The 144,179-nt window shown below is 36.7% G+C and overlaps 1 protein-coding gene across 3 annotated transcripts; it reads right to left on the bottom strand.

The window, feature by feature from the left end:
* Positions 1-75,083: 75,083 nt before the first annotated feature.
* LOC108709162 (steryl-sulfatase) lies at positions 75,084-141,913 on the bottom strand. Of its 3 annotated transcripts, none has more exons than XM_018248769.2 (10): positions 141,683-141,912; positions 134,270-134,422; positions 133,476-133,597; positions 129,998-130,120; positions 125,575-125,998; positions 120,980-121,116; positions 114,710-114,847; positions 113,718-113,877; positions 108,217-108,338; positions 75,084-76,117 (listed from the first exon to the last, which is right to left on the bottom strand). In XM_018248769.2, exons 2-10 carry the CDS (start codon positions 134,416-134,418, stop codon positions 75,750-75,752), a joined length of 1,743 nt encoding a protein of 580 aa, XP_018104258.1. In that variant the 5' UTR covers positions 134,419-134,422; positions 141,683-141,912; the 3' UTR covers positions 75,084-75,749. The 3 variants fall into 3 exon arrangements, with proteins under 3 accessions (XP_018104258.1, XP_018104259.1, XP_018104260.1); XM_018248771.2 differs by lacking the exon at positions 75,084-76,117 and adding an exon at positions 92,742-93,074 and having other exon boundaries at positions 141,683-141,913; XM_018248770.2 differs by lacking the exon at positions 129,998-130,120 and having other exon boundaries at positions 141,683-141,913.
* Positions 141,914-144,179: the final 2,266 nt, after the last annotated feature.

Genomic DNA, 144,179 nt, shown 5'->3' with positions numbered 1-144,179 from the left:
TTTGTGTGTGAGTGTATAATCAGACCATACTGAATGAGCCTGTGAATAGAGTTGTATTACAGCTTTAATGGAATGATATAATGGTTTTCACTGCATAGTTCATAGAAAGAGAACTATGAATACATTGTAATTATGCAAGCATCTTTTAGTATCACAAACCTATGAAAAAATTCTGTCACAACATGCACATTAAATCTAAATTATTTCATGAATCATATCTGAAAATGGAGGTAGAAATAATATTATTTAAACAAGGGTGTTAAAGTAATTAAACAAATCTCAATTAACTTGATTTATGAGTTGTTTTTGCCCAGCAGCTAATTTGGTATTGAGCCAGTAGTTTCCATAGTTTCTATCACAAAAAGAAGAGCCTTTGCAGAGGAAAATTCAGAAAAAAATGGTGTATAAGATATGTAAGCATTAAAAAATTGTCAGTTTTATATGCAGTTCAGTCATATATGTTATGTCAAGCTTGGTTTAAATGTAACAAAATAAGGAGACAAGTTTGATAATAATAGACAGCCTTTAGACATGGTGATACAGAGACTTTAAAGGCCCTACTCATCAGAACATACACTTGTAGGATGCAGCAGAGATACAAAAAAGTATAAAAATATCAAAACCAGTCATTCAGGTTATTCTTAGGGAGTGATTTATCAATGTTCAAATTTACATTTTTGCTACAATTCAAATTTCTTTGCAAATTTATAAAATTAGTTTGGTTGGTATTTGTTAAGCACAAAAAACCTGGAAAAACCTGACAAACTCAAATGTAACACTTTTTTATTAAAAAAACAAATGTTTTTTTTTAAATTGTGAGTTTACTTGAAGTAGAAAATACTCTAACACTTCGCAAATTGGATTTTTGATAAAAAAGCCAATTTGTGAAGAGTTGTTTATTGTTCTGTTAATGCGCTGGCTTGTATTATACTAATAATGCATTTTCTGAAGATTATTTTTAACAATATCATTGTAAAGAAAAAAATTCTCGGTAAAGCTATGATTTTCTTGTTATTGCTACTTTTAATTACTCATCTTTCTAGTCAGACCCTCTCCTATTCATAGTCCAGTCACTTGTTCAAATCAATGCATGGTTGCTAGGGTGATTTGGACCAGATTACGAAAATTTCAAACCGGAGAGATGTTGCATTAAAAGCTATATAGCTTAAACCCAATATAATAATAATAATAATAATAATAATAATAATAATAATAATAATAATAATCATAATCATAATAATAATATAAAAAGCACAAATAATAAAAATGAAATATTTTATTGCATTAAAAGCTAAATAGCTTAAACCCAAAATAATAATAATAATAATAACAATAATAATAATAATAATATAAAAAGCACAAATAATAAAAATGAAATATTTTCTCAACATATCACTCTCTGCATCATACTTAGGGGCCGATTCACTAACTTCGAGTGAAGGATTCGAAGTTAAAAAACGTTGAATTTCGAAGATTTTTTTGGGCTTCTTCGACCATCGAATGGGCTACTTCGACCTTCGACTACGACTACGACTTCGAATCGAAGGATTCAAAGTAAAAATCATACGACTATTTGACCATTCGATAGTCGAAGTACTGTCTCTTTAAAAAAACTTCGACCCCCTAGTTCGCCATCTAAAAGCTACCGAAGTCAATGTTAGCCTATGGGGAAGCCCCCATAGGCTTGGCTAACTTTTTTTGATCGAAGGATATTCCTTCGATCGTTGGATTTAAATCGTTCGATTCGAAGGATTTAATCGTTCGATCGAAGGAATTATCCTTCGATCGAACTATCTGCGCTAAATCCTTCGACTTCGATATTCAAAGTCGAAGGATTTTAATTCCTAGTCGAATATCGAGGGTTAATTAACCCTCGATATTCGACCCTTAGTGAATCGGCCCCTTAAAGTTAAATGAAAGGTGAACAATTCCTTTAACTTCTTTCTCTGGGGGGAAAAAGTTCCTTAGAAGTACTTCTATTGGTAGTCATCTAGCAGAAGTGTCTGCAAGAAACCACTCATGATTGTTGATGACTTCAGAGTTTTAGATATTTTATCTCTGTACAACTTGAACAAGCAAATACATTTTATCAAGAGTTATTATAACTACAAAAAAAGTAAAGCAAGGAGGTAAGAATTGATTCCCTGTGAAATGGTCTAGTGGAAGATTACCAAAAATACTGGAAATCAATAACATTAGGAGCAACTGAAAGACTCAGGGGCAAATTCATCAAGGGTCGAATTTCGAGGGGTTAAATCCCTTGAAATTCGACTGGGGAATAGAATCGAATAGAATCGAATAGGCAATTCGGGCGAATTTACGCGCTGGCGAATAGTCGATTTGGCGACTATTCGCCAGGCCAATAGGCGCTCGATCGAATATTGGCTCGAAGGATTTTCATTAGATCGAATGCCTTTTTATTCGATCAAAAACTTGGAAAACAAGCCTGTGGGACTTTCCCATAGGCTTTTAAAGCAATTCGGTAGGTTTTAGGTGGCGAAGTATTTTTAAAAGAGACAGAACTTCGACTATCGAATGGGCGAATAGTCGCATAGTTTTTGCGCTCAATCTATTCGAATCATTCTACTCATTCGATAGTCGAGGAGCACAAAAATTCTAAGTTTTTTTACTTCGAATCCTTCACTCGAAGTTAGTGAATCGGCCCCTCAATGTCACATGGATAAATAGTTTGGCAGTTTGTTGATAATCAGAATTCTGGTAAAGAAGTTTTTAACAAGCCAACAGTGTCCAGTTAAAATACATTCTTTGCTCTGTCCAGAAAGAATATAAAATGGTGGAAATATTAGGGAAAGGGCTGTGGTTAATAGCCCTTTTTGTGGTTGTAAGGCAACACTTCATAATTTCTTTTGTAATTTTAACAAATTTGTCCCAAGGAGGGAAACAAATTAATTTCCATAAAATATAGAATTCCCTACTTTTTCAGTTGTGTGTAATTAAACTATGGGTTATTCATAAATATTTTCTTTATTACCATGCAACCTCAATTATGATGGCAATTTTAAATGACAATGATTTCCATATAACCTTGGAGTAAATAATGAATGAAATAATGTAAATACATGTATATCCCGTTCTTGCATCGTAACCAAGGGACATGTTAAGAATAAATCAGGTTGCCCTTGTTTGATGTATGACATTCGTTTAATGCAACCTGCAACGCAAAATCCTCTTGAGTCTCAACTATTTCATGGAAGTGCATGTTGTTTATATGTAAGGTCAAACACATTTTACTGTGACTGAAAACCCAAAGGAAATGCAAAAACGTTTTAAAGAAATAGTTTATTCTGTTATTGTAGCTAAAATCGTTTTTTAAATACACATTATATTATGCTGATTTACTGATTTACAAATGTTCATTAAAAAGATGGCTATGCACCAATAAGATACTGAATGTTTCATATTTAGTCATTTCTTTTTTTCTCTATTTGTTCCATTGAATTTTAAAGATGTGTTAGAGTTTGTATCTCTCAGCTCTAATACCTATTTAACTCAATCATGTTTGACTGCTCTATACAGTCCAGCACATTCTGAAAAATGTATATATTTATCAGCTTTGAATAATATGGTTTGAAAATAATCATTACTTTAGTGACTAATAAAATTTTGATGACAGTTGAGAAAGTGTTTCATATCTCCCAACTGTCTTGTTTTCTGCAGGGCAGTCCTAGTTTTGACAACTCAGCTCAGGATTTTTATTAAAAAGTCCTAAGTTTCTCTTTGATCTTCTGCTGACAATGTTCCTGAAGCTTAATGAAATAAGATGCTTTTTAGCAGGGAGCTCAGAATACCCAGCACTGGCACTTAGATACAATTGTAACTATTTAAGATAAGCACGTCTCCTGGGGAAACTGAGACTAGTGGCTTAAATGGCAATTTCACCTTCATTAGCAAAACTGTTATAACACATTAAACATGGCCCTAAAACTCCCAGAAATGTGTTAAACTTTCATAAACTGCCAAATTTTAAAAATATGCACATGGTAATTAGGGAGTGTGGTCATAAAATGGGCGTATCCCATATCCCAAGAATGAGGCAGATCTTTTTGTCCCTCTTTAGTGATGGGCGAATTAGCGCTGTTTCGCTTTGCTGAAAAACGGCGTCCAAAAACAGCCACGGGCGTCCATTTTCTCAAATTTATGAGCCGGCGGCGAATCGCTCAAATTCGCCACAAAGTTCGCAAAACAATGAAAAATTTGCAAGAAAATTGTGAAAATCAAAATTGAAGCCAATTTTGGACGCACGTAAAAAAAGTAGCGTGCGTCAATTTTGATGCTGGCATTAAAGTCAATGGGCATCCGAATAGTGTTGGTGCGTGGCGATTTTGACTTTTCCAAATTTTATAAATAAATACTAAATATATTTGTATATTTGAAAACTTCAGTTTTCTGGTTTTCCATGACCTTACCAGCTAATCTGCTAAATGATTTTATAATGGGTTTTTAGGTGATTATTAGTCTACACTTAGTACACTTAATGGCACCCTAGTAGCTACAATAAAAGTCAGTTTAAAGCTGATACTGATCAAAGCTCTGAAGGTACTGTGGGTTTCCTTCCATTGATAAGAGACATGAATTGCTGGGAGTCTGCAATACCAGTTTCACAGCTTTTTAGATAACAATCACATGTTCGAAGCTACTAACATGGTGTCCCATTAATCTGTTTGAAATGATCCTCTGATGTTTATAGCAGGAAACATGTTTCCCCATATGACTATATAGTCATTTTTCTCAAAAGAAAAACACTATGAATCGTCAGTGCTACAGAAAATGATCAGTAAATAGTTGCCGCTCAAACGTTTCTACTAGAGCCAACTGTCATTACAACTCATTAAAAAAGAATGTTGCTTCGTAAATCTGCCCATGGCACAATCAAGAAAAATATGTTCAAAATATACAACAAAAAATGTAATGTGTCAAATAGAAAGATACAATAAGGGGCCCATTTACATTTCAAGAATAACAAAAAATGTGTGGTTTTCCTATTTTTTAAAAAAAAGCTCTAAATATTTCTGACATATTGAGCTCTTATTTTTTTAATTTTTTTATTGAGTGAATAATCCAGAAAAATATTTAATGCCAATCTTTGCCATGAAAACGTTTTTGAGGTGCTGTAGAAATCAATGGGAGGAGCGCTGATCCTATTGATCCATTTTAAACCAATCAGAATGTCAGAATGTCAGAATGAGGTTCAGATTTATTTTTACTATGAATACTATTTGTGGTATTTGGATTTTTTTTCTCGATCGTTTAGAGCTTTTTTCGCTTGTACTTTTTATATTCGTAACTTTCAATACATTTAATAACAATCGTGGTTTTAGAGTTTGTGAGTTTAGTCATGGTTTCAAAAACCTCTAAAGCCACTAAAATCCAACCTTTAATGAATAATGACTTGCAGGTTTATTTATTAATCATCCTAATAAATTATTTCACAAAAAAAACATGAAAAAAATAATATTTGAAGAATTCACTTGTGCAATTTGCCTAAATATTGCTTTAAATCTCAGTACACTCTCATATAACATTAAAACAATCAATTTGATATGCGCTTCCGTTTAGAAATAAATACACCAACTTTTAGTGTCCCCCAAATGTCCCAAAGATTCCCTGTATTCCTCGGGGTCCGGAGCCGGAGGAAATATCCCAAATATCGCTTCCACAGCTGGCGATCGCTCCTGAGCTTTAAAACAGAGAAAAGACAAAGACCGCACCAATGTGAAATATTCTCAAAGCCGGTATCAGGGCCCTGCTTGGTTACTACTTACAGGATTTCCCGGACACGGCTCACACACAGGAACAGGTCTGCAGAGGTGCAAGCCACCACACCAGGCTGTATCACAGGTAACTAAGAAAAGACAGCGAGCGCAGCATATCGTGGAATTGTGAAAACATTAGCGACATCGCTTAGGAAGACAAGCTGAGCCTTACCGCACTGCAGACCTGTTCCTGTGTGTAAGCCGTGTCCGGGAAATCCTGTAAGGTGGAATCCCTTTGTATTTTGCGTATCCGGAGTTTACTGTATTTTTGCGCAAGATTTATACCTTTGTCTATTTCATATAACATTAGCCTATTCTACAAGGTAACATCTTCATGTGCTGAATAATCCAGCCCTTTGTCTGTAACAGTTTTAATAGTGTCAATATAGGGGGTCAAGCCTTATGTGTACCCCAGTCAACATAATTTTCACCTTACATGGTTCTAATTTTATTATGTATAAATTGTGTACAAATTACACATTGTAATAATTTGCCATGTGCACATTGTATCAACATAACTTGCATTTTATGCGATTTCTTTCTCTTACTTGAATTTAAATTTTAGAGGAAAAAGGTGCCCAAATCCTATTCAGTTGTGAAATCAGGAATTTAACAGAGCAATTAACAGAGAAGCACCCTAGTTTTCTTGTATTATTCACAGTCTTTTTATTCAGTATCTGAAATTGTCCTGTTTATCTTTCTGATTCTAAATTCCCAAAGAGTATGCTATTTTTTTCTTCCTGACATGATTGCCTTTGTTATAATGTACATTACAATATCTTCCAGAGCTTGTGTAAGTGAAAGCAGTAGCTTATTTTTTCCATGGGGGAGTTAAAAGTAATAATAATAATACATGAATTCATTGACAATTCCCATATGAAAATGTTCAGTACTTCTGCGCTGTATTAAAGAACTTGGAGTGTTACAAAATACAAAATGTAAATGTAAACTCAGCATCTGTTTCAGTGTCGTGGAGTCTGAGGATAAAAAAAATATGTCATTACAAGAACATCAGAGCAAAGTAAACAGCTCACGGGCTGTAATAAAATTCAAATGTTTGTACCTGATGTCTTTTTTAAGTACAGTAACTTACACATTTGTTATCCGATTGTTGATGCTATTCTCTTTGTGCTGAATTCCTTGATTATTTTATGTAGCGTCCCACATTACTATGTTGTAACTTTAAAAAATTAAATCAAAAGAACAGACTGTAATTATCAGAATGGTGTTGTGATTAATTAAGCTGGCAATCAGCCAAGCCAGTTATAAATAAGACACAAGTTTTGTCAAGTGGTCACAAGATAATTTTACCTTTACTCTTAGATGCTCCAATGGGTGGAAAGCATTGAGTGGAGAGTCCTGTACTTAATGTCTGGGCAGGCAGTATGTATAAGTCTCCATTGCTCTTTGAGCATGTTGGAGCTCCATAACATACACGTCAAGCTTATATCATTGGTCATGGGAATAAATAAAATACCAGTAGGCATTGTTTAAAGGAATACGGTGATCTCTTCTGACATAATCACAATTGTAGTTCTAAGGAGACATTGGTGCCCTCAAAAGGCACATCCTAACCTTTTGGTCTACAAAAAGAATACAACCTACAGTACATGAGCTATATAAACATGGTCAATAATGGATGGATAATATGGTCAATAATGTTGGAACGCAGGGTATCCCAAACCCAGAGCAAACCCCAAGGTTCTGGTCTAGGCCCACTTTTTCGGCTTTAGCAGCCACCTTTGGCTTTGAGTGAAGCCCTCTGCTACTCAGATGCCACCAGGTTTTATAGAAGGAGAACCAAGAGTTCTGAGCAAGCAAGGGAACCAAGCGTAGTATTGTAGAATGGGAAACAATGAACAAAGTCAAAAGCCAGGCCAGTTCGATAACAAATAGTCAGTGCGGTACAGATGCAGGAAACACAGGAATGGTCGTGGTCACAGGCCAGATCAAACACACCAGAATCGCAGTACCAAATCAGAATCCAGAAGAGTAGTTAAAAAGGGTAATAAGCAGGACAGGCAGCAGACAGGATGAGAACCAGGGACAGGCAGGGTCAGAAACAGCAAGAATACATAGAAGAACTTTAGGAAAATACCTTTACGTTGGGCAATGATTTCCCCATTGAAAGTCCTTTAAATATTGGAATTGTGCGCCGGCTGGTTACGTCACAATTGGAACTTTCCGGATATAGCCGAAACTTGTGAAACCCGGAATTCACCGCATTCAGTGCATTGACCGGCGTGGCACTGAAGAGGAAGGACATGGCGGGCATCCCCACTGAACCCCCACTAGACCACCAGGCAAATTCCTCACAAATGTACAGTGGGAGACACAGATCAAGATTGTAATTTTAAACAGAATAGTATAGCTTGCTTCACTAGTCTTCACTGCAAGAGTAATGGGGTCTCAACAGAAGTAATTGTTTTTACCTAAGCAGCATATCCTGAGCATTTATATTTAAACCCACCTGTTGCTGCAAAAACTAAAACTAATTGAATTTTGATCTACTCTTAAACCTGTTCTATGGCTTTACACTCTGTCTATACTTTACTAATAAACTACATTAAAGGAACAGTAGAAAAAATGTAATTGTTTTAAAAGAATGACAATACAATGTAGTGTTGCCTGGAATATCTATTAAAGTATTTTGGCTACAGTTTTATGTATGACTTTAACCAGATATAATGACTTCAGTATATTTATATATAGATGTTTCTATGTCATTAAAACATTAAGACTGGTTGGATATTATTAATATTAAGATAAATCAAAAGCTATTTGCTATGAATGTCTTTTTACTGCATTTAGACATACAAACTGCACACTTAACATATGAGCTACTAATATCTCATATGTTCCAACTTATGTTATAGCTCTCTATGAAAAAAAGTTTTTACTGGGGTTCATTTATTAACACTGGGCAAATTTGCACCTGGGCATTAACACATGGCAATCAATCAGATCTCTGCTTTCATTATTCTAGTCACAGCTGACTGAAAAAAGCTAATAACAATTTGGTTGCCATGGGTTACTGCCCAGATGTAAACTTGCCCAGTGTTAATAAATGAGCCCCATTGCATTAAAATTAGATTACAATGTTTCTGAATACTGATTAGTCTATTTTTCCATGTGGATTCACGTGTTACATTGGTTAACATAACTGCCTTGAAGCACTGGGGTTCTATGTTTGAGTGATAGGATTTGTTCCTGGTGCTTAGTTTTTGCTTTTCTGATTCTGAAACCTGTTATTGACTACCTGTTGTGACCCCTGCCTGTTCTTGATGATTCTACTTTCTGTATCCTGACCTCTTGCCTGATATCCGACGCCCATTCTGACTTATCCCTCTGATTGACTTCCTGTTTTCACCCTTGCCTGCCTGACTACGTTTGTTCTCTGCCTGCCCCGACCCAGCCTCATCTGATTACGATTTTGTCTCACGCCTTGTACTGTGACCTTCAGCCCAAAGACTCTTGCCTTACAGTTGTGCCCCTCTGCTTGTTTAGAACCCCTCGCCTTGCACCTCTCGTTTTAAGACCTAGCTGAGAGCTCCTCCCAAGGCCAAAGGCGGCTGCTACAGGCGGAAGCATGAGCCGAGACCAGGGTGATTGGCATTGGTTCTAGATTTAGGGTGCCAACCGTTACACCGCGCTAGCAACGCAGTCCCCCTATACCTGATCTGGAGCTCGAAATGGTATGTGCAGGGGGCGGCGGCATCAGAAAGGCTGCCTCGGGGTGGCAAGGACCACTAAAACACCCCTGAATATAAATAGTTGGCATCTAAAAGCTCAAAAGTTCATGTGGGAGCTAATGGCAACTCAAGATATTTTTTATTCAGGTTTTCAAGATAAATTTGAAAATTCACCGACATTAAAAATGATGGGTAGAATGTCATTCCACTGCTTTTAAGTTATTTTTTTCACGTTTATACATTACTGAGTTTTTAAATTTTGATTTTGCAATATATAAGCACACAGAGATTTTTGAGTTTTTTGGAAAAATACATGAAAAGAGGATTTTTGATAAATCAGCCTAAAAAAATAGATTAGTGAAAATACAATGGGGCCCATTCACTAAGTTCGAGTGAAGGAATAGAGGGAAAAATACTAGAATTTCAAGTCGTTTTTTGTGCTCCTCGACTATCGAATTGGTGAAAATTCGCCTGAGTAGAATGATTCAAATAGATCGAGCGCAAAAACCCATTCGATAGTCGAAGTACTGTCTCTTTTAAAAATACTTTGACTGCCTACTTCGCCACCTAAAACCTACCGAATTGCTTTAAAAGCCTATGGGAAAGTCCCATAGGCTTGTTTTCTAAGTTTTTGATCGAATAAAAAGACATTCGATCGAATGAAAATCCTTCGAACGAATATTCGATCGTGCAACTATTCGCCCATTCGACTATTTGCCTGCGTGTAAATTCGCCCCGAATTGCCTATTCGATTCTATGCCCCATTTGAATTTCGAGGGATTTAACCCCTCGAAATTCGACCCTTGATTCATCTGCCCCAATGTGTTTACTTAAAAAGATAGTTCTGATGAATTTCAAAAACAAAAAAGGCAACAACAATCATTGTAAATTAATTCAAAAGTAAGTAAACTTTTGTTCCTGACAGATTTCATCTTCTGTGCAGCTGAATGAAAGAGTGCGATGGAATTAAATACATTAGAAGAGTACAAGTTGTATTTACTTTGAGTCATTTGAAATGACAGATTTTGACCTACATTTGATTGTAGATTTAATCAACTAATGAAGTTCTTTGTTATAATCATAAGTATTGTACTATGAGTAGTGAGGTAATGATGTGTTAGTTACATTATGTGGACCAATGTGTACTTACAAATATTAAATTATTTAATCATTGATTTAATGGAGATATTAGGTTTAGTGACAAATGGTTGACTTTATTATAATTCCAATTTAATGATCAAAACTGTCAGCCCTGTGCAAATAATGATGCTGATAGATACGTTATCACCATAAAAAATTATTCACAGTATTTATTTATTTTGCTACAGTGAAATAAAATAGCACATATAAAAAGTAAAATGTTTTCAAATAATATGATGGATGATCTGTGACTAAAAATCAACAGAGGGAAAGAGCTGTTCCATATTTTGAGAAAATTGAGAAGGATACCTTTTGACCGTGATGAATGGAAGAAAATAATGGAAACTGTAGTGCTATCATTAAAGGAACTTATGTGGTTTTATTATGATATAACATTCTGCTGCACTCTAAATTAGAATTGATAGAAGATAGATTGAGCAAAAATGAGGTAGGAGCTTTTTAACTTCTTGTTGAATGTTGTGAAGGGAAATGAGAAAATGCATCAGGTTTTGGAAAACACTCCCTGAATATACATAGCAAAGATACACTGCATAAATGAAGGTTTTACGTATTAGCTGGTCAATCAGATTTTATGCAGTATGAATGGTAAATTGGCAATAATAATTGTTGAAATGGCACATGGATAGGCAAAATATCAAGCATGTGTGCACAGGAACTTAGTTTTATCATGAAACGATTTTCATATGAACAGAAATGTAGTTGTTAATACACTTGACACTGATACTGCTCACAGTACTGACAAAAGCATCTAGAAACTTAAATATACTCAACATCAATGAATTCCAAGGTTACTTGCTATATATTTTTTTAGAAAGTTTCAATAAGTTCGAAAAAGAAAACCTGTTTTTTTAGTTAATTGGATTTATAAAAAAAACAACTTTTGAGAAAGTTCAACCTCTAAGCCATTCAGCATAGGTGGTTTGAACTGCTGATTCTACTGCTGACTCAAGAGGAGGAAAGTGGATATGCACATTGGCTTCTGTTGCCCTAGTTCTTTTTTATTCACATCTGAGAACCTTTCTGCCTTGCCCTTTGGTCATGATAAGTGTGTCTCTTGTCCAGTTTATCCTCACACTGCTCATGGCCTTCGCACTGCTCTGAGCTGCACTTTACACAGATGGTGGCCTTCAAGTTCCAATACCATATAGTTTTTCTTCCAGACCCTAGGATTGCCTGGAGAGCAGTCTGTCAATGGAAGATCTTCAGGGATCTGTGTTTGGTCCAGTCTGGTACTGTATGTGTCCAGCCTTACTTCTACCGTCAGGAATCTAGGTTGGCCTGGTTTGCCCCAGATGTTTTTGTAGCCATTCCTTTCTATCTAAATTAGCTCATGCAGGATCAATTCATTAGACTACTTAATCATTCTTATATACAGTAAATAAATATGCATCTGCTGCCTGACTGCACTTAAGGGAAATGAGAGTGCATTAAATGCAGAAAAATATCAGGCACTCCATACTCGGTTTTATCAGAAAGGTTTAAAGATGGATGTAGACAGCAAGTATAATATATTGTGACTGGGTGCCCAGTACCAGTGCCTGAGGAAAACCAGCACAGGCAAAATAAGAAGACCAGCTAGCTAAACAGAATTTTGGCCATTAAGTGCCTGATCTGTGGTTTGATCACAGAACATAACCAGTCCCAGATAACGAACACAACACAATTATGTAGAATATGGTTAGAATGATACTGTAGCTACTGCCAGAATAGCATATAACTTACCCAGCAGCCATGAAAACCCTGTGCTAAAGAGTTGTGCAAGATCAAACATCTAACAACTGAGCTCATCAAAAAACTAATATAAGGTAACACAAAGCTCTCTGCTTATTGCCTGTGAATTGTAAATAGATACTACTACTATAGTAGATCCATTATCCGGAAAAATTTACTAAAGGGCAAAGTGACGCTAGCGAAGGAGTTTATCAGCCCTTTGCTCCCTAACGCCTGGCGAATGGACGTAACTACGCAAATTCACTAAGATGCAGATTTTACTGACTGTTACCTCTTGCTCCAGACTTGCTACTTCCTTCACCACCTCAGACCAGGCGAAGTGCAATAGAGTAGATAGGAGTTCCTCAAAAAATAGTTGAACATTTTTCTAAGTCCCAAAAACGCTAGCGTCTTTTCCTTTTTCAGGGTGATAGGCTGAAAAATAGCATAATTCTTTTTTGGGGAAACCGGCTTCCCCCCTACATTTCCTAACATATGGTACATAAACTATACAGTGGGCTCATGTGTAGGGCAATATAACAACTTTTTTTATTTTATCAAGGTTTTCCCGGCCTTGTGTAGTGTGATGTATTTGCTGCAACATATACGTCCATTCAACTTCCAGTTATATGCAAATAAGCCAACGCTAGTGCAACTTTGCTTCACTTGGTGCAGTTACATTAGCGCAACTTCGCCAGCTTCTGGCTCCCTGGACGTAAGATTGGATTTTAGTGAATAAGCGTTGTCCTGGCGAATCAACGCCTGGCAAAGTGTTGAGCTGTGAGCGAAGCCGTCACTGGTAAATTTTTGAAGGTTAGTGAATTTGCCCCCTAGACTCAATTATAATCAAATAATCCAATTTTTTTGAAAATAATTTCCTTTTTCTGTGTAATAATAAAACAGTAGTAGCAGTGTTAACCACTTCACCACCGTGCTGTCCTGCTTCAGTTATATGTACCACGGGTAAAGAAAACAATTAATATTTTGTGGATATTATTTTTCATGTGTATAATTGTCCAGTCTGTGGTGCGAACAAATTTAAAAGAAATGCTAATGCCCTGGGGGATACCAATATATTAGGCACCTCCCAGTGAGGAGCGACATTTTTTCCTGGAATGTTGACCTTTTTCTTGGAAAAAAAATTCACCTATACAGGAAACTTTCTATCTTAGTGTAATGTCGCCATCTTACCTTGCTGTACTGTAGGTTGTAGGGAAGAACAATATATGAATTATCTATTATAAAGCAAATAAGAAACACACCACACTTATGTTGTTATGCAATGAATAACACACTTCTATGTTCAACAAATACATTTTCATTTTGTTCTCACCGTTGTGATATTAAGGTTCTTAAAGTACTGACTTTCAGGTAGATAAGGTAAGAAAAAGATCATTCACACTTTTAGGCTTGAATTGGTAGTATTATTCCACATGTAAGGGGGGTGATCATCATGCAATAGGGGGAAATCTTTGTTTCATTAGTGCACCCATGCTAATTACTAAGCTAAAAACATTTTTTTACAGTATATGTAAAAAAAAAATGAATGGTCATGAATACACAATATACACTGTATGAATATTATGCAGATAACAAAGTCAAATACAATGTTTTATACAATGAAACAACCCTCCCTCCCCCAGAAAAGTTGATTGAAAAGAAAATTCCATTTGCTATTCATAAAGTCGGTAAGATTTCAATTTCCATTATCCTAGAACGCTAAAACATTAACTATGCTTCCAATAATCAATTTTCGCACTAAAGATAGTTTATCATATTACTTTTTAATCTGTGATCTTTAACAAAATGTGAATCATTGAATTATATTTAACAGTTCTAAATCGCAATTAAATGAAAACCTTCCAATATCCTACAGGGTTTAAAGTCTTTGTGAAATAAAATCAATTTAATTCCCTTATGGACAATTATAATTGTTTTCTCTAATTTCCATGCTGTTCATTTGCATAGAGGAGACACTGCAGTCAAACATGTAATAACGGAAATGTAAAATCATTTTAGATTCTAGTTAGAAGTATCTATAGATCTTAACCCAATCAAATTGTGAATCATTTGAAAATACACAAATATATTCAATGTGACATATGCTTCTGTGTGTAATGTATCCACAACAAGGGGACTTCTCAATCAACCCTTCAGTTGCAGCAATCCAACTGAACCCCATTGTTACATACTGTAACTTAATGAAACACCAGGAGCCAGAAATGAGGTAAAATGGCCACAGCATTTATTCACATTTTATCAAAAAAATAGGACCTTGCCCAGACTCAGCCCAAGACCATATTCTAAGGTCCGAATTCCATAAGACATTGCTACTATGCTCTACCATTCTTCAGTGAAGACTTGAGATCAACACTAAGTCATTATATCCACCACTGAGTATTAGGCTGCCTCTACCTACTGAGAGGATGGCCCCCAAATCTGCTACCAGCAGAAGTTGCATCTCCCACCATGAGAGAAGATCAGCAGCCTGGCTGGTGGACCTGAATCTGCAGTGTCTCGATGATAGGAAATCCAAGTAGGCTGTCACCTAGCACAAGCAGTAGGAGCATCTGCATTAATAGATAATATAAGACCATAAAGAAAAATTTTACAAAATATGCAAAAAGGGAGGAAGGATGGGATGTTTCTACCTGCTCAGACGTTAAGGAAGTGAACAGCTTCTTCCCCTGACATCACATCCCTCTCTTTCTCCGCCACCAACCCAGCTTTACCCTGCCTTAGCTCATTCCTTCTCACTTCACCAATTACAGCAACATCTGATTCTGCCACACTTTAAACATAAACCAGTATAATCTGGCTGATGGTAATTCAGATCCCCTGGCATGCAGCCCCTGTGTTTATAGCTCCAGGGCTTTCCTGAAGGCCCATATGCTTTGCATGCATATATACCCTGAAAGGAGGAATTTGTGAAATCATTTTGGTAATGCTAGATAAGATAATAATATACTGACCACTTCATTGAAAGTCAACATTTAGGTCGAGGTGAATTTTTGGATGAAAAAAAATTGAATTTCGAGTTATTTTTTGTATACTTTGACTAGGGAATAGTCCAAATTCAATTAGAAAAAAAAAAATCGGAATTTCAAATATTGAAATTTATCATGTAGTGTCTCTTCGACTTCACCATCTAAAACCTGCCGAATTGCTGTTTTAGCCTATCGGGGACCTCCTAGAACCTATTTGGCGTTAATTGGTGGACTTTGTAAAATCGAAGGTTTTTTTTGGGGATACACTTTGAATCGAATTTGATTGAATGCACTATTCCTTTGATTTCGAAAGCGGACCTATTCGACCAAAAAAAAAAACCCCTTTGATTAATTTCGGTTGGTCTTTCGGTTGAATTTTTCCATTGGCGAAGCAATGTTAAGCAGTCCTATTGGCATTTTCAGTTCATGGCTAATAATCGGCATCATTGTCATTGTACATGTAAAGGAGTTCTTAATGATTAGGAGAAAGCAATTAATACACAAAATGAAATATAGAGAAATGACATGGATCTTTCCACAGTTTAATCTTTTCTATTTGGAAGTGTAGTGAGATGCAGTTCTGTCCTGCTTCTTTAAAATTGTTTAAGTGCAGTTTTTCTTCTCTCTGCTTTACTTAGCATATTGTTTAATAATATCAAAGTGTTCCTAATAAGAGTTGGAACTAATAACTAATTTTTTGATCAGGATAATCACCACGGTTTGATGTAGCTAATTGCACTGTTCCATTTGTTCTAGGGGGATACACTTTATCTTTATATTTTTGTAATGCATATAATTTGAGCAGATGCAAAGTGTAACTCCCACGGCTCTTGCTTTATTAGATTAAGGAACATTTTAGTCTTTTAGAAAAAGAAGCTGAAATCCTGACAAATGCTTTATTTGCTAAATGTTACTTATCTTCTTACATACGCCCAAGAGCAAATATAGTATGTTTGATGGATAGGGAAAATGTAGGGAATGCAGAAACAAAACTTTGGGGCAGATTTATAAAGGGTCAAAGTGAATTCGAGGGAATTTTCGAAATAAAAAAATTCGAAATTCAAAGTAATTTTTTGGATACTTCGACCATTAAATAGGATACAACGACTCTGAATTTACTTCTACTTTGATTCAAAGTAAAAATCGTTCGACTATTCGACCATTCGATAATCAAAGTACTGTCTCTTTAAAAAAACTTAGACTTCAATACTTCGCCAACTACTTTGCTGAAGTGCTATGTTAGCTTATGGGGACCTGGCAGAGCATATTTTTAAGTTTTTTTGGATTTGAAGGAAAATCGTACGATCTTACTACGAGCGGAATACGATCGCACGATGAATAAAATCCTCTGGCTTCGATTTCGAATGTCGGAGGATTCTATTTGATGGTCAAATTTTGAAGTATTTTCCACTTCAAAATTCGACCTTTGATAAATCTGCCCCTGTACAGTACCTTTGGATGAATGGGTCTGTATCATGAATGGAATATACAGTATCTAATAATTATGTATAACGTCTAGGGGTAAAGTCGGTAAAACCCGACAGAGCATTTTTTCCATAGTTTGAGCAAAAATGTGGTTGAAACTAGTCTTGCATCATTTTTTTTTACTGTAAATATTGTTCATGATACCTCCTTAATTTATATAACTTGAAACTGTTCAAATATTGGCCATTTCAAGAAAGAGGTTATGATAGGCATACAGCCTTACAGTCTTACTTTGTGGATGATATCTTGGTAATTTGGAAGGAGGATGTCAAACGTCTCCATGAGATGTGAAGGAAAACAGATTTACACCACAGAAACATCAGAAAAATGTTGATCACTACCATTATTTTTCTATAAAAGAGGTCATACTCTGAAAGATTTCTTGTGCATGGCGGAACCAAAAACAAAAAAACTAGACAACTTAGCTTGTTCCAGCACCACTAAAACAGGAACATTCCCTTGCTTGGGTTGTGTCTAAAGCTCTTCTGTACTAAAAGACAATTTTGTCAGCCACCCAACAAAAGGGAATAAAGTTCCTGTTAAATGTTATGTTACACAAAGCCACATGGAGCACAAATGGAGCACAAATCAGACACCAGCAATTTAAAAAAAATCCTCTACTGATATTTCGGTATCAAGTCTTTTCTGGCTCAGTAAACCGCAACTTAAATAGCTAGAATTATTTGTATTACGTAAACCCTAAAGAAGGGATGTCAGAAAAAACTTCTCCAAAGAGAAGCAATGTAAATAAAAAGGCTTAATAGCCTTATCCTGATAGAACTGAATAAATACTGGAGCTTTGCACCATCTCTGTAAAAGTTCATATATTGTATTTTCTTTTCTCTAAAAAGAAAGAAATTTGTTGCTCTCAACCATAATGTTACGGGTTAATGCTAAAATGTGGGTGGTTATTCTTGCTGTATGTTTCTTGCTACTGTATGTCTGTCTTTCTAAAGGAATTGTGAAGTGCAGCACAATCAATTTTGAAGCATTAACCCTTTGGTAGGCCTCTATGGTAGTGTCCAGAATATGTGTACTGTGGACTCTAAGGGGCCTAAATATTAAAACTCAGATTTTTCTGGTTGAGTTTTTTTATGCTCTAAAAATTTGAAAATATGACGGCTAAAACCTGTTGAACGCAAATAAGTCAATGCAGATGGCCCTTTTAAAAATAGGAAAATGTTCTTTACATTCAGGGTTCTCGATAGTTTTGGGCTGTTTGCACTAATTTTCATTCAATAATCTGATGATCGAGTTGTCACAATGACAATTTGAATTTTTTTTCGAGAATAATATTGGTAAATTAAGGGGAATTGGGTTTGGGAGTCTGGTCAAATATTTTACAACACACTAAGAAAAACTGCCCCCAAATATGGACTGGGTGTACTATGGACTTTTGTAATTATGATGTAATGGGCTAGCTTATTCCTTACCAATCATTGAATGTGGTGCCTTACATTTAAATATGTTACAGTGGTGCCTTGTGGTTAAAGGAACAGTTCAGTATAAAAATAAAAACTAAGTAAATAGATAGGATGTGCAAAATAAAAATGTTTTCAATATAGTTAGTTAGCCAAAAATGTAATTTATAAAGGCTGGAGTGACTGGATGTGTGACATAATAGCCAGAACACTCCTTCCTGCTTTGCAGATCTCTTGCTTTCCACTGATTGGTTACCAGGCAGTAACCAATCAGAGCCTTGAGGGGGGCCACATGGGTCATAACTGTTGCTTTTGAGTCTGAGCGGAATGCTGAGGATCAATTACAAACTCACTAAACAGTTATGTCCCATGTGGCTCCCCTTATAGTCACTGACTAACTCAGAGTTAGAGAGCTGAAAAGCTGGAAGTAGTGTTCTGGCTATTATGTTACACATCCACTCACTCCAGTCTTTATACATTACTTATCAGAAACATATTTTATTTTGCACAGTCTATCCATTTACCCAGTTTTTATTTTAACACTGAATTTTTCCTATAAGTGCTGATAAATTCATATATACTTCACCTTCAAAAGATGCAGGAGGGACAGCAGCTTAGTGCAATACACAACCACACATTTTCCATTTTATTTTAGACTTTTAAAAAATGGGATTTCTTTAGTAACTGAACAGAAAGAGACTTAGCTTTTGTGTTCTTCAACACAGTATTCAAAATTGGATGTGAAAAAGAAAACAAGCCAAGTCTGCTTGTCAAAGATGCAGTCTTTGACAGATTAAAGAGCATGTAAAACGGACATTTTCCTACTTTATATTGTATATAAGTTGGGTACATCTCCCCCACACAGCCACATCGTGTGTACTGCATATATCCCATCTGTCCATTAGTGCCATCACATTTTCCTAAAACAAATTGTAGCTTTAACCTAGCAGCCATTTTACCTCTGAAACATTACCAGTGAAATTTACAACAGCAAACAGCACATGTGCATTGTAAACGTCTACAGAAACCAGCACTGCAATTAAGTGGTCTTAAGGGGGTATTTAGTAATCTGAATTGAGAAGAGTTGAGCATGTGCAATAGCCAACAGCCAAAGTAAATTCATGAGGAAGGGGGTTAGAAGCGGAGAAGGATTTCTGAGTGATTAAGGGGATGCTGCAGCCTTACTATTAACCTTGGAATCAGAACAACTACCTAGCTTGTTTTGTGATTCAATCTGCAATATTAAAGCATGCCTTGATTTACAGATTAGTTTGTAAAGTAGCTTCATGACATGGAATTATGTATTGTCAGAAATAACTGTGAATTCACATTTGATAGTTGCTTAATTTTAAATTGAAATTAATTACTTATTGTAATAATGTGCTCCCTGTATTCTGTAGTTGAAATGGTGAAAATGTTGGTGTGCTTTGTAGCCGTGGATCAGTAAAATTATACATATATTTCATATCTAATAAGCACAAAGATCAGATTTAATATGTCATGTATTTTAAAAATCCTGGCTTTATTTCATCTTTACGTTGATGTGTAAACAGCCTTACTTTGAAATGCCTGTAATTTAGATGCAAGTATTTATTTAAATTATTTATTGTGGCCCATTGTTGTTAAGGATTTCGACATACAGTATAATTGGTAAATTAGCATTTAAGCTGGTAGTGAATTAAATTTAAAAAAAAAACTTTGAGTGCAAAAGTTTTAAAAGAAATGTTAAAAGAGGATATGTTGAAAGAAAGTGATGTGTATCCTTAGTTTCCTTCAAGGAGATTTTTTTTAAAAAAAAGCAGAAACTGTGTGGTTTTGAAATACATTTCTCAAAGCATTTCCGATTTAATTATATAGATTATAAACACATTGGTTACTTAAACTGAATTCTGAGTCTAAATTAAATGTAGCAAAGAGTTAGATTTGCTGGAAAAGATCATCATTGCCTGAAGCATAGCTCTTTGGTAAAAAAAAACAGGTTCAAACAAAGAAACAGGTATGTGTAGTTAATTAGCAGGCAGTAATACTTATTTTACTAGTCTATTGAATTAAAGGCATTAAGCATTATTTGGTTTAAGTTTAATGAACATTACTTTTAGAAGCCTATTTACTAAAACTTAAGTTGTTCTCACTTTATTAAAAAAAATTAGACCAAACTCCCAAAGCCAAATTCCCTTAATTTACCATTAAAAATCGGTGTGAGAAAAACCAAACGTCAATTCGAATTGTACGACTTTTTCAATTTGATGCTTGAATCATACAACTTTTTCAAGTTGTCGCCTTAAAAACTAAAATTTATTGGATTATTGAACAAAAACCAGCACAAACAGCCTGAAACTATCGAGAATCCTAAAGGTAAAAAAACATGTTGCAATTGTTAAAGAACCCTCTGCCATTGACTTCTACACGATTTCAATAGGTTAAAGGTGGAGTATTTTTTCAGATTCAAATTTTTAGCTGCTTCAGAGCTTTTTCTCTAAAAGTTCACTAAAAGTTTTAGTTCTATAAAAAGATTTTTCTCTAAAAGTTTTAGTTTTTCCCCTTTAAAAACTCAACCCGAAAAATTTGAGGTTTAATAGATGGCCCCCTAAGGTATGAAGGTCCAAATTATGGAATAATATTGCTTGTTTAAAGTACCAGTAACATCAACATTTTTTTTTAAAAAAAATGCATTTGCATACATCGAAAAAAAAACCACCAAGACAAATTAAACTTTAAAATCGCAAATCGCAAACCTTTATTGAAGGGGAGCGCAAGCGGAGTTTTGGTAAGTTATTTCTTAATGAAGGCTTTGCGATTTTAAAGTTTAGTTTGTCTTGGTGGTTTTTTTTTCCGATGTATACTAATGAATTTTGAAAAAAAAAGTTTATGTTACTGGTTCTTTAAGTGCAAAGCTTATCATGTTACTGTATATAATAAACCAGCTCCCTTTAGGAGTTGGATATATATATATCCTATATTTAGGGCTGCTGATCTGTTTATCAGGTCCTGAGGATGCACTGTAAGGGGCCGATTCACTAACTTCGAGTGAAGGATTCGAAGTAAAAAAACTTCGAATTTCGAAGTGTTTTTTGGGCTACTTCGACCATCGAATGGGCTACTACGACCTTCGACTACGACTATGACTTTGAATCGAACTATTCTAACTAAAAATCGTACGACCGTTCGACCATTTTATAGTCGAAGTACTGTCTCTTTAAGAAAAAACTTCGACCCCCTAGTTCGCCATCTAAAAGCTACCAAACTCAATGTTAGCCTATGGGGAAGGTCCCCATAGGCTTTCCTAAGTTTTTTTGATCGAAGGATATTCCTTCGATCGTTGGATTAAAATCCTTCGAATCGTTCGATTCGAAGGATTTTATCGTTCGATCGAAGGAATAATCCTTAGATCGTTCGATTGCACTATTTGCGCTAAAATCCTTCGACTTCGATATTCGAAGTCGAAGGATTTTAATTCCCAGTCGAATATCGAGGGTTAATTAACCCTCGATATTCGACCTTTTGTGAATCGGCCCCTAAGTATTTCACACATATCCAAAGTGCATTTTAATATATTTTTAAAATGCACAGGAATTATGTTTCTTTTGATAAACCAATAGTAAATCAATATTTTGTTAGTTGTGTATGGCTTATAGCAGAAAATTTTCTTCCGCTCTGTGATATTGAGAAATACAGCCATGCTTACATTGCATATCCTTTCAGCTTTATACTAATTTTACAGCACACACAACTGGAAAAACAAAATGAATTATTGCTGCATCTGCTTCAGGTTATAGTTTTTTTTTTTTTTTACTTTTTCAAATATGGAGTCATATAATTGACAAACTGCAAAGGTAACATTATTATTCACTCAATTCTATTCTTTATGGCTTTTTAGCGAGTATTCTAGATAGCAGTGCTATAAATCTAAATCATTGTTCTTTTTTTCATATCCATTGCACCAGAAAGTAATAATAGACTTTGGTTGTACAATTACTCATTTATAAAATGCAAAACAGTAGCACTAATATTTAATAAACAAGCAAATATGCTATTTTATTTATCTATGAATAGCAAAAATAACATGCGGAGTATATCTAAAAGCTTTATTGTTGTATTATTTCATTGCGTTTCCTTTTCGTTGATAAATTTTCTTGCCGCTCATTTAAGGGGAAATACATATATAAAAAAAATGGGTTTGTAAAGCTCTAGGAAGGAGATGACTATAATGTTCTGCACCGTGTATGCAACTGGATATATTACTTAACAGTGAACTTTCATGAATGTGTCTGTAGGACACACCACTTAGGTAGCCAATAAATACATGGAAACTGAAGGAAAGAACAGGAATAAAAAAAGAAAGATAAAAGAGGGAGCAGGAACACTCCACTAATTAACAGAATAGTACAGGTATGGGATTGGTAATCTTGAAACCCATTACCCTAAGGCTCCGAATCACAGAAAGGCCAACTCCCATAGACTTCATTTTATCCATATAATTCAATTGATTTCCTTTTTCTCTAATAATAAAACGGTAGCTTGTACTTGATCACAACTAAGATATAATTAATCCTTATTGGAGGCAAAACCAGCCTATTGGCTTTATTTCATGTTTACATGATTTTCTTAATCATGAATCAAAGTGTGGAGATCCAAATTATGGAAAGATCCATTATCCAGAAAACCCCAGGTCCCAAGCATTCTGGATAACAGGTCCCATACCTGTATAATTTTATAGTAATACGGTTTTACCTGTAACTGCAGGATAAGGTAAAAGATCCATACAATTATATCCAAGACATGAAACATCTGTGTGAAAACCCTTAAAGGGGATGTAAAGTCAAAAATAGTGATGGGCGAATTTATTCGCCAGGCGTGAATTTGCGGCGAATTTGTGCAAATTTTTACGCCGGCATCTGTTTTTTTGGACGCGGACACATTTTCGCCAAAAAAACAGACGCCGGTGTAAAATAAAATGGACGCCGGTGTCAAAAATGAGACGCCGGCACAGTTTCGCAAATTGTTCGCAAATTCGCCCATCACTAGTCAAAAATAATACTGCATATACATCTTCCCCACCAAAAAAGAAGCATCTTTGCGAAGCTTTCAAAGGATTTCAGTGTGCAGCTTTGAAAGGTAGAGGATACGAACGCCGGCAGATGAATGTTTATTTTATAAAAATGGCACTGAATTTCTAAATAAAGTATATTGCAAAGATGCTTCTTTTAAAGTGGAGAAGAGGTATTGCAATATTATTTTTTGTCTTTACATCCCCTTTAATAGCCTGAGATGCTTAGGGAAGATCTGAAACCATGTGCTATGAATGTCTTATGTAGAATGGGCCTGCATGACTCCACAGAAATATACCAAATGTAGAGGTCAATCCAGCCAACAATTGTAACAAAGACTGGTGTAGTGTACTTATACAGTGCACATCATATATATGGTTTTGTGCATAACTACAATATACACTCACCTTTATTTACTTTAAAATACAAGGATCCATGTGTAGCCATTTTAAAGTTTGAGCTTTTTCAAAATTTGATTGTGATTTTTTTTTCTTGACTGCTACCACAGTAACATTTATTCGTGGAAGCAATTGCAGCGAAAAATTCCATTCTTGCATTCACTTGACAATTTTAACTGTTAGAAGAAACTAAGTAAAAAAAAATTGCATGTCTCAAATACAACTTGTATTCACTTTTATAGAAGCTTACCATGTTATTTTTCAAATTATATTATTTGAAAATTCAACCTTGGAAACCTAGATTCTCTGGAAAATTTTTTGACGGCAAAAACACAATTTAATGTTTCCCCTTTGGGTATGGCATTTTGACCAAGGCATTGAACTCTAAAAGAAATGCAGCAGCCAAAACACCCATCTTTGTCTTTCACTGTCTATTCAAAAGAATGCAAAATGTTCTGCCCATGGCAGTCAAGTACTACTCATGAACACTTGCATGTGTCCTGTTACTACTTCCATCTTTTAAAACAACTATCCTGGCTTCCATTACCATGGATGAAGTATATTTATTACAAAGCATCAAACATCATGGCAACAGCCTTGTAGCCTTCAGAAGATACACATGGAAGATTTGTTATGAAAGTGCATATCAAATAAAAAAATAAAATATAGGTATGGGACCTGTTATCCAGAATGCTCGGGACCTGAGTTTTTTCCTGAATAACCGATCTTTCCATAATTTTGATCTTCATTCCTTAAGTCTACTAGAAAATCATTTAAACATTAAGGGGCAAATTCATCAAGGGTCGAATATCGAGGGTTAATTAACCCTCGATATTCGACTGGGGAATGAAAATCCTTCGAATATTGAAGTCGAAGGATTTTGCGCAAATACTTCGATCGAATGATCGAAGGAATAATCGTAACGATTAAATCCTTCGAATCGAACGATTCGAAGGATTTTAATCCAACGATCGAAGGATTATCCTTCGACCAAAAAAAGTTAGGCAAGCCTATGAGGACCTTCCAAATAGGCTAACATTGGGTTCGGTAGGTTTTAGGTGGCGAACTAGGGGGTCGAAGTTTTTTCTTAAAGAGACAGTACTTCGACTATCGAATGGTCGAATAGTCAAACGATTTTTAGTTCGAATCCTTCGATTCGAAGTCGAAGTCGTAGTCGAAGGTCGAAGTAGCCCATTCAATGGTCGAAGTAGCCAAAAAAACACTTCGAGATTTGAAGTTTTTTTTTCTTCTATTCCTTCACTCGAAGTTAATGAATTGGCCCCAAAATGAACCCAGTAGGCTGGTTTTACTTCCAATGGGGATGGATTATATCTTAGTTTGGATAAAGTAGAAGGTAGTGTTCTATTATTACAGAGAAAAAGGAAATTATTTTTTTAAAAATGTTGGATAAATTGGAGTCTATGAAATCAATGCACTGATTTCTGCTTGCTACTCATAGGGGTTCTCGTTGGTTTCTCCATGAAAGTATAGAGGAGACAATGATATCAAAAGCATATTGTACACAAGCACAGACCATTTGTAGAACCTTTAAGTTGTTTAACAATAGTAAAATGGTCATACAAGATGAATTTAAAACATTATTGCATGGACTAAATGTAAAATGAAATGGGCTATCATATTATTGTTATATTAACTCGGCTTTGTAGCTATAAACACAACACCGCTTTAACATTAATTGCTTTTTAATGATACCTTATTGTACTGAAGCTACAAACATTTAGGATCTGTAATTAAACACAGTTTTGTCCTAAATGAGGCAAATATTGTTGCTCAGTGAAAGAAAACATCTCATGCGACGCTGATAAATATTTAGTAAGCATACATCATTTTCTCTTAATTGGGCCCTGTAGAATGCACATGAAGAGCCTTACTCTTTGTTCAGGCTCTTCTGTCTTCTCGTTTTTCTGTTTTTATTATTATACAAGACTGATTTGTTTTTGTTTTGTCATTTGAATTCATTGTTTGGATGGTAATGGGTCCATTTCACTTTGTTATGCCAGATGTAGAAATGTGCTGACTTTGAGCGACTTATTTCACAGTCTTAAATGTACAAATGAGCCATTGCTTGAAATTAAAAATAGAATCGTTTCCTGGGTTATTTTTTTTATGTTACGTGATGACAACAAAGGAAAAAAGTCACACGAAAGACAAACCGTTCATTGACTTATTGAAATTCCTTAACATTTAATTATACGGAGGAAAATATATTTTACTGAAATTGACAGATCCACTGCACACTTGCTAAAATGTCTTGGCACTATATCAGGTGAAGAAATATGTTTTTCTTTCATGAAAACAGACTGACATTATGTTCACTCACTGAAGGGAAATGCAATTACACCAACTGGCACCTCTTCACAAACTATTGTAAAGAAGATAGTCTATTGAAGTCATTAGTTATGCTGCTGTGACACCAGTAAATGGTTTGGCAAACCACATGCAAATCAAACAATCCATCTCCCTTCCAATATTAACCACAAAATGATGATTTTAAAATTAACTTTTACCAGTGTTGTTTTTCAGAAATAACCCTGTTGCCACCTCAAATACAAGAAAGTATTACTTTGAAATCTGTTCTTTGTCTCTTTTTTATTTGATTTCTATTTTCAATCTCTGTCAGTCAGAGCAGCGGAGTCTGTGCCAAGACTTCACAGTTCTGCAAAAATATACAGTAAATTGCAGTTTTGTAATTAACTTGATGTTGAACATTCCTCATCTCTGGTGTTGTTGCACTATTAGAATAATAACATCAAGGGGCCGATTCACTAACTTCGAGTGAAGGATTCGAAGGTAAAAAACTTCGAATTTCGAAGTTTTTTTTGGGCTACTTCGACCATCGAATGGGCTGCTTCGACCTTCGTCTATGACTTCGAATCGAAGGATTCGAAGTACAAATCATTCGACTATTCGACCATTCGATAGTCGAAGTACTGTCTCTTTAAAAAATACTTCAACCCCCTAGTTCGCCATCTAAAAGCTACCGAAGTCAATGTTAGCCTATGGGGAAGGTCCCCATAGGCTTGGCTAACTTTTTTTGATCAAAGGATATTCCTTCGATCGTTGGATTAAAATCCTTCGAATCGTTCGATCGAAGGAATAATCCTTCGATCGTTCGATCGAACTATCTGCGCTAAATCCTTCGACTTCGATATTCGAATTCGAAGGATTTCAATTCCTAGTCGAATATCGAGTGTTCAGTAAATTGCTCTTGGAATAATATTCCCTGTGGCATTGACTGATAAGGTTCCGGCAAGTTAAGGGGAAAAGATCACAATAACAATTTTGGATCCCATTGAGCTTAAACACAGGTAAAATGGTGCCAATTTATCACTTTCTAAATCATTCTTTGTTGATGCTTGACTGGAAATGAATTAGCTAAAAATAATGTCTTTTCGTTTCTTAGTAGAATCCTATCAATATATTTACAGTACAGTATATGTGTACATAAATGTTTGCTTGTTATTGAATGTACAGCATTTTGATTGCAGATATGTGCATGGCTACACTTTAAGCCAATAATCGGTCATGTGACATTTCCCACTTATGTAAATGTAAGAGATCTGAAATGGATTGGGGGTATTTTGACCACTACTAGTCGAAGCTATCACAAGGTGCCTATGTCATTGCTCTGATAGTTTTGTGTGCTCCTGTGGTTCCTGTGCTCCTAAGTGATAAAGTCTGATGATTATGCTTCACAGTTGTAAAATAGAAGAGAAATCTAAGACTGTTTTATGAGCCAGTAACAATTGTTACAAAAACAATTTTTCTGATTAAAAAACTAGTTTTATGAATACCAGGATCAAGTCAGATGCCTTTCCCTGGCACCACCAGTCACCATATCTAAATATTCTTAAATCAATATAGGACATTTTGGATTTAACAGTGAATAGTTGCTTGTCACATCCTTCTTCCTCAAAGAACCCTAGACATCATATATATGATTTACCAATATCCTATTACACAAAGTTCAGCATTCCAAGACATATTGAAGTTGAAAATATACTGTAGATTGCTGACAAATCATCCACCTCATTTTGATGTTTGACTGTTGTCCCTAATTGAAGATCTATGTTGAGATACACGGTTTCGAAGGTGGGTCATTGGTCAACACAAAGTTATTAGTAATTGAGGCCATTACTAAACCAATTCATGATGTTGCTCTCTGCAAAAAAGTGCCATATTTTTGAACAAGCATTTGCTGCAGGTAGAAATGTCAGGAGGTGCAGTCAAACTCTCTTCTTACTACCAAATTGGCAGCTTAACAATTCTCAATATTGTCAGCACTGTATTAGTGAGGGAAGCCATATTTGGCTTGGCAAATGAGGATCCTTTTCTGTAAGTTATAAAGTATCCACATTACATTGTTCCTTATCTGCTATGATACTTATGGAGTTTGGCATGGATGTGCTAACGTTGATGCTAAATATACCATACAACTTTGCCCATTTATTTTTGAAACATTAAAGTGATATTTGCTGCACCTGTTGCCTTTTGTTATCCACTCATATCCGTCCCTCGCTTCTGCTCTTTATTGGTTCCACCATTTTATTCTATCCTTAAAAACGATTCCCTCACAATGACCTCATTCCCATCTTTTTCCACAATGATTTATTATACAGGTATAAACACATCTTGATCTGTTGGTAATGGTAAAAATAAGTAGACTATAGTAGAGAAGACCATTGTTTTCCACCCACATCAGTCCCTTCCTTCCACTCATTCTTAGTTTCACCATTTTATTGTATCTTTAAAAACGATTCTGCGCCAGTAACCTCATTCCCTTGTTTTTTTTCCACAGTTTAAAAGTAGTGATGTTGCTGTTATTGTACATCTGTCTAATGTCCAAGTTTCCCTCTTTAAGCTTGAGTTTATTATCTATAGCTTTTCTTTTAACAACCCTTTTGTCTTTGAGGATGCAATGTACAAGAGAAATCATCTAAACCATCTTTAACAGCAATTTACAGAGACAAATGTTGTGAAATGTAGATCTGAGGCATTGTTACTTCTGAGGTGAGTTTATTTTTCACAGATACATTTCCTTATTACATCATTTGGCTGATTTATAGAACTGCTGGCACAGCCATTGGCGCTTGCTATTGTTTCTATTTTGTGAATATCGCTGTGACCTAATGTTTTAAGATTTTAACTTGCAAAAACAATAATAAACAGTTTGGCTTAGAAAAAGTTAAAAATAACTATATAAAGAACTTGCTTTAGAGCATTCCCTATATTACAGGATGATTCAGACTTGTGTTATAATCTAAAATATTAATTGAAATATTTAATTCACACTGTGATGGTAAATTGCAAAAATGTTAGCACCCGTGCCTTGTGGTTTTGTTAGAAGAAAGTGAGTTGTGAGCGTAAATAGAATTACAATAACACTATCACTGAAACAAAAATACCTTCAAATAATAATCTTTGCTCATAAAAATATCACTACACTAAAGGGGTAGATTAACTTTATGTTAACTTGGGAGACAGATGTATGAATTTTGTAATTTTATATAGAAAAAATTTATTCACCATCAGTAGTATATTTATAAAAAAAAAACATTAATCAGTTACATTTCAGAAAGGAGCTCTATTGCTATGAAAATTGCATTATTTCTTTCATTTGATTGGTTGGAAAAACACCTTCAACTTTTATAAGGGCTTGCCAGATTGTAGGCAGTGGATGTTTTCATTTGAATATCTGAGTTTTTTCAATTGATGAATATAGAACATTATAATTAGGAAATCTTGAAAACTTGAGTTTGAGAAAATTCGAGATCTTCTTGAATCACAGAAAAAATGTGATCTTGAATTTGAATCTGTTTGCTTCCTAGGATGTTAGAAAATGTCCTGTTTCCAGCAACTTTCCAGCTGTCTTCATTTTTTTTTAATTATTACCTTTCTCTTCTGCTACTTTGCAGCTTTTAAATGGGGGGTAACTGTTAGGGTTTGAAACATTAATTGCTGATTCCCAGTGGCTGAGCCTATAGTACCAGTACAGAATGTTGGACCCTAGAGGGTGAAGGTGTTTATTAAAACTATATTCCCACAAAAGTGCCAGGGATTATATTAACTAGCCCCAGCTCATTGTTTGCAAGAAGAGATGGATACAGAACTATAACTCACAGCAGGGCCAGGAATTGTATTAATGAGTTTCTTGCTTGCGGATATAGCTAGACACAGGTCAAAATAATCAAAATAAGCTTTCACAACACCCCACTTCATCACACTTGTTTGCACAGACAAAGAGCGAAAAGAAGTAAGGTCTCTAAAAGCCTTCCCAGCAGTTGATGACCCCAGCAGTCAAAAACTTCTTCTCTGTGAGACTACAATGTTATTGTTATTCTCACTTTTATTACTTATGTTTCTATTCAGGCCCTCTACTATTCATCTTCCAGTCTTTCATTCAGCCTGGCTGCCGGGGAAGTTGGAAAGTACCAACCAAATAACTGCTAAAATGTGAAACTGGGGAGCTACAGAACAAAAACATAGATAATTGAAAAATACATTGAAAAATCAAGATAATTTTCAATGTGTTTTACTGTCTCTATCACATTTTAAAGGCATACTGCCCCTTTCAGTTATCACATGAGTTGAGAAATATTTTGTCAACAAATATCATCAGTGCATCTCTAACAGGACACAATTATTCAAGAGCTCATCCAGGACTGGTACTTTATCTACTGTAATACATTTGTGATGAGCTGTATATGTATTTAACAAATACACTTACCATAGCCACAAGACATGTAAAGTTATTATCTCATAGGGGCAGATTTACTAAATCATCGCTAGTGAAAATTTGGCAAATATCCAATCCACAGGGAGATCGACAATTTACTAACAGGCGTAGAGGACAATTCACTAGCGAAAGAGTACATTACTAACAAAGTTTTGAGCCCTTTCGCCATGTCAATTTTTATTTCGGCAAATTTTCCATAACATCACCCGTTTCAGCAAATCAACGGCTGGTGAAGTGTTGCGAAGCCTTCACAGGCTAAAATTTACCCTTTAGTGAATTTGCCCCATAGTGTCAGGTCTTGATGACACTTTAATTAAACTATTCTTCTTTATAAAGTTGTTGTTTATGGCCAACAGTCATTCTTTAAAAATAAAAATTATCCTACAAACAATGGTAGTCATTTGCAATAAGAAATATTAACTAAATGGTTTATTCTATATTCCATATTTCTGTTTCCAGTGTTCAACCACATTGAAGGGTTACGTTTCTTGTTCTATCCTGTGTTATGGTCTGCAACTGTTCTTAGTTTTTGCTGACCCAGACATCTTGTCTTTCTGTTACGCTATATTCTTGCACAACTTGAGTACGTGCAGTACTTAGCAATAGCATAAACATGTTTTTCGCAGCTGCATATCCAAGGTTATATTACTTGTAACACGTCAATATTTTGGAATAATCTTTATCCTTGAGTTTCATATAAGTTGTTGTAATACTAACAATATGAACGGACGCGCCGTGAAGGTGACCCCGGGCGTCAGTAGCCGGCTACCCCAACACACATACTATAAATACAGAAGAGATTATTACATCATGACTATCACTCTCTTTTTTGGACAGCACAAAGGTACTTTTACTCAAACTATGAGCTTTACCCCAATAATTGCTCCAGATGAGGCCTCTTATTCTCAGGGGGCTGTGTGAAGGCAGGGTGTTGTGTAACTATAACTATATTCAGTGCACAATAATTGGGAGTCAGTGGTTCTTGCAACTTAACCATAGAACTTATTTATTGAACAACACAATCAACATAGGAGTTTAATGAGAGTGGATAGGCATATACTCACAGCACCAGTGATAAGGTAAGAGAAAGAGCATCACAGAGCTACACCCAGCTTTCAGCCTTTACCCTAAGTGGAACAAACTCTAACTCTTAGTACCTACGTCTTAATACCGGGATCCTAATTCCACTCAACACTCCTCTGAGGTGGAGCAACACTGAGGTGGAGCCTCAGCTGCTAAGTTAAATAGTCAAACTATCTATCTTTCCTAGAGTGATCTATGAAAGTGAGTAGCCTATAACTTGCTAGACCTGACCTTGTCTAGGTTCTAAGTGCAAACCCTTCCTGCATGCTTAGGTAAGGGGACTGGCTAAATGGACCTGAGCACATGTGTGCTCAGCTTATATATTATAACACAGTGCCATATAGTGGCTACACCTGGGATAATTAGGGGTTATGATTTGCAGGAAATGGAATCTAGGTCCTGTATAACTAAGGGGCCAAACTTTATGGGATTGCACTATAAATGGGGAATACATGTAGCAGCCCCCTACAAAATTAACAATAAACTGCTGTGTATCCTGCAAGCCATACAAAAACGTATGCATTTAAGCAGTGATGAGCAAATTTTTTCGGCGGGTATGGATTCACACTTCACAATTCCGCACTTCTCCATAAGAAAAAGTGCCCATTGACTTTAATGCATTTGGAGTGAGAAAACAAAGTTCAGTGCATTATATAAATTGTCACACGTAAAAAAATCGTCGCCTATTGACTTTAATGCATTTTGAAAATTTTATTAGAAGTTTTTGCGATTTTTGTGGTGAAATGGGGCAACTTCGCCACATCACTATATTTAAGGCTTTACATTAGGTGCATTCAGCAAATGTTGATCTTCCTATCAAATACTCTCAAGTTCAAAAGTCTACTAATGTAGAATTTTTAGATGGCCCCATTTGAAGCTCACATGCTACTTTGTCATACTGTATCTATTAATGAACTGCTCTTCTATTTCATTGTGTACCAGGTCACAAAGAACTAGAACTTCAGCAGAGATAATCTGAGGGGGAGCAGATGGACTTCCTATTTCTAAATTAAGCAAATGGATCCTGTAGACTGAAATTTCAGGTTTTGAAAACAATACATCTACACAATAACACAATTCTCTTTGTCAGAGAGAGGCAGCTGGTGGCACAGAAATTGTTTTTGCTAAATTGCCATGTTTGGAAATAAAGGTTATATTTAGAGTTGTATTAATGATATAGCTGGATACAGAATTGTATCTGCTAACAGTGAGTACATTTTTAGCAAATGTATTGCATTTTTCCCGGAACTCAAGCTTAATGTTGCCCACCACAGATAATGATGAGCAAAAAAATGACAACCATAGACTTCAATGGGTAAAAAAAATTGTTGCGCATCAAAAAAAAATTGGCCACGCTGCATTACGTGCCAAAAACATTTGACCAGCACATGGGGTTGATAAGGACATTGAGGAAGTCAATAGGGTCTCTTGATGCCACAATATCCAGACTGGTGATCATTTCAGGGTTCCCAAGTGCTGGAACAGGTATGGGCATAGCAGCAATGTATGCTCAAATTTGCATTTAGTAATTTGTACTTGTAAATTAGTCTTATAGCATGAGGCCAAAAGATAAACATACACTTAAAAGGCAATTGTGTGGAGGGCTATTTATTAAAGGTTGAATATCTGTTTTTTTACTGGTTTTTGAAACCCCAATTAAACTCTAACTAACATTCAGGAGGTTTGTTATTAAAAAAAAAAATGTTTTTTCATTTTCAAATTGGTATAAACTCGATTTTTTTGTGTTTTTAAAAAACACGATCTCTGGGTTATTTAATATAAGGCATAAAGATTTCAGTGTGTTTATGCGATTTTTTTTTCTTAACTTTTTTTCAGAAAGATTCGATTTCTTCAAGATGAGTTATACAAATAAATTGGTCTTTCCCGAAAAAGCCAGGTTGACTAGCATTTTCCACAAAGAAGTTGAGGATGAGGTGCGGTTTCCATGAAAAGATTTGTCAGTTTTTTGGATTTACTATAGTTACCTGATAAGTATTTCCAAAGTATAGGGTTCTATACTCCAATCATTTGTAGAATGGAGTTCAGCTAAACATTTGTACAAGAATGAATGACAGGAACAGAATAGATTTTATATTGAATGCATTCTTAATATAATGAACAATACATTGGGGGGCTAAGAGGAAGGAGTGGAGGAAGCTTCTTCTCAAACAAGTCCTGGACTTCCCAAGGACTGAACTGAATACATTCATAAGGAACTGAAATGTCCACTTTGCCCAGCATGACCGTGTACTAGAGTTGTATAGCACCGGGGGATTCATTTTGTTTCTACTATGTACTTTATTTACTGTATATGGCTGAAATGACAATAAAATCCACTTGACTTGACTTGAGTAGGGAGAAGCATCTGGGACTACAGCCAAGACAGGTGGAGCATGTGTAGGGCAAGGGCCACTGTGGAATTGGAAGAGGAGGAATTCTCAGTGTCCTTGCAGGAGGTCACCTGGCCAGGCAGTGGGTTCCAGGGCAGGGTCCGGCAGTAGGTAGTTAGGTGGGTGGAATGGACTCCATTAGTTAGGGGAAGGTTGGATGAGACCCCATTAGTTAGGGGGAGGAGACTCAATTGGATGGATCAGGTACATAACTACAGAGGAAGCAGACCTTGCAGCTATAGGGGGGGCAGGAGGAATAGGTGCCCCATTAGGCCCTACATATATATATATTGTATTTATATACAATTCCAATAAATATTGATAAAACAAGTAAACCTGTAGACATTTTGGGGGGACTGAAAAATAATTTGCTGTGGGGACCAGTAATATCTAGTTACACCACTGGGGGTGAATGTAGATTCTAACATAATCTATATCCCACACATACAGTATATACCTTTCTGTTGGACAGTACTACAGAGTATGTTGCCAAGTTAAAATTGCTCATTAATAGTGTAAGGCTATAGTAAATTGATCTGCACCGCTACTCAAACTATGAGACTACATCACCCCTCCGGCTAAAGACCTTTGAGTGCTGCCTGGACACCATCTGTGTAAAGGTCTGTCATGGATTGGAAGCTGAATATCTGGACTTTTAGAATATCTGTGTTTACATTTATTACAACTATCTTTTTAATTTACTACCTATAAATATCTATGCTTGTTTCTTTGGCTGAAGGGACCTGTTTATCTTGCTTGATCCTTTGGGTGCAGCCCTAAAAATATTTATTTGTAAATTTGTATTAAACATTGCACCACAATATAGTTCGTATTACTAGTTCTAAATATTTATAACTTAAATCCAATCGTGGCTGACTTTCATCTTGTGTAAAAATTATTACAGTCTAAAGGTAAATATCATTAGTAGTGTTAAGTAACCATGCAATCAATTTAGCATTTTTTCCAAAGTATTCTTATATCTATGTCCTCAGGTGTATCATTTAATATTATCCTTATGATTTAAGTATAGGTGGTTAGGAAATGAACACTGCTGTAGTCACACACACATCAGTGGCCCCTGTAGAAGAGGAAGGTGTGAAGAAAATATAAGGGCTAATTTCCAATGCAAAATGCAAAGTTTAGAATAAGTAAATAGTGGCCATTTTTATATAATTTGACCACTGTGCTGGACATTGTGCCTATAGGTACAGACCTCTGCTCTCTTCATCCTGAGATAATACAACAAATCAGATTGTGCCTTGAATCAAATGTGTTTGTGTTAACAAGTGCTCCAATCCCTAGAGGTGGAGGGGTGTAGCACATAAGGTCTTATAAACAGGAATGGAGTGATACTCTTTGCACAGAAATGTGCATTTATTTTTGCTGCCAAACAAAAACAAGTTCAGGGGTGAAATTGATTAGTCAAAAAACAATAATGTCTTTGCTCTTGTGCCCCCTGGTGTCATAAATTAAACATTGAAAATGTAGGCTGCTTAGCATTTGGACCACCATTGTCAGTTGTGAGGGCTTCTTCATAGACAGAGATGAGTTGCATTCATGTGCAACTCATCTCTGTCTATGAATTGTCTATGAATCAGTAGAGATTGTGATAGGGTTTGTTATGTATCTGATGAACCCCCAATTGTGTTCATGCTGTTCATGCTTTAGTCTTCTCATGACATAGTAATCCCTGCCTATCACATACCACCGCTCTATCATAAGCCACTTTGACTGTTTTGTGGTTACCCCACTATAACAGGGCGCCCCTTAATGTCCTCCAGGGACTTGTGTACATTCCGTAGGGTATGGAAATTAGGAAAAAACGATTTAACATAATTTAAATAATCATATTCCATCACATTAATTATTCCTAGTGATGGGCGAATTTATTTTCCAGGCGCGAATTTGCGCGATTCGCCGGCATCAAAAAAAATGGATGCCGACGCATTTTTGCCAAAAAACAGACGCCTGCGGACGCCATTTTGCAAATTTCGTTCTAAATTCGTGAATTTTTCGGCGAAGCGAAACAGCGCAAATTCACCCATCACTAATTATTCCATCTTCCAAGCCCCGACAAAGTAAAATACTTTCTGTTGGATGCAGAAATATACACTGTATTAACATGTGACCCCACGGCTTTGTTTCAAGAGCAATTGAGAAATTTACTTTGTGGGGGCTTCCTTGCTTTGTTACAAGGAAACAGGCTAATACTAACGTACAATCTTATTCTCCATTAAGTAATGTAAAGTTCAAAGGGAAAAGTATTAACCTTGCTGATGTTGGCAAATGCACAGAGTTTGTCAGGTAAAAGGGGAGAGCTCTATTTAATTGTAAGCTCTAAAAATTATGATATAATTGGTATCAATTAGAGGACATTATAGACAAATAGCAGGGGACCTTTTTACCCATAAAGAGAATGACGTACCAGAGGCCTCCCCTTCAGACTAGAGGAAAAGAAGTTTCATTTAAAGGAACAGAGTAGGGGGTTCATCACAGTGAGGACAGTGAGGTTGGGGAATTCACTGCCGGGTGATGATTCAGTTAATGACTATAAGAGGGACTTGGATGATTTCTTGGACAGACATAATACAAAGGCTATTGTGATACTAAACTCTATAGTTAGTATAGATATGGGTATATATCATTTATGTGACAGTAGGGAGGGCTGTGTGTATGGGGCTGGGTTTTCATTTGGAGGGGTTGGACTTGATGGACTTTGTCTTTTTTTAACCAGATTTAATTATGTAACTATGTGACTATGTAAGTATATTTATCTATATTTATCTAAGAAACCCCTCTAAAAGACCTAACTGAATAAAAATGCTCCAATAGGATCAGTGCTGCTCCCATTGACTTTCTTGGACCTTGACAGTTTTTACTTGGCTCAGTTCTGTATTAGAGTGTTTCATGGTTTTTACACATTTTAAGCATTTTAAAGACATACAGAAAAACCACACATTTTTAGAGATACCCCTTGGTATAGGGGTTCCTTGGGGGAAATAAAAGTCATCGATATAAAAAAATGCCTAGAATTTACCAGTTCTCATTGTCTTCATTAGACTGTTATTCTATTGTGAATTGTAATTGCGTATGATGTATTTTTAAGACGTTTGATTACATAGAATGTGAACTGGTGCCTCAATCAATTGACACAAGGGCAAGGCACATGGTGTTAACATATAAGCAAATAAATACTCATATATTGTATAGCAGTGTGTGTTGTAGTTTAATTCCCTCACTCATAAGCAGACAGTTAAAAGATATCTTTGTGATTACCTGACCACCAAGCAGAAATCCCCATCCATTCATTGACTCGCCTCATCCTGTGAATATGTGGGCCACTGGCACTAGAAAAACACAGAGAAAAGAGAATTGTTATGAGGTTTTCTAATCCCTGTACTTCTGTAGTATTGAAACGATTATCGGGGGTCTACTTTTTCCTTTAAATTACAACCAACTGCATCCAAGCTATATTTAACAAGGTTACCGGAAAAACAAATTTCTCCCACTGGACAAACTGTACATTCAGTGATCTCAAATGCTCAAAAGAAGTGTAATTGCTACAGACTTGTGGGAAAATGTTGTGTTTTGCAGCTGATGTGCTTGAACGTGTAGTAATAGTCATTCTGTTTAGCTGAGAGGATTGTGCCTTGTTTTATAATTGAAGTAAAACCTTTTCGGAGCAAGAAGCAGTAGATTGCACACGGGGAAAATGAAGAACATCGGTTCAATAAAGGGAAAAAGTGCTGCTGGTATCTAAATTAAGCAGAAACTATTGTGAGTTGAGCAGTCACCACTGGGAATTAGCTGCTACTTTTCAACCAGATCAATACAAGACAGAAAGGTAATTTTGGTGTGAGCTTAGCTGAAGATAACAGATCTTAGAGAAAAAATAATTGGCATGTTTGCAAAATGCATGTTCAAAATAATAATACAACTTCATGAATAAATCCTTCACGTAATAAAGGACAAAAAAATACACTTCTTTATAATATAAAGGCCAAAATCCAGTCAATTACTGTATATTTGGCATGCTCGTGTTCTTACATATATATTATGTATCTAAGGTGTCTATTTCATAATTGGTGTAAATAAATACTGTAAATACTAATTTGAGCCCCATATTATCTCATGAATGTAACGAGACATGTTTCAAATTTGATTGTACAGGTATAGGACCTGTTATCCAGAATGTGCAGGACCTGAGGTTTTCCAGATAACGGATCTTTTTGTAATTTGGATCTTCATCCCTTAAGTCTACTAGAAAATCATAGAAACATTGAATATACCCAATAGGCTGATTTTGCTTTCAACGAGGATTCATTATATCTTCATTTGGATCAAATACAAGGTTCTGTTTTATTATTACAGAGAAAAGGGACATCATTTTTAAAAATTTGGATTATTTGGATAAAATGGAGTCTATGGGAGATGAAACGGTTTCTGGATAACGGGTTTCTAGATAATGGATCCCATACTTGTATATCCTGTATGCAACCCTAAAAGGGTACAGGAAGGGGCAAATGTATTCATTTATTTTTTGTTAATACAGTCTCAAAAAGAGACCACTGTAAAATGCAAATGTGATAATTAATAAGTCAGCCTCATAGGCGTTATATCATTAAAGGGACACTATACCCTTTTTTTTCAAAGTGTGTCCCATGAATAGGACTTGTGCTCAACACAAAATTTGAAAATTAAACTAAAGTCACATTCTACTTCCTGGAAAGTCAAACAAATCAGCAGCCAACTGAGACACCCTCTGAATCAATAGAGAAGGAGCAGATCATTATGCAGAGGAGACTTTGCAGGAAGTAGAATGTGACTTTTGTTTCAAATGTCTTAAAAAAACGTTTAATTAAACCACTCTTGAAAATGGTATACTGCCCCTTAAATTTTGATTAGCTTGCTGATAAATTTGGAGGCAGTTTCACAGTTCATTCTGGTGGTCCTTGGAATATATTGAATATACAATGGAATATACAATGTTTTGTATTATTACGTTGAAGTAATTAAAACCGGAACTGTCAAAATCTTTTTCATTTAAATGTTTTTTCCTTGAGGTGGCAGATTTTAAACATGCGTGTGACATGTATTTTTTCTGCTCATGTTACTTTGCAATAAGTTCAAGGTACTAAAAACCTTTAGGGCAAATATAGCCAATTATGAAGCTGTATTTTCCATAATATGCTAAAAAGTATATGAATCACACTCTGAACTTCCCATGTGTATGTATAACTCTGGGATATTTAATTTCTAATACAACATATACTGTACTATGTATTATTCATTCATTTATTCAGAATCAGAGAATGAAATATTCCATATACAGTAAATCCTATAGCTATATCAATAGAACAAGTAGAAGGTGCATAAGAATAGGGACAATGGAGTCTGTATAGATGGAATATGACTGGCAATGGGGGAATCAAGGGAAGGGTCAAGTGGGAATATGATGTCAGGAAAAGGGGGTGGTTGGAGCAATAAAAGGAAAGAGCAGGAGAAGGGAACTTCTTTTTCCTACCTGGAGCAGGAACACAATACAGAAGCAGGTCCTGCCTCCCTCCTTGTTTCTTAGACCACTGGGGAGTGCAGTGAAAGTTTGGAAATACAGAGGTATCCTAATGGGGAAGCCAGTTGTTGCAGTGTGCAGAGGTGGTCCTGGGAAATCAGTGAGAGAAGGGTGGAACTACGATGGGTTCTGGAGTGATGGATAAACAGTGTATAATGGGCCAACTCGAGCATGGGGTTTCCTAATGGCAGAAAGGTAAATACCATTGAGTTGGTGTACTGCGGCTGATGGGTAATGGGATGGGATACGAGTTGAAGGGTAAGTTAAAGGTTCCCTTTTTCCTCCACTCCTGGCCTTTCACAGTCAAGGGCCATTAGACCCAATTGCTGCTGAAGGAGTTTTCCAGTAAGGGGCCTAATATATGAGAATTTTGTACATATTTTAATGTACCGTATGTGTAAGATACAAAAATAATCTGGGAGAGGTGCCCTTAAATCTTAACTATGGGCCTTAGAAACCTCTAAACTTGAAAAGGCAGGTAGCTGAATCTCTGCAATGTAGCATAAGTACACAGGGAGATTATATAGGGGTCGAAAATAAAGAAAGGAATGCTATGCTAAAAAAACAGTTGGAGCGATGGTGAGGTTAAAGCTAATATATATATATTGCTTTTGTATCAATTGTTATGGCTAAATTATTATTTTAATTCACTTAAATATGATTAAAGAATGTTAAATTAGTTCAACCCTTCCCAAAACATACATCTAGGGGCAGAATTACTAAGGGTCGAATTGAAAATTTGAATTAGAACTTTCAAATTGTTTTATGTTCAAAACTGTCAAATTCGACTAGGGAATTATCCAAACTCGATTTGAGTTTTTAAAAAAAATGTAATGAAATTTTCGAGATTTATCAAAGGCTCTTTAAGAATTCAAATCGACTATGTGCCACCTAAAACTTGCCGAATTCCTGGCCAATTTGAAGATGTTTGCAGCCTTCTTGACATTCAAGTTATTTTTTGGAGAAAAAACTCAAATCGTGTTTGGTCAAATTCGAATCAAATTCGATTTGAGTTTTCGGGTCGGTAAAATTTGTCTGAATTTTCCACATTCGATTTTTTTTTTTTAATACATAATCAAATATTACAATTTTACATTAAATCTAATTCATGTGAGTTAAAAAAAAACTCACATGAATTCGAAATTCAACCCTTGATAAATGTGCCTCCTAATGTTTGTATCTCTCAGATCTTGCACTTTACAGCCACTGGTATTTTTTATTAAATGTGAGCTGATCTGATCTTTGACCACAAATCCAAGGAGGAACAGAAATCCAAATAATGTAGACAGAAATCTTTACAAATCGTTCACATTGCAAGATTGCTAATCAATAAACTGTTTGTAGCAATTACACACAACAAAAATGGCTTGATTTTCTTTTTACAGTTTACTTTAGTAACGCAGTACGTAGAGTCATCATTCCACGGGGCATACAAGAGTCTAACCTTGAATGAAATAAAGGTATTCTATAAATACATCGTTTGATTTTAGCTGTTTGCTCAGGTTTAATCAGTCCTGTTTCAAAAGGGAAAGTTGGACTCACCACTAAACAATTTCAAAGTATTAAAGGGGATGAAATGAGGGAATGACAACAGGATGCTTGTTGTTTTGACAGGAAAAGGTGCCAATTCCCTTACTTATTATATCCTTCAAAAACATCAGTATGGGGATTTACAAGCTGGGAACTCTAGAATCTTTGTAATTTAAGTATTTACTGGTAAGGTATCAGCCATTTATCTCACCCAAAGTAAAACTTGTTCTATCCCTCTTTGAGAAATTGTCCCCAAAAAGGACCAATTGTAATTGACTCCATAAGACACTATTATTAAACATTTATAAAATATTAATATCTGAAACATAAATATATGGTACAGTGGATCCAAGACTTAGATGTGTCCTCTGATCTCGAGGATTTCGAGTCAATATGGCGTAACACCAAAATAATGGTTGCATGTGAAAAACGGAAAGAAAATGTTTACAAGGTTATTATGTTATGGTGCATGACTTCTGCTAGGCTAAATAAAGCATATCTGACCATGTTCAATCTTTGTTGGAGGGGTGCCATAACTTTGGCTCACTTTACCATCTCTTCTGGACATACATTTACATCACAACCTTTTGAATTAAAGTCCAAAGGGTGATCTCAAAGAGCACTTGAAGGGACATACCTAACAAGCCATTATCCTTTGTATTACCAATAGAAGACCTCTCAGGGCCCTCACTAAAGTTGTTCAAGCATAATGACCAGAGCTCTTACAGTACATAAAAATAATACAGTACGGTGACGATTTATCAACATTCTAGTTGGACTTTTTGCTGTGCATTTTTTTTATTTGAAGCGCACAAAAAACCCTGAGATATATTAGCAAAATTTAAGAATGTGACCACTGTTTTTTCCCTTTTTTATGTCAAGCTTTCCAAATTAAAAAAAAAAAACACATTTGAGAAGCTATTTCCGATTAGGAAAAAACTTCTATTTTTGATAATATTATTTTCCTTTTTTGCAGCTTTTGGTATTTGAACCACTTCATCCAAATAATAGATCGCCAGAAGAGGCTTTTGGGATCTGAAGCACTTCATCGAAAGAATAGATCCCTAGAGGGGCTGTTAGTAAAGGAGATGTTTTTACAATTAGGGGCTGATTCACTAAGGGTCGAATATCGAGGGTTAATTAACCCTCGATATTCGACTAGGAACTAGAATCCTTCGACTTCGAATATCGAATATCGAAGGATTTAGTGCAGATAGTACGATTATTCCTTCGATCGAACGATTAAATCCTTCGAATCGAACGATTCGAAGGATTTAAATCCAACGATCGAAGGAATATCCTTCGATCAAAAAAAGTTAGCCAAGCCTATGGGGACCTTCCCCATAGGCTAACATTGACTTCGGTAGCTTTTAGATGGCGAACTAGGGGGTCGAAGTTTTTTTTAAAGAGACAGTACTTCGACTATCGAATGGTCGAATAGTCGAACGATTTTTACTTCGAATCCTTCGATTCAAAGTCGTAGTCGAAGGTCAAAGTAGCCCATTCGATGGTCGAAGTAGCCCAAAAAATACATCGAAATTCGAAGTTTTTTTACTTCGAATCCTACACTCGAAGTTAGTGAATCGGCCCCTAAATATTGAGCAACAAACAATATTCCAAAAGTTTAAACTATATATACTGTCAAAAATAATAGATTTTGTCATTTGCATCATTGCAATGTGTTGATATTGAGAAATACTTCCAATACATTGAGGCCGATTCACTTAGCTCGAGTGAAGGATTCGAATGAAAAATACTTCGAATTTCGAAGTATTTTTTTGGTACTTCGACCATCGAATTGGTTAAATTCGTTCGAATTCGAACGAAATCGAACGAATCGAACTAAAAATCGTTCGACTATTCGACCATTCGATAGTCGAAGTACTTCCCCTTTAAAAAAAACTTCGACCCCCTACTTCGGCAGCTAAAAGCTACCGAAGTCAATGTTAGCCTATGGGGAAGGTCCCCATAGGCTTGCCTGTGATTTTTTGATCGAAGGATTTTCCTTCGATCGTTGGATTAAAATCCTTCGAATCGTTCGATTCGAAGGATTTAATCGTTCGATCGAACGGAAAATCCTTCGATCGATCGATCGCAGGATTAGCGCTAAATCCTTCGACTTCGATATTCGAAGTCGAAGGATTTCAATCCGAGGGTCGAATTTCGAAGTATTTTTAACTTCGAAATTCGACCCTTAGTGAATCGGCCCCTTATTGTAGCATGTTATACTATTACTTTAAAGGGATACTGTCATGGGAAAAAAAAAAAAATTCAAAATGAATCTGTTAATAGTGCTGCTCCAGCAGAATTCTGCACTGAAATACATTTCTCAAAAGAGCAAACAATTTTTTTTTAATATTCAATTTTGAAATATGACATGGGGCTAGACATATTGTTAATTTTCCAGCTGCCCCAAGTCATGTGACTTATGCTCTGTTAAACTTCAATCACTCTTTACTGCTGTACTGCAAGTTGGAGTGATATCACCCCGCTCCCTTTTTCTCCCCAACAGCCTAACAACAGAACAATGGGAAGGTAACCAGATAGCAGCTCCCTAACACAAGATAACAGCTGCCTGGTAGATCTCAGAACAGCACTCAATAGTAAAATCCAGGTCCCACTGAGACACATTCAGTTACATTGAGAAGGAATAACAACAGCTTGCCAGAAAGCATGTCTCTCCTAAAGTGCAGGCACAAGTCACATGACATGGGGCAGCTGGGAAATTGACAATATGTCTAGCCCCATGTCAGGTTTTAAAATTGAATATAAAAAATCTGTTTGCTCTTTTGAGAAATAGATTTCAGTGCAGAATTCTGCTGGAGCAGCACTATTAACTGATTCATTTTGAAAAAAATGTTTTTTCCCATGACAGTATCCCTTTAAAGAGCAGGTTCTCTTTTTCTTTGGAGATGTGGTAACAGCGACTAGAACAAAGCAGCCATGCATACAGCATTTCAATAAATCCTTCCTATTACATTTAAATTAAATGGACACCTTTTTCTGATGGTTCCAGCTCTTTGAAGCTGTAGCAATGATAAACATTCACAATTAACTCTGAAAATGAATGAGCACCATTTCCGTAGAACAGTGCAAGTAGAAATGATTTATTAAAGACAGACACTTTTAATATCTTCTTGATAATTTCTTCGGGATAGCTCCTGGATGTGGTCCCTTGGTAAACAGTGTTTTTTTTTATTCTTAATCCTTGCAACAAATGTTATGCCATTTTGTTACATCATTTACGTAAGCAAACGTTGAGATATTCTTCTTCTTAGTCATTAAATGTTTCCTTTCTCAGCAGCAGACATTGAAAGCTGCATTGTAAGTATAATCGTATTTATAAAGTGCACACTGTGCACAGTTTTTAGCAGAAGATGTTTACGGGAACAAGGCTATATTATTTAGTAAAACAAAGGATGAATTAATTAAAGGGCAAATATACCTTTTGTCTAAAAAACATTGAGGTGCTGATTTATCAAATATAAACTGGGGTATTCCAAACAAGAGCTGTTTCATTGTTTAACTTGTTTCATTATGGGATAACTTAACTTAATTTAAAATACATTTTAAATGAACTGACAAATGTATATAGGCAATAAGCTACCCCCTACTGTTACTCTTAATAAAGAGGTAAAAGGGGCATCTGCCCAGGGTCCATTGATTTGTGGGACCTACTGTGCCACTATGTTTTTTTCATTAAATTGTTTTCCCTCCCCCTCCTCTTTTATCCCTATGCTGCTACTGCCCTTCTCACCCCAAGATGACTATGCTTTTCGCTGTGGAACATATGGCCATTTTGGATTTTTTCAAAGATGTTTAAGCCAGCCAGGGAGGCAAAGTGAGAGAGAGAGAAGTGGCTGATACTAGTGAGAATCCTGCAGGGACTTTGCCAATTTACTAACAGGAGTAGAGGACAATTCTCTAGCGACCGTCGCTAGTGTTCATTCACACCCTATCGTCCTATCGCATTGCGAATCTTAATTGCACATTGCAAACATTTTAAGACAGAAGAAAGATTGAAGGTGGCGAAAACTTTTGAACCTTTTTAATGTAAGAAGTTTTATTACATACACTGCACATAGCAAACTATAAAATTCACAATCGCTATCCTACTGTTGCGTGAGGGGCAAAAGGTTTGCAAAATATTTGCAAAGGCTAAATTGCAAATATTTATCCATGGTCATGGAACTCCTCAGTGACTTCCATTATCCTTATATTTTACATAAAGGGGCACTTTATTCACTATATAAATGTTGCCAAGTGACGTCATGTTCCCTGAGTGTGACGTCTAGTGATGGGCAAATTTATTCGCCAGGCACGAATTCGCGGCGAATATGCGCGATTCGCCGCCAGCAAATAAATTCGCGAAACGCCCGCGAAAATTCGCGGCAAAAATTTGCCGGCGTCCATTTTTTTTCCGAAAAAATGGACGCCGGCGTCAAAAACGGGCGCTGGCGTCAAAAAAACGGGTGCCGGCGTCAAAAACAAGACGCCGGCACCATTTTGCAAATCTTTCGCTGTTTCTCGAATTTTGCGCGAAATTCGATAATTTTTCGGCGAAGCGAAGCGGTGCAAATTCGCCCATCACTAGTGACGTCTTGTTGTGATGCTCTATGGTCTGGTGACTAAGGTGGTACCGGACTTACAGTAAATACATCATTGCCAGGCAGCAAACTTATTCTATAAATGTAGAATTGGAACAAAATAAGAGAGAGAGAAAACTGTCACATTTTACGGGTTTACAGAAGGGGAAAAAAATTAAGGCAGAGGGACTGGAGAAACCCTGAGACAGAAAAGAAAAAGCTCTCTGAATATTTTTTTACACAGTAACAGATATTGTAACCTTGAAAATGAATAAAGATTAGAAGTCAGCTTGGAGTGCCTTTAAAAAAAAAAAAACACTTTTCCTGTGGCCGTACATTTTTATATGATCATGACAATCCTTGGCGACTGCATTTTCTACATTTCAAAAAAGTTACTAACAAATAAAGTTCTGGTTACTTAAATGTTAAATGCTTTCAATCTTTCATTTTGATATTGTTCCAGACGTTCTATTCATTAATCAGTTGTGACATCCAAGATTATGCAAATAACTTTCAAATAAGTTGTTTTACTTTAGAAGATGGATATATTTTCATTATTGACTGGTGACTTGGGGCCCAATATGTTGCTGATTCAGACCCCCCCCCCTTGTGTGCCCCCCCCACATCAAATTCTGCCTGCTGTGTCTGCTTACCATATATTACATTTAAAATGTTCTATGCTCCCTGTGTGTGACATAACCTTTGCCTGTCCTACTCTTCCGTGTGTGCGCCAAACTCTGCCTTCACTATCCTCCCTTTGTGTGCCCTGTTCTGCCTGTGAAATATAAGCCTGCTATTTGTTTTGGGGGTTTGTTAGCATTTGAAAATTATTGTTAGGGGCCCCTAAGGTGTTTAATCATGTGTTGGGGGTGCTGTGTTATCCACAGGGGAGGAAGCATATGGATTTGAGGGTAGGTCTTAAAGGAACAGTTCAGTATAAAAATAAAAAGTGGGTAAATAAATAGGCTATGCAAAATAAAAAATGTATCTAATATAGTTAGTTAGGCAAAAATGTAATGTATAAAGGCTGGAGTGAGTGGATGTGTAACATAATAGCCAGAACACTACTTCCTGCTTTTCAGCTCTCTAACTCTGAGTTAGTCAGTGACTATAAAGGGGGCCACATGGGACATAACTGTTCAGTGAGTTTGAAATTGATCCTCAGCATTCAGCTTAGATTCAAAAGCAACAGTTATGGCCCATGTGCCCCCCTCAAGTCACTGATTGGTTACTGCCTGGTAACCAATCAGTGGAAAGCAAGAGAGCTGAAAAGCAGGAAGTAGTGTTCTGGCTATTATGTTACACAACCAGTACAGCATCTATATTAGACACATTTTTTTTATTTTGTACAGCCTATTTACCCAGTTTTTATTTTTTACACTGAACAATTCCTTTAATTTGACTTAAACTTTTTTCACATATGAGTGAGAAATGATATCCCTGCAGTGAGCACCAATCATTTGGTCTTTTGGTGTGCACATGGTCTTGTGGCAACATGGGTGTGGTTTAAAGTGGGTGTGGTTTAAAAACAGGGAGTGGTCATCACTGGCTTCCATTATCGGCCCTCCACCATATAGGCCAGAAAAATTCCGGCCCTTGGTACCATAGAAGTGGAACAGCACTGAGCTAGGCAATCATACAGGAAGACTTGCATGTTTTGCATTTTTTCTTATTTAATATTCTCAATCAATTCTCATTATTTATAATTATTAAAAATTAAGATACACTGGCCAAAAATACTGACCGAGGGGCAACTTTAAGGGGGTTATTTATCACAATCTGAAAAGTTCTCACTATTTTCTGAAAATTACTCTGACCGAATCTGCACAAACATTTTCCCCTATTTATCAATACATTTTTCTGAAAATTTCTTGTTCGAGGAAAAAAGCGATAAAATTGAGAAAAAATCATAAAACCTGCAACTTTTTTGGATTTGAACCCCAAAAACTACAAAATCTTCAGATTACTGAACAAAACCCATCACAGATCAGGAAATAAATGGGACTTCTGCCATTAACTGCTACACGAACTTGACAGGTATAAATTGGATTACTTTTTTATTCATTCTTTTAATAACATCAGGGTTTAATAATGTGTAAAAATTCATGTTTTTTTTTTCTTACTGTGTGGTTGATACACTGATTGGTTAGAGTTAATGGGATCTTTTTAAACCCAAATACACTTTGTAATATTCATCATAACATTGAGGGGGTTATGTATAGTGATGGGTGAATTTGCGCCGTTTTGCTTTGGCTAAAAACTTGCGAAACGGCGCCGGCGTCATGTTTTTGACGCCGGGCGAATTTCCGCGGTGTTTCGCGAATTTATTCGCTGGCGGCGAATCGCGCAAATTCGCGCCTGGCGAATAAATTCGCCCATCACTAACTATGTATCAAAATCCAAAAATGTTCTCACTATTTTCAGAAAACCACTCCGACCTAATCCGCACAGCCTCCCCTCCCTATTTATCAGTAAATGTTCATGAAAATTTCTTATGCGGGAAAAGATTTGATAAAATTGTTGAAAAAATCGAAATTGTACGATTTTTTCGGATTTGACGCCTGAAATCTGCAATTTTTTCGGATTTGTCTCCTGAAACCACCTTACTTTGTATTTGATTATTAAGTAATTAGTAAAAGTCCATGTTGATTCCTATTAATTTTACTTTAAGATTCAAATGCTGTAAAGTAAGGTGCTGTGCTCTGCATTACAGAATGACCATTTATCCATTAAAAAAACAATGGCTTACATTTTCCAGATAATAGGTCTCATATCTATCAGTGTTATTAACAATATTATAAAGCTGCCCTAATTCAGCATTGATCATGCAGCATTTGCAGGTGCAGAAAATTCTAAATGTCACCTGCAGCAGCAACACAAAATATTACTGAAATACAACATAACTAACATTTCCACCTAAAACTTGACCTTATTACAAACTGCTAAGTGCCAAATCTAATCATAGCATTTTGCGGATATAACACCCAGAGATAAAAATGTGTCCGAATCTGAAGATAAAATTGTAGCTACAGTCTTTCTGCTTTTTATTGTTCTCCATTTCAATTTTTCACTTGTTTAGATCATATTATAGCCTTTCTTACTGTGCATATATATATATTTCTGTGCATTTGAGAAATACATTTTCAACAAAGGAAAGCCCGCAGCATGGAGTAAATGAGATTTTCACATAAAACGAGTAAATCTGCAAAAAAAAAAAATGAAAGCTGTTCTTGATTTTAGATTGGAGAGAGTTAAGAAGGAGTTCTTGTTTCCTCTGTTTCCATTTATTCCCTCCAGCAAGGAAAATCAAAGATACTGAAAAGAATAGAAGATATCTCAATTTAAGCCACTGTGCAGACTCAGCTGTTTTTATTGTGTGTTCAAAGTACACAAAGGGAAACAAAATGTTACTGACTCATTTAATTATGTCGGAATAAAATTACAAAGGTACATGCCCAGGTATAATGAGGGAAAAAAGAAGGGAAATAAAGAAAATGAAAACAAAAGGAAGAACAAGTTTACACTTACAACATTTAAGCTTTTTCTTTCAGCTTGAAAGGACTGTCAACCAAACATAAATTAAAGGTTGCTCCAGACAGAAACCGTTCCCATAAATAAACTGCACATTGGTTTTTGGATATACCTTTACGGGGTCCTGTATCATCTGTAAAAAATGCAATGCTTGCTGGAAAGCAATGTTGCACGTTAATTGGTATTGTGAAAATCATGATTACTATAACCCTAGATACAAGATTTTAACAACACCCTTTCCCTGTCCACCCGTCTTTCTCATTAATATAGTTTTATAGGCATTTTTATTCACAATAAATATTGTCATCTCATCATCTTTAGTGAATGCTTTTATAAGCGTTGACAATGTTATATCTGGATAAAGCAAAGGAACAAAGTGTATAACAAGAAAATTATAATGGTTTTCACTTTCATTGCATAGCTATGGCCAAAAAATTCTTACATAGTTATTTTGGGTTAAAAAAAGACTAGTCCAAATGATCCCCAGTACATAAACACCTACATACATACACAGACCACTATCTTTAGATATTGGGTTCACTGTAGGCTTGAATATTGGGCTTGTCCAAGAAGTCATCCAACCACCCTTTAAGGCATTAATAGAATTTGCCATCACAACATCAGCAGCAACATATTCTTAAGTCTCACTGCCCTCAATTCAAATAACCATATTTGCTGCTTGAAAATAAAGGTTTGGTTCCTGATATCTTGTTCTTTACTATGGGGAAAAAAGATCCTCCACTATCTGACTATAATGTTCTATAATCTTCCTATAAAGAGTACTCATATCCAGAGAAAACAATCTCAACCTTGATAGTCTTTTCTCATAGTTTTATTGGCCCAAATACTGCCCTGCATACTCAAGGTGAGGCCTTACCAGAGACCTTTAAAAAGGTAAAATGATATTGTAAACCCCTGGCCACAACCAGGATCCAAAAAAGAGCTTCCAAGATGACCACATTGAGTTGCCAACAGCAAGCCTTCTGTCTAATGCATCTCTGCAACTCCTGAATCTCCATCTGAATTAATAGGGACACATTTTCATTCTTCAGGAAATGAAAGTCTCTGGAGATACATGTCCCACCACTCTCATTACAACTAAAACATATGAGCTTAATGTTTAACTGTGGTTTATTAAATGCAACATGCAGAAACTTCAGGAGTGAACTGCTACAGAGGAACAAGGAATATATTTATCAGAGGAAAGATGCAAACCCATCAAGAACACAATAGATGGCCTAAAGTCCTTGCTCTGCATTTGTAAATGAGATCTCTCAAGCACCTAAAAATTTGAAGGTGTAGAAAAATAAATCATAATCACAAAACTGTCACTATGAATTTGCTGCCTTTTCTGATAAAGCTTTTATTTTTGTATATATATATATATATATATATAAAACATTTCATATTTTAATATGTATTGTTGACTTAACTGCAGTGTCAAATATTATTATTAAAAAAACATAAATGGAAAATATTATGACTATAACGTCTTAAATGTTAAAGCACTGCGTATCTTGACAGCGCTATATAAATAAATGATGATGATGATGATGAAATGTCCTTGCCATGCTCTTGTTAAAAACAGTTTATGAAACCAGTAAACACACACAAAATAGTATAATTATAGATCATGGCTTTTGAAAGTGTTCTTAAGGACAATGGTGAAAACAGTTCACTTTTGCTGTCAGTATTATTTATCTCTATATTCAGAGCATCGGTATGCTGGAGCAAAGGTTACCTGAATAAAGAAAAGAATGTGATGTTCATAATGACTTCTAACATCTTAAAGGAAGAAATTGTTTTCTTACAACCTTGTGAATATGAGTCTCAATGGTAATGTTGGATGTACTTTTTAATGCTGAAAAATGTTTTATAAGAATTTCATCCATGCTGTCATCATTGTAAAGTGAAATTGTCCCTCAGAGACATATGCTTAAATACTAAACAAACAGTCTGTAGATAACATATTGTAGCATGCGGAAAATAATAGCATATAATGGATGATGCATTTCACTTCAGTGAGTTGTTACATCTGCTTGGTGGAAAATTAATCATTTTAGAATGGATATGAATTTAATATTTCTCTAAATGTCCAATTAACCACTTATGTAGGAGTTTCATTCTGTATCAAGTGTTTATGTATGCATAACTTTATTTGTAAAGCGTTGTGACAGAGCCACATCTCTGTACAATGCATAAAAGTACAATATCAATTAAAGTACAATGTATAAAAGTATGCAATAAATAAAATAAATATGTACAGTGTTCATAAGAGGAAACAGAGTGTAAGTGCTATTTGAAGACAGCCCCTGCCCCGTTGAGCTTACAATCGAAGTAGGTGGGTGGCTAACATATAGGCATAAAGTGGAGGTGAAAAAGTGCACAAGGTAAAGGCATTGTTCAATAGGCACCAGGACTAGACTAATATTCTAGTGCTCAAAAATGTAGACTTTTACCTTTTTTTCTTGAAGAGATTGAGAGAGCACTCCTTACAGAGGTATTCAGAGATAGAGTTCCAGAGGTAAGGAGCAGCAAGATAGAAAGGTTTGAGAGGAGAGGTGGCAGTGTAGATGGTATGATAAGAAGGTGGATAAGACGAGCAGGGATTGTACAGTGAGACAAGTGAAAAAATGTAGTGAGGAGCAGAGGATTGAAGGGCTTTGAATGTTAGCAGAAGGATTGTATATGCTATCCTTTGCTTAACAGGCAGCCATGCTAAGGGTTTTAGTTGGTGTTGAGCAGGTTCCCTCTTAGGAAAGAACAGGAAGATCCTGGTAATGGAGTGTAAGATTGATTGGAGGGGAGAGAGATGGAAGTCAGGAAGACCGGTCAGTAGGAGATTGCACTTGTAGTACACTGTAGTGTACAATGTTTACTGTGTATTTGTATGCCTGGAAATTTGATATATCAACTATAATAATTCCTCCAGCCTCTTCTCTCTCCTCTTAAATGTACAGCCTACTGCTGATTCCAGGTGCCTATATTTGCTCATCTTTTGATCTGTCATGTCTACTTGTATGTCCAAGTTTTACCTTAAATTACATTTATATAAAAAAAAATTCTTTTTTTCCCCCCACTCCTTCAACAGAACATGAACAGCTTTACCATCTCACTTTCATGTCAAGCACATAAATCTCACCAACAGATCCTCCTCATCCGCATACTCTAGAGTGGCTTCAGCTATCATTTACAGCTCCCCATTCTTTACTAATCTACTGTACTACTATTACTTTATTTCTCTCTCATTAGCACTCTTATCTCACGTGCCTTTGGCACTTCTCTAGAACTTCTGGAATACCCTTAGATTTGAATGCTTTCCACATCTCCAGATTTTTAAACAATATCTTAAAAACACTTTTTCAGTGAAGTGTACCTTACTTTAGCTTAGCTCTTCTTCTGAAATTCCTTAATGAATTACTGGAAACTATTGCCACCTGCTGAACCACAGTACACAATGCCCTATACTTTGTCTTTCACATTTCTTCTACTTTTAGATTGTAAGCTCTGAGAATCTCATTATTGCATGTATCAGTCTGTGTTTGTGTATATGATCTGTTTATTTTGATTATAATTTTATTATAATTCTCATACTTCTTCAGATCTGCAGAATATATAGCTCTTTAAAATGCCTCTAGTATTAATATTCTGCATCTCAGCTCTGTTTATGCTCCTGGGTCTGTGCTATATGGTACTATTTACATTCTACCTATATCAGGGAATATTGCCAGCTATTTGTTTCACGTTCAGTGCCATACAATATCGGTGACTGAATTAGCTGAAAAATATAAGTTTTAGGGGGTTATTTATCATAATCCAAAAAGTTCTCACTATTTTCTGAAAACTACTCAGACCAAATCCGCATGAACTTTTCCCAAATTCTGAATTTTTCTTGTCAGGAAAAAGTCATGATAAAATCGTAAAAAACCCCCAGATTCGTATGATTTTTTCAGATTCAGCGGTTGAAATTTAGGATTTTTTCATAAATCGCCCGAATGCTATGATTTTTCTGTAAATCCAGTGCAACTCCAATTGTAAATGAGACTTTTACATGTTCTAGGCAGGTCTGAGTTGGAGTACTTTTTTCATCGGACTTTTAACACCATCAGACTTTTATAAATCAATAATAAATCCTGTAAAAAATGTAGTTTTTTTCCCTCAAAAAAATTGTATTCCCTCCTTTAAAAGTCCTACCAGAAAATAGAGCTTAAGAAATAACCCCCTAATTGTCTCACAAATTTGTCATATATGTGCATATTCTGCATATTTATTGCCTTAGTCTGCTCAAATTACTGTATCCTCACAGCAATCAATTTCCTAAATAATCACTGTGTTCATATTAAAGGTAGACAATATAAATTACAAAAGTCTGTTATTCTACCTTCCTAGAGGTTGAGAAAATCCCCCTACATCTCCTTCCTCTCTCTTTCCACCCATGAGTCTTCTTTTGCCTTAACCCAAGAATTCTCCCACTGTTTTTCTTCTGAATTTGTTTCTGCCTTAGCAAAGCCCATACAGTAGCTTATCCCAAAGTGAAAGATTAGCAAATTACACTACTTTTGTTCATACACCCTGATCCAAATCAGGCACTGGTGGACTCAACCGGACGAAAGTCAAGTGCAGGTATGAACCAATATAGTAAAATATATCCGGCTTTATTGAAAAAATGCTTAAAATCAGCAAATAGCGGGCAGGGGAAATTCTTCTGAATTTGTTTCTGCCTTGCAAAGCCTATACATTAGCTTATCCCAAAGTGAAAGATTAGCAAATTACACTACTTTTGTTCATACGCCCTGATCTTTTTAATAATATGAATGTATTAGTTGTATTTAAATTGCTTAAATATGTGTCATGTATCTGGTAATATTGGATAAATGACACATATTTGGTATTACAGAAAGTTTTTTTTTTTATAACTTCACTTTATTAGAGGTTATCAAAGGTAAACAGAATATTACATGATACATGCATTAGACCTTATACACACTTCGAAAAGTAAGGTCACCATGGAAACAGGTACAACATTCCGTAGAGCAAGTTTCAGAAAAGAGCAAAAAGAAGAGACCTCTAATGGGAGTGATAACAGACAGGGAAATAATAATGAAAAAAAAATAAACAAAAAGAAAGTATAACCTAAAAGAGCATTCATACAAACAATATATGAGAGAATAACAGGAATATGAGAGCCCAGCCTAGACTGCATGCAATCTCTTTGTGATAGAGAAAAGCCTAACTCAGAAGTGTTTTCAGGGATCAAATCATGGTAAAAATGTCACAGGTTTGAAGTTTGCCCATTCCTGTAGGTCAGCCATGGTGACCAGACCTCCTCGTATTTCAACAATCTGTACTCATTGCGAGCTGCCATATGTTCCATAGCCGCTCTAACATCAACTGCTGCAACGATGTGTTCCAATAGGATGGGGCCACCCGGTTTCCAATACTTAGCTATCAAAGTAGTGGTAGAGTTAAACAAATGAAAAAGCAATTTTTTAGTGGGCCTGGGGATGTGATCTGGAAACAGCAGAAGAAGCGCCACTTGTGGTTCAAAAGGGATATTTATATGTAGGTCATTTGAGATTAGATGAAATACCAACTTCCATATCTGCTGGGAGAGCGTGCAGCCCCACCATAAATGTAGTAAAGTTCCATCGTTCCCACAATTTCTCCAACATAATTGTGAATGGCTATGCGAGATCTTGTGTAGTCTCATTGGTGTTAGATGCCACCTGTACAATAGTTTCTTATAGGATTCAATATGATTCGTACATCTGGTAGTCCCAGATAATATCTGTGCTGTTTCGTGCCATTGGTCCACAGTGAAGGATAGGTGTAGGTCTCTTTCCCATTTTAACATGTAGGGATATTTATAGTCAGGAGGGTCCATGATCAAGAGCTTGTAGGTGCTAGAAAGAGTTCCCCTGGACGACCAGCCCGTGGCCGCAAGTCGCTCAAAGCCAGATGGTAGTGGGCAGCTCTTATAATTAGGTATGTGTGATTGTAACAGATGTGTTATCCTCGTATAGGCATATCTATCAGTGTCTGCAAGTAGGAATTTAGCTTGGAGGTCCTGAAATGATAAGTATCTGTTTAAACTATATAAATCTTTGACTAGGACCAGACCTTTAGTCAGCCACGATTGTATAGGCAAGTCCTGCAAAAAAAATCGGAGACTCAATAATGGAGTCCTAGTAGAAATGGTCTTACCAGGGTCAAGCTTAATCCTTTCTTTGTCCCAAGTTCTCAGGATCAGCTCAGTTGTGGGTAGCGCCGAAATCAGTTTAGGTCTGAGATTTGGTGGAGTCCATAGCAGGAGGGGAATAGTGGAAGTAGGCGATTCTGCTGTCTCCAGATCCAACCATTGTCTGCAATGGAGTGGGCTGTGCATTTTCATGGCCGTATCTAACAATGATGCTCTATAATAATGATTAATATTGGGGAGCCCCAACCCTCCAACTGACATCGGTTGTTGCAACACTCTAGCAGCTGTACGGGGTTTCATCCCAGCCCAGATAAACATATTCATTTGCCTTTGCACTGATTTAATATAATGCGAAGGAAGGGCAATCTGTACAGTCCGAAATAAATACAACAGTTTCGGTAAAATAGTCATTTTGGCAGCATTGATCCTACCCACCCAAGAGATGTACAGGGGTTTCCATTTAGAGTAACTCTCGAGAATCGACTTTTGGAGACGAACATAGTTATACTTAAATAGCAATTCTGGGTCCCTAGGAAGGGCAGTACCTAGGTATGTAATGAAATTTTCCCTCCATTCAAAGGAGTAATTATTTTGGAGTAAGTGCTGTGTCTGTGCAGGGATATTAATCGATAATGCCTGAGTTTTCTGGGGGTTTATTTTATACCAGGATATTAAGTAAAAAGAATGCAGCTCACGAAGGACATTAGGTAGGGTGATATGTAGATTGGTCAAAGTTAGTATAATGTCATCTGCAAAGAGTCCTATAGTGTGACATCCGGACCGTGTTGGGATCCCACAAATGTCTTGGTTTAGCCGTATTTTAATGGCCAATGGCTCTACCATTAAAGCAAAAATCAAAGGGGATAATGGACACCCCTGTCTAGTGCCATTAGAAACCGAGAAGGCGTCCGACAGGATCCCCGAGGTCAAGACCCTAGCAGAAGGCTTGGAGTAAAGTGGAGTTATGGCCTTCAGGAAACGTTGCCCTAAACCGAATTTAGCAAGAGTACTCATCATGTATCCCCAATGGATCCTGTCAAACGCCTTCTCGGCATCAAGTGAAATTAGTAGAGCCGGAATCTGTCCCTTCTTGATGATGTGTAGGAGGTTATGAAGCCTCCTGGTATTATCTGGAGCTTGTCGTCCAGGCACAAATCCCACCTGATCATACTGTATCAGAGACGGTAAGACTTTGTTCAGACGAAGCGCCAATATTTTGGAGTAAAGTTTAAGATCTGTATTTAACAGAGCTATAGGTCTATAGTTGGGACATTTGTCCAGTGCTTTACCCGGTTTGGGAATGGTAGAGATATGTGCCTGGAGGAATTCCGGTTTAATTTGCCCAGTGTCCATAATAGATTGAAATAAGTGCAATAAGTGGGGAGTGAGGATGTCAGCATAAGCTTTATAGTAGGAGTTAGTGTAACCGTCTGGCCCTGGAGCTTTACCTGGCTTTAACAATTTAATAGCTTGGGTGATTTCCTCTTTGGTAATAGGGGCATTAAGTTGTTCACATTGATCTTCTGAGGGCCGTGGGATTGGTAAAGAATCCAAATATGACATTATCGCTTCCTGTGGGGGCTGTGGTTCTACTTGGGAGTGGGATAAATTGTACAAAGAAGAGTAATAAGAGGCAAAGTGATTAGCTATCTTACGGGGGTCTGTAATTTTTTGCTGTTGGTCCGTTAGAAATTGTATTCTGGTGTGGGCCTGCCTTTGTCACAGTTGGGAGGCTAGTAATTTGTCAGCTTTATTACTTTTTGTATAGTAGAAATGTCTAAGGAGCTTTAACCGATATTCAGTTTTACTGAGGAGCAATTTTTGCAATTCCGCTCTTTGCGTGTGAATCTTGTTAGCCAATTCTATCGTGGGATGAGAGTAATAGTCATGTTCCAGGTCAGTAAGGACCTGTTGAATCGTTCGTATGTTATGATCTCGCTGTTTACGAAGGTTGGCAGCTTGAGATATAATGACCCCTCTCATCGTGGCTTTATGAGCGAGCCATACCGTTTGATAATCAACATCTGGAGTCACATTTATCTGAAAATATGAGTTCAGAGACGATTTTAAATGCTCCGAAACGCCTTGATGAGATAAGAGGGAGTCATTCAATCTCCAGGGGGTTAAAGTCCTCTTAGAAGGAAAGGATCCTATATCAATTCCAATTGGAGCGTGGTCGGACCATGACTGTAGTCCTATCCAAGCTTTAGTGGTCTGCGCAGTGGTTTGGGGATCTAGGAGGAAAAGGTCAATTCTCGTGTGGGTCAAGAATCTGGGGGAGTGATATGTAAAATCCTTCTCTAACGGATGGTGAGCCCTCCATACATCAATTAGGGCAAAATTATGAAGCAAGTCTCGGAATTTCTTAGCTTGCACCAATTGATGTTTGCTTACAGGTTGTGAGGCAGTTCTATAGATATCAATGGGGGGATCAGGTGCAAGGTTAAAATCACCCGCTACAACACATTTTCCCTTCCTATATTGCAAAAGATGCGTCAGAGTTTTACTTAGGAATTGCAGCTGGTTTTCATTCGGGGCATAGATATTAACCAGCGTGTATTGTTGATTATCCAGCATGCAGACAAGCAGTAGGTATCTACCCAAGGGATCAGCCACCATGCGTTGCATCTGAAATGTAGTAGAGGCACCTATTAGAATAGAGACACCTTTAGATTTAGTATTGGAGAAGGCATGAAAGTGATGTGGGTACCTTCTGTTATAGAATGCTGGGTGGTGGTGTTTTTTAAAGTGAGTTTCTTGAAACATCAAAACATCAGCCTTAGCTTTAAATGCCTCAGTAAGCGCCAAGTTACGTTTCTGCGGAGTGTTCAACCCTCTAGCATTTAGTGAGTAGAACTTAACCATTGTGTGCATGGCATGATGGCTGAAACCGTGGCATGACTCTCCACATTAGCATAAAACACATTGTGAACAGGCTATGATACGGAAAACATTGTGACTGAGTAAGGGCAGCAAAAAGGAAATAGCATGAATGCAGTTTAGGATTAGATGGAAAATATACAGAAAATAATAAAAAACAAATCTTTAACCAAAAACGAAGAACCAGCAGTGGTTCAGCAAACAGTCTCTTCATGGCGTAGGTACTCAAGTAGAACTGCACCAGAGTGTATCCCAGTGGCACCAAGAACTGGGAAAAAGGGGGGGGGAAGTGGGTTGCATACGGTAGTAGGGCAGGTTACAGTGCTGAAAGCACCAAACAAGGGAAAAAATGGAGAGAAAAGGGAGGAACCCTCCGGTCTCCCCGAGCCATAGAAGTGGTGTATAGGACCAAGAACAACTTGTAATTTACCCCAAGAGGGTCAGCATTCCAAACTAGACTTCATGCCACTCCTTAGACAACTTTTGGAGCTGTGAGCGTTGCGGAGAGCGTGGAGGAGAGGCCGGGGCGTTTAACAGGTTCCATCTGCGTAGCGCTTTTCTGGCCTCCTCAGGTGTGATGAAGGAGGTTAAGGCGCCTTGCTTGTTAACCAGCAGCTTAACCGGGAAACCCCACCTGTACGGTACATTGTTGTCCCGAAGTATCTTGGTGATCTCCCCATAAGCTCTGCGTTTCGCCAAAGTAGCTTGGGATAAATCCGCAAAAATTTGTATGTCAGCATATTTAGCTGGCCAATTTTCCTTGCGTCGGGCTGAGCGTAAGAGTTTCTCTTTAGTGTGGAAAAAGTGCAGTTTAGTGAGCACGTCCCTTGGGGCTGAGTCTGGGGCATTGCGTGGCTTGGGGATCCTATGTATTCTGTCGATCGTTAGCTCTATAGGAGGGGTGTCAGGCATAAGTACCTTAAGTAGTTCAGCCAGGTAGTCCGCCAAGTCCGGTGCCTGCACCACCTCCGGTATGCCACGCAGCTTAAGGTTGTTTCTGCGGGAGCGATCCTCCAAATCCGCCACCTTACTCGTCAGACGGTCCATCTCCTTCTCGACTTTTGCATGGTTATCAGCTAAGTCGTTATGGGCCTCCGCGTACTCACTCATTTTGGTTTCTATGTGGGAGGTACGGTCACCGAGGTCTTGTATCTCTTTACGTATGTCAACCGATAATTGCTTAATATCCGCCTGCAATGTTTGTTTGAGATCCATCAGCATGAATTTCAATTCTTCTGTCGGATTAAGCGTGCCGTCTGCATCACGCAGAGGCTCAGAATCCGGGCCCGCTTGCGGTGGATCCAAGATGGCGCCAGCTTTCGGCTGTGCGTCAGGTGTAGTGTGGGAGGCAAAAAACGCTGTAACTGAAGCGTTCGCCTTTTTTGGCTGTGCTTTCGGTGCCATGTCGTCGTAGCCAATATCTCCCACAGTACCCGCTAGCAGTCTCGGTCCAAAGTGAGAAAAAGTCGCTTTTTTGGCTCAGGGTAACACGAAGCTCCTGACTCAAGCGACCACGCTCATCGCTGGCTAGCTCCGCCCCCCGTATTACAGAAAGTTAAATAAAATGTACATTTTATTGTGTTAGTTGTAAACAGAAAGAAAAGTTTAACTAATATGAATATTCCTATGAAATAGAAAGTATTTTTACAAGAATGCTTTACTTGTCCTTCCAGCAAAAAATAACTAAAGACCCAATTAAAATGTGTGTATGAAGAGAGGGGAGTATATAATAACTTGTCTGCATTGTGCCAATACTGTGGAGTAACAATAACATTTTGCCTAATAAAAGAAAAATGTAAATTAATTCTAAGCAACTTTTTGGTATACATTCATTTCAAATTCTAAATGTATTTTTAATTGTTATTGAAAGTCTCTAGCTTTTGCTATTCTATGAACTGCTACTATTTAAACAATATATCAGAAAATAGTTAATTTCTATTAATTTCTATCCGATGTGACTGGGTGCTCTATTCTTACAATATGTATGTACAGCTATGCTTTGAAAAGGTTTTGCATATTATTATTATTATGATTATTATTATGATTATTATTATGATTATTATTATTATTGATAATAATAATAATAATAACAATAATAATAATAATAATAATAATGATAATGATAATAACAATAATATTAATAATAATAATAATAATAATAATTATAATATATATTATAATTATAATAATCTGATCTTAATTATTTTTGATTTTATAATGAATAGGCTATGTTTATTATTATTATTATTATTATTATTATTAATAATAATAATAATAATCATAATCATAATAACATTAATATTAATAATAATAATAATAATAATAATAAACATAGCCTATTCATTATAAAATCAAAAATAATTAAGCTCAGATTGATAGATGAGTTTACTGTTCACATTTTATATAAATTAATAGTCAGCATGTTTCAATCTTTGTAAGATGTGATCATTCAAAGAAATGATTGTCAATGTAGTGTATCTAAATTTTATTCCTACTTGTTGTATAACTGTAATGGTAAACTATTTTATCAACAATTAAAATCCAATCATTCTGAAAATAATCTCTCTTTGAGAAGTTTTCCCCTTAATTTGAGTCTCAGTTGTACCAAATTGTATTAAAAGTCTCAACTGTATGATTTAGGGATAGTACATGTTCAATAGACTATAAATTACTTAAACATCAAGCAGGGGCTTAATGAAAAATATTCTGACTGCTAAACATGATAAGTAGATCATTCGTGTAGATCAGTTTTGCTTTTACAAGAGAAAGTACACAGTAAAAAAAAAGGTAAAAAACAAACAAATTGTGATCAAAAGTCCACCTCATTTTGGTATATAGTTGTATTTAGTTTCAGACCTTTCAATTAGTATGGAAAACTCTATAAGGTAGTAGTTCCTGAACTATGGAGCTGTATACCCAGACCTCTCCCTGGCATTGGATAAGGGCTAGCAAGAGTAACATTTCCTAATTTGGTTTTCTAGAGATTCTAAAATCTTCAGCAGAATGATAGAAAACACAATTTTCCATACATCTACCACCTTCTTATGAGCTAAAGGGGAGAACAATGGCCTTGTTATCTGCTAGAGGGCTTCTTCAAATGTTGAATCAACAAGGAGGGCTAGAGTATATAGCTATATGAAGCATATCTATTTGTACATGCTGAACAAATCCCAACTCCAGGATATATGGGATTAGATAAGTGTATATCTAGCTGTACTTTAAACACAGTCACAGTTTTTTGCAGCAAATATTGTTTTAAATATATAAAGGGAATAGAGTCACCTGTTTAAATTCATCATCACTGTGTCTGTGGGTGATTGTGGCTATTTGACTCACAATTTATTACCAAATATTTTTTATTTCTTTGATTAATTAAACTGATGTACATTGTCGCAAGGAGAAATATATCTTCCTTTACCCAACTGTGAGCTTTAGTCAACATTCTTTCTATGTATCAGACACATTTAAAAGCAAAATATAATCATACAGATTAATGATATTTATTTTTAGCAGCTGAGATAAGAGTAATGGCTTGTGTGATAACAACTACTTCCAGTATTCAAAGATAGCCCTTGGTCAAACACCTATTAATGACTGTTGAGCCACAGGTTGGAAATCCTGAAAGCATTCTGCACCAGCTCTTATGCAAAATAAATTCATTGTTCAATAAAGAACAGGCTTACAGGCTATACTAAGAAGTGGATTACAACAGTTGCTAATCAGGCTCAGCTTGCAGATAGATAGATAGAAATTGAGAAATAAACGTAAAACTTGAATCCAAGCATGCAGTGTGAGAGGGATATATAATAGACACTGTATTGAGTGTATGCTTGAAGTGCCAAACTGTAAGGCTACTCACCGTTGTGTGGAAGGGATGTCTGGTCCTGTCCGTCCCTGCAGGCAAGTAGTTGGTCGCAGTCGTCGGCGAAAACGCGCCCGTGCGTCTGTACGCGAGCGTGCGCCTTGATGCGCTTGCGCTTTGGTGGCGCGCGTGCGTACGTTTGTGCGTTGCATCACCCTGCGTTTTTATGCATGCGAGTTCACACTAGGCCTATATCAACTCAGATGACATACAAACAAATTGCTAGGTTATCTTAGTTCATTTCCAAGAGACCCCAGCATTATATATTTGATCTCCTGTTGTTGACCCGGCTATTCCTGACTCACTTGAACTCTGCCTGCATCTGACCTCGGCCTGATTCCGTTTACGAATCTGAGCTGCCTGCCTCTGACCCGGACCTGTTTGACCTCGGCCTTCACACCCTTGTTAGTTCATCCAGACTCTCCGGCCTCTTTTCACAGCGCATTCTTCCTGTTTCACCTTCAGGTTAGTCTGTCGCTGGTGGAAGCTGCTTGTGAGCCCTCTTCTGCAAATTGATCCGCATAAAGCCTTATACCAAACTAAGTGGAAAGTTATTGCTGAAAATACAAATGTGATTAGAATGCTTTCCAGGAATATTGTTAGAGAGCAATAGACACAAATAGATTTTCATACTGAAAGCTCAGGCTTTCCACACCTTCTAATCTAGAGGATAACAGTAGCAAATATTGATGAGCAAAGTTTTTTTGACAGGTTTTACTACAGTTTTGCCAAGTTTTCAATGGGGGCAAATTCACTAAAGGGCAATTTTTTCCCCAGCGAACGATCCACCACACTTCGCGCCACTTCGTCAACCACTATGATGATTCACAAAAATGCGAAGTTGCATCTCAGCTGCCGAACGCTGGTGAAGTTTTGCTAGAGCTAATTTGTCAACATGAGCATTTCATATCGATCTTTTGCTAACGTTTCTGCCTAGCGAAACTTGGTTAGTACACTTATACTTAGGTCAATTTGAATAGGGCAGGTACATAGAGGTCATATATAAGTCTTTATTAGAGATGTTGGTGCAAATGCTTGAAGTGGCCACTTATTTATACACATGTCGAAGGAAGCAAAATAAAGACAAAAAAACCCTCTAATGTCCTAGACATGAGCCCACCCTAAAACAAATGTGCCATGCCCCTCAAATTGGTTAAAAAAATATGTTAATACAAAAATCTTTAATACTGTTGAAGGCAACCCTGCTTTAAAATAAGAAAAAGCGCCATAGTTTTTTTTAAAATTTTTATGACTTCCGGCATGCAGGATATGATGTCACTGTTATAAGATTGAGGAGGACATAGCTTCATCTTAGCAGTTCTCCAGGTCTAAGGTGGCAAAGGAAACTCTGGCAAAAGTAACGGTACCGTTCTGTAAAATTCTCACTTCAATGAATTTGCAGAGTAACAATGATTTGCCTGAGCGAAAATTCATCTGCCGATAAGGTGCGAAACTGTATTACAGTTTCACTAGTGAATTGTCCTCTGTGCCTGTTAGTAAATTGACCTACAGATGGGATTTCTGGTGAATTTTCACTAGCAACAGCCACTTCTCCCTTTAGGCGAAGTGAAACAGGTCAGATTCACACATCACTAGTAGCAAATCCTTTAAAGATTCACAGGAGAACTGAAGATAAATACTTGTTATGCAGCACTTAGTGGGCTTTAATAACATTTGTAGTCATCTGGCTACATGGATAATTTGTTTATATAACTGCTCACAACCCACTGGTAATTGGAATTCTTCCTTCAATAATACTTAAGACTAATGAACTCTATAAATAGATATTGAAAAGACATTGGTTAGGAAACTAATCATCAACTATACTGCAAAGATTCATTCAGCTCATATAAAAAAAAATGTTGATAACGGAAGGAGCCTCTACCGGCATTCCCAACATCACACACATGCTCATAATGAGTGAAATCTGGGGCACAAATTCTATGTGCCACAAATTAGCACTCTTAGTAAGAGTGTTATTGGTGTGAGCCTTAATAGCGGTTCCATCGGAAGTAACTTGCGTCATCAAAGTCATGGCTCCAAAGCCTTACCACAGTAGAGGGCCTCCCAAAGTAGCCCACCCATCTTTATGCGACCTCAGCTCCCAAGTCCTACTGCTTCTTATACACCTTGCATTCACTTTGCCACTAATCTACACATAGAGAAAAGTTGAGCTACTAAAGGTTATATACCTACAATTTCTCCTTAAAATGAATTCCACAGCTCTGTCAATACCACTGCTGTACACACTATATGCAATATTGTTGTGTCTGCCTTTGTAAAGAATGTACATATTGATAACCAGTTGTAATAAAATTTCCTGGTGGTCTAGTGGTGCGGCGGCGTGGACGGCTGCCACGCCACTGCGCTCCTGTTCCGGCCTCCAGCGCGCCTCTTAAAGGTACAGGCGCGCTGGCGCGATTACGCCAGCGCGCATTGGGCACGTTTTGGCGCGAAATTTGGAGGTATTTAAGGCCCATTCTTACTCCCAGCCAGTGCCCGTGATAGAATCTTGATTCTGGTGGTTCCTGAAGCCTTGTGCTGTCTGTTCCTGTGAAATTTGTATCTGTTATTCCGGTTTTGATCCCTGCCTGTTCCTGACTATTCTGATATCCGAATCCTGACCTTTGCCTGCATCTCGACTACTCTTTCTGCCTGACCCCATCTGTTTGATTACCCGGTTTGACCCTTGCCTGCCTGACGATTCTTGATATCTGCCTGCCTCGACCCTGCCTGTCTGACGATTCTCTTGCCTGCTCCATTTGTACCGTGACCTTCGGCCCAAAAGACTATCTACCTGCCGCGCCCCTCTGCTAGCCAGAACATCTCGCCTTGTACCCCTCGTTAAGTCCAGGTGGCACCCAAGTAAGCTGAGGGCTCCTCCCGAAGCCCAACGGTGGTCACACTACTGGTGAAGCCGAGCCGAGACCAGGGTACATGGCACCTGTTCTGGTATTGGGTGCCGGCCGTGACACCAGTTTTTCCTCATTTGAGGTGACCAACATTTATTGATTGTGTACTGACAAGTTATGCACTTGATCCCTGAAAACAATATGGTAGGGCTGATTAACTAACACAGGTTTGAGGAGGCTAATTTATCCAGTCGGATTTTAGTGGTTTTAGAGGTTTTTGAAACCATGACTAAACTCACAAAACCATGACTGTCATTGAATTTATTAAAAGATCTTAATATAAAAATTGCACACACACAAAAAAAAAACGCTGAACGATGCACTAAAAAAATATAAATACCTTGAGAATCTCTAAAAATTCTAGTTTTTCAGACCATTCCTAGTGAAAGAAAATCCAAAAACCTCTAAAAGTCTGAATTAAATAAAAGCATTTCAATAAGATCAGTGTAGCTTCCATTGACATCTATAGGACCTCAAAAACTTTTACTTGGCAAAGTTTGATGTTTAAGGTTTTCTTCTTTCTTTTCAATTAATAGGTTTAGAATTTTTAGAGCTTTTAAGAAATATAGGAAAACCACTTCCAAAAAAAAAAAATCGCGATTTGTTAGTAAAATGGGTTGCAGCAGCAAATAGTCAGATCTTTGATTTTTAGGGATGCACCGAATCCAGGATTCGGTTCGGGATTCGACCAGGATTCGGCCTTTTTCTGCAGGATTCAGATTCGGCCGAATCCTTCTGCCAGGCCGAGCATATGCAAATTAGGGGCGGGGAGGGAAATCACGTGACTTTTTATCAGAAAACAAGGAAGTAAAAAAAATTCCCCTTCCCACCCCTAATTTGCGTATGCAAATTATGGTTCGGATTCGGTTCGGTATTCGGCTGAATCTTTCACAAAGGATTTGGGGGTTCGGCCGAATCCAAAATACTGGATCCGGTGCATCCCTATTGATTTCATTTTCTAACATGTAGCCAACAGATCAAACCTATTGTTTGTATTGCTTTGGCAAGATTTTGCCAAGAAAACCTTCTAAAGGGGATGTTCGTGCCATCAATATAGTACTGTAGATTAGTGATTAGTGAAACTGGGCCGTTTTGCTCCATTGAAAACTTGGCAAAACTGTTGAAAAACTTGAAAAATGACAACATTTTGCCAAATTCATGAGATGAAATGTGTTTTTCCTGCATTTTTCCAATTATATTTTCCAGCAAAACGAAACACATGGAACAATGCTAATAATGCAATTGCTGTTTTTACCAATTTTGTTCCAGCACAAAGGAAACTGCATTTCCTTTCCAGCGAAACAAAACACATGCAGAAATGATAATGATATTGACATTATACCTATATTTTTCCCAGTGCAAAAAAAAGCACACAAAGAAATTCTGCTAATGTCACTGGTGTTTTTCCATGATTTTTTAACACAAAGAAATTCTGCTAATGCCACTGGTGTTTTTCCATGATTTTTTTTGGCACAACAAAACATATGGCAAAATTCTAGTGTGGATTCACAAAAATATTAGCTACTGGCGAAAATGCGAATTACTTTAGACAGTAGGTCCTGTTGGATTCCTTCCAGTTGTTTTAAACTGTGAATATTCATGGACAGTATACTACTGTGGATTCTTTATTTTTTTTATAGAGTACAGACCCACAAACAAGCTGACTGCAGAAGTGTGTCAAACAGCTGGTGGGAAATGTCTTTTTATTTTCCAACATAAAATGCCTGCTACGTTTAATTTTTATTCATAGATCACCACCTGTGCATTTTGCTAAAATTACCAAACATGAAAACTATTTTAATATCGCCTTTCTCATTTGTGTCCTAAATCTCTGCTGCACACATGCCTCCATATTGTTCAGATCTCTCTTTTCTACCAAGTAGATGAAGTTGATCAAATGTACAGTAAATCTCGAATAAACTCCCATTTATTTCGTTTTGAAAAATCAAATCCCACAGCTAATATTTCTTGAAGTGTGTTACTTCTGAGGCAACTAACCATGAAATTCTCCTTCAAGCACTCTATGCAATAACGTGACCTTGCGAGGCATTTTCCTTCACAATTCAACAACTCCATTCTAGTCAGTTGCTATGGCACCCCCATTTGGGTTACTTTGGATATTGGGACTTCCATTTTGCTTTTATTCCAAAAAGAAAAATATTTTTTCTTTTTTAGACCAGCCAAGCCTTTTCATATGTCAGGTGGATATAGGAAAACCACAATTACATGGAAAATTCATGAAATAAACCTGAGTTAGTAAATGGGATGCAGCAGCAACTAATCAGATCTTTGATTTCATTTTCTAACAGATCCAACCTATTGTTTATTGATTTGGCAAGATTTTGGCAAGAAAACCTTATAAAGGGGATGTGGGTGCTATCTATAAAGTACTGTAAACAAACTTGTAAAATGGCAAAAAAAATTCTAGCAAAATGATGGTGACTATAATAAAATCTTGCTTGCGTGAGAACATTTTTCAGTGGATTTTTACAATAGAAACACTTTTAAACCTACCCCATAAACTTAATTTCATGTTATCATCATATGCAGGTACATAAAGTATTTATTTCTGCTGCTTGATTATTTCTCATGATATTCCACCTAAATGCATCCATGGTTAGTTCACATACTGGAAACAATTCAAAATTCTGCTGATCAGAGGTATTTACCCTGCACTTTCATCCTGTTTCTCTGTAAATCCTGAAATATTCGCCCATGAAGCATTGTATCAAGCAAATGTGCCCTTTATTATATTCTGCAAAACCTGATCTTTTATCCAGCACTTTTTATGCCCTGGTTTTTAAACGGTCTTCCCACTACCGGATTGTCATGACGAATAACTGCTGTCACATTCATTTATTTCATATATTGCTCTTCTAATGCTACTCCTTACACTGGCTTCCCCTGTCCTTTGGAATCAAAATCAAAATCATCTTTCTAGCAAAATGATGGTGACCTTATTCTTTTATCATGCAACTACAATACTATTGAATGCAAAATGCCTCACTCTTGGATCCATTTTATAACTTTTATGAAAGCAACACGTATTTACCGCCTTTCTCATCCCTGTGCCTCTCCAGAAACATTTCACTCCTTAAGGGGCAGATTTATCAAAAGTCAGGGTAAATTTTTGAATGAAAAAAAAAAACAAATCTAATTTTGAGCTATATTTTGTGTACTTCGACTAGGGAATAGCCCAAATTCGATTTGAATGTGAAACAAATTTGAAAATTCGAATTTTGAAATTTATCATGTACTGTCTCTTTAAAAATTCGACTTCAACCATTCGCCATTTAATTGCTGTTTTAGCCTATGGGGGACTTCCTAGAACTTATTTGGAGTCAATTGGTGGACTTTGAAAAAAACTGGTGGACTTTGGGAAAAACTTCAAATTGAATTTTATCAAATGCGCTATTCCTTCAAATCGTATGATTCGAATTTGGCCTAATATGGACCTATTCGACCGAAAACTGACCTATTCAAACAAAAAACCTTTAACTTAATTTCGGTTGGTCTTTTTGAATTTTTTTCAATTTGAAATTCGACCCTTGATAAATATGACCCTAAATGTTCTCTAACTAGCAAAATCCTTCCTTTCTTAACTGAGATGGAAATATAGACAATGCAGTGCAAAAATTTCTGTGGTCCACTGCCTGTGAAATAATTCTTGAATACTGTACACTACGAAAAAATATTTCACTGCTCTTAAATGCTACAAAACTAACTGAACATTGTCAGAAAATATATAATACTATTATATTTTTTACAGGTGTTATAGAAAATGATTGGAAACTGGGGTTTTCCAAATACTGGATCTTTACTTAATTTGGATTTTCTTACCACAAGTCTACTAAAAAATCATTTATACATGAAATAACCCCAATAGTCATAATTTTCCTCCAATAAGAATTCATTATAGCTTAGTTTGGATCAAGTGCAAGCTCCTGTTTTATTATTACAGTGAAATGAGAAATACTTTTTCAAAATTTGAATTATTCGATTAAAATGTAGTCTATGTGAGATGACCGCCCTGTAATTCAGAGCTTCCTGGATAACGGGTTTCCAGATAACGGATCTTATACCTGTATTATAAAAATATAATTCTGAGCAAGGGATAAGAGGGAAATGTATACTCTGTTTTGCTTTTTATTGTTTGTTTCCTGATTCCAAGTTCAGTTCCAAGGAAAAACATGTTAACCATTTAATATGACCTAACAGCTAATTAGATATATCCAATGGTATCCATTTATTCTTACAATTCACCACAATGTTTTATTGTAGTTTCTACAATATTGCACTTGAATTTTTATTCTAATGCTTAGTTTATTACTGCCTCTTCAAGCAAAGGGGATTAGAAGTATATACAGTCGATTGAAAGGTCTGAATTGTCATTATGAGGTTATTATTTCTTTATGCCCCATATCACTGACCTCTTCTGTAACATTGCTTGAACATGTTATTAATTAGATGACTGTCTATGAAGGAAAAGAAGGGATAAAAGCATGACAATCCGTATCGCAGGCACAGATACCATTATTATACAATTATGGTTGATAATTACTTTTGCTGTATCATAATGTTAATAGGACAGCAGCCAAGAAGCATAAGGTCTGGAAATTATGTTTTTTTTTAAACCAAAAGATAAATGTGAGGCTGTTTTGGGAGACCCAAGGGTTGACTCAAAACAGTATCACTGGTGATCCATAATGTTACAATTTTAGTGTTTCTTACTTTAATGATATGACCCTTATAGCCTCCACTTAGTATTAATTAAGCTGATTTATAGATATAAATGTACACATGCGCAAATGTTTCTGATCTATTTAGAGTATTTGACTATCCACTCTTATTGCTATGGTTTCTAAAGAAAACTCTGGAAATTCACAAAAACTGCAGTATTATAATTAACTCACTGACTGTGGCATTGACCCTAAATGAGTGAGCCAGTATATAGGCCCCATGGAATTCATATATGAAGCTCTAAAAAACATTCTGATGTTTAAAAGGGAAGCTAATTTTTTTTTAAAATGATCAACAAAAAGTTGATCATGATTTAACATGATCAACTTTTTGGGGGGTTATTTATTAAAGTCTTTTTTCTAGTCACATTTTTGTGATTTATTAAACCCCAATGGTGTTAAAAGTTCAAATAAAAAGTATCTCAAACCTGCTGAGTTCATGTAGAAGTCAATGGCAGATGTCCTGTTTACAAATAGAAGATATCATGATCTGTGCTGGGTTTTAAACAATAATCCGAAGATTTCATGGTTTTCAGGTAATAAACTGAAAAAGTCACAGCCTTCGGGTGTCAAATCTGAAAAAGTTGCAGTTTTTGGTGGTAAATGCGAAAAAAAATTGCATGATTCATGATTTTATTGAGTCTTTTCCTGCACATTTTCATAAACATTTACTGATAAATAGCGGGGTAACGTCTGTGCGGAGTGGTTTTCAGAAAATAGTGAGAATTTCAAAATTTACTTTTATAAATCTAACTGATTAAAAAAGAAATACTTAAATGTTAAATATAAAGTACACCTCCCTTTAAATTCTATTAGAGCTTATTGGGTTATAGGTGGTGGATTTTTTTTTCTTGAATTTTACAAGATTTTCAAATTGCAAAAAGTCTGGAAAACTCAAATCATGCATCACAGTTTTACCTCAATTTTATTTTAACCACAGAAAAAATGCAACCTTTAATTTTATTAAATAGCCACTTATGAGGCAAATGTAACATTCTTGACTATTGCGAAAATGAAAATTTAATATAAGCTTCCTCATACTGAAGGAAGAAACTTTCTAAATACAATCAATTAAATATCCTGCATTGTTTCTGAAATAATTATGTTTATCTTCGCTATTCCTCTCTCAGCATCTGTTTCTCTTCATTCTCTCTTCATGCAGCAGTTGGGTGTCAGATATTCATTGACAGTTAGATCCAATATATCTTATAGGGGGGCTCCTTTTGCCTAGAAGATGTATTAGAGCTCACTCTATTAAACTCACCAGACATCATGTCTCTCTACATGCAGAATTTGTGCAAAAGGCAGTTATTTTGTTACATTTTGTTTGTACTGGAATCAGTTATTTGAGTGAGCTCTAATACATCTTCTAGGAAAGGAGCCCCCTATAAGATATATTGGATCTAACTGTCAATGAATATCTGACCCCCAACTCCTGCAGGAAGACAGAATGAAGAGAATAAACGTAATTATTTCAGAAAAGATACAGAATTTTTAATTGATTGTATTTGGAAAGTTTCTTATTTCAGTATGCTAAAGCTAATATAAAATTTTCATTTTCGTGATAATTCCCCCTTTAAGGAAAACAACATTGCGGGGGAAAAACTGCAACAAAATGCTTGTGTTTTTTCCTCTCAAATACAAGTATCTTTAAGAAAAAGCTGGACAAAATTGTCATGATCATGCTTTGTTGTTGAAAAATCACATTGTTTTATTTAATTGTTGTCAATGAGACTGAAAATCTTTACTTTAATACATTGGAGAAAAAAAACTAAACAAAACAGAAAACACCATTTTTTTCTTGTGGGGTTATTGGGGGTGTTTTTGATGCAAAGTTTTTGGGGAAATGACAACTATTCTAGTTTTCAAAAAGTATTCATGAGAATATTTGCATTTACATTTTTTTAATTGTTTCTCAAATTGTAAAACATAAAAATCTATTCCTGAGTGTTGAAAAATGCATTTAAATGGCTTTGAATTTGTGTCTCAAAACAATGAAGGAAAACAAATTAGTATCTGTGTCTTTCAAGGTGAAACAGCGGAATTGTTGCATTGCTCTTTGTTCTTTGAAACGGTACATATTTTTACAGTGACAAAGGTTCACTCAAGCGAGGAAGTGAAATATGTTCAATATTTCAGAACTTATAATAGAAACCACCCTTTACAATGTGCGCTACTATGGAAATGGCCCTGGAAATGGCCGCACACGGATACTGTACATAAAAAAGGCGCATTTAGTCTTGAGACAAAATATAGACCAGTTATTATTATTTCAGATATTTGAAGCAAATAATCACCCCTGTTCTAACGCTGCACTTTCTGGACATGGATATAAATATTTTCAAAGGGGTTTGCCGAGTAGGCTAGTAGATTGGCAGCATTATTATTGAGTGTTTAAAAATGAATGCCCAATGGAACATATCAATGCAGCTTCCTTTGCAGAGGAAGAAAAAAAATCTTCTGTCATTGTCATTAAATGTGTGAAAGGGCAGAATGCAATGTAGCTGCTAAGGGATCGCCTCTACTGACTCAATCTCATTGAGAGATAATTAAAGAGGGCTGCTGTTCACGGACATAAATCTCAACATTGGAGAAGGGCTTCTTGTTCTGTTCAGCAAGTATCATAACGGGGAAGCACAAGGAAAGGGCAAATATGTCTGAGAGAGAAAGACCTGAGCTTTAGTGATATTCTATTAAAACAAAGATGCGGAGAAACCACAATGAATGATGATATGACAGTTTAGCTGTCCCTTTCATGTCTACTAGACAGTGAGGTGTTAGTATCTGAATTTCGTGCTCTAACAATCTCCCTGGAGCTTAAGCAGTTATTTGGACAGGAGCATTAATCAAATGACTTCCAATATATTATGCAAGATAGCAGCCTAAGATGGACTACCATAGGGCAACTGGCACATTGCACTTTATGGCAAGTTGTTTTTCTTAACCCTATACCAGCTCCCTACTTATCAACAATAATTTCCGAAGAAAATGGACGAAAAGCAATTACCTATTGAAAAGGCTTATGCAATTTTTTTTTTTATCCTTCACAGATTCATGCTATCAAGGGTCGAGCCGCTTCTTATTATACGTGGATAGTTTTCTGATAATATAGCTGTAGTGACCTTGAATGGTAATTTAAGCCGAAAGTTTCTTTTTTTCAAGCTGCAGCATCCGATCTTGCAGCAATCTTTCCAGTCTTCACTCAGAGCCCAGCGCTGCATAAAAAGGAAGGTCACATATTTTTTTTTTATTTATTTTTTTTAAATGGAGACATTGAGCAATAAGGCCTGCTGTATATTTGTAGGGTATAATAAGCAAATCAATACCATGTATTCCTTTTACAGCGGCCTCCATCAAAGCAAGCAGGAAAATGTAAGTGTTTTAGAAATACTGTGAGACATTTTACTGAACCTCCCTATTGTTTTGTTTATATGTGGTCTTAAAGGGAAACTGTACCCTTGAACATTGCAAGTCTTTATGAAAATACAGTATATCACATAAAACAATACCTTTCATGTAAATAAGATCTTTTTCATAGAAAATATAATTTTCTTATAATAGTATGGTATCCGCCAGTGTCCGACAGGGGCCCACCCATAAACCTTAGACCAGGGGCCTGCCCCAAAACTCTTAGACAAGGGGCCCACTCACAGTACTATTATTCTTCCTCACCTTTATTCTCCTAGTTTCTTTTCTTTACATACTATAATCTATTGTTCCATCTATTCCATATCTTTGTGCTCATAGAAATAAGGAATGGCCAAGAAATAGGCCAAAAGTTTAGCCGCATAGAGTTTTTCCTGGAATCCCGGTACATCAGACCCAGAAAGCTCCTAATAACAGGAAGGTCATCTCACTTAGACTCCAAATAACTCCAATTCATTTGTTTTAAATAAACAATAATAATAATAAAATGGAACCTTGAACTTGATCCTCACTAATATATATTGTTTTTTAGTAGACTTAAAGGAAACCCCACGTGAGTTTGTAATGCTGGGTTTTGGGCCAAAAAAACCTTTCAATTTTCATTATTTTCAATTAACAGACTTTTGTAAAAGCTACTGAAGTTTTTATTTATTACAAAAGTAAATTTGTTGAAAATAACAAAAATTGCCTTGGTTTATTTCACCCAAAAACCATTGTTAATTAGGAAATTAATACAGGGTTTTCCTGTAAGATTGCTCGAGCTGAAAAGGCCATTTATTGTTCGGAGACCCATATTAAGAAAATAATTCTTATTTGGAAAACCCCAGATCCCAAGAATTCTGCATAACAGGTCCCATACCTATATAGTTTATCCAGAGGTGTGGAAAGAAGGACGCAACTACAGGATTCCTGCTAATGTGCTATTTATTAGCCACACAACATGTTTCGGACAGCATGTGTCCTTTCTCACATGCTGTCCGAAACATGTTGTGTGGCTAATAAATAGCACATTAGCAGGAATCCTGTAGTTGCATCCTTCTTTCCACACCTCTGGATAAACTATATCGTTGTTTGCGGTGCTAAGACGGAGCACCTGTGGAATATTGTAAGGACTTTGATTTACTTCACATTGTGTATATATCTTTACTTTGCTAGGTCCCATACCTATGTTCCATTCAACAGCACCATTTTGAAACTGTTAAACAATGTGGGGCAGATTGTTCAACATTCAAACTGAACAGAAATCCGCAAAAACTCAAATATATTTGTCATCCAAAAGCTTGTCGAAATCAAGGGGAGTTGTATTAGAGTTTTTATGATCAATTTGGAATTTGACAGACTTATTGAAAATGATAGGTAGAATGTAATTTCACTGCATTCAAGGTTTTTCAGTTTTTTTAAAGATCAAGCTTTTGAATAAAGTTTTTGAAAAATAAGGAATCATTTGAGATTTTTCTTAATTAAAAAAAACACATAAATTGGCCTCTCCATTTCGGTCACTCCTATCCATCGATAGCTTTCTTACAATTTTCACTTGACTTGCACCATTGTGTGCGTTTCTGTAAAGTTCATCCCAACAGGTTGAAGGGGCCCATTGACACTTTCCACAAGATCTAGGGGATCATTTATCAAAGTCCAAATTGATATCAATATTTCCAATCAAATTCGTTAGGGATTTTTAATCTTATTTATTATAACATTTTTCAGAAAATTTGCTTTGTGGTGAAAATTCAGATTTTCATGATTTTTGGATTTTTCCAGATTTTTTACCCAAAAACTTTATGGTATTGCACGAAACCCAGCGCACATCAAAAAATCATTGGAACTTCTCTTCTCCCATTGACTTATAAACAATCTCGACAGGTCTGAGATGCCAGATTTTCAGATTCTGACTTTTCCCTCCTCGGGGTTTAATAAATTCCGAAAACTTCACATTGTTTTAAAAGTTTGATTTTATAAAAAAAAAAAAATCACAAATTATTTTATCTTGCTTGCAAACTTGCTTGCAAACTGATATATTTTTTACATTTCATTGCTTCAGAATAAAACAAAAGCAAAATTATATAATGTTTATACAAGTTTCTTTTCTGCTTCAAATACATTTTCTTTATCTGATAAAAGTAGAGGGCAAGTTATGGCTGAAACAACATCATTTTACCATTCTACATTTTAGCTCCTTCTGGAGATGTTGAAGTGGTTTTATTAAGCATTTTATTATAATCATATTACAATTCCAATGTCATTTTCTTAACATTCTTTGTTGTGTTTTTCTGTTTAGTACAGCAGAGGGAAAATTACATTTTTCTTTCAAGCATCGCATTACATTTATGGAATGCAGAGGAATTTTTTAGCTCATGATGTGCCCAATTGAGTCATTTCTCTGACAGAAGGACAGTAACAAAATACAAGCGAATACGCTTGAGGGTAAGCACATAAAAGCTGATGTATGTTGTAGGGCTTACTAAGTATAGAAAGGACAAAAATCTTTATGTATAAGGCAGAGTCTTAGAAAGTGGTTCCGATGGAAAAGACACATTGGACAATGCTTAAAACCTGATTCTTGAGTGGGAGGGTTGAAGTGTAGGGGTAGCTGAATTATTTCTCACTCATTCCAACTTGAAATCATAATCATAGTCACAGTAACAAAACTCAGTCCATGATGAGCAACACATTTGGAGCCATGGTTTCCAAATAACATTGTCCCAGGATAACTGATTATCAACGGCTTGTAGGGTCTTCTTGTGGGTTTCTGTTGCATGCTGAATGGTTTTAAGGATTTCAGAAAAATGGGGTTCTGTTTGTGGTGTCAGAGGATTCTTTTCTTCAGGGTCTTTAGACAGGTCATACAGCAGTGGTGGGTCATGAACAGTGACAAAGCTTCCAAAACAGAAACACACATGGGATGCAAAACAGCCATTGGAGTCCTTAGGGTGAAAGTTGGGAGTGAAATAGAATGCCTTCCAAATTGATGTACCTGAAACGACAACATGTTTGCTCAGATTAAAGTGTAAATGGAATGAAGACAAATGTAGAAGACATACTGTATGAAGTAAATGGCCAAAATAGAATAAGCCTCAAGGAATTTTTAGAAGTAACAAAGTCGTTTGGGGTTTCTGTCTCTTCTATAGAATGGAAAGTGTTGGACAAAAAAATTGAGTATCTGTCATGTTTACTTTTATTACATTGCTATATTTCTATTGTTTGAATAATTTTAAAGACTTGTTCTTGGTTTTTTTATCCGGCAATGTTTGAGACCACATTGGCAATTCTAGTGAGCACTGGACATTCGTCTTGTACGAATTCCCTGACATTCCAAATAAATCTCTGTAAACTTAAAAAACATGACTAATTCCTATTGTAGATGTATTATTTTAGTTTTTACTCACATAGGTGTGTGGAATTGCACAGAATCATGTACATACATACTTCTATTATGTAGCGCTACAGGTATGGGATCCATTTTCTGGAAATCTGTTATCCAGAAAGCTCCAAATTAATTTGGAGGTGCAATGTTAGCCTCTGGGGAAGGTCCCCATAGGCTTCCTAACAATTTTTAGGTCAAAGAAAAATCGTTCGATCGATGGATTAAAATCCTTCGAATCGAACGATTCGAAGGATTTAATCGTTCGATCAAACTATTTGCGGTAAATCCGGCATGCCTCTCTGCCGGCTTCTGTGCGCAGGCGCGCACTTCCGGGTTAGGAGTTCCCGATGCTGGCGTTTGACGCCGATCATTTTGACACTGACATCATGATGCTGAGCGTCATGATGTCACTATTGAGCGCCAAATTCGAATCTTGGCGCCAATTCTTTCTTAAAAGTCCAGTCCACCATTTTGTTAATGCCCAAGTTGGCTTCGGACTTGTTTCTTTTTACGCACTTCCTTGTTGGTTTCCGCAGCAGAAAGCCCACTAGTTGAATAGTGAGAACATTTATTTTCTTATATTGCTTTACATGTGGCTGATTAACATTAATATCTAGCAGTATATATCTCTGTGTTTACATATAAAACATAATTTGTGTTTTAGGAGAAATAATGAAAATACATCTGCACCTTTCAAAGTTCTTATTTATGAAAGCGCTGTAAGAAAAAGACAGTTTATACATCATTATTACCCGTGTGCCAAATATATACCGTGCCAATGACATTTAATGATGGTTATACATTTTCTGGTGTAGTTAGAATTCAAGGCCGTGAAATATGAGCAGGGAAATATACTGTGTAGTAAGAATTAGGGAGCAAAGCTCTGAATACCAAATGAAAATGGAAAGAGGAATCAGAACTACACGTGTTGCATAAAAATACATTAGCTATTTAGAAGAATTGAGGCAAGCCAAGGTACTTGTAATAATGTTTAAAACATTAGGAAATATCTTCCTTTTCTGCAGAGGAAAGTGGCTGAAATGGAACACAAAGATATCAGCAAATTTTCTGAAAGGACATTAAAACATTTATGACAGAAACAAAATGATTTAAAGTGAAACTCCGTTTTCCAGTTATTTCAAATGTATGTTCATTGACCTTAATATACTAAGATTAGTCCATACTGAATGAGGAGCTGCTCAGATATAAGCTTTGCTTCTAACACTACAGAAACCAAATTGATATCAGTTCATAAAAGAGCTTTACTTTCAGGCTATTTCTGCACACACTGCCATTGGTTGAAAGTAATGAGAAATGAAAGATCAATGTGGTTGCTGAATCAGGCAAAATGAAATAAATGAGCTATGTTTATGTTTTCTATCAAAACATCAGGCTAATTAGAGCGTTTCCTTGAGAAAACAAGGAAAATTATTTTTTTGTGCAATGTATAAAAATTACAATATAACAGTTTGTAAAATCTGCAAATAGAACTGACCTTAATAGAACATTGAATCATTATACATTGCACCCTACAGTAAAACAGAGAAGTACATGTCTATAAAAGGTATCAATGCAGTTGGTCATGTTGTGCCTTTTGTAGAAATGTTGGTGAATAAAGGCTGATGTGTTGTTTTCCTCTCTGTGTCAATTGTGCATGGAATTGGCTTGTTAACTGGATCGGACTGGGCTGGTGGGACACTGGGGAAAAACACGGTGGGCCCTGGATGTCCCAGACATGCTCCCCAGGCTGGCCCATAAAGCCAAGCTGTTGTGGTGCATCTTTTGTGTGCGCGTGGGTCATTCACATGTACAGTGGGGGTGAGAGTTTGGAGGTCAGGAGGGGGGCCAGGTGGGCCCCCAAGGCTCCAATCGGACTCTGCCTGTAAATTGGCATATGGGACAGATTTCAGTGTGAAAAAGCAATAAATCCATCAATTTGTCTGTTAACTGCTGATGCTATGTCTGTCAGCTCACACACAACACAGAGTGGAAGACATTGGCACACCTGAGAAACACAGGCAGAATAAACAAATGTGTGTCACTGGCCTTAAAACCTTAATAAGTGCGAAAATGTGATAAGTTAAACTGTTTCTGATATAATATATGTGAGATGCTTTAATGTCAATGGCTATTTTTCCAGCAACTTTTTCTGGGCAAAATACATTGGAGTCTATGGGAGCAATCAAATTTGTCTGACATGACCTATCCTTCATAAAGCCATGCTGATTGCTGCTCATAATGACATTCACTAGGACAACATTTTGAATTTGATCCCTTAACAAGCCTTCAAATAATTTGCCCACCACAGATGTCAGACTTACTGGCCTATAATTGCCAGTCTGAGATCATAATCCCTTTTTAAATATTGGAATAACATCAGCTTTTCTCTGAAATAAAATATAGTTCACCTCCCTACATGCTTATCGTTGTGTTGGTGGAATGTCATGTTGAGCCATTTTAGCCAAAAGTCTCAATAAGGTAATTCCATCTGTAGATTAGCAAATTTGGCAGCATGGTGGGGCAATGCTTTTTACTGCTGCCTTGCAGTATTTCCAGGAGGGTCCTAGGTTCTTGAAAGAGTTTGTACATGTTCTCCATCTCAAATTATCTTCTACCTTTGTGTTATTTGCATTTATATTGTTTGGTGATAATGTTCTCATCTTGCCTTGGGAGCCCAATTGACTAGAATGTGCCCTTGATAAAAAAAAATATTATTGTAATTGTATTACTGACAAACATGTTGCATTTTTTTTAAAGAATATAAATAATATCCTTGTTAAGTACACATTAAGGGTCACATTTACCTAGGGTCGAATATCGAGGGTTAATTAACCCTCGATATTCGACCGTCGAAGTAAAATCCTTTGACTTCGAATATCGAAGTCGAAGGATTTTGCACTATTCCTACGATCGAACAATCGAAGGAATAATCAATGGATTTTAATCCATTGATCGAAGGATATTCCCTCAATCAGGAAATTGTTAGGAAGCCTAAGGGGACCTTCCCCATAGGCTAACATTGGCCTCGGTAGGTTTTAGGTGGCGAACTAGGGGGTCGAAGAATTTTTTAAAGAGGCAGTACTTCGACTATTGAATGGTCGAATAGTCGAACGATTTTTAGTTTGAATCGTTCGATTCAAAGTAGAAGTAGCCCATTCGATGGTCGAAGTAGCCATATTCGACCATTCGAAATTCAAACTTTTTTTCCTCTATTCCTTCACTCGAACTAAGTAAATGGGCCCCTAGTGTTGTAAAAAAAGTAATGAAGGCTATTAGATGGCTGCCATGGGCCTAAAAGTCCATGCAGGTAAGTCACTAGCTTTAAAAGAGAGATTGGCAACTGAAGCACACACAAAATATATTTCACCTTTTAAGAATCAGGACTGCCTCATTACCTATATTCTGTGTCCTGGATGCATTCAATACAGTGCATTTTGTATATCCAACCAGCCTATGGCAATACTAAAAAGCACTAGAGTATTTATAGGTGTCCAGTTTAAGGTGATATGGTAATTTCTCTCCTTTTTCTTATGTGAGAAATTGAATGAGCCAATGATAATTATATCCCTTACATATTACCATGTCTGCTTTTATGACGGTCACCGTGTTGACAACTCAACCCCTTCCGCCAACACCAGCAGCTATTTGATTTATACCAAGTCTTACTCAGTGATGAAAATTAAATTAAATAGGATATCTCCCACACCACGAAAGGTGATAAGCAATTGAGAACACCACGACTGTTTATTCTGTGAAAAAGATGCAGATATGTTCTCTAATACAATACTAAATTGAATATTAGCTATTTTTAGAAGGCAAAGGCTCTAGAGATTTTAAGTCCTAGTTTTATGCGAGTCATTAAGCTGAAATTCAGTGCAGCTTGAAAGGGAATATTTTCTTCTTGGCTTTTCAAAGCTAATTTACTGTACCTGCTGTTCCTCTCTGTGTCGGGAACTTTTTTAATGTCTTCATTTAGGTTTGTGTGCTTTTTTAAACGGACACATGCTGTAAATCCTATGAATTACAATTCCCTTGAGGCTTATCTCTTAATGTTTTAGTTGTTTCAGAGGGTCTGATAATATTCCAATTACTAAATGCTGATATAGAACAGAATTATCCTCTTGAAGATTTCATAGCCCCCCTCGTTCAAACATCCTGAACCGTCACAGTTCCATTGGAATGTTTAATATTTCAGTAAAGTGCCGTTAGCACACAAGAAATAGTTCTGCATCTTCAAAGATAAAGAAATCCTGCTTGATTAGAGAGATGTACGTATAAAGTAGGAGTTATTATTTCAGGTGACAGGTGTTAATGAGATATTGTTAAACTAACAGCAGGTGCAAGCTTAATTAATACTGCATAACACTCAGGCTCAGCAGATGAAGGAAGAAAGTTCTATATTTACTTGCAGAGAGGTGAAAAAAAAGACAGCAGGTCGTAATGGTCAACCTATTTCCTACCGATGAGTTGGGCAAGTAAAGACAATGGCAAAAGATTGATTTGCTGGTACAGTTGGTTCTGAAGTTGTTCTGCCTGATTCCTTTACTGTGAAATCAAAAAAAACTTCTCCTTTTTAACTAATATTCCAACTTTTTTAACACAGCTCATTTATGAAAAGACCACTAAGGGGGCTATGTATGAAAACTCAAATGTTTCCCATAATTTTAGAAACAAAAACTTGACCCAACTCCCAACCACAATCGGGCTTAATTTACTAACAATTCGGATCGGAAATTGCCTGTGCGGGAAAAGCCTTGACAAAATCACGCGACGATTCAAATCGTGCAAATTATTTTGAATTGTTGCCCAAAAAAAAAAAATCTAATTTTGCAAATTATGAATGAAAAACTCCAATTATCAAATGAAAACCAGCGTCAAACAGTCCTCGACAATCATGAAGGCAAAAAACATGTTCCAATTTTAAAAGGGACCTTCTGCCATTGGCTTTTACATGACTTCCACAGGTTTTAGCTGGAGTTAATTTTGGATTTGGATTTTTGAGTTTTTTGCCCTGGACAAATATGAGTTTTTCTTTAAAACTCAATCAGAAAAATTTGAGGTTTAATAAATAGGCCACTAACTGTCATTTTTTATCCCAAAGTCGCATACTTCAGTTGCAAACCTGGGCACAGGAAGAAACAAATCAGTTCTGAGTTCTGCAATTCCTTACAAACCAAGGTTTTCTGTATAAAGGATCTTTCCGTAATTTGGACCTCCATACCTCCAGTCTATTTTTTATTATTACAGAGAAAGAGGAAATCATTTTTAAATATTTAAATTATTTGGATAAAATTGAGTCTATGTATTTCTGAGCTTTCTAAGAAACTTTTATGTTGTAATACCAGAGCTTTCTTTTGTTCCTCCCACTTCTGCATGCAAATATTTATGGAGAGGTTAAAAAGTTAAAGGATATATAGAAGATTAAAGGAGAGAGAAGAGATTGCTGGGAGAGAAGTAGAGAATAGGAGAAGAAGTTCTCTATAGATGAAGAAGGTGGAGGCATCTGAAGTGGTTACAGAGAACAGTAGAGAAGAAGAAAGAGAAAATGAAGGTAGAGACTGAGAACTTGTGAAAGAATTATATATATTAAATTGTGTGGATATGAGCCTCATACTTAGGTAAATCTATGAATACGGGGTATCAAACTTGGCCATCAAACTATTCATTAGAAATACCAAGATTAAAATAGCAAAATAGCTTTACTTTAAAGTGGCTGAAACTGAAAATGTTCAAGTGTGCGGTTTATTATGAGGTGTATAGGTGCAGTTTATAATTGTGGAAGTGCCTTATTTTTAGCACAGCATGCAGAGCGTCCTTCTACTTTTTTCACCCCCAATTCAAGCACTGCTGTACAGTCACCAACCCTCTGCAAACACACAGTAGGTTATAGGTTGTATCAATTAAAAAAAAAGGTTCTTGCTATTCTTCCTTTCCCAGGGACAGGGTTCATTTCAGGACCTCATTTCAGCCGCAAGTATGGTTGAGATAAAGTGGACAATTGTTGGGTGTATTTCAACGCTAGTCATTAAAGGGGGTTGTTCGTCTTTAGGTGAACGTTTAGTATGAGTGATATTCTGAGACATTTTGCAGTTGGTTTGCATTTTTTATTAATCTTAGTTTTTGAGTTATTTTTATTTTTTATTCAGCAGATCTCCAGTTTGCAATTTCATCTGTCTGGATGCTAGGGTCCAAATTAACCTAACAACCATGCATTGATTTAAATAAGAGACTGGCATATGCATAGAAGAGGAGATTATTAATAAAAAGTAGCAATAATGATAAATGAGTAGCCTTATAGAGCATTTGTGTTATGAATGAAATCACAAACCCAGAACAAGCTCCAAGGTCCTGGTCACGGTTCACTCTTCCGCCTATAACAACCACCTTTCAATTTGGGAGGATCCCTCCACTACTCGGGTGCTGCCAGGTCTTATCATGAGAGGACCAGGGAGAGAGTTTTGGACAGACAAGGGAACCAGATGTTATAACTGGAACAAAGAACAAGGAGTGTGGTCAATGCCCAAGCTGGGTTGATTCCAATCAAGAGAAACCTTACAGATTCAAGTGAAGAGAGAGTAGTTGAGGTCACAGGCAGAGTCAAATACATCAATATCGCAGTACAAAGCAGAATTCAGAAGAGTAATCAGTACACAGACAAGGGTCGGGACAGGCAGCGGACTAGACAAGGTCGAGGTCAAGCAGGGCCAGGAACAGATCAGAACACTGAGGGGCACATTTACTATGGGTCGAATATCGAGGGTTAATTAACTCTCGATATTTGACTATCGAAGTTAAATCCTTCGACTTCGAATATCAAAGTCGAAGGATTTACCGCAATTCGAACGATTAAATCCTTTGAATCGAACGAAATTCCTTCTATCAAAAATTTGCTACAAAGCCTATGGGGACCTTCCCCATAGGTTAAAATTGATGCTCGGTAGGTTTTAGATGGCAAAGTAGGAGGTCGAAGTTTTTTTTAAAGAGACAGTACTTCGACTATCGAATAGTCGAACGATTTTTAGTTAGAATCGTTCGATTCTAAGTCGTTGTCGAAGTAGCCAATTCGATAGTCGAAGTAGCCAAAAAACACTTCGAATTTCGAAGTATTTTTCATTCGAATCCTTCACTTGAGCTAAGTAAATGTGCCCCTGAGAAATAGCACCTAGGAGCTATTAAAAAAGACCTTACTTTGGGCAAGAAAAATTGGACATGACCCCTTTAAATAGCAGCATGAGCACGTGTCATTAGCATATCGGTGAGCGATAAAATTTGTCTTTGATATGAGTCAGTGACCATCTATACGAGAGTCATACGAGCAGAATCCATTCAATTTGTAACTCAGGCTTTCCATGGAGTGTCCGTACATTTCTAGAATGTTGTTTTCATTTTAATATGAAGAAGAGATCGGAAAATATCGGCACAAAGAAAGCGCTAATGTGTTTATGTAAAACTAATTGTGCATTTTTTATTTTCTTTGTGCGTAATTTTATTCAGCGTTCATAAGAAAATATTTAAAACACCCCTGTAGGCTAAAGCATTCCTTTGATGCAATAGTATTGCAGTGTGATCAGTCTGAATTATATATTAAAAAATACCTTACGTTGGGCAAGAAAAATTGGATAGGACCCCTTTAAATAGCAGCATGAGCGTGTGTCATTTGCGAGGGATGAGCGATAAAATTTGTTTTTGAGATGAGTCATTGACCATCATTTGAAATCTGGAAATAGTCAAAGGATGAAGAAGATAAATAATTCAGCAACTATAAAAAGAAAAATGAAGGTCAATTGAAAAGTTGCTTAGAATTAGCCATTCTACAACATACTAAAAGTTAACTTAAAGGTGAGTCACTCCTTTAAAAAGTACAAGCCCCCTGCACTTCTGCGTAATTGCACCAATTTATTGCACCACCCAGTGTCTGCTTTTATTGCCTACAGCCATTTATTGTTTCAACAAAAATGGGCATAATTATTTGCAACATAGAAAGTGTTGTAGCTTTGGAGTACACAAATGCCTCCATAAATCATTTCCCCTAGTAGGTAAATATACAGTTAAATAAATCCTAAATGGTCTCTTTGTTTGCATCAATCACACTAGCTGGCTCTGCTTATTGTCTGCCTTACATTACTCTTCTTGGCATCATTACGGGAAATTGGCCCCAATAATAAGCAGTCATTTAGGGTATGATTCTTAGCTATAATGGGGGTCATTTATCATAGAGCAACTGTCACTCCAGATATGCAGCCAGGTCTGAAAAGTGACAGTTAGTGACAGTTAGTAATGTGGTGCAATGGAGCAAATTCTACCTGGAGTTTCTGCTGACAAGTGTATGGACCAGATATGAAACACACGTCAACTTCTTCTGCCTTGTCTGCAGCACTTGAACTGAAATCAGCACATGTAACTAGAAAACATTATTCTCATTGTGCTACATGAAATAAATATCAAGCCCACAGAAAGGGAATATTTTCAATATTTTACAGTTTTTCATGCTTTTTTGCTTAATTTATATAAAAATGTGTTCACATTCATGATTTTTAGCTAAAAAAAAAATTACAAGAATTACAAAAAACAAATATGAACCTTGATAAATAAATCCCTTAGCTCCACAGAAGAGTAAAACGTTCAGATATTACTCAACCTGAGGGATTGGCTAAGAAGACTGTACTAGAAAGTTGCCCAGGCTGGTGCATTTTTTCCCCAAAAAGGAGCACCAGCCTGGGGGGGGGGAACATAGCAACTGAATTCACTAGGGGCTGCCCAGAAAATCTTGCCCACTAACCTTATTTTGAAAAAAACGATAACTGTACAACATATTGAAAATATAACAATATACAGTTGTGTTCAGAATAATAGCAGTGCTTTAAAAAGTGAATAAAGCTCAAAATCCTAATAATAGCTTTTATTTACACACACACACACACACTGTATTCCAAATCAAAACATGAAGCAAAATTGATCACAGTTGTGTTATTCCTTTACTGAAAGTAAAGAAAAAGGAATATTAGGCTGTTCCATATAATAGCAGTGTCTGCATTCGTCTTTACAAACTCAAACATTCACTGTATAAACTGAAAAAATGTATCAAGATGTTGCTTTCCTTTAAATGACTGAACTAATATTTAGTTGTATAAGGAGTGTTTCTGAGAACTGCTGCACATCTGTGTTACATGGAGTCCACCAACTTCCACCAACCTGTTACATTCCACAATTCTTCTGCATTTCTTGCTTTTGTCTCACTAACAGCATTTTTTTATATCACCCCACAAGTTTTCTATTGGATTAAGGTCCGGGGATTGGGCTGGTCACTCCATAAAGTCAATCTTGTTGGTCTGGAACCAAAATGTTGCTCATTTACTGGTGAGTTTGGGGTCGTTGTCTTGTTCAAACTCTCATTTCAAGGGCATTTCCTCTTCAGCATAAGGCAACATGATCTCTTCAAGTATTTGATGTATTGAAACTGATCCATGATCCCTGGTATGAGATAAATAGTCCCAACACCATAGTATGAGAAACATCCCCATATCATGATGTTTGTGCCCCGGTTTCACTCTGTACTGGGGTTTGAATTCAGAGTTTGGGGTCGTCTGACAAACTGTCTCTGAACAAGCTATTATTATTTTGAACACTGCTATTATTCTGAATAAGCTTAAATTAATGATTTAATTATGCAGAATCAGCGGCATATATACTGTATATCATGACTGTTGGGTCAATTGTTTTTCTTTGTTTTTCTATTACTCTACTACACCTACTTACCAAAAAACAGTGATTGATCAGGTTAGTGATGTCAGACTGCTATTATTCTGGACACAACTATATATATATATATATATATATATATATATATATAGATATATATATATAGATATATATATATAGATATATAGATAGATATATAGATAGATATATAGATAGAGATAGATAGATAGATAGATAAATAGATAGATAGATAGATAGATATATAGATATATATATATAGATATATATATATAGATATATATATAGATATATATATATAGATATATATATATAGATATATATATAGATATATATATATAGATATATATATAGATATATATATATAGATATATATATATAGATATATATATATAGATATATATATATAGATATATATATAGATATATATATAGAGATATATATATATATATATATATATATATAGATATATATATATATATATATATATAGATATATATATATATATATATAGATATATAGATATAGATATATATATATATATATATAGATATATATATATATATATAGATATATATATAGATATATATATATATAGATATATATACAGTGGTGTGAAAAACTATTTGCCCCCTTCCTGATTTCTTATTCTTTTGCATGTTTGTCACACAAAATGTTTCTGATCATCAAACACAAAGATAACACAAGATAACACAAGTAAACACAAAATGCAGTTTTTAAATGAGGGTTTTTATTATTTAGGGAGAAAATAAATCCAAACCTGTGTGAAAAAGTAATTGCCCCCTGAACCTAATAACTGGTTGGGCCACCCTTAGCAGCAATAACTGCAATCAAGCGTTTGCGATAACTTGCAACGAGTCTTTTACAGAGCTCTGGAGGAATTTTGGCCCACTCATCTTTGCAGAATTGTTGTAATTCAGCTTTATTTGAGGGTTTTCTAGCATGAACCGCCTTTTTAAGGTCATGCCACAACATCTCAATAGGATTCAGGTCAGGACTTTGACTAGGCCACTCCAAAGTCTTCATTTTGTTTTTCTTCAGCCATTCAGAGGTGGATTTGCTGGTGTGTTTTGGGTCATTGTCCTGCTGCAGCACCCAAGATCGCTTCAGCTTGAGTTGACGAACAGATGGCCGGATATTCTCCTTCAGGATTTTTTGGTAGACAGTAGAATTCATGGTTCCATCTATCACAGCAAGTCTTCCAGGTCCTGAAGCAGCAAAACAACCCCAGACCATCACACTACCACCACCATATTTTACTGTTGGTATGATGTTCTTTTTCTGAAATGCTGTGTTACTTTTACGCCAGATGTAACGGGACGCGCACCTTCCAAAAAGTTCAACTTTTGTCTCGTCGGTCCACAAGGTATTTTTGGCAATCATTGAGATGTTTTTTAGCAAAATTGAGACGAGCCTTAATGTTCTTTTTGCTTAAAAGTGGTTTGCGCCTTGGAAATGTGCCATGCAGGCCGTTTTTGCCCAGTCTCTTTCTTATGGTGGAGTCGTGAACACTGACCTTAATTGAGGCAGTTCTTTAGATGTTGTCCTGGGGTCTTTTGTGGCCTCTCGGATGAGTTGTCTCTGCGCTCTTGGGGTCATTTTGGTCGGCCGGCCACTCCTGGGAAGGTTCACCACTGTTCCATGTTTTTGTCATTTGTGGATAATGGCTCTCACTGTGGTTCGCTGGAGTCCCAAAGCTTTAGAAATGGCTTTATAACCTTTGAAATTGAACTCAGGTGTGATAAACCACAGTTAAGTTATTTTTTAACAAGGGGGGCAATCACTTTTTCACACAGGCCCACGTAGATTTGGAGTTTTTTCCCTCCCTTAATAACGTAAACCTTCATTTAAAAACTGCATTTTGTGTTCAATTATGTTATCTTTGACTAATAGTTAACGGTTTTTGATGAGCAGAAACATTTAAGTGTGACAAACATGCAAAAGAATAAGAAATCAGGAAGGGGGCAAATAGTTTTTCACACCACTGTATATATACATATATATATATACATATATTTGTAGATCAATCAAACGTGATTTTATTCAACACAGCATTGTGTCCAACGTTTATCAAGGTCCCCAAGTGGGACCGAAACGTTGGACACAATGCTGTGTTGAATAAAATCACGTTTGATTGATCTACAAATGAGTGTGCTGACCCTTTATCATATACATTACAACATTTGATCGTGCACCTCAGCAAAACAGGAGAAAAGAGTGCGGACACCCATGAGACTGGTATATATACATATATATATATATATATATACACACACACACACACACACACACACAATGAAGATGCTCTGCACTCCAAGGGGGTTATTTATCAAAGGTCACATTTTACAGTAATGTGAAATTTTTAAAAAACCTTGTTTTACTCTTGATTTTATTCACAATTTGTATGGTATGTTATTTATGAAAAAATTTGAACGTCTAAAGTTCAATCGAATAGCCCCAAACCAAAAACTTAAATTGAATTTGAATTGATTGTTCCTCCCCAAAAAAAACTTCTTGCAACATTCTTTTGACGCACAATTTTTTTTCTCTCCCACTGGAAATGATGGGGCGTCATTTTCAAAGCGAAACTTGCCAAGAATTTGGCTCATCACTACTATTAACATCTTCAAATAGTTCAAGGGACCCCAGACATTGACTTCTACATGAACTCGGCAGGTTTTAGGAGGAGAATAGTCGAATTAGAAGTGTTTCCAATTGTGATTAATCTCACATTCAAATTGAGTTGGTGATTTTAAATTGAAATTTGTTTTGACCAAAAAAAATAAAAAAAATAATTTACCATGTGAGCCATAGTAAATCTGTCCCTTAATGTGAGGAATAACAATTTGGAGAAGGTGAATCTGGCAGCACTGGGGGAGTTTTTTACTGAGAGATAAACAGTGTTACTGCTTGATAAAAAATACTGATTAATAACTCGGCCCGTGTGCATTTATGTAGAACAAAGTAACAGAACAGGTTAGTTCTATAGACGAGAGTCATACGAGCAGAATCCATTAAATGTGTAACTCAGGCTTTCCATGGAGTGACCGTACATTTCTAGAATGTTGTTTTCATTTTAATTTGAAGAAGAGGCCGGAAAATATCGGCACAAAAAAAGTGCTAATGTTTTATGTAAAACTAATTGTGCATTTTTTATTTTCTTTGTGTGTCATTTTTTTCAGCGTTCATAAAAAAAATACTTAAAACACCCCATGTAGGCTAAAGCATTCGTTTGATGCTATTGTATTGCAGTGTGATCAGTCTGAATTATGTGTGTGTATTGTACATTAGCAAATGGATAGACAATGAGGAGGTGTTCACTGGTTTCATAGCCACATGGTATATGTGTTTGTAATGACAACAGGCCACATCAATAAGGTTCTACAAGTGGAGAATATTGTAAGTGGCTTGTGGAGAGGATGTTACTGTATCTGTTATGTCCGACTTGCATGAGTTTTTTGGGGTTTTTTGCTGGGGTGCTTATATTATATATATAATAGCTAATTTTGAAAATGGTGTATATTGTCTATTAACTATAAAACCATCAGTCGGTTACCTTTAGGCATGAGTGTCTGCAAGAGAGGGCAGGTGTCCCACTCTGGTTTCTTCAGCAAGTTCCAGAACATTTTAAATTTGATTTCCAACAACACAAAAAGTTTTTTTTAAACTTCCCACCCCAAGGGAAGCCTTAATAATCTTTTACTCACACGAGGATCTTGGAAGGGCCTAGGACGATTTAAAGGGGGGTTTGCAGTGTCAGTAATAACATTTATTGGTTGACTGGGCTGGCAGGACCCCTGGGAAAAAATCTGGTGGGGCCCTGCCAGCCCAGACCTTCTTCCTACAGCCGCTGCACTCCAGGACCTCCTCCCTCCACAATCGATAATACAAGAACAGGTATGAGCTGGGGGCCGTGTAGGTGGCAGGGGGGTCGGGGACCTAGTGGGAGGTATTAGGAATGAGGAATTGTGATCCTATTAACTGAATTTTTTAAAACCTATGCTGAGTAGAGCAGAGTGACATTTAGGGGCAGATTTACCAAGGGTCGAATTTAAAAAACTTTGAAATTCAAATAGAAAAAGACCAACTGAAATGCATTTAAAAAAAAATTTCAAGTTTCTTTTGTGCATGTATAGTCCGTACTCGTTCAAATTTGGCCGAATTTGAATCGTATGAATCGAAGCAATATTGCATTCGATCGAATTAGAATAAATGTTTTTTCCAAAAAAGAAAAAAACCTTCGATTTATCAAAGTCCACCAATTGACTCCAAATGGGTTCTAGGAGGTCCCCCATAGGGTAAAATAGCAATTTGGTTTTAGATGGCAAATGGTCGAAATAACATTTTTAAAGAGACAGTACATGATACATTTCAATATTCGGATTTTCAATTTTTTTTTCAAATTCAAATCGAATTTGGACTATTCCCTAGGCAAAGTACACAAAAATTAGCTCGAAATTCAAAATTTTTAAATTTAAATTCTCACTTCAACCCCTGATAAATCTGCCCCAAAATAACAATACCAGTTGTAAATATTTTCATAAAGAGGAAGAGCTTGGATCCAGGGTAGAAATTAAGCAATGTAAGTCAATTGCAGTGTAAAACAAATTGGCACCCCCATTTTGAGTTCTAATTTCCTTTAAGCATTATGGTTGTTGCTTTTATTGCTATTAATATTCTTATATAATCAGTTTTTTCAGATGATATCACTTACATACATATACACTGGTCTCAAGATGGATATCCCTTTAAACAAAAAAAGGAATGCTATCTTATGAACTTTGTTTGAATTAGTCTATACAGTATATGAATATCCAATTTAATCTCCAGTAGGGATGGGCGACTTTATTTGCCAGGTGTGAATTTGCATTTTTGACGCAAGAATTCGCAGCAGATTTCGGCGGAATTAATGGACGCCCATAGATTTTAATGGGTGTCCAATGTCGCCAGCAACAATTTCGACGTCAAAAAGTCCTGTTTCTCAAATTTTTCACCCGTTTTGCGAATTTCGTGGGAAATTCCCGAATTTCATGGGGAACGGGACAAATTCGCCCATCACTAATCTCCAGCAAATGCAGAGGAAAAAAAAAAGCCACGTGTCATCCTCAATGTCCCAAAAGGTATTGAGAGCTCCGCGTGTAGAACATTTCTCAGAACTACTGCCATTTGTGCCATTGCTTTCCTCCCCCATTAGCTGTTAAACTGATGCACATTGATATTTTATTAATTTCTTTTTTTATTCCTTGATGGCAAATTTGATGTCTATTTTAGACATGCACTTTCATCTGTTCTCCAGCCTGACAAACAGCAGATGTTTTATAGATGTGTGACCATGAATGTAAAAATGCATAATTCTGCACATACTTTGAAAGATTTAAAAGCTTCATGAGGAATAGCTTTTGTAATGTTGTCAACTTTAACCTATTTCTGAAACGCTTATTTCTAAGAATAGAAGTGCTGTGTTAAGCCAATGGCAGCAGGTGTTATACTGTATGCATTTCTTTTCCTTGACAACACGTATTTTACACGGTGTCAAGAGGAATTGGGATAAAGAGGATATTAGTGATGACTGAATGTTTTCGCTTGATACCGTTTTGTGGAAATTGTAACAGATCTGGGCGAGAATTTAGCCGTGTATTTTGTTTTGGTGAAACATGAAAAAAAATGACAAGGGCAACATTAGAGTTTTGCACCAGAACAGCAATATTAGAATTTTTCCATGCATTTTTTTTTCTTGGGAGAAAAAGACACCCACAGGAAAAATTGTGACCAGAGTGTTAAAAACTTTGCAGTTTCCGTTTTTTTTTTTTTTTTTCCAAGTCCAGTAACTTAATTACACTGTTTCGGGCCCGGGTGCAGGATATGCATCGGGCCCCCTCTCGCACCTCCAGATGCGCAGTTTCCTTACCGCATTTGTTGTGGTGCAGTCTCCGCAGGACCCTGGTGCGATTGCACCCCCTGCTCCCCCAGAAGTTATGCCACTGCTTGTGTTTCTCTGCATCATCTCAACCATCAACCAATATCCGCCTCTGATATGCTATAATTTTATCACCTCAATAAGTATTTAAGGGAAACGTGAGCTGTTTTTCTTTTCCATTTAAAATATCCCACAAAATGGCCGGAAATTGTCCAAATCAGCACAGTGATATAGTGCATATATGATCTATAACAGGGATCCCCAACTTTTTAAACCCATGAGCAAGGAGTTGGGAAGCAACACAAGCATGACAATTTTTCTTGGGGTGCCAAATAAGTGCTGTGATTGGGTATTTGGTGGCCCCTATGTGGATTGTCAACCTACATTGAGACTCTGTTTGGCAGTGCACCTGGTTTTTATGGAACCAAAACTTGCCTCCAAGCCTGGAATTCAAAAATAATCACCTGCTTTGAGGCCACTGGGAGTAACATCCAAGAGGCTGGAGAGCAACATGTTACTACGACAGGTTTGGGATCACTGATCTATAAGCTACTGATGAAAGAGAAAATATTATTACAAAATTGGTTTATTTGAAGGGAAAGCATCATAACCTACTTTATAATATTCTGGAAAACAAAAAACACAGAGAAGAGAAATGCCTTCTTAGCTCTCGAAATACTTGTTTTCATATTGATTGTGACTTGAGATAAGCAGTACATTCTGCCTTGCTTCTTCTTTAGGATTAAATGTATTTTTGGAGGCTCCATGAGTCTTGTTTTGATACATAATAAGACACTTGTTCTGTATTTATAGACTCAGAAAAGTGTTTTGCTCTTTCGCTGACTTTATGGCGGCAGTTCTAAGAAGGCTCAGTAACGATGCACTTCTGATGTTCCCATTTTTTGTATAAACCTGTTTAAAATACAAAAGAAATGTACCTTTTTAAAATGGAACAATTAGGAGTTATTTACTTACGGCAAGTGCAGGTACGGTTGCACAAAGTTTGCCATATTGTACAAAAAATTCAATACATTGAATGTACTTGTGTACCAAGCCATTCCTTGCACTGCTGCACAGTTGCACTCGGTGTCTTTATCCTATCTCATTTTATGAATTTAGCTTAAGTATATCCATTGATGCAGGGGAATGCTAGAGCTACTGCCACCTCCAAAGGTCGGGTACTGCAAAATTATTAGCACAATTGCGCCCAATTTGCGAAAGTGAAGTTCACAACTTTTAGTGCTTGGCACATAGGGGCTCAGGCAAATATTCACTGCACAACAAAAAGGTCTATTTCTTAGTTTTTTGGTATGTTCTAGTGTATTCCTGATCCTGCCTGTCCCTGGTTTTCTTCCTGTCTGCTGCCTGTCCTGATTATTGCCCATCTTTGACTACTCTTCCAAATTCTCCCTGTTACTGCAATATTGGTGTGTTTGACCCGGTCTGTGACCCAGACTATTCTTACGTCTCCTGTATCTGTGCTGTATCAACTGATTGTTACTGACCTGGCCTGGCTTTTGACTACATTCCTTGTCTCCCATTCCACTGCAACACGCTTGGTTCCCTTGCTCGCTCAGAAGTCTCTCCTTGGTTCTTCCACAATAAAGCTGGCCTCAATAGACTCAAAGATCCACTCGTTTGGCGACATCACCAAACGAGCGGATCTTTTCTTGATATGCCACTAAAGGCAGGGTTATATCGGGGGTAATTCGAACGTTCAGCCGTATGGCCGAACAATCCAATTACGATATGCCAAGGGGCTCCGACGGGTCGGTCGGGTAAAAATCAAACCTTCCCGATCGATATCGTGGCTAGATATCGATTGGGAAAACCTGTCGGAAGCCCCCATACACTGGCAGATAAGCTGTCAAATTGGTCTAAACGACCGATATCGGCAGCTTTATCTGCCATGTATGGCCACCTTAAGACCTGGCGGCATCTGAGTAGCGGAGGGCTCCACCCGAAGCCAAAGGCGGCTGCTAAAGGCAGAAGAGTGGGCTGAGACTGGAACCTTGAAGTTAGTTCTGGGTTTGGTATACCCTGCGTTACAGTATCAGATACACACAGTAGAGGCCAGATTTTACAATTTCCGGATTTTACATTTACCCAGAATTGACGTTTTTTCATGGTCCCATAAAGTCCAGCTGTGTTTTAGCCCAGTCTTTAAAGTTTTCCTGAAATTGATGCCATTTTGGACTGGGAAACTTAAATTTGAGGTTTTATTGCATAGTATATTCTAATAAATGTCTATTATTCCAAAAGCTTTACGAACACTGATTTGTTTATGAACATTCCCTTTCTATAGCAAATACTTCATTGCACAGCTTTATTCTGCATTGGGAAATGGGCTGCATCTCTAATAGAAACCTGCAAACGTGACTCTAAAAAAGATCAAGTCGTGTACCTTAAATGTCAAATATGTTTTGCCTGCACAGTGAAAGCTCGAATATATAAAATACAGCGTGGGTATGTTGGGTGCTGACAAAAGTCAATATTGAATTAACGCTATCATTTGCAGCCTTAATAAACCTTGCAAAAGGTAATGCCTTGGTGCAATCTAGCAAATGAAACGTGTTTCAATTTCAGAGTTGTTAACTCTTGGCTCTCTGAAAGGTTTCTGATATCCCTCATGTGTCCGGTATTCAATTTCCAATTAACAATGGTGTTCAGATTTGGAATGCAAGTCTGAAAAAAAGACACATGTCCATCAAGGTCAACCTTTTTTTTTAATTTTTTTATTAACTACCTATCTGCCAGTTGATCCAGAGGAAGTAAAAAACGTAAACTGCGTGGAGGTATGAGAGGATGGATAACTCAAACACAACATTGGTGAACATGTAGTTCTGTACTGCTTTCTTACACAGGAACAAATCATAAAACCATGAAAAGGAAAAGAGTAATTAAGACTCAGGGGCATATTTATCAAGGGTCGAATTTCGAATTGAAAAAACTTTGAGATTCCAATTCAAAAAAGACCAACCGAAATGAAGTCAAAGTTTTTTTTTTGGTCGCCAAACGAGCGGATCTTAACCCGAAATGCCCAATAACGGCTGGGCGATATCGGATGAATGCGAGCGTTTGGCCCTTGGGCTGAACGATCGGATTAGAATACTACGAATGGGTTGCAGGACCGCATAAACTAGCCGATGCAGTCCTGGATCGTACAAATTATCAAACTTGACCGATCAATATCTGGCCAATTTTTGGTCTGATATTGATTGGGAGGACCCGTTGGGAGCCCCCACACATGGGCACACAAAGGACCGATATCGGCAGCTTTAATCTGCCCAAGTATGGCCACCTTAAACCAATGGGGAGACGCACCAATCTCAATTTGAAGATATTGTGGTTTACAATGAGTTAAGTCTGAAAAAAGAGAGAGAGGTTTGGGGTAGAAGTCTGAAAAAATCTGGAGATTCAGGTTTTTGCACGATTTTATCTGGGTTTTTTTCCCCTAATTAATTTGAGTTTTTTTTTTATTAATAAATAAGGTCAAATCGGGTGTGGGAGTTTGGTTGTGGTTTTTTGTAAAAAAATATGAGATAAATTCAGAGTTTAGTAAATAACTGCCAATGTGTTTCCTGACAAAAATACTCCTAAGCTGGTCAGTTTATTTTTCTATGTTTCAGACTCCCCCAAAGACCTGACACCTCTGCTCTGTGTAATAGGTGCTCAGATGTGACTAGCAAGTATATCCAGATACATACAACAGTAGAAGTCTAGTGAAGGGCGAATTTTTACTGTTTCGCTCCACTGAAAAATCACGAATTTCGCAGGAAATTCACGTTTTTTTCAGTGAAGCAAAAAGAGAAAAATTCACCCATCACTAGACTTCTATTGTTGTATCTATCTGGATAAACGGCGGAAAAATTAGCAAAACTCAAAAATTTACGCCCTCGTCAATTTTGACACCAGCATTAAAGTCGATGTAGTGTTGACACGCGACGGTTTTGACGCAATTGACTTTTTCAAAGCACATCCAAAAATTTTGGACACCGGAGAATTTTCCCTGGAGTTTTGCAAATGTATTCATAAAGTACACACTGCATTGAGATTTATCAGATCTGTGGTAATTAAAAATAAAAGAACTAATTGCAGAACAGTAGGTTTTTTACTGTATGTCATGAAGCTAATGCCGCTAGTAATTCAGAACTGTCAGTTATCGCTGATTAGTTTAAGGGATGAAAAATACAAAAATAAAGATAATCATTTATCAAAGGACACATTGACCTCTAATTTCACATGAGAATGTTTTTCTCTTTCTTGACAAGCCACAACTGGCTCATAGAAACGCACAGCAGTTTATTTACTTTAGATCTTATTTTGCCATAATTCCCATCTCTACATGATGTTACCAAATGATAATAAACATGTTATTACTTTCTTAGATTTACTCATCTATAAACAACACACAAGAGCCATGAATATCCTGTAAATTATACACCATCAGTTAGAATTGGGATTCCAGTATTTTAATAACTAACGTATCCCTTGTTGCAAATACTAAGGGGAAGATGTTAAATTAGAGATCACCCCAGTAAAATAGTAAAATTCCCCCCTCTCTGTTTATTCCTATGAGTTATGTAGAGGTGTATTTATCAAATGATGAACTCTAACTTTTTCCCATCAATAAATACACCATTAAAAATCCCATAGGAATGAATGGAGAATAGGAGAATTGTATGTGGTGAGCTCCAGTATCAAACATTGAGGTGACTTGTAGGAGCAGATTTATTTAAAGTTTTGTGATCTCAGCCTTATGTCCGATTTTATTAAAAAAAAAAATCACAAATCATATAACATATCAAATAGTTGCAAGCATGCTAACACTATGAGGCCCATTTACTTAGCTTGAGTGAAGGAAGTAATAAAAAAAAACCTTCAAATTTCGAATGTTTTTTTTTGGCTACTTCGACCATCGAATGGGCTACTTCGACCTTCGACTACGACTTCGAATCAAACGATTTGAACTAAAAATCATTCGACTATTCGACCATTCGATAGTCGAAGTACTGTCTCTTTAAGAAAAAACTTCGACCCCCTAGTTCGCCACCTAAAAGCTACCGAAGTCAATGTTAGCCTATGGGGAAGGTCCCCATAGGCTTCCTAAGCATTTTTGGTTGAAGAAGAAAAATCGTTGATCGATGAATTAAAATCCTTCGAATTGAATGATTTAATCGCTCAATCGAACGATTTTTCGTTCGATCGAACGAATAGCGCTAAATCATTCGACTACGATATTCAAAGTCGACTCGAAGGATTTAACTTCGACAGTCGAATATCGCCCTGGATATGACTTTAGAATAACCCTTGTTTTATCCTGCTTGGATCAAATCAATGTATGGGGCATATTTATTAAGGGTCGAACTTTAAATTGAAAAAACTTAAAAATTCAAAAAGACCAACCAAAATTAAAATTTTTGGTTGAATAGATCCGTATTCGGTCGAAATTTCCCAAAAAACATTTGATTTTTCAAAGTCCACCAATTGACTCCAAATAGGTTCTAGGAGGTCCCCCATAGGGCATGTTTTAGATGGCGAATGGTCACATTCAAATTTTTAAAGAGACATTACATGATAAATTTCAAAATTCGAATTTGGACTATTCCCTAGTCGAGGTACACAAAAATAACTTGAAATTCAATTTTTTTTCATTCGAAAATTCACCTCGACCTTTGATAAATCTGCCCCTATGTGTTTAGTACAGTACATAATCATTTATTAAGGATAAGGAAAAAAAGGGGAGATATAAAGATGAAGTAATAGTGGGATTCAGTTTGACCAGAACTGATTATATTTACAGTACAGTTTTTTTCTTAGAAGCTGACAATTTTCCATCTGGAGGCCCAGGAAAATAACGCCTCAGCAGTTTTATACACCAAGCTAGAATCCCAGTACAGATAATGTATAGATAAAGCAACAGATATAATTCTATTTCAGATGCGGAAAGTGAACCTTACACCCAACACAGAACTATCAAATGACCTGATCTACTATTTTACTCTTTCAGCTCTGAACTCATTTCTGCCCATTAAAAACACATTCCTTAAGAGACTTTGTTAACTTTGACCTCAAACGTCCATTTTAGTGATTAGAGTGTGAGTTATCAGAGATTTCAGTGAACCCTTACAATTACTTTCTTGGCTGCCAGTATTAGTAAATCAACAGCAACTCTTTAAACATTAACTGGAGAGATTTCTTTGCTATTTTGAAGGTGCTGTACACCAGTACAACTTGGCAGATATACATTAAAAATGTTTACGGAGAATATATATTAAAAAAAAAGAGACAGCTTTTAACAAGTTCAAAACAAAAAAAAATGCACTGTACAACTGTAGAGCCATGAATGTGATATAGCAGAATACTGAATATATATTATAATATATAAGATTATTGCATATAAGACTTTTTCATGGTTTTTACACTTTATAAATCTCAATTTTTTACAGTTTTAGAGAAGTCCAAAAAAATGATTTGTTCTTGAGAAAAAAATTAGATTTGTGATAAAATAGAAATTCTCCATGCTTAAATATTATGAATTATCATGGGAATTGTCACAAAGAATGGCAACATTTGCATTGGGGTAAAACTGGTGCATAACACAGGAAAGTTTGCATTTATATATTGATTTTTGTCATCTCTACTTCCTTTCGTAAAAAAGCATCAACTATGTGGATATTTGGCAGTGAATAGTGCAGGGGTAATCCATTCCCCATTATCGGTTTAAGGGGATCCCATTAAGAGCAACCATTTTTAAAAGTGGTCACCAGGAAGCACCACGAATATAAAACTGTAATTAAAATAATTAAACAAATCAATATTACACATGAACAATAAAATAGAAACAAATACAAACTTCTGTTCTGCAGATTTACGCAGGACACATGACAGGGCAGAGAACTATAACATCTAATTAGTGATGGGTGAATTTCTCTCGTTTCACTTCACCGAAAAAAATCACAAATTTCCTGCGAAATTCTCGAAATGACAAAAATTTGAAAATTGATGTCTGCGTCAATTTTGACGCCAGCGTTGCAGTCAATGGGTGTCTGAATAGTGTGAACGTGCAACGGTTTGACGCAAGCGACTTTTCCGCAAGCGACTTTTCCGCCCGCGCCGATACATTGAAATTCACAGTTAATTTGCGCCTGCCGAATTTATACGCCCATCACTACATACAATCCTTTGTTTCACAGTACAGAGAGAGACAACACTTTGGAGGGTCAATATAGATTCATAGAAAAACAAGACTTTATTAAGAAATGATTTAAGCTTAACAATCGTGGCTGCTAAAGTTTAAATCTTAGAAGTTTCCCTGAAATTTCCTACTGGGAAATCAAACCTTATTGCCAGACAGCAGCAGCAACGAGCTTTATTTCTAGGGCTGCACACGCTCTTTACAAGTAAATCAATTTCAAGTAAAGCATCAGCAACGCAGCTAGGTAACCATCTCAGAAAGAACAATAAAGCAATTAAATAAATATGAGATTTCTCATATGCAATATCTGTAGCCAAAGAGGCCAGTTTCTTGAAAATGCAGATAAAATTTACAAACAGGTAATGTTTCCGTGCAAAGCAAACGCAATTGCTACAGCAGGGATCCCCAACCTTTTTAACCTGTGAGTCACATACAAATGTAAAAGAAGTTGGAGAGCAACATAAGCAGAGGAGAAGTTCCTGGAGGTGCCAAATATGAGCTGTAAATGGCTATTAGTAGCCTCTATGTGGACTGACAGGAGGCTCTGTTTGGCAATAACCTGGTTTTTATACAACTAAAACTTGCCTCTAAGCCTGGAATTCAAAAATAATCACCTGCTTTGAGACCACTGGGATCAACATCCAAGGGGCTGGAGACCAACATGTTACTGATGAGCTACTGGTTGGGGATCACTGTGTTAGTTCATATTAATGTTCATGTAACAAGCAATTGCTCCTCAGAGAATGCTATAAACCTGCAAGTGCAAAGCCCAGCATCACAGAGTGCAAGCCAGCCCTGTCCTTACTGCCCGCCATAGAGAAGGTGATCAGATAGGGTCCCATTAAAGCCTACAGTCTCTTAAGATCCTTCATTTGTATGTGGTCTCTGTACTCCGGATGGAATGGAAACCTGCATCAATGCAGAACGAGCAGAGAGCAAAGTGCACAAAAATGTTGTTCATTACTGCCTTTTTCACCAGTGTCCCTAAGAGCTTATTTATGTCTGCATGTGCAATGAGCAAAGGACAATTGAATAACATAATAACTCAACATTGTCATTGTTGCCACCTTGCATTACAGTTAATGATGGGCGAATTTATTCACCAGGTGAAAATTCGCTGGTGAAAATTCACCGGCGTCAAAAAAAAGTTGCCACGTCCAAAAAACAGACGCCGGCGTCAAAAAACGGACGCTGGCGTCAAAAACCGGCACCGGCGTAAAAAATGAGATGCTGGCGCCGTTTCGCCCATCACTAATTACAGTCCAAATGAATGCAGTTGTGCTTGCATATTGCTGGGCACATTGCTGTAAATTGGATGCAATTGCGCTGAAAGTTTTCCAAGGACAGTTGGTGTCATTTCGGGTGTTTAGCGTAAGAGTGATGCGAGATCCTGATTCTTTAGAAGCAAGTGTGATGCGCCTATTGAGACAGAGTGCTGAGTGCTTGAGGGAACCCTAGAATTTGGTACCCAAATAGTGATAGGAAGGACTGAATGCAATTATACACAAATCCAAGATCACATTTCAGTGAATGGGGTTTATGTGCAACTGACTGTGGGGGAAATTTGTGTGAAAACAGCTGCAGTAGTGGACGGAAATGACCCCTCTTATGGGAGGAACTCCAGGGGTGATTTCGGCTTGATCCGACTCGCTGCCCAAAAAACGCAGGCATTGAGTCAGATGCGATGGAAATAAGAGATGGAAATGTCGAATCGCTTATCCATCGTGACAGATGTAGATGCAGCGTGTAGCTTTTCCTATAGCTTACCTTATTTCCGTCGCATCAGACTTGATGCCTGCATTTTTGCGCAGCGCGTCAGATCGCGCCAAAATCACCCCTGGAGTTCCTCCCCATGTCTTAAGCATTTACCAGTGACGTTCTTCCTTAAGGGTAAAACTACACAAGTGTTTTTCATCAGATTTTGTGGGTCACTTTTTAGCTGATCCTCCATGCAACACTATGCTATGCCGCACAACACCGCACAAGAGCACAAGCTTTTGTAGGATGCTAGAAAATCTGATGCCCCAAGGCTAGAATGTAAAGTCGGATCAGATAAGTCGGATTGGAGTCTTTAATTCGTGCGTTTACATGGACAGTCAATATATTTCAATGAGAAGTCTTTCCAACACCATCCGTTTTGATCTTGTCGGATGAAGACACAGCATTCACATCCGACAGTCGCGTAATGTCGGATGGAAAAATTTACATGTAGATTATGCATCCGTTTTTAGTATCAGTTCCATTATATTTTTAAGAATATATGGCACCGCTCGCACACCCTTGACTTCTTAGATTAACGTCCGATGCCCGATAATGAAGGGATCGGCACCCTCCCAGACAGACAATTCCAAAGGATTCTCTGGCACGCCAGGCTGGCTCAAGCACGGACAAACCCTTGCATATTTATTTGCAGTTGTGCAATGTTTTGGGTTTGTACCCCTTTGTCTTGACAACTGCAAAAAAATACGCAAGGGTTTGTCCCTGCTTGAACTAGCCTTGAGTGCCAGTGAATCTGTTGCCATTATATTTTAACCCACATGACAACATCAGACTAGTATGTGTTTTGTTGCATCTTACAAACAGTTTCGGACTCCGGGGGGGGCACCAGGACTGGTGTACAGGGCCCCCCTCCTGGCCCCCACTGCTCCCCTATTGTAACGCACCGATTCTCTCGGCACGCATGCGCAGCCGGCAACACGCGCATGAGCAAATGGCGCCACTCAGCTCGCATGGGCAAATGGCGCAGTGCAGAAAAAAAATGGCAACCCAATATCGGGAGAGGGGGTCTGGCCCAGCGGGGGCCCATGAGGGTCGGGTCCCATTGGGTTTTTTCCCGGTATCCCGCCGGGCCAGTCTGACCCTGCCTACAAAGGCGCTTGTGTTGTTCAGGCCTAAATTTAATTGGATTTAAATTGGATTTGAGCATGGTTAAAGAATATCAGGTAGATGATATTTCCGAAAATTCAAATGACCCAAAAAAGTACCTCAACAAATTATTACACAATATTAACTCTGGCAAGTTGCTATACAATATGGACATGTTATGTGCTGAAACAAGAGCTCTGGAATGTGGACCTTTGCGTAAATAACAAGCCCATAGATGTCTCCAAATCTTTATTTACTGTGTAGACAGTGATAATAATTCACTATGTATCCCCAACCTAATTTCTCTATTATTTCTATTGCTCTCATAATTCCTGACAGTGCTGAACAGGAATCTAGAAGCCGATGTCTTGCGCCGAGGGAGATAATTAGGTAAACAAAGAAAACAGCTTATGCCAACAGTGAAAAATGTTCCTACTTATCAAAGCAGGTGGTAATATGAAATGGTGACGGCTTAATGGAAATGAAGCCCACCCTTTAATCAGCTTCAGACTGTAATATGTAAGATCACCCCAAATAATGTATAAGCTTTTTCTCTACAATGATTTTAGACAGCTAAATATTTACATTGACGATTTCTGCATTCCTTGGTGCACCAATTTCAATCAGTAAATGTGTATTCATTTTGGTTTTATGATGGGGGGGTGCAGGTCATTAAGTTTGATTTTATCAAAAAATGTTCATCTAATAATACTGCAAGACTGAATTCTTCAAATACACAGTACGCTGCCGTTGTGATAACAGACCATCTGAATTCTGTGTAAAGCCTTTTATCTTTATTTAGGCAGGTGTAGCATATTAGGTGCTTTGCAGCAAACCAAGACAAATAATAAATCCTGTTCTTCAGACCATTAGCTAAACATAAGTGATATTTTATTATAGCTGGGCCAGAAATCCAATACTAAAAGAAAATGTATTTTTCCATCAGGACTTTTCAGCCACTTTGTAAAAGCTCTGGCCTTAGATAGTCCCCTCTATTATACTGCCCCTTTCAGAGAAGACCATGTTTTTAGGTGGCCATAGACTCAAAGATCCACTCGTTTGGCGACATCGCCAAACGAGCGGATCTTTCCCCGATATGTCACTAACGGGATGGCTATATCGGAGGTAATTCGAACGTTCGGCCGTATGGCTCCGATGGGTCGGTTAAAAATCAAGCCTTCCCGATCAATATCGTGGCCAGATATCGATCGGGAAGACCCATCGGAAGCCCCATACATGGGCAGATAAGCTGTCAAATTGGTCCAAACGACTGATATCGGCAGCTTTATCTGCCCGTGTATGGCCACCTTAAGTCTGTTTATTTAAAACACATTCTCCATTGAGGTTTCAGCAGTTTGACTAAGTAGCCCACCCATTAATCCCAACATATTGCAGGGTCTAGGGCAGGGGTTCCCATTTTTCCCGTGAGCCACGTGTACCATATTCAAATGTAAAAGAAACATTGGGGGGCAACACAAACATAAAGATAATTCCAGGGGGTGCCAGGCAATTTCGTAGAACCTATATGGACTGGCAGCCTACAAGAGGCCCTGTTTGACAGTACACCTAGTTTTTATGCAACTAAAACTTGCCTCCAAGCCAATAATTCAAAATTAAGCACATGATTTGAGGCCACTATTGCTCATAAGCCACTGGTTTGGAAAACACTGGTCTAGGATAACCAAGCTACCAACATACATATCCTCTGTCCAAAACTAAAATATGAAGTATTAATACTGAAATATGATATACTTTCTCCCCATCTATTTACCTCTTGATTTACCCTGTTGCATAAATGAAACTAATGGGGTAAGTATAGTGAGACACTGTATTCTAGACCTTAGATGTCTGTATTAGACACACCAGAGATGATTTTTTTGGAGGTAAGAGCACGTCTAGCTCAGATGTGTTCCAAGGATAATATTAAAGATATTTGTTCACAACTAATAGCCGGTCAAATTATTATTCATACCTTTACATATATAATGTCTTTAAAGAAAAATATACAATTATGTTTAAGTCATAAGAAAACTCCTAACCCCTGACATTTTTGCTTTTTAGATTCCTAATGAAAAACCATGGCAATGTTCTTGGTAGTGATTTATCTTTTATTTGCCCCTCAACTATACAGATTCATTAGCTCAATTGAATTGTCCTACTGTTGCCTGATGCTGCCAATTTGTATTGCTTCTTATGAATTATCTGAGTAACAGGCCAAATCAGTATGGGCATCTACTAATCTACACGAATACATGTTATTTCTTATCACATTAGTTAATGTCTGTCCAGTCAGAGAACATTATGAATTATTACAGAAATGCAATAACTTACTACATCAATATAAATCTTTGTCTGTTTGGTTACCACAATTTAAATACCCTGGGGCTAAATTTAAGTGCATATTTTGAGGCCAAAGCTACGAGATAAGAGAGCATTTTCAATACAACCTTAAGCAGAAACTCAATTTAGTCAATATACTTACACTGAGCAATGATGCGTCCTACAACAATTGGGTTCAAGAGTAAAGAAAGAGTTGCTGCATGTACTAAAACATGTGAATAATATTCTGGTTATGGGCGAAGAAAAGTTTGTTGATGCATCTTGTGTTTCACCAGAGGAATGAGCTATAAAAAGAGAACTGTGACTTTTTTTCCTATTATGAACTTTTATTAAATTTCCATAAAGATGCTAAAATAATAAAAAGGAAAAAATAAGTAGACAGCCTCCAACATATAGATACAATCATAAACATTCTGGACAAGTTGTGGTGGACAAGTTGTAGGTAGATCATTGTTATGGTGAGTTTGAGTGGGCAGAAGGCACAAGAACTGCCCATTGCTTTTTCTAGTCCATTATATGTTGCTGGTCTATTACCAACAATTAGATAATGATCTGTTTTTCACAGGGATGAGCAGGTTTCACTAGGTTTCTGCATTAAGACTTGCATCAAGAGATATTACCCATGTCTCAGGCTACTTTAGGGAGGCAAGGGTATCTCACTGTGTGAGGGAATGGATTTTTATGTAACAGGTTATGTACAAGAGAGAGCTTTATCCAGTTGAGTTGTATTGTTTTACTTTCTTCGGTTGTATTGAGGGAAAGGATGGCTAATACATTGGAGGTTATTGTAAAAAAGACATGTGAGTAATAGATATGGCACATACTGGGGAAGCTAAACTAGATATGGATCTAGGCCCATATTAGAAAATGGGGATCAAAATATGAATTGGGTTAGCCCAAAGAATAATAACGATGAAAAGTTAGAGCCTAAGGAGGACTAGTATATGCAAAACATTAATTCACTAATAAAGAGACTTGACGGATAAAACGAGTACGTTTTAATTAATTGCACTGGATAAACAAAATGCGATCATTGTATCTTAAACCATTGGTTCTGATGAAACACAACTGAATGACTTATGTCTGTTGGTGGTACATATTGGTGGCTATACCAAGGCAAAGGTTTAAAAGAAAATGATTGGGTATTTGTCTAAGCATTGAAACCCAGTATAAAGAAAGTAGTAATAGCAGCAATTAGTAATAAAGCTGTAGCAAGCTTGTAAGGGGTTTGCTGCAGATATCTTCACAAAAAGAGGTTCAGTAGTTTTTGCAAATAGATAAAGCCGCAAGTAGGAACACAGTTTTTACTTTAATGTGTAGCTTGTTAGGGTCACAACTAGTGATGGGCACATCTGTGCCAAACAATTAGCAACATGCAATGACGTCAATGGGCATCAAATTATTTTGATGCGGGCGTCAATACGCACGGCTATTTCGTCCAAATGCATTAAAGTTAATGGGCGTCCGAATAATTTTGACGCACGCCAATTTTGATGCACGTCAATTTTTTTTTTGGACACAGTGGATTTTTCACAGATGAATTGTCGTTGCTGTTTTGTGAATTAATTTGCGGAAATTTGCCGCAAATTCACGTCTGCTGAATTTATTCGCCCATCACTAGTCACAACTATATCTGTTATCATCAACCATACAGAAAAGATAAAAACTGGGCATGCAATAAAAAGCTTAGCAATAGTATTCCTAATACTTTTATCATTTAATTACATAGTCACTACAACATGTTAAATGATACAGTATTGATAAGCTTTTTATTGCATGCACAGTTTTTATCTTTTCTGTATGGTTGATGATAACAGATATAGTTGCATGTGGCTGGCTGCAAATTGCAGGGTCAAAGGAAACTATTCAAATTTATAGAACAATGAAAAGGGTCTGAATTCATAAACCAGGCATAGCCCCCAGGATTGCCAAAGGTTTGTTGTCAGGATTTATCAGATTTCAAAACCAGACCTGTGTGGTCTACATACCTCTGCTGTCATCATAGGGGCAGATTTATCAAAGGTCAAGGGGAATTTTCGAATGAAAAAAAAAAAAAAAATTATAGCTATTTTTTTGTGAACTTCTAACTAGGGAATAGTGCAAATTCGATTCGGATTTGAAAAAAATCAGAAAATTAGTATATCTAAATTTATCATGTACTGTCGCTTTAAAAATTAGACTAAAACCTGCCGAATTGCTGTTTTAGCCTATGGGGGACCTCCTAGAACCTATTTGGAGTCAATTGGTGGACTTTTTTTGGGAAAAACTTTGAATTGAATTAGATTGAATGCGCTATTCCTTCTATTCATATGATTCGAATTTGGCCGAAAAAAACGGATGGTCTTTTTTCATTTGAATTTCGAAGTTTTTTCAATTCGAAATTTGACCCTTGATAAATATGCCCCACAGTCTCCATCCTCAGCTTCACTAAGACAAGGTGTCTGTAAATCAGTTATCAAGGGACTATTTCAGTCAGTCTTTTCCTACTCCCCTTGCAAGACCATTGATCACTTTCCTTATTGTAGCTCCTGAGTTATTTAGTTTGTGTTCCTTAGTCCCTACCTTGTTCCTGTACTCCAGTCGCTGTTCCTTGCCTGTTGCTGTGGATCTCCCTGGTTTGACCTCTGGACTATTTTCATGGACTTGTGTCCTGCCACCTCCCTAAACCTCTCACCTGTTTCACTGACTGGTTTCTGTTTGACACCTACCCTGACCACTGGCTTGTTTTACACACTTGTCTCACTGGTTATTTCTTATTTTATTCTTCTGTTAAATTATTATTCATTAAAGCATTTATCTTGCTTCTAATATCCATTCTGCAAGCATCGTGTGTACACTGGGTTACCAAACACAAGGAGGCCCATTTACTATAGGTCCAATTTTAGTGGTTTCAGATGTTTTTGAAACCACAAAACTCTATTTCTCTAATATCAAGGAATCCCATGAAAGTTTAAGATCCGAAAGATGGAAGATGTGCTAAAAGCCTCTAAAAATTTCAGTTTTTTGTACAAAGTTTTTTTGTGGTTTTTACACTTAATAAATCTCAAATTAGTTGAGTTTTAACGAAATACAGAAAAGACACAACTTTTTAGAGATTCATGAAAAAAAATCAAATGTTAGCAAATAGGTCCCATAGGCTCATACCTGCCAGACATGTCTGTGGCCTTCTGTAACATCTGCATTGTCTTATTTGTATGGAATTATAATTTAATTCAAATGTTGTGTTTAATTAGGTTACCATACAGAAAATGTTAAAAAGCTTCAACATACAGTACACCAACTCCATATAAGTCTATACTTCACAGACTATTGGCATTTTATCTAGATTGCTAGACTCCCCCCAATCCCAACTGGAAGATCTGTATTAAGATACATTGACATTCAGTATAATGCAAAACATGAGGCAAGTTTTACCTATAGTATAAAAACCGAATCGGATCTCTCAATCACCACTAAAAGCTAAATACTTGCTATGGATTAAATAATTTGATTTTTTTTTTTCATGTTTGAGTTTTACCTGGATTATTATTTTTATGATTCTCTGGACATGAAATAATGTGTTTCAAAATGTACAGTACTTGAGCACTTGTGGGATGTGATCTCCTTTACATTGCATAAATATTTAAATGTTGCTTCTCATAGCTGACTTACTGTTTCTCTGGTTCCACCGTACGGCATTTAAATATGCATTACAGTAATGGAAAAGAAATTCCCTTTCAGATGTGGCACGTTCTCCTTGCATCAAAGGCATCAGATCATGTCCATCAATAATTCTGCACATGTAAGAAACCATAAGAGAATTCATCAGAAAAGCACTGTATATACCCACATAAAAACTGACTACCCAAGAAATATAAATAAACCCGCATGAAAACTGATAGCTTGCACATTTCACTATGTTTGTATGTTTGACTTTTTTCTGCTTTACAGCTCTTTAAAGGAATACTGTCATGGAAAAACATGTTTTTTTCTAAAACGCATCAGTTAATAGTGATACTCCAGCAGAATTCTGTACTGAAATCCATTTTTCAAAAGAGCAAACAGATTTTTTTATATTCAATTTTGAAATCTGACATGGGGCTAGACATATTGTCAATTTCCCAGCTGCCCCAAGTCATGTGACTTATGCTCTGATAAACTTTAGTCGCTCTTTACTGCAAGTTGGAGTGATAGCTCCCCCCTCCCTGCCCCCCCCAGCAGCCAAACAAAAGAACAATGGGAAGGTAACCAGATAACAGCTCCCTAACACAAGATAAAGTGCAGGCACAAGTCACATGACTAGGGCAGCTGGGAAACTGACAATATGTCTAGCCCCATGTCAGATTTCAAAATTGAATATAAAAAAATCTGTTTGCTCTTTTGACAATTGGATTTCAGTGCTTAATTCAGCTGGAATAGCACTTTTAACTGGTGTGTTGTTTTCCCGTGACAGTATCCCTTTGGTAATTTGTACAAAGAGGATATCACTGTGCAGCTCTGAATTAGGTGAGAAGGGGCTAATTGTAAAGGAAAATATAACAAAAATAATAAAAAAATCTTAATTATCAATTACTTCCTAAAATGAAAAATCTGGAATGTTTGGGACCTATAAAATTCCTGTATAATGAATCCTTCTATAATATGCAACTCCATGCCTTACAGGGGTTTTTCACATTTGGACAACTGGATTTGAGCAGCTTGTGTCATTAAAAACATTTTTCTAAATCAGCTTTATCGTTATTTTGTGCCATCTTCTTCTGACTCTTTGCAGTTTTCAAATAGGGACCACTGACCCCGGAAGCCAAACTATTGAACGAAAGCTGCTAAAGAATTTTTCACAGCCACTGACATCCAAGTAATTGCATTAAAATCACAGACGTTGCACTGAAATTTCATTTTTTTTGCAGCTTAGTGGGTCTTAGTTCCTTCATAAAAAATAATGTGACACACGTTGAAGGAAATGGAATGTTGATCCAGTTCATCCTTACAAAAATAAAAAAAAATGTTCCAAGATTAAACTGCCACGAAAGAAAAGCGTCAATTGAGCTAGTGCCTACGTTACATTGTTCGAAAGGAAAAGGCCTTTGTGCCCCTTGTAACAATAGTAAACAACTGGCAGTTGTACTGGTACTGTGCCAAAGCTGTTAAATCTCACCAGTTAGAACAAGCCTTTAGAGTGTTATTTGGAACAAGCCTTTAGAGAGAATTACTGCAACATCAAGTCTTAATGGTATAATTACTCTTTCATGCTTGAGAACGATGCTGTTGCTTGCACCTATATTTATAGAGAAGTAGCAGACTTTAATACTTTCCTAAACATCCAAAGAAAACTGTAGCACACCGATCAAACTTGTCTTGTGAAGAAAAGTGTTTTTATTGGCTCACGGCAGACATAAAGTTTGGCAACGTTTCGGGCCACGCAGGGCTTGATAAAGGGCCCTGCGTGGCCCGAAACGTTGCCAAACTTTATGTCTGCCGTGAGCCAATAAAAACACTTTTCTTCACAAGACAAGTTTGATCGGTGTGCTACAGTTTTCTTTGGATGTTCGAGTTATTTGGACCTTGAGCAGGAGGTCCTGTGGACTGTTTAGCACCCGGCACCCGAGAGGGTAATTACGTTCAGGTGAGCACTCTAATTCTGTGTTTAATACTTTCCTATGCATCAAGTCAGTTAATGCCAACACAGAACATTTAAAGGAGCCGATTCACCAAGCTCGAGTGAAGGATTCGAAGTAAAAAAACGTTGAATTTCGAAGTGTTTTTTTGGGCTACTTCGACCATCGAATGGGCTACTTCGACCTTCAACTACGACTTCGAATCGAAGGATTCAAACTAAAAATCGTTTGACTATTCAATAGTCGAAGTACTGTCTCTTTAAGAAAAAACTTCGACCCCCTAGTTCGACATCTAAAAGCTACCGAACTCAATGTTAGCCTATGGGGAATGATCAAAGGATTGGGGATGGGGATCAAAGGATTATTCCTTTGATCGTTCGATCGAACTATTTGCGCTAAAATCCTTCAACTTCGATATTCGAAGTCGAAGGATTTTAATTCCCAGTCGAATATCGAGGGTTAATTAACCCTCGATATTCGACCCTTGGTGAATCGGCCCCCAAGTGTGTTGTACTGGAGTAAGATTTAAGATGGCCATAGACGCAAAGATCTTATCGTACGAATCAAGGATTCGTACGTTTTTCGGACCGTGTGTGGAGAGTCCCGTCATTTTTCGTCTGGCGGAGATCGGACAGATTAAAAGATTTCTGTCGGCTGTGGGTAATTTCTCTGCGTGTATTGCCGATCATATGATTTTCAGTGGGAGACTGTCACCAGCTTTGGTCGGACATAACTTTCGTACGATAACTGTCAGGGGCAGAACATCAGCTGATCTGTTCTTTTACTACTTTATTTGATCTGAATGGTTAGTGACAGGTCGGGAGATGGGCGTCTATGGCCAAATTTAGAGTTCCTATGTAACTACTTCTTGCTCTTGGCACCTATGTGTAATCAACTATAACTTGAGAAGCATGAAAAAAACTGCAGTCTGTGGTATGAAGCAACAGACATAGTAACACTATGGGGATTATTTACTGTAATCTGATAATTCCGCATTACTTTATTAAAGCCACTTCCACCAAACTCCCATCCACATTTTTACCTTATTGATCAATACATTAACTAGAAAAAATCCAGTGGAGGAAAAGACTTTTGAATTGTATGTTTTTCAAATTTTATGCCTGAAAACTCCATCTTTTTCAGATTAACGCCCAAAAACCTTGATTTTTTTGGATTATTGTACAAAACGCAGCGCAGATCATGATATCTTTCAAATGTAGAAGGGACATCTGCCATTGACTTTTACATGACCTTGGCAGCTTTAAAATGGAGTATTTTTAATTAGGACGTTTAGCAGCCTTGGGGTTTAATAAATCTCAAAACATTTGAGTTTTTTCTCCGCATAAATGGTGTTTTCCCCTTTAAAAAAAACAGACTTTAGTAAATAATCCCCTTTTTCTTTGTGCAGCATAAAACAAAAAACAGGTGCAAACCGACATGTTTTCTGCACATTTTCTTTGGTCCAATACGTGAAGAATAGTGATGGGCGAATTTATTCGCCAGGCGTAAATTCACGGCGAATTTGCGCGATTCGCCACTGGCGAATAAATTCGCGAAACGGCAGCGAAAATTTGCTGACGAAAGTTCGCCGGCGTCAATTTTTTTTAAAAAAAAAACGGGCGTCGGCATCAAAAACGGGCGTCGGTGTTAAAAAAATGCGCGCCGGCGTCAAAAACGAGACGCCAGCGCAGTTTCGCGAATTTCGCCCATCACTAGTGAAGACACCTGCATAAACTGCACATTTTATAATCCGGCACTTGGTGCAAAGGGTAGCCAGTTGTACTTTTGTGCCACGTAGTACTCTTGCACTTGATGTTGGGGTCAGTGTAAATAACTCCTATAAATCAATATATATATATATATATATATATATATATATATATATATATATATATATATATATATATATATATATATATATATATATATATATATATATATATATATATATATATATATATATATATAGGCACCTTTATGGAAACATTGAATGCACACAACTTTTTTCAAGTTGGCAATTATTCTTTAAGGCAATAAGCAAATAAACATATTTTGTTTTCTCTCCTCTACAGAAAACTTTAAATAAATTATAGACACTGAAGTGGCTTCCAGTGCACTTGAAAAACAGTATATCAGATGGGACTCCAACCTTGCAAGACAATATGAAGGATCAGATTTATTAAGGGTCGAATAGTAAATTAAAATTCGAATTTTCACTTTTTTTTTTTTGGTGTAAATAATTCACACATTCAAATTTTAATTCCCCAATTGGAATGTAAATTCAAATGTGAAATGTATCACACACCTCAACCATGGAAACAGTTGTAAATCGAATATTCCCCACCTAAAATTTACCAAGTTCATTTACAAGTCAGTTGAACCATTTGAATATGTTAACTGCCTTCCTGACATTCAAATCATTTTCAGAGGAAAAACTCGATTTGAATTAGATTCACATTAGAATAAAATTTTTAGGTTGGGACTATTTGATCGAATATTAGACATTCTAATTTTTTCTTAAATAACCTCCCATCCGAGTCTTGTGCGTATATTCAAATTTATTAGAGTAAAAAAAAATTCACATAAATTCGAAATTTGACCTTTGATAAATATGCACATTCAAGTTACTCTGATACTGACAGTAACTTAACACTGAAATTGCAAAAAATAAATAAAATATCGAATACAAATGAGCTTCACTTCAAATAAAGAGGGTAATGCAAGTCAGGTTTTTAAATGCTTTGCCTTAATTTACAAATCTGGCTGACAGGAAGGTATACATTAAAAAGTTGCAAAAGTTGATCGAAGTTTAAACAACTTTTAAATAAGCCATTGATTTATACCTTTGTTGGAAATGTTCTGCAAGTTAAATGAAACATCGCTCTTTGAATCTTTTATACCACTAAAAAAAGAATTTGCTGGAAATAAGTTATGCACTGTATATCTTGATCTTAAACAATGATAACATTTAACTCATAATGGAAGATTTGTAATTCTAGATTTGTGATGGGCGAATTTGCGCGATTCACCGCCGGTGAATAATTTCGCGAAACACCCTCGAAAATTTGCTGGCAAAAATTTTCCCCTGTCAAAAATGGACGCCGGCGTCGGAAAAAATGAGGTGCCATTGACGTTTCGTGAATTTTTCACCGTTTAGCGAATATAGTCGGAAATTCGCAAATTTTTCGGCAGAAAGGCGCAAATTCGCCCATCACTATTCTAGATTATTATAAAACGTGTGTTAAAAAATGAAGGCTGCAACTCATTTGAAACATAAAAATACGAATAAATTATTTATTTTGAAACATAGTTAAATAAGCAAAAGCAAGCGTGCAACAGTAGATGTGCAGCTATTTCAAATAAAATCCTTTCCATTATTTCATGATTGTAGTTTCCACAAAGAGAAGATATTAATTGATCAGGAAGGAAAGAAAACAGTAATGAACTATTGCAGCTTTCCATCAACTTTATCTAGAATACAAAAGGAAAAGGTTGGACCTTTTGACTTGGGAAGATATTTTGACAATTCTGCAATAATACTATAACAAAGTTAAGTACCTATCTTGTGGAAGAGGAGAACCAGCAAGTTTGAGAACCGTGGGAAAAATATCCATGTTGCTTGTTGGTTCATTAATTACCATTCCAGATTCTAACATCCCAGGCCAACGGAAAAGCCCTGGAACTCGTATACCTCCTTCCCACGAAGTAGATTTTCCTCCTTAAATTGCAAATTACGAGTTATTATTGTTGTGCCAAAGTCAAGTCTACCAATATAAAATAAAATTTAAGTGGATTGGCAAGAATAGAATATCGAACATTTAAGTCATGTCCTGGGATTCAGGTAGAGTCACACATACAAATTTCACCATTATTCCTATTTTCAAATTTACATTTCTCAAAATAGAATAATCGAGATTTAAGCACAAAACTTAAAAACTTAAATAAATGGCAGCAAAAACCAGGCGGATTTATGTAGAAGTGAATGGGAGGTGTAATTTTCAAATTTAAGCTATTTTCATATTCGACTAGTTGAAATGATCATTAGATTGTGTTTTCACAGTTTTTTTAGTAGTTGTTCTTGAATTTAAGTGATCTAGTTTTTGAGATTCAATGATGCAATCAAGATTATTTTTTTTAATTGTAAAAAAATGTAACATGGTAAGGGTCTCTGTTTTTAGGGTCTCTGTGTCTGCAGCTCTACTATTTCTGCAAGTGGGAAGCTGGTAAACTATATCTGCCACCATTATTCCTTTATTCATAGAAAGTACACCTGGTATCATTAAATAACTTAAAAAATTTAAAGAATAAATTGTCTGAACTTTACGTGAAGAAACAGACAAAAATGTAAGCGGATATATTTTTGTACAATTTACTTTGTAACAAACACAAAACAGGTAAATATTAATTTTTACTCCACACTACCAAAAGTTTTGCTACATTGCTAAGTTTATGTAGAAAAATGAGTGGCTTTGTGAACTGGATAAACATTGCTCTTTATAAAAGAAGCCTAGGTAAGTTATTCCTTCTTACAATGTTTTGAATTCAGTTACCTTTATAGATCCCATTACAGCCTCCATGTACTTCGCCAGAGGAGGAGATTTCTTCTAAATGTGCACCATTATCTGATGTGAAGTAAACAACTGTTTTATTTTGAAGGTGGCTTCTGTCTAATTCATTCAAAAGTTCTCCTGAAAAAAATTAATAAATAGCATGCATCTATTTTAAATATGAATTTAAATATAAAAAAATTGCATTCCAACTATAAACTACCGCTCACTGACTGCATGTACCACATGTCAAAGTACAGTACCACAGAATATCTCTACTAGCAGAAATGATTTAGCAGGATACTATCATAACTACAATATTTTGTCATTTTAAGGTCAAATTTAACACACCTTAAAAAAATCTATAGCCCTCAACCTGGGAAAATAAAAATTTTATATGAATCTGTAAAAGATGATTAAAACATCATGCATTTAGAATTTATTTTAATTAACAAATTAATTAATGTCTCCAATAAATGAATGTTAAGTTTAATAAGATGGTCTGTCTTATTTTCTGTACATGGGCTATTCACTTTAGAAAGCCCAATATGGTGGAACATTTTTTTCTGGTTGACTTTTAAAGGGAAAACACAATCTTGATTTTTTTTTGTGATTTATTAAATTCAGATGATGTTAAAAGTCTGAATAAAAAAGTACTCCAACTCAGACCTGCTGTGATCATGTAGAAGTCAATGGCAGATGTTCCATTGACATTTTGAAGCTATCCTAACCTGCGCTGGGTTTTGCATAATAATTTAAAGATTTTGTAGTTTTTAGACATCAAATCCAAAAAATCTTGATTTTATCAAGTCTTTTCCTATATAAGAAATTGTCATGAAAATGTACTCATAAATACAGATTTTCATAACCCCCCAACAGCCTTATTTATTAAAGGTTGGATTTTAATAGTTTAAAGGTTTTTGAAACCATGACTGAACTCGCAATAATCTGCACATTAATTTAATACCATGGTTACCTATAACTGCCCTTCTTTCATGTAAAATTCAAAAATTCATCAGAGTCAATGACATGTTTATTCTCAAGCCAAGTTCATGAGTCAATGGATTTTTTTAAGTGCCAAATGCATTGGAGTCTATGGGCATTTTTTTCACACATTTTCTCTTGTACTAAAAAAACTTTTTTTTTTTTTTTTACAATTTAATAAAATGCATTGTGATATTATAGCATCTAATCTATATCAGCTGAAAAAACACAGTCATGCCTACTAATAATGATCCCAGTCCAAAACTGGAATTGATTAAAATAAAGCTTAGTAGGTGTGTGCCTACAACATATACAGTATGCGGATCCCATTTCCAAAGAATATGGACTTTCTTTTTTTCTAAAGAAAGCTTTTTTACAATTTATATTACAATTTATATTAATTTTCAGTGTTTTGATTGAACTTATACCATATGACACATCAACACCTCTGGCAAGTATGCCATCGGTACAAAAAATCAACTGAAAAGGAAGGAATTGACTTCTTGTAGTGCAGAAAAAGAAACCACACTTTGATTTCCCCTTCAGAGAATCACACTTTGGCAAACATACAGTAAACATGGCTGTTGAAGGTAACATTAAAAGAAAATGCACTTTTCAGCAACTTTTAAACATACATAAAGTAAAGATTTTTTAAAAAATTTATTTAAAAAAAGACTTTTTAAAATTTGTGACTGTTGATCGAGCACCTACACATTGTAAGACACGCTGGGAGATTCCCCTGGTCTTTTACCTCCCGGCGCGTCTTCTGGTGTGCAGGCTATAACTTCCAGGTTTTTCGGCTGACCGCAAATGACGCTGGCGTCTTGATGTCATGTTTCGCCGCAGGATTTGAATTTTTGGTGCCAAATCCTCTTTAAAAAGCCATTTCTCCATTTTGACAGTGCCCAAGCTGGCTTCTGTTTACAGATCCTGCCAAAGCATTGCTCTGTGTTTGAATTCCTGTTTTTTTGACTCCTGCCTGATTATTGACTTAGATTCCTGCCGCCTGCCTTGACCCTTTCGCCTGATCTTCGACTATGTTTTTCCCTAATTATTTGTTATTTACTGTGTAACCTGGTCCTGTTTGTCACATTTAACTTGAATGGTTGCCCCATGGCTACCCACCAGTAGTGATGGGCGAATTTGCGCCGTTTCGCTTCGCCGAAAAATTCGCGAATTTCGCGCGAAATTCGCGAAACGGCTAAAAATTCGCGAAACGGCGCCGGCGTCTCGTTTTTGACGCCGGCGCCCGTTTTTGACGCCGGCGCCCGTTTTTTTCGACGCCGGCGCCCGTTTTTGGCGCCGGCGTCCGTTTTTCGAAAAAAATGTTTTTGACGCCGGCGAATTTTTGCCGCGAATTTTCGCGGGCGTTTCGCGAATTTATTCGCTGGCGGCGAAACGCGCAAATTCGCCGCGAATTCGCGCCTGGCGAATAAATTCGCCCATCACTACCCACCAGCTCCTTTACATAAACTGAGTGTTGTCTCTGAGGCAAACACACATTTTGTTACCAGTGTTTGAGATTTAGCACCCTCCTTAACCCTCTAAATTGGTCACTATTACCTACGGCTGTTTATTCAGAACCTCCCTTCCCATGTCCACTCTTTCCACTTATAGGAGAATCTAAGGACACCCCTAGGAACCCTCTAGAGGTGCCCCACACCCCTTCCAAACTGAACATGCAGCTTTAACTTTTCAAGGCTAAAAAAGTTAAAGCAGCACAAAAAGTCAGCTTCAATTTGTCATTCTCCTATGAGGAGATCACAGTGAAGAAGACTGAAAGCAGTGTCCACCAACCCTCCTGTTCTAGTCTATTCAGTCAGAAAAGAAAACAGATATCAGGAATAGCCTCCCAGTGGAGAGGGAAAAAGATTTATCTGGAGGGGAACTAGGGATAGTTTCTTTTTCAATGAATGCATTCACAAATGAGGCGACATGCATGTTCAGTCCAGCTAAATAGCTCTATGTACTAGTGATGGGCGAATTTGTGGGCGTTCGTTTTTTTCGACGCGAATGGGCGAAAAAATTTTTTGATGCCGGCGAATTTTTTCGGGTGAATTTTCGCGGGCGTTTTGCAAATTTATTTGCTGCCGGCGAATCGCGCAAATACGCCGCGAATTCGCGCCTGGCGAATAAATTCGCCCCTCACTACTATTTACCTACATGCTTCCTAGAAGTCATTAAACTTTGATGCATTTGTTCTATTTTTGTCTTATCACCGCTGTCTCCATTTTTTGTTTGTACAGTATCTGTATATTAATATGTAAGAACAAAATCAATATTTAAGGTTCGCTCCGATTATTTCAACTGTGTGTACATGTTTCATTATGTTAAACGTTTTAATAATTGCTCTACAAATACCGTGTGTTGGATAATATTCACAACATAACTCCTCCAGCGAAGGCCTGTCATTAACCCTTTTATGCATGAAAGACTTGAAATTGCAAAGCTTCCATGCAGAGTAATTATTCATAGATCTAGCATTTTTGCCATCTTCTTAAGAATATCCTTTTACCTGCACATCGGCATGGCACTAAGCAATCCAATTTGGCGGCACGTCAGTCAAATTTAGAGTTCAGATCTTGATTTCATCACTAGTTCATTCATATTTCCCTGCATTATCAGCAGTGTCATCTGCTTTCAGACAAGGTCAAAATACTTTCATTTCTCTCCTTATATCAGAACTTTATCATTTGTACTAGCTGAGCTTTTAACTGCACCTTTTATAACAAATGCTAAAAAGCTACTAAAATTACATTATAGATGTGATATGTTTTAATTGTTATTTTAAATAATATGCTGCAACCTGGAGATAAAAATGTGGTGCTTATTTAACAAAAAGTATTATTACTATCTATGTGGTATTATCTGTGTTTTAGGTTTCCATACCTGATATTTCTATGCCATCAGATTATACCAATAACAAGTAGTCATTCAACTTCTCTGCCCTCAGCTCCACTACTTGTAACTTCCCTTTCTCTTTCTTGTTTGACACACTTAGGGGTAAATTTACCTGGGGCCGAATATCGAGGGTTAATTAACACTCGATATTCGACTGCCGAATTGAAATCCTTCGTCTTCGAATATGGAAGTCGAAGGATTTAGCGCAATTCTTTCGATCAAATGATCAAAGGAATAATCGTTCGAACGATTCGAACGATTTTAATCCATCGATCGAAGGATTATCCTTTGATCAGAAAAACCTTAAAAGCCTATGGGGACCTTCCCCATAGGATAACATTGGCCTCGGTAGGTTTTAGGTGGCGAACTAGTTTCTTTTTTTTAAAGAGACAGTACTTCAACTATTGAATGGTCTAATTTGAGAACGATTTTTAGTTCGAATTGTTCGATTCAAAGTCGAAGGTCATAGTTGAAGGTCGAAGTAGCCCATTCGATGGTTGAAGTAGCCAAAAAAAAACCATTCAAAATTAGAAGTTTTTTTCCTCTATTTTCCTCTATTCCTTCACTCCATTGGTCACCTCCATTCCTTAACCTTGTAGGATATGTATTTTATATTTATTTTATCTACTACCCTTTTGTATCCCTCCAATACAATAACTTTTCCTTTGTCCATTTGTCTTTCCTTATACATTTTATTTTTATTCTCCAGTCCTACAATTTTTCATTTTATTTTTTCTTCCATAAGGTTTTTAAATTCAGTTCTTTCAACGCTAATCAACATATGTTTTATACTTAATTTAAAAAATGTGTCCTTTTCTATTACCCTCTGCCCTTTTCATAGCACCATCTACTTAAAGGAGAAGGGAAGTTGTTTACCACTTGGGGATGCCAAATGTTAGGCACCCCCAAGTGAATGTAGTCACTTACCTGAAACCCCGGGCTGGTGCTCCCATCAGCATAAAACTGCACCAGCCTGGGGTTATACCTGGAGCAGAACGGAGTGATCCTCTTCCAGCTTCTTCAAATTTCCCGGGGCAGACACATGCACAGTAGAACGAAAAGCTGAACTTTAACTAAAAAGTCGGCTATTTTGTTCAACTGCACATGCATCTGCCCCGGGAAATTTGAAGAAAGAAGAAGCCAGAAGAGGATCACTCCATGATACTCACTGGTATAACCCCAGACAGGTACAGTTTTCTGATGATAGGAGCAAATGACTTTCCTACTCCTTTAAGGGAAAACAAGACTAATTTACTGAGGTGGTGCAAAAAGTTCTTCTCTTCAGGCCAGGGAAAAATACACCAGCCTGAGGATCTTTCTAAAAAAGTGCCATAGCACCATCTAATTGCTATTCACTGGGATCCCTGATAAAGGCTTCAGCTTGTGTAGTAAAGTCTTATTTCCAATTCTTGTTTACTCTGTTGGGATTTCTGGAAACTGGAAGTAAGATGGCATTTTGAGCTTGTTTAGTAAGGTTGGCTGGTGTATTTTTTCTGCCCCAGATAAAAACTTGGCGATTTTTCTTGTACTCAGTTCTTTGGGGAAATTAATGTTTGGAATTAATAACAACATTAAGGGGCCGATTCATTAACTTCGAGTGAAGGATTCGAAGTTAAAAAACTTCCAATTTCGAAGTATGTTTTTGGGCTACTTCAACCATCGAATGGGCTACTACGACCTTCGACTACAACTTCGAATCAAAGGATTCAAAGTAAAAATCGTTCGACTATTCAACCATTCGATAGTCGAAGTACTGTCTCTTTAAAAAAAACTTCGACCCCCTAGTTCGCCATCTAAAAGCTACTGAAGTCAATGTTAGGATTGCGATATTCGAAGTCGAAGGATTTTAATTCCTAGTCGAATATCGAGGGTTAATTAACCCTCGATATTCGACCCTTAGTGAATTGGCCCCTAAGACTGTTTTAGTTTGTATTTCCCTCTTTGCTGTTGGATGGAAAAATAAGGAGAAAGGCATCATTAAATATAGAAGAGGTGTTTGCTTCTAAAATAATCTCCATTTATTTCTTGAGATTGAATTATTGTTTTATTGGTGCACTGAGGATTAATCCATTCGATATGCAGAAGAGCACAGATTTTGCTGGACATCAACCTCACTGAATCTAGGGATAGGTTTTCAACTAGAGACATTCTTTATATTCTAAAGAGCCCACACCTCACTGCCAAGCAGACACATGGGAGGTAAATATATTCATTTTGGAGTCTCCATTCTTCAGCGATTCACATGGAAATACTGATCAAAACTATTTATTTTTTTACATCTAAGGTTTTTTTTAAGCACTTAAAATGTACCTGGGCAATTAAAGTCGCCTTGGGAAAAAAAAATACAATTAGTACCTTTGGAGGCAAAAGTCTTGTACAGTTTCTTACCTACACTCCAGTCAACTTCTTCAGTTGCATCACCATATATCCCATGATTACTTTTTCCTATGAAATCCTGAGAAGCATAAAGAGCTGTGTGGACCTGAACATAGGACACAAATAGAAGGAATGGAGTATCTTTGTTGCTGTAAGAAAAATAAAAAATGTTACATATTTACCTTAACATAAAGTACACATTATTCCAGATTGAAAATACATACGCTCAATTAATTTATTTAAAAAATATATAAAATAAAAGCTAAATATTTCTTAAGACATCATATCAAGGACCTGAAAACTTTTCCATTTCGAATTGAAAACAAAATAGTTGTCAACAATAAAATAGTAACATATATAATTGCCATCACCTTTATACTATTTTGGACTGTGCAATTTATTTTTGACAAGTTGGTAAATGTCAAATTGCTTTTTATTCATTTTGCCAAAAACTTTTTTTTTTAGTCTTCCATAGAAAATAATGTTTTTCACCAGTTCTGTAGCTGAGAAACATTTTTATTTGCAGCCTGGAAAGATCAAAACTAGAATCGTAGGTCGTAGGAATAGTGAAAAATCCTTCGACTTCGATATTCGAAGTCGAAGGATTTTACTTCGACGGTCGAATATCGAGGATTAATTAACCCTCGATATTCGACCCGAAGGTAAATGTGCCCGTTAAGGTATGAGACTGGCAGGTAGTCATCTAAAGGTATGTGCTGTATAACCCAGGTTTACATGTTGGCAGTGTCGGACTGGGATACCAGGGGCCCACCCAAAAACCTTAGACCAGGGGCCCACCAAGAAAATTTAGACCAGGGGCTCACTGTCAGTACTATTATTCTTCCTCTCCTAGCTCAACCTCTATTTATAGTTTTACATACTATAATCTATTATTCCATCTATTTAGCCTCTTTTTTCTCATAGAAATAGGGAATGGCAATGAAATAGGCCAAATCTGTAGCAGCACAAGGGCCCACTGACACCTGGGCCCACCGGGAGTTTTCCTGGTATCCCTGTGGGCCAGTCTGACACTGCATGTTGGTGGCCTGATAAATAGCATAATCCATGTTATTTTGGAAGCAAAGTGATTAAATGGAAAACAAAAAAATGAATAAAATAGCAGATACAGTGTAAGGTGGAATTGAATAGGCTAGTCCTTTAGCAGGTAGCAAACTAGAGCAAATCCATGTAGCAGACACTGGTCGAGATGGGTGGCAGCAAACTTTAGTCAGTAGAGAAAGGTCAACCCAGAAAATTAGATAATCAAGGACAAAGATACAGGCTAGGTAGAAACACTAAAGTCAATGAGAGACAGGAAGGCTCTCGTTTAAATACATCCCTGATGTAAATACAGGCACCTGGCCTTAATCAGACTGGAGGAGAAGACTGTAAAGATGGCAGAGGTAATTTATGCTTATGTGGATTATGGTCAGCAGTAAACTTCAAACCCTCCCCAGTGGTTTATCGGGGTAAAGCACAAGAAAACCATGAAAACCACCATACAGACCCAAGTTCTAATCCTGACAGTAATACAACCTCTTGCTCCATTGTGAGGTGATGAATTCTGGAACTTAAAGTCTCTCTACCTCCTCTACTGGGTGGTGCACAATCGCTGGAAAACAAAGGGACTTCAAGTCCCAGAATCCCTCCCTTCACAATTGGAGTGATTTTGTGCAGGGCTGGACTACCAGAAGGGCTGCTGCAATATGCCATAGACAATCATTGGTTATTGGAACTATGGGGAGCTTTTTGGCCCTTGTGTACTTGAAATGTCAAGGCCTATTTTGAATCTGAGTCTGAACTTAGTTCTAAGTGTTCCAAGTGTTGGGAACTGGCTTTTTCTTTGAGTATGTGGAATCAGGTATGTGGGGGGGGGGTCATCTTTCTTTTAAAGTTATAGCAGTTACTATACTTGTCCTGCAGAGTATAGTAGTATAGAAGTACTACTATACTGCAAAGTATAGTAGTTGGCCATGTGACATCTCTGCCCAGTTTAAGAGCCATAGGACCAGAGTGGGTAAGATAATTGGTAAGTAATACTTCCATTTAGGGTAGACCTTCCCTTCTGCATTCACACCTGACCAGATTGTACCATTTTTGCAGTTCCAGAAGTAAGCATGTATATGGTCTGTTTTATTCTAGGTAATGCAAATGATTTACAATGATACTTGCAGCATTTTTATTAACTGGTGTCATGTTTTAGGTACAAATGTCATTATTATATTATAATTCTTTATTAAACAGTACATTGATCATGCCTGTCCACAACTCATGGTTTTATAGCTCCTTATAACCAGTTAAAGGTCTTTGACTTTGAAAAAGTATCTTTTTAAATAGGAAAGTGCAAGATAAATGCTTTGTTAATTCTAAAGGTTAAGTATGGCATTAACTGACCTTTATAAAGTCTGTGAATTAGGACATTTATTAGCAGGACCTAAGTAATAAATGCATTAAAACTTAAAGTACATTAATTACTATCTATTCACATTTTATCTTATTGTAAAACTGCTAGTGACTAATTTAATGGATGTTGCATGCTTCAGTAATTACAAGCAGTATAACCAATAACTATCCTGCCAATCATAAAATTCCGCTCTGAAAAGACTTCAAACAGCTGCATTGCAGGGGATTTAATTTTTTTTAACTATGAATTGCTTAGAGAAGGAACAATGGAAAAAAAAAAAAGTATATTGATTTTTTTTCTTTTCCTTGAGACAGCGAAAAAAAAAAAAAAAAAGCCTAATCTATTAACAATTAAGGCGCAGAGAAAATTGCTCACTTAATTTCAGTGGTCATTGTACTGTGTGCATCTTCAACTGAATTTAACAGACTGATGTCTTTGTGTTGTGCTTTTCTTATGTGTTTTGACCACATTCAAATTAGAATATAACAATATATGCCCTGCTGTAAAACATTAGGGGGCACATTTACTTAGTTCGAGGGAAGGAATAGAATAAAAAAAAAACTTCGAATTTCGAATGATTTTTTTGGCTGCTTCGACCATCGACTTGGCTACTTCGAATCAAACGATTCAAACTAAAAATAGTTAGACTATTCGACCATTCGATAGTCGAAGTACTGTCTCTTTAAAAAAAAACTTCGACCCCCTACTTCGGCAAGTAAAACCTACCGAGGTGCAATGTTACGCTATGGGGAAGGTCCCCATAGGCTTCCTAACAATTTTCTGATCGAAGGAAAATCTTTCGAACTATGGATTAAAATCCTTTGAATCTTTCGATTCGAAGGATTTAATCGAAGGATTTTTCCTACGATCGTACGATAAATCCTTCGACTTCGATATTCGAAGTCGAAGGATTTTACTTCGACGGTCGAATATCGAGGGTTAATTAACCCTCAATATTCGACCCTAAGTAAATGTGCCCCGAGGAGTATAAAACATATAAACCCACAAGGCCTCAGGTTTAAAATAATTTTGACTCGCGCCATTTTTTATACTCACAACTATTTTGTCCAAATGCATTAAAGTCAATGGGCATCCAAATAATTTTGACGAGCACCAATTTAATGTGCGCAATTTTATGTTTTGTTAGCGTATTTTTTCGCCAATTAACTTTCACCGCAGTTTTGCAGATGTATTCGCTGGTGGCAAAACATGGAAATTTTCTGTGAATTCGTGCCTGGATTTATTCGCCCATCACTAGTTGTTAATGATTTTAGGAATTTTTTCAATAAATTGATATTACAGCTAATTATGAACCAAAGTCATATTAAAAAAAAAAAAAAGTAGTTCCCTCTTATACTGTAGATCCAACTGAGTAACAGTGTCAAAGATAAGTTGGGAATTACAATTCAACATTTCCACACAAAGGTTATGTACACTGTAGCTGGATTTGTGTTTCTTAAATCAACAGTGACACTATTATATGTAGAGCAATTCAGGGTAACCTGATATTGTTCTGACTACTTGCAAGTCTCCCACAACTCAGTAACATTCTATTGCCAACTCAGATCAAATGTGCTAAATACTAATGGTTGAAAGCTCAGTTAACTGGAAACCCTGAGCATGTGCTGTACTAATCGGAAGAAAAGAGCTACTGGGGGTATCTTTGAAAGACTGCGATTTTTACTGCTAAAGGACTGTGGTCATCTTGGGCTGGTACAGAACCCCAAATCATAAGGGCTCATTTACAGCTACAAGTACAGTTGTGTTCCTGCATGTAAAACTCTGTTCATTAACTATACAGGCATCAAACACACTCCCATATATTTTAGTTAGGCACCAATCAGTTCTTCTTGCCTCCTATTGAAAATCACCACCACCTCTGATAGCTCAAGGGTTCCCTCAGTAACCTCCAACAATAGGTGCATCTGTCACAATGGGAATGTCCCCATGTGCTAATGGGAAGCATCGGCAGACAGTGTCTTCTTTCTACACAGACTGACTTTAATCTGAAGTGATTTGCAGTAGAATCTTTTGAAATTGTCTGGTATTAGACCTTCCAGAAGACAATGTATCATCAGTTCCTTCAGAACCAACTGCCCAATGCTACTTTTCCCTGTATGACTAAAGTTTGAGGTAAAATGAAGAGACAGATGTTTAATAAGGGAAAATGCATTTGAAACAAAAAAAAACCAAAATTATTTACCTTTTAATATACTGTAAAGCTTCTCTTGTAATTCTCTGTGTAAGATTATCAAACACTAAAGGCTGTTGAATAATCTTATCGTTTCGCATTAAAACGCAATTCAAGTACTGGAAATTCCAAAAAAAGAATATCACTGCACCCAACAAAAGAGAGGTCACGGAAACAATGTAAAAGATCAGCTTCCAAGGAACGTTGAGCAGCCCACTGTAAGAAATTAGAACTAATGTGAACAGTGCTAGAAATGAAATCTGAAACGTTGCCTGGATATATTTTGCAGCTCCTGCAACGAATACACTTCCATGTCCCGGGATGCAGTCTCTGAGGTTTGTATTTGTAATCCCGTAGAAATAATCAAATCCGTGGCTACGAGGGTGATGGCAAAAATCATCACTTTTTTCACAATTCAGTCCAAGATGCCATTTACCTACATGCACGGAATAAATGAAAATACAATTATAACTTATCTGCAGACCATTTTTATTCATTACAACTATTAAGCTGACTGTCCATTAGTCATTAGCCACTGAAGTGAAGTCTTAAATGTTCTTTTCTTTTGAGTAAAATTAAAGAAATTAACTGTAAAATGTAAGCAGACGACAAACTAATGGATAAATATTTGAACAGATAATGAGTTACTTTTGTTTGGTTTCAGTAAAGGGGAAGTTATACGCCTGAATATTGCAAGTCTATCTTAAATTATATCCCAGAAAACAGCCCATAGTTTTATATAATTAAAATATTTCATAAATAAATCTATATGTATATTTTTCTAACAGTGCCATTGGATAGTGCCGTGTTGAATTTTAAGAACTAAAACTTGTCTGAGGTTGAGTCTTTTACTCCATTGGTAAAATCTGGTAGATGCAGATTTCAGGGGACCAGTGTTTCATATTTGATCCATCCCCTCACCACCTTGGCAAATACTTGTAAAAGTAAAGGGGTCAATATAGAATTTATACAGCTAAATGAATGTTGGCAATCCTACCACTAGTGACAGATGCAAAGATAAGGGTTTGAGGATGACCCCTCAAATTAAAATGTTTTTATTTAGCCAAATCTAACCAGACACAGGACTGGGAATATCAAAACAACACCTTCATCCCTCCTAATCGCCCAGTAACTCCCCCTAAAGAACTGAAAATCTTTGTGTATTGGCATTTTAACCATTGAAAGAAAAAATCCTTGGATATATTGTATAAACAAAAAGGGTTTTTAGAGTCCACATATTCCCATTTACTGTCACATTTTTTGTTCCTGATCTACACAAACATTTTTTTTACATAATGAGAGAATATGTAATATCAAGCAAGTTTCCAATAATAATTAAAATGCAATGGATAAAAAATGCATTTATAATTGACAACATCTCTTTATCAGTTCTCTTTCTGGTCTGTTACATCTGTAAATATTGTTATAATAAATGTATATTGCTTTTGGGTGTAGGATCCCTTTAAAGAACGTGCAATTCCCATTTGAATGTGATTTAAGAGGTTTTTTTTTTTATTCCAGTTCATTTATGATCTCAAATGAGATGTCTCCTAGAAGTGTCGTTTTAAGTATTCTAGAATGTCTGCTGGCACTTCTCCTATGATTTTAACATTCATCATGTATACATTATGGGGCAGATTTATCAAGGGTCGAGTTTCGAAGTGCAAAATACTTCGAAATTCAACCATCGAATAGAATCCTCCAACATTTGTCATCATATGATCGTACATTCATTGTATGATCGTATTCCAATAGTAGTATGATTGTACTCTGATCGTACTTCGAATCGTACGATTTAAAACGATTTTATCGTAAATCTTACTTTGAATATAAAAAACGTAGAAAATTGCTCTGGAAGGTCCACATAGGCTAACATTGCACTTCGGCAGGTTTAAGTTGGCGAAGTATTGAAGTCAAAGTTTTTTTAAAGAGACAGTACTTCGATTGTCGAATGGTCGAATAGTCGAGCGATTTTTAATTCAAATCAAAGTCGAAGTAAATTCAAAGTCGTATTATCCTATTCGATGGTCGAAGTATTCAAAAAATTACTTTGAATTTCAAATTTTTTAACTTCAAAAATCCCCTCTAATTCACTTCGACCCTTGATAAATCTGCCACTTAATGATAGAGCATTTATCATGTATACATTTAATGATATAAACTCTTGCTTGTATCCACTCTTTGATAAGCCCAGCCAGAGAGCATGTAGACTATGAAGGAAAGAATTGCTGACAAGCTCAGTGTGCATTACAGGAGAACTGAAAGGTGGAATTCATCATGCACAATCTTGGGGGTTACATCTACAGGAAGCCCCATTCATTATTAAATATGAAAGGGGTGATACCACACATTTCTACCTTCCGAACACTAAAGATAAAACATTTTAAGAACTGTGGTAGAACAAGAAGTGAACACTTTCTCCATCTCAATTGCTATTTATCATCCTTTCACATCAAACACTCCTACAAATGCCCTAGAGAGCGTACTCCCTTAAAGAAATGAGCAGAAGGAAACCAGTTACATTTCAGTAGCACATATTTCTTTCTTAAAGTAAAATTCTTTTTGAAATAAACAAATAATACAGTAATTCCATGATTTAAAAAAGACACAACAATCCTCAATCTAAATATCTCTGTTTTAATAAATATACAGTTATCCCAGTGATTACAAAAACTGCTAATGCCCATAGCAACTTGACTGTTTCGCACAAACAACATTTTTACATTTAAGCAAAGCCCCAAAAAAATTATATTTGTAGGCACTAAAGGTGGCCATACACGGGCGATAAAAGCTGCAGACAGACCGAGTCAGCAGCTTATTGGCCCGTGTATGGGGCCCCCGACAGGCTTCCCCGATCGAGATCTGGCCGAAAGTCGGCCATATCTCGATCGGATGGGACTAAAAATCCCGTCGGATTGCGGCCGCATCTGTTTGTTGATGCGGTCCTGCGGTCCGACCGCCCATTACAATTTGTTAGGGTCCGATCGTTGGGCCCTAGGGCCCACGATCTGATCAGCCCGGTATTGCCCTCCTCAAGGTGGGCATATCGGGGAGAGATCCGCCCGTTTGGGGACATTGCCAAACGAGTGGATCTCTCCGTGTATGGCCACCTTTCCAGAAGAAATAGCTAGAAGTCAGATCACAAGAGAACAAAGACAATCACACTCATGGCATGTTTTTTCACAAGGGCAAAGGGAAGTGTCAGAATGTCTAACTGTGTCCTGCTAAGATAAATGGAAATCCCATCACAAATAAGCAGTCATTGTCCAAAAATATAGGCAAACATGACAATTTTTGTTATCTATAATGGGACCTTGTTAGCAATGTGTGCTTAGCCAGCAGTAGACTGATAAAAACAAATTACAGGTAGCTGCACTGATGCAATGTATCTCCTATGTTATTGATTATGTGGTATCATATAAATACATTAAAGGTAAAGTATACAGATAAAACCACTTTGTGACTATTCTTTTCATTTAATAAAGTCCAGGTTTTCCAAATTTTTTGACATTCTAAAGCACTATTTGAACATTGCTGAACTTACCATGCCCCTTCCTTTTCTAAACAGGCCAATTTGTTCAGAGCTTCTTATCTACTTTTCAACAAACAAAACCCCCTTCTCTAATCAGCCTTTGAGCAGCTCATTACAAAATGGGTTCTCAGTGGGCAGGTAATTAGTTTTATCAGCTCATCCTGTCCTCTGTAGGACCAGGAAGTGTCAAAAATCAAATTGGATTCATTTTCTTCAGTGCCTAAAATAACAAAAGTGATAGGTAATTCCTAATGAAAAGAATTGGCAAAATACTGTTCCTAATTAGTGACTTTAAAAGTAGAAATACAGTATATGGAATTGGACTCTAATTGTTTGGAAAATTGTACTGACCACCATCCCCCTCTTCTATTTGCACAATAAAATGACACAACACAACTGAATCAATTCCCCAAACACACTCATCCTTACTGAGCACCAATGCAGTCTGTTTTGATGAATCATGAGCAAGTATGCAATATTCCCACAAGACATTGCATCAACAGCCACAAAAGACTTGCAATCTTATTCATGCTGAAGGAATTGGCATGTCACTAGTGATTCCAGCCCCCAATCTGATAATGGTATTTGTAAGAAAATGCACATACAACAGCATACATTCAGGTAGATGCAACTTGGAGAGCAGCAATAAAGACAATAGAGTATAGGAAAAAGGACACTGCATTGTGGGGGGTAAGCATGGTAATTTCCATCTGAAAACTGTCAAATAAATAATCCTTCGGGTCTTTTATCTGAAAATCTTCAAGATGAGACATACTTATATACTAAATAAATTATATTTATTGGTGCAGAACAGAGTAATTGATGGCTTTGGAGTTTTAGCATTACAGTTTCTTTGCTTAAAGGTATATGTGTGTTTATCTGCATTTATGACTTTCACCATACCTATAATTGCAGTAGAGTAACCGACCTTTTTCAGTAATGTAGCAAATGTTAATTCTTCAGTAGAAAGCCCACCAGATGATGCAGAAAATATAAACACTCCCATTCTTGACTCAGAGGCCATGCCTAAATATAAGAATAACACAAGCATAATGTGTTTAATAACTTGTATCAGGGACAAACATATTTTTGGTGAAAATTCCTTTGAATTGGTAATCAAGATATCTGAGTAATGTTATTGCAGATTTGTAAAAAAAAAAAACTGTTTTTCAATTTTTACAAATGTAGACTATTGGAGGTCTATGTCAAAAACAAGTGTTCGTTAGTGAATACGGCTATTACTAAACTTGTACCGGAAATGTATTTCTTGTCTCAAAATGAAATGTAATAACAATGGTTGTTAGACAACTAGAAGAGATACTAGTACTGTATGTGGAGGAATAAATTGGCACTTCATACACACAAAACAGAATAATAAAGTAATCATTTGTGGCTTTAGAGTGGCAAGCAAAGGGGCAGATTTATCAAAATGTAAAAGAGTTCACCAAAGAAGCATTCACCCACTTTCTATTCATTCCTATGGGATTTTTTCAAAGTGCATTTATTAAATGGTTGACTAACTTTCACCCAGCTTTCTGAGTGAAAAGCAGCCATGACATGAAACAGTAATATTTTTTGAGCCAGTTTATTAGGTTATTAGCAGAAAAAAAGATAAATACAAAAAATAAAATCCTTGCCACTTAATGGGCTTCTAACAACAGAATTATAAAATATTACCGCGCTTGCACACCATGGCTCTCCATGAAGTGAGTGCCCGGTGTATGGTGGGCAACCTCCCAATCCAATAGGTATGAATGATTTTACTGGCAAGGGCTAGTCCCTGCTTGGATCTGCCTTGAGTACCAGTGAAATCATTTGTACATCTAACAACACAAGTCAATTATCCTGACTTACCAGGAGTAGGCCTTCCACCTGTTTCCCAAACAGAGAATATAAAGAAACAAAAGTCCCAACTTAGTTGAACCTTGTTGTGATTCAAAATCTCTCACTGAGCTCACAAGGGTATCTCTCCTGTAGGAAGTCACAACTGTAGAGTATAAGGAATGGCCAGGAGGAAGAAAAACTGGTCAGTGTGCTTTATTATACAATAAATCACACTGAGCAGGTTTTCTGCCTCCGGGCCATTCCTAATACTCTACAATTGTGACTTCTTATTGAATACCGTACCCTTGGATGAGGTACATATAAGGAATTGGCTAATAATTAATTTGCTTTGTTCCTAAGTACCAGTCCAACTCGGACTTTTGGAATCTCTCCTGTGTCTATCCCCTACACTGGAGCTCTACATTTTGGCTTGAACTGCCATAATCAGTTAGACATAAAAAACCCAGGCTGGACAAGCAGTTCCAGAACCACTCATATCCCATATATCATGCTCTCATTATTGCAGGTATGAAGACAACAACAACCTAGCCAATAGAAGTCTGAGCAACACAGAACTCTGTTGTATTTAATGCAGAAATAAAATTGCTATGGTTGATCCCTAGTTTTACAAGCATTTCATTTAGCAAATGTTTCTCTCAAGATGTGATTATAGATGTTGCTCTAGCACATTGGTCTTCCTTTTTCCTTCTTGACACAGGTATTGAATGTTCTAAATCTTGACTTTTTCAATCAGTGACAGAGCATACATTTTAGCAAACAAAGACTGAGGAAGAGAGGGATATAGATTAATTTGGTTGAATGTTTCACCTCAGTATAATATATTAAACCTCATGTATCAGCTGACACAATGGAATAGTGGCTAGCAGCAACACGTTAAGGAATATATTGTCTTAAAGACTCATTTCTCATATATAATATGTTTTGGTGAACGGCCTGATCATGATTTAAAAAGTAAGAAATATGAATGGGCAGACAACTCTTCCACAACCAGATCTGAGATGGCATTAATTTCTCTACAGTTGCCATTTTAAGAAAGAGTTTCTGTTTTTGCCAAACAGTATAACCAGATGTTCTTTTGGTATACAAAGGAAGAATAAAAATGAATATTTAAGACTAACCACTTCCATAACACTGAAAAAAAAAATCTATAGTCCCATTTTCACATGACATCTGGGGGGTTTTTTTTCTGCTTCACAACAAATTTCTGCTTGTGAAAGAAGAATATGAATACATCTTATGATTCAGTTGTTTTTCAAGTGATGAATCACTGAAGAAATACATCTACTCAGGAAACAATCCTCAAATCATAATAATAAATCCTGCAAATAAATTTTATATTACACAGGCCTATAAAATTGACAGAGCTTCTGTTATATAGCCTGAAGAAAAGAGATATCTTTTATTTTTAGAAGACATTGGTAGTAATGAATCTAACTCTAACAGAATTCCAAGTCTTTTATCCTTATAATTATCAAAGTTTCTCTGCCATCAAGAGGAAATATGACATGCTCTGTCCCAAGAGAAGCATTCACTACTGAAGCACATGACCTTCCTATTTCTAAAATGTAATCCTGTTAATCATCTTCAACTCTCTTTATATAGGGGGCATACAGTATCTCGCTAAAGTTTGTTATATAAACATGACTTCCCATAGAGGTGTACTTCAAGGCATAGTTACATACCGCACATCAATAAATATTTATTTAAGAATAATAATAATAATAATAATAATAAGCAAAGGGATGGTCACGCTGTTTATTTTAAAGAAATATCTTCTTGTGTGAGCAGTTTAAAAACTAAAAAAAACAATAGATTTCCTGAGTCGTTAACAAATTTAATTTAAATTGGCTCACCAGATACATGGAAGTATTATTGCTTATTTTGTTATCCTATACACTGCAAAGGGTAAGGACCATTGATTGAGAAAATTCATGCTAATATAGCTAAACACCCCCACCCAACTCCCATTTAGAAAAATCAGTCAACTTTGAATTAATTTATTTGGGCCGATAATAATCCATCTGATATCTGATAATCAATGACAATATTCAACCATACCATGGAAATGTTTATTTCTTGAAATAAAGGTCAAGTTTATTTTAGCAGGGCCTGACATCAAATGAAACAGGTGTTGTTTTTAGGACATTTGTATTTTGTTTGCTAATATTCAGAATTTGTATTAGCTCTCCAAAACAAACCACTGCAAATATAAAAATATGTACATATGTACTTGGGTATGTTGGTGATTAGAATAAAATGTTAGTCATTATAGAATGACTGTATTGTGCACTAAAGTAAATCAGAAGTAAGTCCACATCTTCTGCATGAATCTGTACTTAGAATATAAAGTATTCAGTATTGATTGTTCTAAAAGACACATCACAAGCAGACAATTCATTCTTCATATATGAATTAATTTGGTGTTACTTAGATGGAGGACATTCTTCTAATACAAACAAGCAAGTGCACATTTGCCTTAAAGCAGTACATTTAGCCTAAACAGAAGTACAATGACATTGAAGGGGTCTTTTCATACCTGATCTGATTGGATATCTGCCAGTCATGAATGCTGCTCGACTTGGAGTGCATAGTGGAGAAGCTGCTAAATGCTGAGTGAACATTACACCTTCTTCTGCTAATCTGTCAATATTGGGTGTCCTGGAAAAACAGAGCAGCATATTATTATAACTGAAAAGCTATTGAAGTCAAGTCACCCACATAAAGTAAACTGCTATACACAAGGTTGGAATTTGGAACATTGTTCTTTGCAATGTTCTTAAATGTTTCTTAAATTACTTGTTCAGCCAACTAATCCAGTTTAAGACACTGCAGATAGATTTCAGATAGGTTCTAAGAAATATATCTAGAATATGAGTTATGAGTTTATAAATAGGCCTTAAAAATAAAAAAACTAACCTTAAAAAACTCAATATTCATTTACCCCCTGGTGAAGGAATGTTCCTCCTAGATAATGTCCTAATGAAACTGATCTACATTACAGTCAATGGGGCTCATTTATCAACACTGGGCAAATTTGCCCATGGGCAGTTACCTAAAGCAACCAATCAGTAATTAGCTTTTTAAAGCCAGCTGCAAGTAGAACAATGAATGCAGCAATCAGATTGGTTGCCATGGGTTACTGCCCATGGGCAAATTTGCCCAGTGTTGATAAATGACCCCCAATGAGTCATAAGGCAACAATTCCATCTCATACCATCGATCCCCAAGCATGAAAACTGGCCAACCCTGAAAAGTTGCACCTTTTTCTAACATATGTTGCCTTAATTATTGGTATTAAGAAAAATCAAGAATACAAAATGTTTATCAAACCGAATTGTTTTGTTTCCATAGCAACCAACATCTCCAATCCCAAGATCATCAACCATTATTAGAAGAAAGTTAGGTCTTGAACTGTATGCACAACTTGCTCGCAGAACATACGCAATGAACAGAGTTCTTATCCAGGGCTGAAGTTTCATATTTCTGTGGAAATACAAGTGTGAAATAAATAAACCAATCAGAAAGTAAAACTGACTATAATTATTGAAATTATGTTAGAATCAAGCCAACATTACCCTGACAGGTTAAACTCTTTGATATCATTGACTTTTTATCCATTACTTTTAATCCCTGTTCAACTGTTTGTTTGGATTTTTCTTGGATCATTGTTAAATTTATATGACAATCAGTGCATAATACTGACCTATTCATTTAACATTGAACATTAAACTCAAGGTTATTGAATATTATAATAAATTGATACTAGCAACAGTATTTCTGTCATTGATAGTGTCATATCATTTAAATGGCTCATGAAAAACAGAATAGTCATAATAAATTAAATAAAATCTCAGACCAAACTAGAATCCACGATTTGACCTTATTTATTATTAAAAAAGTGTGATTTAATCAGATCGGGGAAAAACACAATAGAATTGGGTGAAAACACTAATCATACGATTTTTCTGAGTTTTTTTCCCAAATCAATTGATTTTTTCCAGATTTTTTCATGAAAAGCCAGAATTTCCAGCGCAGACCACAGAAACTTTAAAATAGGATAGGGACCTCTGCCTTGACTTGTACACAACCTCGGCAAGAGTCGGCAGGTCTGAGATGCCGTATTCGGATTCAGGCGTTTTGCTGGGCTTTAATAAATCTAGAAAAATTTGAGTTTAAAAAAAATTGCCCCAAACAGCCAGACCGGAGTTTAGTGATTAACCCCCTAAATGTACTGAAGAATAATATAATGAAGGCATTTGTCTCGTTCCTGAACTCTTCACTAAATATCATTACTAGCCACTAAGCAGAAAAAGTATGTGCTGAAAAAACTACTTATGAACATAGCTTGACAAAAAGTATTGGTTTTGGGTGGGAAATAAACCTTGATGTGGTCAAGGCAAATAGCAAGACAGGTAAGAAAGAACAGCATGTGATATTGGCTTGCAGTAATTCATTGCCAAAAAGTATAGTATTTATTAAAAAAAAAAAAAAAAGAAAAATCACACAACACTGTGCTCCCCTGTGTTCAATTGTAATGCATTTGACCCTAGGGGAGTGCAGGATGGAATGATAACTGTATTCACACAGGCACATGTAAGCTCCGAACACAGGTGGAACAAATCATGGAATAACTATCCATTGTATAGCACCACAGCATATTTCACATTTTTATTATAGCATACCTCACAACAGTTTGGAAATGGAGAGAGGGACAACAAAAATGTGTTTGACCACGCCCCTTTTTGCAGCCGCACCCAGGTATCACCATGTTCATTTTGCCAGGCTATGAAAGTTTTTATAAATTTGGATTATTTGGATAAAATGGAGTCTATGGGAGACAACCTTTCTGTGATTCATATCTTTCTGGATAATGGGTTTCTGGATAACACATCCCATACCTGTAGTTCATGTTTACTCAAGAAATCTCATGAACATGCCAAAACATCATAGTGGTGATCTATCTATGCATATTGGTCATCAAACTGGTTACTTTAGGAAAGTGCACAAACTGGGTAGTTTGCTTAGTTTGTCCTGACCATGTTACAAATTTTTCCTGGGTAAACTAAAAAATTCCCTCCAAGGAAAGGCCCCTAAATTGGAAGAGCAAAAACTTTCAAAAAACGGTCAAAAAAGTACCAAATTAGCTGGCAGTTAAAGGTTAATGTCAACTAGCCCTTTAAAGGAGAATTCAACCTGTAGTTTAAAAAAAAATATTGCACAAGGTAAAGTTTGAGCTTGTCAATAGCAGCAATGATCCAGGACTTCAAACTTGTCACAGGGGGTCACCATCTTGGAAAGTGTCTGTGACACTCACATGCTCAGTGGGCTCTGAGCAGCTGTTGAGAAGCTAAGTTCAGGGCTCGTCACTAATTGACCGGCGTTTTTTGGCACATGAGCAGTACTAGGCATTTACTGGTAAGGATCTTCTGCGCATGCCTCGAAAGTCATGAACATTCCGAAACTTCATGACTTTCAGGCGTATGCGCAGTTGGAGGCATTTGCCGGAATGGAGCTACTGCGCATGTGCCCGGAAGTCACGAATTTTCCAATCTTTTTTTTCTGAAACTTTGTGACTTTCGGGGCATGCGCAAAAGATCCTTACCAGTAAATGCCTCGTACTGCGCATGTGCCAAAAAACACTGGTCAAAGCAGGAAGAAGAGCGCTCGGGAGAAGATGACGCCCGTGAACTCGGCAGCAGAGGACCTGTGCCGAGGGGTGAGTAACAAGTTTGGGGCATTTGCCTGGGGGGGGGCACACCCCATGTGCCGTAATGCTTGAGGCTCGAATATGTTTTGTTTCCAGTTCTGCAGGCAGGTAGCAAAACACTTATTGCTTAGAGTTATTGCTTAAAAAAGTTCACAAGTTGCAACAAAAAGGTCAGAGTAATTACCATTGAAGTATGAAGAGGCAAATTCATGCATTTCATCACCCACCCACTGAGCTAAAAAATGCAAAACAATCAAATTCATCCCAAGTGCCATAGCTCTTATGGACTCCTGCAGTAATAGAAACAAAGATGCGAGAAATGTGCTTGGAGCAAAATATAAAAAAGTAGCAAAAGAGCAAAACAATTTGCACAAATAAGAAAAAAAAAATTGAATTTCTCAATTCCTTAAACTGTTATTGCATTGAAAATTTTGATTGTGCACTTTTAAGAAGTGCTTGAAGGTGTCATAGGGGCAAATTTACTAAAGGGCGAAGTGACTAACGTGGGTGAAAATTCGCCAGCATTGCGCCATTTCGGTACTTCACGATTTACTAACGGTCGCCGGTGTAACTTCGCTACCAAAGGAGATAGACTCTAGCGGTACTTCACACTCTAATGTCTGGCGAATTTGCGCTCTGGCGAATGGACGTTACTACGCAAATTCACTAAGATGCGGATTTTACTGAATGTTACCTCTTGCGCCAGACTTGCCTTCGTCACCTCAGACCAGGCAAAGTGCAATAGATTAGATAGTAGTTCCTAAAAAAAACGTTGAAAATTTTTCTAAGTCCCAAAAAATGCTGGCCTTTTCCTTTTTCAGGGTGCAAAAGAGCGTACTTTTTTTGGGGTAACCGGGTTCCCCCCTACATTTTCTAACATATGGCACATAAACTATACACTGGGTTCATGTGTAGGGCAATATAACAACTTTATTTTATTTTATTAAGGTTCCCTGGACTTGTGTAATGTAATGTATTTGCTGCAACATATACGTCCATTCAATTTTAACTTCCCGCCGTATGTAAATTAGCCAACAGTAGCGCAACTTCGCCAGAGTTTAGCACCCTGGACGCAACTTCGGATTTTAGTGAATTAGCATTGTCCTGGCGAATCTACACCTGGCGAAGTGTTGCGATGTCAGCAAAGCCGTCACTGGCGAATAGTGTTGGGCGAATTTGGGGTGTTTTTCTTCACCGAAAAATTTACGAATTTCCCGTGAAATTCGCTAAATGTGAAAAATTTGCGAAACTGTGCTGGCGTCTCGTTTTTTACATCCAAAAAATGGACGCCGGCGCACATACACTCATCACTCCTGGCGAATTTTCAGAGGTTAGTGAATTTGCCCCATAATTTTGGAGCTTTTTCAGTAATAAGTGTCATTACATTCACTGCTCACTGGCACAAACTATAACATTTGCGCATATTCTTCCACTGTCGGAAAAGGTCCCTAAACAGTTTCAGGGTTTGCAAACACGATATTCAATTTGCACAAAGGAAAATGCATTTGCACAAAGGCATAACTCACATTGTGAGCATTTTTTCCGTTACCGACTTATATTACATTCACCCATAAAAGGATTTTTTTTACTCACTATTCAGGCAAAAAATATAATAGTGAACTTATAACAAACTAATTAATAGTCTTCTATTTCTTAACAGGCACTTATATATTTGTTTACGACACATAAAGCCAATAAATACGGGTTTTCAGTACAGACTAACAGCAGGCTCTCTGACCTGGCTAAATGATAGCCATTCATTTTCAAGTGCTTTTCAAGAACCTGAAAGGAAGTGTTTAACTTGACAACAATCACTAAATTGGCACTTGTACTAAAGAAAAGACACTATAAAGCTTGAAAGATTGTATTTTTTTTTTTTTTTTTAAAGATCAAGCTCTACTTCACTTTATTGTACAGTTACAAAATAATTAGACTTTCTTGAAGCGAGTGACATTTCCCATCAGAGATGTGTACAAGAAACATGGCAATTCATTAAAAGTAGCGCAAATCAATCAATAGCAAGATCAAAGCTCAATTCTTCTATTAAACATAGCCATCTGGTTTCAGGCAAGCTCTTGGCGGGATGAAAAACAATATGTAGGGGTATATTTATCAACGGTCGAATTGCAAATTGAAAAATCTTCGAAATTATAATTCAAAAAGACCAACCAAAATTAGGTCAAAGTTTTTTTAAGTCAAATAGGTCAGTTTTCGATCAAATAGGTCCGTATTCGGCTGAATTTGTATCGTACGAATCGAAGGAAGGAATTGAAGTACATTCAGTCGAATTCTTTTCAAAGTTTTTCCCCAAAACGTCCACCAATTGGCTCCAAATAGGTTCTAGGAGGTCCCCCATAGGCTGCAATTTGGCAGGTTTTAGATGGCGAATGGTCGAAGTCGGATTTTTAAAGAGACAGTACATGATAAATTTCGATATTCGAATTTTCGTTTTTTTTTTTCAAATTCAAATCGAATTTGGACTATTCCCTAGTTGAAGTACGCAAAAAATAGCACCGAAATTCGAATTTTTTTTTTATTCAAAAATTCACCTCGACCTTTGATAAATGTGCCCCGTAGGGCTTCTTATAAGGGTTGTTATATTATATCTACATATATATACATTCAGTCAAATTCTTTTCAAGTTTTTCCCCAAAACGTCCACCAATTGGCTCCAAATAGTTTCTAGTAGGTTCCCCATAGGCTGCAATTTGGCAGGTTTTAGATGGCGAATGGTCGAAGTCGGATTTTTAAAGAGACAGTACATGATAAATTTCGATATTCGAATTTTCATTTTGTTTTTCAAATTCAAATCGAATTTGGACTATTCCCTAGTTGAAGTACGCAAAAAATAGCACCGAAATTCGAATTTTTTTTTTTTTTCAAAAATTCACCTCGACCTTTGATAAATGTGCCCCGTAGGGTTTCTTATAAGGGTTGTTATATTATATCTGCATTATCAACCAACTGAAAAGTTCACAATCAGCATCAAAAATACCCAAATCAAAATTGGGAAGGTAACCAGATATAGATATCAGATATAAGAACTAGGGATGCACCAACATGACTACTCTTTAGAAGTACAATAAAGTACAGCTAACAGGGAATCTTTTTTTTTTTTGACCATAGAAAATATTAAAGAACAAGAGGCCACCCCTTTAGACTTGAGGAACATTACTTTCATTTGAAGCAGAGTAGATGGTTCTTCTAGACGAGGGCAGCAAGACTGGGGAATGTCCTTCTGGGTGATATAGTGATGGTTGGTTTCATTAATCATAAGATGGACGGCCTTGGATGACTTGTTGGACAAGAATAATATCTGAGCCTACTGGGATCTTAGAATCAGTTTAGTATAAAAATTGATATATATTTTATCAATGCAAGTGTATTGATGGTCTATATTGGTATGTGTATATTGATGGGTGAATAAATTTGCGTTTCGCAGCTGGCAAATAAATTTGCAAATCTCCTATTTCTGTCTGGAGGTCTGTCTGACTACTTGACTACATCCATGGGGAAGTCTTATCCACCTGTCTTAGTCTGCTAATATTCTTCTGCATATTGGTATTGTAAGTCACCCTGTGGGTCATTTGTCTTGGACAAATACACTGTTACCCCTTTGTTTTACTGCAAGAACCTCCCGGCGTCCATTATTTTACCTTTTTATTGCACAGTAGCCTGTGGGAGTTGTAGTTACACTACACCACACCTTTATTGTTTCACTTAGCGAAGGCCCTGCCTTAAGTGTTAGAGTCACGTGTAACCCATGCTCTAATCACTAGCTGGACATTAACCCCCTTTGGACTGAATAGCCCAAAATAGTGTTACAAAAACTTGCAGCTTATTACCATCCCTGGTAACCTGCACCGGATTCAAAATCCTCAACTTACTGCTTCATGGCGTCAGCACCTCTAAGAAAGTTAAACATTAGGGCTCTTACACACGGGCGGTTTTTCTTGCGCTCCCCTGCATTGCGCTTTCTTCTTTTCTGAAGGGAGCTGGACGCACGCAGATGCATGTAAGCCCCAAACACAGGTGGGACACAGCATGTTGCATTTCAATAGTGATGGGCGATTTTATTCGCCAGGCGCAAATTCCCGCGATTTGCCGCTGGCGAATAAATTTGCGAAAGCGATGCGAAAATTTTAGAGTGAAAATTCGCCAGTGTAAAAAAACAAACGGACGGCGGCGTCAAAAAAAGGACATTGGCGTCAAAAACGAATGCCTGCATCAAAAACGAGACGCTGGCCCTGTTTTTCAAATTTTTTGTGGTTTCGTGAATTTCGCTGGAAATTCGAACATTTTTCGGCCAATCGAAACGCCGCAAATTCGCCCATCACTACATTTCACCTGCGTTCGGCGCTTACATGCTTCTGTGTGAGTACAGCCCCCTTCACAATAATTGATTGCGTCTATTCCTGCGCTCCCCTGCGGATTAACAAAAGAAAGCGCAACGCAGGGGAGCACAGGAAAAACCGCCCGTGTGTAAGAGCCCTTATAGTTCAGCTATATGACTAGTGTTTAGCTCTGACGGGAGGCTGGATGTTCAGTCACAGCTGGGGAGGCCCAATTATAGGCACAGTCACTGGATGTAGGGGTCAGTGACCCTGACAACCTGATAACACTTCAGTTGCAGGCTGCAAATAAGAATCAAAATAATTTAAAAAGAAACAAAACAATATAAAATAGAAATATGCTTAATAAAGTTAATGGAATTGTGACGTGCAACATGAAATCCCCAGTAACATTACATGAATATCATTTTCCAGCACTAATAGTGTGGATACATTATTACCAGGCACACAATAAAACTGATATACAGAATATTAGAGCAGAAATGCATTGAGCTCCTGCAAGACACAAATACAAGTCACACTTATACCAATAGCGGCAAATATAAAGGGTTTATTTCGAGTGTTTCTTTCTCTCCCCGAACTGAATGTTACAGAAAGGTTTCATGGTGATTCAGTTGCAGGAATACGAGACAAACATAATAAATAAATCTCACACTCACACATTATATTCCACAAGTCACTTACCAGTATCTCATGCACAAACTCCTGACTTCACCAACACCACCGCTCTGCTTCTTTATTCAGCTCAATTCCACAACAGCTTTGCCTTTTCTATTCACTAATAAATGTGTAGAAGAGCGAGTGCAAGAAATGTCTCATTGCTTCCTGATTTCAGCTCATAATGTCTGAGCAGCTGTGATTGGTGGGACTTTGGAATACAAACAAGTCTTTGCAGCAGACGGAGGAAAAACGAGTTGGGGAATGTCACTCTTAAAGGGAAATGATCGCTTTCAAATCATTCCCTTCTAAACTGTGCAGATGTTACTAATAAACATATTATTATATGGCTTTACACAGCTGTTCTTTGGAAATTCTGACAATCTCTGAAAGTAGGGGGGTCATTTTGCCTAAGGGCAACAGACAATAGTTTTTCCCTGTGCTCCCCTGCTTTCAGTTTGGAGGGCATACCCACCAACATTTTGGAAACAGAAAGAGGGACAAAAAGATTTAGTGCACTGAGTTTTTTTTAACACGCCCATTTTTAGGCCACGCCCCCTAATTACCATGTCCATTTTACAAAATTTGGTAGGTTATGAAAATTTCAACACATTTCTATGGGTTTTAGATGTTATGACAGTTTTGCCATTTTTATCTCATCTAAAACGGTTACAAATGTATCTTTAGTATATATTCTGGGCTCTCAGCCAAGCTGTTCAGTGCAGCAGATCAAAGAGAAACTCGGGAAATGTCAGTACAAATCTGGGACTGCAGGTTGAGCTGTCAAAAGCGGGAGTGTCCCACTCAAAACGGGACAGTTGGGAGATATTAAGGGGATAATTGACAACAGTAAAATTTTTATCAAAGGTCAAGGTGAATTTTCGCATTCAAAAAATTAGAATTTCAAGCTATTTTTTGTGTACTTTGACTAGGGAATAGTCCAAATTTTATTAGAATTTGAAAAAAAACAAACAAATAATTTGACTATCGAAATGTAATGTAATGTACTGTCTCTCTAAAAATTCGACTTTACATCTGTTTTTCATTTATTTTCGTATTCTTCTTTTCTTTACTTTATAATGTATCTTTTCTTTATTTTGTCCTCTGCTTCCTTTGCTGTAAAACGAATCTACAATAAAAAAGATATTGTTAAAAAAAAAAATTCGACTTTGACCATTCACCATCTAAAACCTACTAAATTACTGTTTTAGCGTGTGGGGGACCTCCTAGAACCCATTTGGAGTCAAACTTTGATTTGAATTTGATCTAAAGCGATCTTACTTCGATTCCTACTATTCGAATTCGGCCGAATACGGACCTATTCGATCGAAAATGGACCTATTCAACCAAAAAAAAACTTCGACTTAACTTTGGTTGTTCTTTTTGAATTCAAATTTCAAAGTTTTTCAAATTCAAAATTCGTCCCTTGATAAATATGCCCCCTAGAGTAATGTGAATTTTTTAAAAAAAAAAAATTAAAATGTACCATTTGAACCTTAGTAAATCTGACCATTAGTGGCAGATTTATCAAGTGTCGAAGTGAAAATTCAAATTTCGAATTTAAAATTTTTAGTGTAATTCGACTAAAGAATAGTTAAAATTCCATTTGAGTTTTTTTTAAAAATTCAAATTAGACATTCATCATGGATTGGCATTTTAAGAATTTCAATACTATTCACCACCTTAAACCTGCCGAATTGCTGTTTTAGCTTATGGGGGACGTCCTGGAATCAATTTGGAGTTGTTTGGAGACACCCTGAAAATCTAGTTTGATTATTTTTGAAAAATATTGATCAGTCATTTTTTTCCGAATTTCAAGTTCATGAGAGTTCATGGGAGTTTTTACAGACTGATTGATACATTTGCCCCTTAACGTGTTCCATTGCAGTGGAGAGCTAGTCAAAATGCAATCAATTCTTTTTTTTTTTAACAGGCCTGTAGTCACACAGATGCATGTAAGTGTAATGCAGGTGCAAAGCAGCATGTTGTGTTCCACCTGCATTTGGTGCTTACATGTTTATATGTTTACAGCCCCGGAAGAAATAAAAGAAGATAGGTTTCTGCTGTTCCTTGCAGTAGAGCGCATTAAAACTGAATGCAGGAGAGCACAGGCAAGAATGCTCCTCAATAAGGGGCAAATTCACTAACCGGCGAAAATTTGCCAGCGCTGGCTTCGCGCCCATCGTAACACTTCGCCAGGCGTAATTTCGCCTGGACAACACTAATTCACGAAGATCCGAAGTTGCGCATAGGGTACTGAACGCTGACGAAGTTGTGCTAGCGAAAATACGCTGACCAGTTCAAAGTTACGCTATGGTTGGCTAATTTGCATACGGCGTGCAGTTAAAGTACAATGGACGTATATGTTGCAGCAAATACATTACACTACACAAGCCCAGGGAACCTTAATAAAATTATATAAAGTTGTTATATTGCCCTACACATGTGCCCACAGTTTAGTTTAGGTGCCATATGTTATCAAATGTAGGGGGGAAGGAGGGTACCCAAAAACAGTAACGGTCAG

Source organism: Xenopus laevis, chromosome 2S (assembly GCF_017654675.1).
Source record: "Xenopus laevis strain J_2021 chromosome 2S, Xenopus_laevis_v10.1, whole genome shotgun sequence".
Classification (NCBI taxonomy): domain Eukaryota; kingdom Metazoa; phylum Chordata; class Amphibia; order Anura; family Pipidae; genus Xenopus; species Xenopus laevis.
Note: the sequence above shows the minus strand (reverse complement) of the source record. Positions and strands in the feature narration are given on the sequence as shown.

What these genes read in the sequence shown, in the direction of transcription:
- LOC108709162 (XM_018248769.2), bottom strand. Translation starts at nt 134,418, where the DNA reads ATGAAACTTCAGCCCTGGATAAGAACTCTGTTCATTGCGTATGTTCTG. An exon ending in GCTTTACAGTATATTAAAAG is followed by an intron (nt 121,117 to 125,574) that starts GTAAATAATTTT and finishes TTTTTCTTACAG; the next exon opens with CAACAAAGATACTCCATTCC. An exon ending in TCTCCTCTTCCACAAGATAG is followed by an intron (nt 108,339 to 113,717) that starts GTACTTAACTTT and finishes TTACATGTGCAG; the next exon opens with AATTATTGATGGACATGATC.